Source organism: Rhipicephalus microplus, chromosome X (assembly GCF_043290135.1).
Source record: "Rhipicephalus microplus isolate Deutch F79 chromosome X, USDA_Rmic, whole genome shotgun sequence".
NCBI lineage: Eukaryota > Metazoa > Arthropoda > Arachnida > Ixodida > Ixodidae > Rhipicephalus > Rhipicephalus microplus.
This window is the reverse complement of record NC_134710.1, coordinates 304,436,228-304,580,406: the sequence shown is the minus strand read 5'-3', so window position 1 is coordinate 304,580,406 and position 144,179 is coordinate 304,436,228. Positions and strand designations below refer to the sequence as shown.

Below are 144,179 nucleotides of genomic sequence, written 5' to 3'. Positions count from 1 at the left end.
CGAAATTTGTGCTTTTTTTCTTGTAATGTTTAGCAGCTTGAGAGGTCCCAACATATACCTATTGTGTAGTAAGTATTCACTACTCAGATATTCACACAAAGCGCAGCATTGTAATAGAAAAAATGCAAACACATTTTGGCTAAGTACTTGGAGGCGTGGTAGATGAAGAAAGTGCCTAACAGCGCAAACGACGAGATGGGATAAAAAAGACAAGAACAGAGTGCTAAACTAACACCCAAAGTTTATTTCAAACCAACTACAGTATATCGGCGCATAACTACGCAACATAAGCAGAATTGCACATACATGCGCCATACAGTGTAGCTTTGTTGTCAACATTCAGTCATATCAGTGGGCCCCATATTACTAACTTGACAGCCGTGAAAAAAATTGAGGGCACGCTAACACAGGACGCACCAAGTTGTTGAATGTGGAAGGCTTCACTAATCTCATGCTTGCGCCGATTTTTATATTGCCCCATGATCAAACACTTGTCACGAATCGGCTGACCACAAGACTTATTACAATGGTTCGCCCGCCAAGTGGCTGGGAAGGGAGCCTTTTAGAGAGTTAGAGTGCTCCCTCAACCGATCATTCATAAATTGCCCTGTTTGGCGAATGTAACCGAGCCCACAAGTAAATAATATCTTGTAAAGAATAAAACACATCCAACATGGCACATAGCGTGTTTTTTAGTGCTGCTTCTTTCTTAGCTCCTTCAACGTTGACCCTGCGACATAGCCCAGCGAGCTTGTCGCGTGCGCACAACACAGCTCTTACACCTATTTTGCCAGCGACCTTCTCTAGCCTATGGGGAACTTCGTGTACGTAGGGAATAACAGCCTTGCCAGAATTAGGCTTGTTGAGTTTGCTGTTGCTTTGTCTCTTATCAGGCACTCTTAGTGACGTTAGGAGAATCTCGGCAATGGAAGTTAGCAGGAGATTAGGAAAACCTTCTTGTTAAAGGCGGTAACTTGGAGCAAAAAACGGCATTCTATCTGGTGGTGACAAGAGCGAGTTAGAGCTGCCTTTAGGCAGGAAAAAGCGATGCCTCATTTGACTAGCTTCGAACGGGCGGAGAAAAAAGAAGGCTTTTCCTTGAGCGTGGTTTGTACCGCCAATATACATGGTCAACCAAATAAAGCATTTGCAAGTCTAGACATTGTAGCTTGTCAAATATAAACAATGACATTGATTACAGTTGCTTCATTTCACGCTGAAAAACGTCAAATATCTCACCGGTGCAGGAGTGTGCATTGGCTCATGTTTAGCTCCGTTTTTAGTCACCTTTTAGTTGCAGAGTATAAAAGAAGTCTCATGGCTAACCTTGATCAGACGAGTACAGTTAAAGTATTCAGCGTCTCTCATAATCATATGGTCGTTTCGGGACGTTGATTGATATGTGGTGTTTAACGTCCCAAAACCACGTTATGATTATGAGAGACGCCGTTTCGGGACGTTAAACCCCACGTATCAAAGTATTCCGCTACGTTGACGACTTTTTAGTGATTTATCGCATAGATCAATTTGACCCTCAGCGAACAATCGATGAGATATTTAACGTTCTTCGACGTGAAATGAAGCCACTAGAATGAACATTAAAATTGTCCTCAGAATTAACTGGAGTTTAATTCTGAAAACAAGTTACAATGTCTAGACTTTCGAAATGCTTTTTTTGTTTTTTTTTGTTCACCATGTATATTGGCAGTGGTGTAACTAAATCTACCTTTATACATAAATTGAACGCAAATAAACATCACAGATGTACAATCTACTATGTGAAACTAGTGTAAAGCATCGAGCAAGCCCCAATCTGAAAGGATAAACAGCCCTTATAAAACCACGCTCAAGGAAGAGCCTTCTTTTTTGTCCGCCCATTCTAAGCTAGTCAAGTGAAGCATCGCTTTTTCCTCCCTAAAGGCGGCTCTAACTCGCTCTTGTCACCACCAGATAGAAAGCAGTTTTTTGCTCCAAGTTCACCGCCTTCAACAAACAGGTTTTCCTAAACCCCTTTCATTGCCGAGACTCTCCTAACGTCACTAAGAGTGCCTGATAAGAGAGAAAGCAACAGCTAACTCGACCAGCCTCATTCTAGCAAGGCTGTTGTACCGTACGTACACGAAGTTTACCATAGGCTAAAAAAGGTCACTGGCAAAATATGTGTAAGAGCTGTGTTCTGTGTACGCGACAAGCTCGCTGGTCTATGTCGCAGGGTCAACAGCGAAGGACCTAAGAAAGAAGCATGCACTGAAAAACACACTATGTGCCATGTTGGATGTGTTTTATTCTTTACAAGATATTATTTACTTGTCGGCTCGGTTACGTTGGCCAAACAGGGCAATTCATGAATGATCGGTTGAGGGAGCACGCTAACTCTCTAAAAGGCTTCCTTCCCAGCCACTTGGCGGACCATTGTAATCTTGTGGTCAGCCAATTGGTGACAAGTGTTTGATCATGGGGCGATATAAAAATCGGCGCGAGCATGAGATTAGTGAAGCCTTCCACATTCAACAACTTGGTGCTTCCTGTGTTAGCGTGCCCTTAATTTTTTTTTTCATGGCTGTGAAGTTAGTTATCTGGGGTCCACTGATATGACTGGTTCTTGATAAGGTCTGTGCATGTCTGTGCAATTCTTATGTTGCGTGGTTATGCGCAGATTCTGTTTCCTAACTGCATGTCTGTGCAATTCTTATGTTGCGTGGCTGTGTGCAGATTCTGTTTCCTATATATTGCAGTTGCTTTGAATCCAACTTTGGTTGTTAGTTGAGCGCTCTGTTCTCATCTCTTCTATCCCCTCTTGTCGTTTGCACTGTTAAGCACTTTCTTCGTCCACCATGCAGCACCAACCAGCCCAATCAAGCACTTTATTTGTCTTGAAGGCGTATGTGCCAGTGAAATTGCACTAATAATGCTGTGCTTCAAACACTTTAGACAAGAACCTTAACTTAACATGTAGACAAAACTTGGTATAGAAACAAGGAGCAGTACTTTTGAAATAACTTCCCATAAACCACACTGAAACGACATTCCGGTAAGTTGAGAAGGCAACTACATGACCAAAAATTTTTTTCTCTCAGAAATATTTTACCATTTCACTGCTTCCAACGCAGTAAATCAGCACAATATTTTTTATACATTTAAGATTGTCGCTAAAATAGCTGGAATGTTTGGCGTGGAATGACCCGTTAGTGAATCAACATTTTAAGTTAGAGACATCTAGGCGGTCTCCACCTTCTCATACAATTCTGTTAACATTATGCATTTGCACACAGTTTTCTACACGCACTGCTTTGATAATATGGCAAACTGATACTCATATTGAAAAAAAAGGTACATAGGTCACATAGCTTGAGATGAAGCCTTTCTCATCAGAGGAATGTTCCTAAAATGTACAAGATATTCGGTGCACCCTATGAGTAGCGTCCACCATTGATGCTACACTTTGAGTGAGGTCGTGAGCCCGGAACAGCTGCTTTTAGGTTCTGATGAAGAGTTCACTGCATCGTCAGCACCCAGTCCACCGTAGAAGACGTAGTGTGCGTTCCTTTCAACATTCTGAACGTAAGAGAAGCACAACATTCAACTGAGCATTTAAAAAATACTGGGAACTATCAGAACCTCATTATGACGTATCATATAACAAACAGCTCCAGCTTCTCCACTTCAGCTTTACCACTATTCACTTTTACGTTTACAAGCATCTGTGCATATTCGTGTACGAATGCAAGTGCCATGTTTGAGTCTACACCATCGTGGTGGTGAAAACGTGCTTCTCTCTTGAATCATGCACCTACAAAGAAGTTTGAAATATACTGGGATGCTCAAATTCGAGCGTTTATACCAAGTTTTCTTGCTTAGCTAGAATACCCTAGCCAATAGGCCACTAAATGGGTGATACAAAAAATTATATAAACCCATTCAGACAGAAAAGTAGCAATATTTATCATTTACTTTGAAGGATCCTTTTGTAGACATTTACACATCACAGATGTACAATCCACTGTGTGAAACTAGTGTAAAGCATCGAGCAAGCCCCACTCTGAAAGGATCAACAGCACTTATAAAATGACAACTGCTGCTGGAAACACAGCACTGTGTATTTGTGGAAGCTCACCTCTAAATTTCTTTTCCAGTTAAATAAATTTGGTATACTGGATAATTTTATAATATGTTTTTCACAGGTTGCTTACTCGTCAACAAAATGATTACTTTAGGCCTCGAGTAAAACTGACTACTCTCAAAAATCAATAAGACATGCTAATCTTATTCTTCGAGTGCATGCATAAGCAGCTTATTTGCAGTTGAATTTTTTTAATTCATAAAACATCAATGCAACAGATAATGTATTACAAGTAAGTTAAATAGATGCTCGATAAGCTCTGACCTGCTGGACTATAAATATGTATAGTTTTTTTTAAATGCATGACTTATAGCAGAAGTAGCTAACAGGAATATATGCATAGAGGGCTTATTAGTTGGATCTGTGTGTTTACATTCGTAAGGATGAAACCTGCACGGACAAAACTCATGAAACAGACAAGAGCTGTTAGGTCTGCCTGCTTTCATTTACAGCCACTTGTGTCACCATCCTCATTTTGTTTTCCGCGAGCGTGTTCTTTAGTGGCTAACTATGCCTGCACCATTATCATCTGTGCTGTATCAGTGTAACTGAAAGTTTTGTGTGGGTGTGTGTTGGTACACTTTTTCTAAGCTTTCATATGTAACGACAGCGCCAAAACCCAACACCAAAATATATAGAAATATTCTATTCTACAATATTCTACGTGCCGCACTACAACGGTGCGAAAATGCAAAAAGATGTGTGCAATTGAGTATGGCTGTCCAAGCGCTTATTAAAACAGACCAATATTTCTATATGCTGATTATCTACGATGTACTAGCATAAATATAAACAAACTTAACAAGGCATAAAAAAGCGTAAATCGCTCACCAAACAAGATATCTATAAATTCTTTGGTTAGTTGCACGATTTTTAACAAAACGCACGACACGCCGCTGCAAAGCGCATGCATCAAAGGGGTACTGATACAAAATTTAAGTATTTTTGAATTGTTGTTTTAAATAGCGTATTCACTCGCATTATAAACGCACCTCTATCGTGAGTCATTGAAATCTGGATTTTTTTTTCCTCTCGCGTAATGAACGCGCCCCGTTTGTCCACTGCAGTCCTGCTAACTGACAACTGGCGCATTCTTTACTGGTGATCTGTTTGGTTTTGCTATTATTATTATGCCATTTCTTTCGCCCACATCGGCTCGCTCACCCCCCCCCCCCCTTTTTTTTTTCTCACCCGCTGCCGCATGCCGTAAGGTCTTTCTGCGGCGGCAAGGTTCCTTTTGGCATTTCAAAAATCTGTTGCCAGACTTTGGGGTGGTTGTTGCCAGACTGTCGCTAAATTTGGCGGTAAAGATTTTTCCTGTAGTTGTGGCTTTTTTGTAAGAGCTTGGTGCTATCCGCGGTGCATTTCATGGCTGAAAAGTTTTCTTCTGTAGTTGTGGCTTCTCCGTAAGAGTTTGGTGCTATCCACGGTGCATTTCGTGGCTGAAAATTTTTCTTCTGCAGTTGTGGCTTCTCCGTAGGAGTTTGGTGCTATCCGCGGTGCCATTCTTGGTTGAAAATTTTTTTCTTGTAAATGTGGCTTCTCCGTAAGAGTTTGGTGATATCCGCGGTGCATTTCGCGAATGCATGAGCGACGCTGGCCGTTTTTATTAACGGAATGAACCGAGCCTAGAAGTCGAGCGTGGTGCTGCCGTGCAATTAAGAGGCCGTTTTAATTCCGTTTTAATTAACGGAATGAACCGCGCATTACAGAATTCGTTTTATTAACGAAATGAACCGAGCCTAGCAGAAGTCGAGCGTGGGGCTGCCGTGCAATTAGGAGGCCAATTTAATTAACGGGATAAACCGCGCCTAGCAGAAGTCGAGCGCGGCGCTGCTGTACAATTAGGAGGACGTTTTAATTCTGTTTTAATTAATGGAATGAACCGCGCATTACAGATTTCGTTTTATTTACGGAACTAACCGCGCCTAGCAGAAGTCGAGCGCGGCGCTGCTGCGCAATTAAGAGGCCATGTTAATTAACGGGATGAACCGCCCATTACAGAAGTCGAGGCGCGTTCTCTTGCTGTGTAAATAAAATGAATTCCGTAAATAAAACGAATTCTGTAATGCGCGGTTCATTCCGTTAATTAAAACGGCCTCTTAATCCTCACACTAAAATACTTCAGTGTGAGGAAATATGTGGACCCCCATTGTAAAAAAACTGGCCCCGTATCTGCATGTTTCTGCAAATGTCGCCGAAAGACGATATAGTCTTGCATGTGGAGACAGTGAACAGGACATTTATTTGGCTTTCACAAATTCTGTGCAGTTGAAGAATAAATGAAACATGGGCATATTATACAGTAAATAGGATGGCCATATACATTTCAGTATAAGATACAGAATGAGTGTAATAACTGCATTTGTATATGATTGCCTCCGTGTTTTGATTGATACTCCTGTGTTGTAGCTGGTTATAGCATATGGTTATAGCAATGGTGTGGAGTTGCGCAAGCGATGTTACCTGCGGATGAAATTTTCGAGTAACATAGTGAGCTTAGTAAGGAAAGAAAAATTAACCTGACGACACCAGTGGGTTTGATGGTAATATAAGATACGCAGGTATAAAATAACGTGGTAATGGATGGTAGCGCAAACTGAGGACACAGACAAAAGAAGGCACATATATGAAGACACCAGAGCGCTAACTTACAAGAACAGTTTATTACTCGCTGTTCCCGCTTGTACATGTATACACTCGCAACGTCATGCGTCACATGTGAATAGCTCTCACAACCATAAACCACAGGGGCAAGTGCACACCTAGATTTAAAGAAATAGCCATCACGAGTAGAAGTAGGTGCGAGTTGACGCGGTTGGTAATGAAGGCTAGCGGATTTCCAGCGTTTGGTGACGTTTGCGTGAGCAGTCCATCAGTGTTGTTGACAAATAAAGAGCTAGATTACATGTATTCACAATAGACGATTTATTTTTTGGTTGAGTGCTATGGCAAAAGAAGGAAAAAAATACGTATTATGCAGTGTTGTCATGTATTTATGTGTGTGCGTAGGTTAAATTTATAGTTGTGAGAGCTATGCACTCATGATATATGACGTTGTCAGACTACACATACTAGTGGGATCAATGAGTAATAAACTGTGGTTGAAAGGTAGTGCTGCGGTGTCTTGAATGTGCCTTCTTTTTTCCATGTTCCTAGTCTTCACTTGCATCAATTTTGCGTGCCACCATACCAACAAGCACAAGTAACCACCCTAATTTGTAGAGGATAAAGTTGGCTGTATATGGGGGGTTCGGTATCGTTGAAAAGGCTTCGGAGCAGGTAGAAGAATAAAGATGAGAGGAAGCTTATGGAGACGCAAATGAGCTGAGACCGGTGACTGCGCATGACAATCCGCGTCACGAAGTGATGTGCAGTTTTCTGTCTTGGGAAACGATATGCGACGACAGCAATAAGAGAAATAGTTTGTTATTTTATATAATCATGCAACTCGGGAAGGCAAAAGCTTAAATTTTAACGATCACTAACAACGACGTTTTGTATTGTTGCAAGACTGTGGTAAAGCAACAGTTTGATTCTCTGCGTTGAACCCAACAAACGTTTTGGGAAGCCACCCTTAGAGGCTGAGAAACAGATAAACAATTATTGAAAAAAACCTTGTAATTGAAGGTGGCAGCATCCCTTATTCCATGAAAAGGTTATTTATTTCTGCTTAATTTATGAGCAAATTAGAAATGATCAATAATCAAATTTTGGTTATATGTTTCCTATTCCCAACAAGAACACCATGAAGTCATGGCGAAGTCCCGAGCAAGTGATTTGCAGCAGGTTATGTTTTCTTTTATTTCTTTTGCATTTCTTAATTCATCTTTAATAAACGGCACCCCTGAGTCTGTCAGGCCCCATGCTTCAGCGAGAGGATTAACACTGGAAAAATTATTTCCACCCTACTTAATTCAAATGACAGAAAAAGTAAAGCTAAGCAAACTGTGTAAAATATAATCTCATTACTGCTTTGAATGACGTCCCTTAAGTTTACATTGAGTGCGAAATTGCAGGTAAGGTATTTATTCGAAGTTTCTGATTAGTTGATTATTTACTGGAAATTAAATTTTTAGTCATAAAACATACTTGTGGTGGACTCCGAAGGCCGAGATCGGCAACATGCAAGGTGTCGACACTTTATTTAATGCGCATACGGAGCTCAGCTTTTTTTAAATGTCGACTAGTGACAATCCCTAATACCTTTAGCTTTATTCTAAAATTTTCTATAGCAATAGCGGTTGGCAGCACGCTTACAAAGCTTTGGCAAGTATGTACTCATCATTACAATAAGTGCAGCAGGAGTGAATTTCACCAATTTGAACTTTTTTTCAAAGAGAGAAAAAAAAACGTGGTACAGAAGGCTATTCGGACGCTGAGAGTTGTCGACAAATAATACCCCTCTGTTATAAGTCCGGGCAACTAAGAGATTAACAAATAGTAATAAGCATTTTTCTTTCTATAGCTTTAGAACAACATACAGTGTTTCATTTTCTGCACATCTCTGCTAGAAGAAAGCAAGTTACTCGACTCTTCTCCACATGAAAGAAACCATTTGAATGGAACAATTTTGTAGAATCGGGGCTACGCCAGACGTGGTGTGCTTCTAGCAAAAGTAATTATGCCACTAGCATCTTTGGACAGACGCTCCCAACGGTGAGCTGAAACTTTCAGAACTTTCGAGCCTGATGGCAACCAGGTGATCGAGAGCGCTGGAGATGTAAAGCGGATTGGCATGGCAGCTCGCGCTGGAGCATTGATGAATGCAAAAATAGCTATGGCTTTGTGGAGGGATACGACCATTACATCTTAGGAAACATTTCGTGGAAGAAGCAATTTTTTGTGTTCGCATCATAAGATAGTGGTCCACGAAGGAATCACGTTTCAATAATCACTTAATGATTGTAATTGTAGCTGCAGCCGGGTACAAGAAAATCGAAAGAATGCTGACGGAGTCGTGATATGTGTCTGCTTTTGTTGTCGAAATTGATAATCTGTAGCCACAATCAACACTACTTAATAGCTTTATGCGCAACAATCGTTATTCGGTATTATATCTTTATAGCAAAAGTCGCTTTATGCAGATTTGATCGAGACTGTAATCGAGGCTACACGATGTGCATAGTGGAAACTGCGGCTGAATCTGTTAAGCGCTCAGTAACAAATACAAACTCGGGAAGTTGCATTTGCACCTTTCGCAAGTTAAAGGGGTACTGACACAAAATTTCGGGGCCGAGATAGCCTGCGGGGTCGATTCTCGTGAACATTCGTATATCATCTGCAATATATCAACACCGAATATAGCTTGCAAGGTATTTTAAATTAATTTTGAAGTTTGCGTTAGCGACCGACGCCATTGCGCTACAGACAGCCTTGGAGGTGACCCCGAGGTGGCCCTGTCGGCGAGCTTCATGTCCAGAAAGGGCTATTATGACCTGAACGTCATGATCGTAAGTACCGTATCTTTGTTACTCGCCCATCGGAGCGATTGCTCAGTTGTGACGCCAAAGCTGGAAATAGTAATAATGCAACGAATAAAAAAGAACCTGCAGGGAACTGGGCGCGAGCTAGTTGGTGGCCCGCAAGGCCTCGGTAATAATAAGTGGCAAGCGTTTTGTGCGTAAGTTAGTTGCAGTTTTTGTACCGGCGTGCATGCGCAATTGAGTTGTGCATTTTGTAGATATAATCGGTAATATGGGCAGCAGACGTAGCAGAAATATATACACGACAGGGAAGTATTTCCAACACGAAAGTGCTTACAATCACAATTGCATGAGCTGGCTTTAGCGTTTACGAGTGTTCTTTCCCGAGAGCAACGCGTAAGTTTTCACTTATTGATCATTCAGTGGAAGTCGTAGCCATGTGTACAGCAGAGGAGGAGTCATTGCCCCCCTCCTCCTCCTCCGCATGCTTCACCCTGTGTTTCCTCCTAAGTGAAGCTTCTTGTACCAATGACTGTACTAGTAGCATTGTTTCCGGCGTATGTGTAGAAAAAAGGGGATTTATTTAAAGTATAAATGCAGTAGTATTTTATATCGCTCCTCATCGCAGGTGTGCAACGCATGGCTGCGCATTGTTGTCATGGACTCATGATTCCCAGGTTCGTGCCACGACTCCTGGGTGCGGGAACACAACCCACTGCGTGCACGCCTAGCTGCACATCTGCAGCCTGGCGAATATCTGCTTGGTGAGTATTAATGTGTACTAACTGAGCAGAGCACTCAGCTTTTATGTTTCTATTGCAAGAGACGCAGGGTATCCCCTCGAGCCATGGCTCCTAATTCCAGTCCTTGGCAGTCAATCGTGCAACACTTCCGAAGGCCGATATAACAAGGAGCTCGAATCCATGCGCAGTGTTGTGGAAAGATGTATCAGAGTGTTGAAGAGCAAGTTCCGCTGCTTGCAGCACTTTCGAACGATGCTATACAGCCCCGATCGGGCAGCGCAAATCATATTTGCTTGCATTGCTCTCCACAACATTGCGTTGCATGCGGGTGACTGCACCTTAGATGAGTATGTTGTGGACATGCCACCAGCTGAGGATAAGGAGCCACAGGAGAAACATATGCTCACACCGCGCAACGTGCTGCTCAGAGGACAGCAGCAGCGCAGGGCTGTCTTGGGTCTTTTTTGAAGTACACAGGAACGGTGAGTTTTCATGTTTTCATATTACACACATAATTTATTTATACTGATTCTAGTGCATCTAGACACGACAGTGATGTGTTTGCCACATTTTAACACACAGAGTACTGACTCGTGCTTCAATATGAAGCAAGGTGGCAATGTGAAAAATGCTGCATTTCCTTTAAATGGCACATTAAATATGCAACAGAAACACCCTTTTCCCTATCATTAATCACAGTCACAAAAGACTGGATTGGAGCAAGCATATACGAGCGGCACTATGTGCTGAATGTTGCCATCGAAAAATTGTGCGAAAAATGCAGCATCGTCACACAATTTCTTTCACCCGAACGCATAAAAATTGCGGTTCCATTAGTAACATGTTGCATGAACACATGATACATAAGTCCGTCTCTTCTCATAGTGACTGACTACAAATTCAATTGTGCACGCCAGGCTTGACGAGCACTTGTGCTTGTCAAGTTGTGCTGGTTTTTCGTTCATTGTTCTAAACATTGTATGAAAGTTGAAATAACATTTGATTCGAATTCTCGATGGCAGTCATGCTGCAATGCTAAAAAATGCGTAAATAAAGACAGAAAATTACAGGCGAGTTGTTTTGATGACATACAGCATGAATAATCAGCTCAGCAATCTCGCGGCTCCCAAACCATACCACATTCAAAATTTATTGCCGCAACGAGTCATTTACAATGAAAACTTGATGAAATCAACTGCTTGCATGTTGCTGTGATGATGACCATTTTCATTTGTGAAACTGTGCGACATGACCACTTGCTAGCTTAGTGCTCTCAAAAAAGACTCAGAATCTAGTTGTTGTACCTTAGCCTCATTGTGCTGATATTAAAATATCACAGTAAGTTGCAAAACAGTGTGATGCAAAAAGATATCACATTACTAGACTATGCGGTAATGCTGCATAAAAAGCACAGTGAGCTAGAAAACATAGTGGGGCAATACAAATATCACAGAAACATTCACAGAAAATGTCAATTATACACTCGTGGTCCCCGTGTGAATGACTAGACACCTTTGAAATGTGGGGAAAAACACTGCCACTGGAGCAGCTCGAACATACATTGAGAAACGCATATATCGAACATAAAAAATGATGTACTCCTTGTACAAAGTAAATGCTAACCTAAATCTAGTAATATGTACTGAATGCAAACAAAAAACGCATAAAATAGAACATGAACAGCAACACGTAAGCATATCAAAAACACTAAACGAATAATGAATGATAACACGTAGAAAACATGACGAAAAACAAACTAAACTATGTATATGTCTTTCAAAGCGTATAAAATTGAACTTGAACAGCAACACCTAAACACATCGAAACCGAAAAATCATTAATGAATGATGACAAGAAAAAAACATTGAACACATAAAAAATTAAACTAAACTACGTATCCCTTTCTCGCAGAAAGCCCTCAGCCATGGCCCTTGCCAAGGAATGGACTGCCTGCAGGATGCCCTCCTGCGCCGCTGCCGCCTTCTCCTGTGCTGCTGCCACACGCCGTGCTGCAGAAGCGATGCGGGTGGTTGATGTTTTCATCCCCCACAGCACCTGCGATGAATCATCGTGGTGGAAATGTTTAAGTGAGCTGCCGGTAAACCCTTAACCATCTCTTGGCTGGAAGCTGCTGCTGCCAGAATTGCAACGGGCACAACAATTTCCCCTCAGTTGAAGATCCACTGGCCTGATGGCATCCTTTGAAAGTGTGAAGCGTCGTGTAGAAGCTATGCCCTACTCATGCGGACCAACAAACATTTGCTGGAAGTACTCTTTATTCATCTCGTCAAATGCATCTCTCGCCATCAAACAGCCCTTTTGAGGGCTAACCAACCTTTTTCCCGGCCGTTTATCAGTGCAGATATCCAATACCGTGCCCTCAATACAATGCATGGTTCTTATTTACAGCCCAAGTTGGTTTCAGTCATCATACTAGAGCATGGAGAATATAACTTCTATCGCAATAAAATCATGACGCGCAGTTGCCTAGGAACCGCTCGCCTCGCACTGCTGGTGTCACATCATGATGTCAAGCCGGGTGTGCGCCAGGGTAGCATGTGTGTGCGCCCAAGCAAGAAAGAGAGAGAGAAAAAAACATATATTCAATGAAGCTTGTGAATGATGGTGGGAGGGGCCCTTAGTCCAGGAACCCTCTGGCTTCGACAACCCGCCGGGCTCGAGCGACGAGTTGACGCTGCTCCACCAGGTCCAGCTGGAAGATCGTAGCCTCCCACGCTTCACTGAGGAGGTCTTGGTCCGCATCTGGTGCCGCTGCTTGTAGTTTTGGGACGCTTACTTTGCACTGCAGTAGGAGGTGTCTGCCACATTGCAGTGAGGACAGATGTAGCTATGCAACGTTGGCCTCATATGGTGCAGTAATACGCCATATGTGATCATGTTGCTTTGGAGACGCCTGTAGTCAGTGCCTTCGTCTCTTGTGACTTTTGGATGGGGCGGAAGGTATGACCTGCGTTCGAGCCGATAATGTTGCAGCAATGCATGATACGTCAGTGGTACGGGTTCTCTTGCCTCTGATTTTGATGTTGAGTGAGAGGTGCCTCGGATCTCGTACGGGAATGCCCGGTTGACGCATTCGCGGGCTGTGGTGTGTGCCGTTTCATGCACACACAGTGGGAATGTCCCTTGAAGTTTGTCGCAGAATGACCGCCAGTTCTGGCTCGCAAGGTTTTCGGCGTACTCCTGTGCCTGCGTGGTGAGTACGGCAATGCGGCGCTTCAGCTTGCGGTTGAGCTTTTGCCGTTGCCATCGCTTAATAAGCGATCTTCGAGCTTTCCATAGGTGAAGGAGATGATTATCGACTGCGAGATTGTTCTCGTTCAAGTGTATCGTTTTGGTATGTCCGTCAGCAACACTTACAATACTGTTTAACGAGGCTTCAATGTCTTCGATAGTCGATTCATCATCAAGGTCATTCCTGTAGGCAGTCCAGTCCGTGAGCCGAGCTTTTCCTGTCTTGAGCGAGTGGTGAGCCTGTTCAACCTCTATTTGAATGATGTGATGGTCGCTCCCTAGAGTGTCCGGTAGCCTTGTCCACGTTGCGTTGTGCACGTCTCTAGTGAACGTGAGATCAGGATTAGCATCCCTCGACACGCTGTTGCCCACTCGGGTTGGATGGAGCAAGTCATTCCACAGCGTCAGACCGTGTTGCTGTGCAGCGTCGTGAACACGCGCCCCCTTCTTGGTGGTGCTGTGATAGCCCCAGGCCGCGTGTGGAGCACTGAAGTCCCCAACTAAGACGAGTCGGTTGCCGTTAACCATTTGACGGAGCTCCTGCACGAAGTGGCCGTATTAGTGTAACTGCTCCCACGGGGGGCTGTAAAGGTTGGCCAGGTATAAGCTCTGTTGAGTCTTCCGAGAGGGGGTTATCTCCACGATGGCGTGTTCGATGCCAATGTCTTCAATTTCATGAGCCTGTGTGGTTCGAGTCTTCTTGACTATAATTGCGGTGAAGGGTGAGCATGTGAGTGTGCTATAGCCAGGGAGCTTGATTTTTTTCTGTGTGGCTTTCCTGCAACGCGATCATATCTGGTTTATTTGTTTTAACATATTCTTGCAAGTTTGCAGAACGAGGTCTGTAGGATCTGCAATTCCAGTGCCAAATTCGAAGAGTGGGGAATGGCTGAGACTGTCTACGCGTAGGAGCTGCCATTCTGGCAGTTTATTTCCACCTGGTGCCGGTCGTCTGGTGCTGTCGATCGAATTTCCGCTGCAGTTTCATCCTCTAAAGTCTTTCGCTCTTTCCGCTTGGTTCCCGACTGCTCCACCAGCTTCTCATGGGTAATGAAATTTTTGTATGCATAACTTATGAAGTTATGCTGCTGGGCCATGAAGCCATCAAGCTTGGCGTCGAGCGTGCTTACAGTACAGGTCATTGGGTCTACCTTTTCCATAATTTTAGTAACCACTTTCTCTATGGTTATGTCTATGGATGCGAGAAGTTTCGCAGTGAGGGCTTCCTCGAAGTTTTGAAGGCGTCGTTCGACGAGGTCGAGCATCTTTGCTTCATGTGCTTGCAGCGTTTCTTCTACCCGCTTTATTATTCTGGCTTCCGTCTGTTTTAGTATGCTGTGAAGTTCTAGCGTGCTACACTCGGCTGGTGGGCGTTGTTGTATCCTTCATTTTAGATGTGGGGCTTTATTTTCTAGGACCTGGATGGTCGCTGTCTGAGCAGGCGAGATGGTCGAGGCACTTAAGATATTTAGAGAACTGGGCCCGTCACTACCGGTCACCGCCACGGCGTAACTGATTTCCCTAACGGAGCGAGACCGTGATGGCATGCGGGATCCAGAGCGACCTTTTTTCTTGGAGCGAGAGTGACTTTGGTCAGATTTTTGGTGAAAAGAGGGGGCCCGTGAAACTTCTAGTGTGATAACCGACCCGGGTAAATAATCGGTGTGAGCACTCCAGCCATTTTCATGGGCGCGGGCGTTATCGAGCTGCTGGCGTTTTACTTGATAAAGAGCGGGGTGCTGCGGAGTTTATTCTTGCATTCCTTTCCAGCAGTCTCATGGTCTTCTCCGCAGATCTTGCACATCGGTTGGCAGTCGTGTGGTTCTGTGTCCTTGTCGTGGCCGCATTTGTAGCAGAAGTTCGCTTTCGGCTGAGGGAAGATGTCTTGTCGGTGACCTATGGTGCCACAGGTTCGGCAATATTGGATGCACTTCCGGTATGGCTTGCATCGGTAGTCGCCACTGAGATACGCTACGTAAAAAGTAACGCGCTGCCCTTCGAAAATGATAACTGCTGCAGTGGAAGATCCCAACATGCGCACGCCAAGGACGTGGTATCTTAAGTCTACGCGAAGCCCTGCAACAATCTCCGTGGGGCTTGTTCCTGGTTCGAGGCAGTAGATCACCCCGCGGCACACATCATCGGGGTGTCAAATGTGCGAATTTACTTGATATATTACTCCACCGAGCTGTATAGCAGTTATACTTTGCAGTTTGGAAGCTCGTTCAGTACTTGCTGTGCTTGCGATGATCACATTCTCTACTTTCTGCACCTGCACTCGCTTATGGTCATAAAAGTCCTGCTGGGCCAAGCCACTGGATCTTACGTTGGCATGTGTAACCTCGATGAGTGTTCGCTTTGAAAGATCTAGTCTTGGTTTCGGGCGGAATAAAATTTTGCAGTCATCAGTAGGGAATGGCTGCATCCTAGTGCTGCGTTGACGCTGCGGTTGAGATTCGGCGTCTGACTTCACAGACTTTGCAGCTCCTTCTTCGGCTGACTTGTCTTCTTTAGCTGACCTGCCTTTACGGCCAGCTTGTAGCAACTCAATGTGGGCTTTTCCTGTCGTTTTGCAACTATTTTCATCAAACATTTAGTGTGATGCCGTTCCTGAGTTACCCTCTACGTTGTACACTTACATCGTCCTCGGGCCCTCTTGACGTGGGTTAGACATCTGCTTTTCTGTGAGAGCGTTAGCTCTTAACCTCAGACACTGTGCCTGTCGCCCAAGCAAACTAAAAAAATGGCAGCATATCCACGAAGTGAACGATGACGAGTGGGCGAAGCTCCGAGGGAGCATTAACCCCCGTATAATGCCCACTTGATCATGCAAAGACGTTACAACATGAGTGTACAGTATATACAAAGTTGTTTATTAATCACAATGCGCATATATCGTTGAGATGTCCATAAGTATCGTCATATTGTTATCTATATGGATACATGAATACCCATACATGTGAATATCCATATAGTCATAAGCGTCATATGGTTATTCATACGAATATCCATATGGGAATGGACAACCATAGCCCGTCACGCCGTCGGACAGGGTACTATTGACCGGAGACATAGCTCGACCCTAAGGAGCTTCGCCCCAGTTGCTGCCATAAGGGCTGTTCCACGCACTTCCCACGCAGCCGGAACGCACGTGCCGAGACCCCTACCGCACTCAAGCAAAGGACAAATAAGCCAATTGGTGACGCTCTTTCACCCTCCTCAGCGTCGCCGATTGGCTTATTTGTCCCCCGCCTGCGTGTGGCAGGGGTCTCGGCACGTGCGTTGCGGCTGTGCGGGTGGCGCCTGTAAAGGCCCGAAATCGCCGCAAGAAAGTGTATGTACTACCAAAGAGGAGGCCGCGTTTCGCGAAGCAAGAATCGTTGCTATGTGGAGAAACTACGGCCATGACATGCTGATCTGAATACACAATCAGAACTATCAAGAACAAAAGGCGTCGATGACGTGATGTTCTCGAATGTGCCAGCTGTGTACGAGAGTGGGACACTGTGTATAAACGCATGCGGCGCCTAGTCCATAACCATGTCGTCATAACCTTGAAGGGACACTGAAGACGTTTTCAATTCGCGAATTTATTGTGAATTAGGTGTCCGCGACTTCTTACATCATGTCTACAGAGGATTTTTTCTCAAGGTTTTGTTAAACAGAGCAAATTTTGACCGAAAAGCGCCCCCCCCCCCCCCCGCACGCGCGCGCGGAGGGGCGGAGCATGGGAGAGACAGACATGCGGGGAGGTGACGTCAACGTCAGGGTCAAGCCGCCGCCTGGTGGGTACCTTTGCGCCGGGCCGCCTGCGCCGCTCAGTCAGCTCAGCTTGTTTATTTCGCGGTTGTGCTTTGTTTCTGCTGCGAACTGCTGCCTGACAAGGCATCAGTCTTGCCAGTTAGCAGGAGGTTGTTGCCATTGCACAGTTCTCGTCTTCTGATTAGAGATTTTCGCCCTCCGACATTCACTAGTTATGTTTGTGCAAGGTTTAAGTGGACTCGCGATGCCAAGTTACTGCGTGACATATGGCTGCCGCAGCGCTTATGGTAGCGATAACGTCGTTTTCAACATAATTTCTCTCGATCAGAAGATGGCTGGAAAATGAGCCGCTGCAGTTATTAGAAAATACTTCATACCTACGAGGTGAAGAGTGCTGTGGTGGTCGCGAATCTGCCTTATGTAATGGAAGCAGCCCTTTCATAGGTGCTCATGCACGTATTGCGTGCATGAGCATCTATGGCGAAAACGAGTGTACAAAGATATCAGTACGCATAATCGAAATCAGCTATTATACCCAACAGTCGCATGCTTCTAGCGCAGCTAATTATACCGTTTGCATTTTTATGATGATATGCGGAGTTTAACGTCCCAAAACCACCATATGATTATGAGAGACGCTGTATAGTGGAGGGCTCCGGAAATTTCAACCACCTGGGGTTCTTTAACGTGCACCCAAATCTAAGCACACAAGCCTACAACATTTCCGCCTCTATCGGAAATGCAGCCGGCGCAGCCGGGATTTGATCATGCGACCTGCGGGTCAGCAGCCGAGTACCTTAGCCACTAGACCACCGTGGTGGGGCCGTTTACATTTTAGCAGCTCACCACTGTAGTACTGAGCAGAATATAGAAAACGTTACAGTATTACAAAAATCAGAACAGCAATATATGAGCCAAACTATTCTTGCGCGAATTTCAGTGCAACTTGGAGCACATACTGCCACTGTGGCAAGAGCGGCACTAGTCTTTTTTTTCGTCCTCACTGTTGCATACTAACTCATTGCGTGCGCCTTGCCCGCTGTGAAGTAGGATACTGACTGCCTTAACAACGCTCCACTCTGAGCAGTGAAATCCCCGAACTGCTATTGCTCCTGCCCGCGCGCAGCGTGGACCATGCCAATACGTGACTAAAGGCGAGTGCTGATGTTGTTCAAATTTGATATCCGCTGATAAGCGTATCATTTGTAACGGTTTGGTTGATTTATATGGGGGGTTTATCGTCCCAAAACCCCCATATGAATATGAGAGACGCCGCAGTGGAGGACTCCGGAAATTTCGACCACCTGAAGTTCTTTAACGTGCACCCAAATCTGAGCACACAGGCCTACATTTCCGCTTTCATCGGAAATGTAGCCGGCGCAGCCGCGACTCGATCCCGCGACCTGCGGGTCAGCAGCCGAGAACCTTAGCCACTAGACCCACGCGGCGGGTCATTCTTTCAACAGTTTACTACAGTGAAATTAAGGACTGTTATGCATCTCATACGTAGCAGCCTATGTTTCCGACACGCGTGAAGGTGGCTGGTTGGGACTCGCTTTTCTGTGCCGCTTCAGTCATCACCTTTAAATAAAAATATTACGGCATATTCACGGGGTGAATGATGATGAATGGGCGAAGCTCCGGAGGGATTCATCGGTAAACTGTGAATCTTCCGGGTAATTCGCCCAGTCGATCATCATGTAAAGACGTGAGAAACGCTGTGTGTGTATATACACAAATCAACTTTTATTTGTTCTTAGACGATGGATGGCTTGCGATGTCCCTTGCCTCGCGCGCTCGCACGTCGGGATTCTGTCTGCGAGCGCGCGCTGCTGCCGCCTTGCGCTCTCTCCGCTGTGCAGCCTTATCCATCCGGCGACTCCGAGCGCGCGCCAACAGCGAACGGATTTTATTACAACGCTCCCCCTAGCGTACGTCGCCGCACTAAATCGAACGATTGCCTTCAACCAATAACACGCGCCATATGTGACATCATTCCTATTTTATAAGATCTCGCGTCTTTCATCAACTACAAGTACCGCTTTCTAGTTTATAACATCTTGCATCTTTTCATCATCAGCTACAAGTACCACCATCTAGTAAACACTACAAGAACTAAACGAGAGGTGGCTACATACAGGAGACGGTACCGCCATCTAGTGAACACTGCAAGAACTAAACTAGAGGTGGCTACATACAGGGGACGGTACCGCCATCTAGTGAACACTGCAAGAACTAAACTAGAGGTGGCTACATACAGGCTACAGCGGACGCACAGCCCACGCCCTAAAGAGCTTCGCCCCTAAAATGGTGACCGGCTCGAACGTGTATGAATGTACGCTGTCGTCTTTTATGAAATTAAACACGTGAACGCGTGGCCTGCGCTCTGCAGTGGCTGCCTACATCACCATCAACCGACAAGTGAAGAAAGCACACTCGATTTTGACGTCATCTATTGCCAAGCAAGATAACGAGTCACGTTTGCGATATCGGGCGATTATTGCAACTTGCGCCGTGGTCGACACAATGTTTGATATGTTGGCAGGGGACTATACGCACTGCAGGCGTGAGCAGAGAGGGAGTGCAATCTAGCAGCGCTTTTCTACCAGCCATGACTCGATATTATTATTTTTTTGGCTACAGATGACGCTGAAAGCGTATCTGTAGCCAAAAAAACAACACGCGAACGCGCAGGCCACGCGCTCGCATGTTCCCTTTCATAATTGATGACAGTGTACAGCGAACTCGGTCCGACTTTCACAGTTCGCCATACTTAGAGCAACTACCCGATTTCAACAGTTAAACACGGCATTGACTGCCGGTGAGTGCAGTCAGCTGTCTTCACCTTCCTGACAGTGACGTCATGAAGCTTTGACCAATCGCAGCGTCGGCAAGACTCGCGACGGCATCTGCGGCACCTGTTTCTGGCTTTCGGCAAAATAAAGTTATTTGTATGGGTTTACGCAAACTTTCGACTTGCTTTTCGAGTTCTCCACATGAAATTAGGTATCATGACACCGTAATCTCGTTTTTTTAAGTGTTTCAGTGTCCCTCTAAAGCAGCCAAGTTCAACCACGATACATTGTAAGAAATCATAAGATCGACCAGCTTTCGGCCTTGCGTGACCTCGTGGGAACTGCGTACTTCCTTGTTAGGAGAAAGCTGACAAACCACCATCTCCAAGCAGTCAATAACATGTAACACCACCTGCGCCTCAGCAATTTATGATAGCTATATTGTTCATGCTTTTGGTTATAGTGTAGTAAGGTACGGCAGTAAATAGTGTAAAAATAATAATAGTAATAATATATGGTCATTGTGTGGCGCGCTGTCAAATGAGGCTAAGCTGTATTCTTCGTCTTATGTTAAAAAAACACCAGTTTTCACCTTAACCTCAATGCCAAAATTCATGTTTTAAAACCTTATGTATACAGGAGTTTACTGACTAATGGAAAGAGTATGTGAGATTAGGCACTTTTGGAATGATAGTTTCAAAACTAAGTATTTCCTTGGATAGAATACCTATCCTCCTATCTTCCTATCCTCGTATTCCTTGGATAGAATACGAGGCCGCTACGTTCCTATTACCTGCGTCCAAGTATACTGCGCACCCGAACTAAACATAAATCAAAAAAGGTTCTCAGGTGAATGTTTTGTTTATCGTCTTACGTAAAGTTGTTCTCTTTCTCGTGCCGCTTTTATTTTACTTTATTTTGTTATATAAGCAAATGTCTAAGTTCAAAGACTGCTGTTTTCCGCTTGTGCCAGGCACTGCCGCTCAAGCCCTATATATGTGGCTTTTGCAAGCCTGATATGCGCACTACTTTGCTGTGAAATCAGCAATAAAGATTATAATATTGTGTGGACTATATGTAATTAACGATGTGTTCACTCTTATGCCTCCAGCATGTACGCGCACGTGCCGGACCAAGGGGACGTGGACTACGTGTACAACTTCCTGCGGCTCTCGCGGGTAACGGCCCAGTACATGGTGCGTCTCCTGCTCAACTCGTCGGCGAACGTCACTGAACCGTTCGTGCCTCCGTTCGAGGCGGGGGTGCCGTACATGGCCAGCGTCTACAACATGGTGCACTTAAGTCCGGCAACCATGCTGCCGCCGTCATTCACCTCGGGCCAGTCACTCTCGCTCAACTACGCCGGCCTCGGATACAACGTTGCCGAACAGGCGAGTCGAAGGGCAAATGCCGCAGCCCGGCGTATTGTGCACATAAAGCATGCAGCGTGATGTACGGCGCACGTCGCTTTGCAAAGCCTACTTCTGTACGTGTCACAGCTTACGAATTTCGCATATACGACTCGAGCTTGAATCGCCGCGGTGTCTGACGGTGTAACAATGACGTTTCGATTCTCTAACCACTTAGTCGATTTTTGTTCTTTGTGTCAATAAGGAAGGAAGATAAACAAGATGTGGATGCTGCATGTGCTGCATGTTCACCCAACTCAATGCTGGACCACTGACCTCTATTAAAAAGGCTGTACGACGCATCCCTGCTCTCTGACGTGGTCACTTGTAAAGCCACCAGAAAATTCCTTCACTGTCCCGGAAGTTGGCGTCTTCTGAGCCTTTTAGGCGTGTAATTGATATATGATCTGGTGGCAGTTGTGATCGTAATTTTTGTGTTTTCTTTTTGCAATGGAACATTCTCGTGGTCATCCAACGCTGCATGAAAAATGACAGACGCCGTCACAACGCCGTCCGAAACGGCGGGGTGCCGTCATGTACAATCAGTCAATGCAACAAACCCTACGATTAGGCATCACTTGGAACGCCGACTAACGCTACACAAAAAATGACAGACGCCGTAGCGACGCCACTCGAATTTGGCGCAGTGCTGTTACGTACAACGTCACAATTACTCATTAGTCAGCTGACAGAAAATGAAATTGTCCCGGCATTTTTTTTTTACAGAAAAGGATTAAAAAGTGCAATAGTAGCCAGGAGCACAAAGGTTTATTTTTTGTGTGTGATCCAGGAAAGAAAACAACGTTGGGAGAACATTGTTTCGAAGATGAGTTTTATGAAACCGAGGGGTCAGAACACCACTCTGCAAAATGATCACTGCAAAGTCTGATTCGTGAATACGGCGTCCAGTTGTTCCTATTTGTTACTGACCCACTTTTTGTATATTGAGGCCTCGAGCGCGGGAAACTGCATATCGATAAACCAAACAATTTCGACGCGCCTCCATAAAAGTAGGCGGTCAAATACCATAATCTTCTCGCAGAATGCGTAAAAAGAAAAATAACTTTGGAGTATTTATACGCAAAATGTCTTCGCAACAGCATTTCCGGTCGATTCGTAAAGTTCACAGCTCTCTACAGGCCAGAATTTCATTAAAAAGAAGAGCAAAGCCCTCGCGCTCGTAGCAGACGATGGTTCATGGCGGTGGCTTCCGGGGCACCAACGGCGTCTTCCGGTGGCTTCAACCGTGCGCGCTCAATGCGCCATCCAGCTCCCCCTAGTAGAGATCAGTGTGTGGGAGACCGTCGTGCAGTTTATCGATGCTGGGTCGGAGACTTTCAAAGGGATGCCAACGAAACACCCGGAAGCGAGCACCACCCGTCCATTTTAAAGATGTATATTGTGTAAATAGCGTTCACAATTCGTGATCATCGTTTTTAAAGTGCCTTGCCGCTCTCTGTGATTCAGTATACCACGTACATGTCATATGACTTCAAGGATAGGTTCAAACTAAAGTCTGTCCAATTTACGAACACTCACTTCTGCAACAAGACTGTGAACAATCAGGCATTAAATAGACCAGTGAGGATTGACAACGCGCCGTCTTAAGCGCTTTCCTTCATTTGGTAATAGTATTCGTTGACACCCAGAAGCTTTATCCATCTTTAATAAAAAGTGCAAAGACAAAGCGGAAAAGGGTATTGTCATAATGGTTTTGGGATCTCTAGTTATTTATTTGACCCAAGCATTCAACACAAGGCGCATTGCTGAAAATGAACAGCCTTGTCCATATGCCTCATCGAATGTGTATATGCTATGGGGGGCATGAGTGTATTAGCGATATATTTGAGTTTCATTTTAATAGTGGGTCAGAACGTTTTGATCTGTTGCTAAATGTTAGTGCCGTAGTCACTGCACACATTATATTATTAATATTGTGTGAGTGTTTGTGTGTGTGTGTGTTTCCTGGTAAAAAAATCACTTATTTTTGGCACATACCCTGTGTACTGTTTTCCATTTTCTTGAGCTCTCTGTCTTATTACTGAGTGCTAAAAATGTTGCAAGTCAAAGCATTGCAGCCATATTTGCGTTTGCAATTGCGCACAAAGTTACACCCGCCAACACTGGCTGTTACCCGATCCACAGATCTGTGAAAGGAATCTTATGAAGGTTTAATCAGTTACTGCCTTGATGTTAGAGACTATGAGCAAATCGTATATAGAGCCTTATTTGATACCAGGTTGGCCAGCTGTTCTTGCGCAGTCCCAGCATCCTGAACGAGACTGGCCTCTACGCGCGAGTTTTTTCGCAGCGCTTTTTCAACTCACTTCGAAGAAAATACCAGTGCCTGCGGAACGTGTTCCTGGAGGGGGACTGGAACACCAGCGAAATACCCAGAGCCGCCCTGCGTGCGTTCATCACAGCCGAAATTGTCTTCAAAGCTTTCATGGCGAGTACCTGTTGTTTGTTTACCGCACACATAAAAAGGAGGGAAACATTAACTTGAATCGGCTTCGAAATCGTATTAGAACACATGGTGTGACATGATGCAGTGTTGTTAAGTGCGCGCAGGTGAAATAGGCGCTTACAGAGTAGTTGACGTCACGCTTTTTCTTGTGTCGAGAATTCGTCACTCCCCCTCGTAATGAACTAACGAGTAATTATTAAACGATACATCTGAAAAACGAGAAAATTCCGTTGCTACAAATCATGCGTTGACAACCAGAAGTTAACAATTCCTATTCTTTGATTCTATTGTTTTCTTATTGATTGATATGTGGGGTTTAACGTCCCAAAACCACTATATGATAATGAGAGACGCCAAAGTGGAGGGCTCCGGAAATTAAGACCCCCTGGGGTTCTTTAACGTGCACGCACACAAATCTGAGCACACGGGCCTACAAAATTTCCGCCTCCATCGAAAATGCAGGCGCCGCAGACAGGATTCGATCCCGCGACCTGCGGGTCAGCAGCCGAGTACCTTAGCCACTAGACCACCGCGGCGGGGCGCTTATCGTTCATGGCTTGACAATCCCAGCAATGACAACTCGTGTGCAGTGACTGTAGGGCTTCGGAATATATGCAAAAACAAGAAAAAATGTGAAACGAGGATTGAAATAGTAGAGATGGGACATTCGTGCGTTTACGCAGGAGGTGCGGCACTCACCTGTGCACGCGTCTCGCTTCAAGCGGGAAAAGGACAATTTCGGCCTGCCGCCCGAGCAGCTCTTCTTTGTGGGCCTCTGCATCAATTGGCGCCAACGGAGACACGAGCCACGCGGCCTGGCCGAACTCGTGTGTCGCTTCTCAATGCGCTCCCTGTGCAGCTTCAACGAAGTCTTCAGCTGCCCCAGGACGTCGCTGATCACCGTGCTCAATCTTTGCCCCATCTGAGCTTATCCCTCTGGTTTTGTCTGACAGGGAAAGAAAAATAACAGAACATCAAACGGGGAAATTCTTAGGAAACGCGCAAGGCCTTAACACCAACGAAGCGGGCCGTTGTTGCGGCCGTTGCGGGTTGTTATTACGGTCTGCGCTTTCTTGTATCACCGTGAGGGCGCTCGGTGTTGCCTTTAGCGATGATGAAGGAATATGATCAAATTTATATCAGGGGCCAATGAACGGACCGCATGTCATAAGTCATAATGTGATTGATACCAAATGATAATGCGATCGGTGGACAAAAACGGTGTGATTGCACATCACACCGAAGCAGACGGCGTCAGATCAGAGGATCGACGAACCCCTCGTATGAGGTGATCGAGACGAGCGCCACTGCTGGATGATTGAAACAATCAAACCACAATTCTGCAGCAATTTAGGCTGGTATCAATGCTCAGCAGCATTTAGACGGAGGCAATGAAAGACGTTGATTTAGGTTTTTTTTTTTTGGTTCTAGCAATAGTCTTCATTTAGGCAAGAGAGAGCTGTATTGTAATGGAATGACTGCACCGACGTAAATACCACTCAGACTACAGTGCAACTACTTTAACCATTTGTAAACAGTTGGTAACAGGGCTATACAATTTCGCATTGGCGTAAAATGTCCAAGAGTCACCGAACGGTGCCTACTTGTTATCGTTGCGTACGTAGTTCAGTCTCCAGAGATCAAAATATCCTTAGCGATATCATATGTCATGGGCGAATGAGGCGATGCAATTTCTGTCCCCCAAAAGGGAAGCATTCTCACTCTGTAGAGGGAAGAACGCGTACAATAGTGCTTACTAAGATTGTAATTTTGTAGTCATCTCTCTCTATCCCTTCACAATTACAAACTAATCGCTGCAATGTTTCATCTGTTTTACAATATAGTTTTTGTAATAGAAACTATAACGTTTTGACAAGTTCAATTTAAGCCCTTCTAATGCTTTCATAGCAGTCGATGTCACTTGTCATATCGAGCTCTGAATATTTTACGTTTTTTTTTTGAAATTTGACAACAGGAAGAAATGAAAGGGAAGCCATGACCGTCCGAACAAAACTATCGAGAAATCTGGTCTCTGCTCTGAATTCATTTCGAGTATTAGTACTTCTGTTCACTGCCATAAAAATATTCCTAAAGTGGAAAGCATTGAGCAGGCTATTCTGTATACTGTAATACCGTATACTGTTCGGCAATGGTACCCACAAAACTACATTCTAACAGTTAGCGTCAAACGCGTGAAACTCGTGCTCTATACAAGCATAATCTGAACTCTGCGGCTCTTTCGTCATCCTTTCGCATTTATTATAAAAAAACCGCTTCTCGGTGTACATCAAGCCGAGTGAAGTATATGAAAACTTCATGCCTTCCCTACCGCACAGGTTTCGGTTAAACGGTGGTCCTTCTTGGACACTCCGTTGTAGAAGTCGAACTAAGGGTGGTGAACTATGTTTCAACGCATGACATTGAATAAGATTTCCACAACCCATGTCATCGTCTAATAAAGAAGTTCTGAAACTTACGTCTTCCTGTTATTATGACAAACTAATATTTATATCGTCTAATAAAACATTTCTAAAGCTTCCGTCTTCCTGTTCTTATGACAAACTAAAATATACAACTGCATGCTGTCGGCGTTAAAGACCACCACAGTCCCTTGTAACTCCCCCGGTCGAGATTTCTAAGTACCACATAGGCCCTACAGAGCCACAAGTAACTTATGACCTTCGTTTTCTAATCGGGCCACATGAAATCACTTGTAACCAATAGTCTGCTGGCGTTTAAAAAACAGTAAAGACCTCTGTTTTTTGGTTTAGGTCCCAACACAATCTTCAATATCTCGAATCGTCTAACTCAACGTACGTCTCTCGTAACCCACGGTAAACACTTCTAGCTCTTTCTGAAAGGACCCTATAAGTGTCTACATTATGTAAAGAATAATCTCTCGGTGTTTAAGACTACGAAAGTCGCTAGTAACGCATGGTCAAGACTTCTTACACGCGGGTAAAATTTCCTAACAACCTGTGCCGTCATAAACGGGCCCTTGAACCTATATCATGGGTGATTATCAAACGCGTAAGTACAAGCCTTGCATTGAACTATCTCCAATGGTCTCTCACCGTCTAAGGCATCGCAAGTCGCTTGTAACCTATTGCCTTGTAACCAACGGTCTCTCAGCGGTCAAGACCGCGAAAATCGTTTACAGCCCATGGCAAAGTAATGAAACACACAAGGGCAAGCCAAAACTTTAATGAAAAAAAGTCACAAAAATGGTGGAAACCGGCTACAGTGACAAAAGTGTCCAAGATTTTTTAACAACTGCCATTGAGGAGACGAAAGTTCATTCGCCTGACCGTTGGGGCTCCAAGCTAGGCCTTCTCATAGCTGGATTCGGGCAGTAGAGTTAGCAGAATGGACTACTCTAATCTCTGCAAGCCGAAAAAAAAATGGCAAAAAAAAGCTCAGACCAAAGTCCTCGCGTCCTTCGGTGGTTGCACGAAGCCGCCTCCGCCCCGGCGTCAGGCCTCGCTCTCGGCTTCTTCTTCTTCCTTCCCGTCGAGCTTGTACTCCTTCAGCAGTTGATCGAACTTGGCTCGCTGCTTTGCCCGGGCCGATTCGAAGGCCTGCACGTACTTGATCTTGGAAAGATTCAGCATGCTCTGGAGATCGTCGTGACTGAGGGCCTTCTCGATCTTCTTATGCAGGAGCTCCAAAAGGCGCGCCACCTGCGTCTTCCGCATCTGGTTGTAGTCCAGGTCTGCCAGCATGAGTTTGTAGCTGCACTTGTCCAGGATTTGAATGATACGGCGGGTGTTCTTGATCTCGTGACATACAACGCGGTACTCTTCCGGTACGACCCTCATGGAGCGGCAGCGCCTCAGGAACGCCAACTTCGTGGTGTAAGTGGAGTAGTCGAAAACCGCTCGGAAGTAGCGGCTCACGAGCTCCATTGGGCGGCGGCCGTAGGTCTTGCGCAGGTGACGCTTCAGGTGAGAAAGCGCCAAAACCTGACGAAAATCGATCGGGCTCTCGCTCCCGTCCATCTTGATGTCATAGAGCTGGGCCACGACATCTCCGCCACCACCCTTGATCAGATCGGCCATGGTGATGCAGCAAGGTCTGTCCGTTACGAGGAATCAGGGCGATCTGAACGAGGCCAAGGTACGCGCCCCTCGAGCTTAGTGCTCGTGGTGCTTCATCGATGCTGATGCTGCTGCTCTCCTTGATTGTGAAGACATCGAAGAGATTTGTCACGCAACGCCCGGCATCTAACAATATACTTTTTTATCTTTTTCGTACAGTTTGACCAACCAACACGCTAGGCCCCTAAGTTTGATGTCAGTTGGCCAGCGTGTGCTTGAATGAGATGTGCGAAAATGTCGCTCTAATAAGAAACTAGATAAAGTTACAACTGCACGTGCTGTTACAAGTTCAAAAATTCTATATTTTCTTTAGTGGGTTAATAAGTTTTTCATTTTACCTAATAACGTAAAACGGCTGCTTGCCGTAACAGAGGAAGTCGAAAAAAGAAATGTAGACCCGAAGCGATATCGAAACCTGGCGAAAAGCGTTTCTTTTTTTAATTTAGCACGCCAGCTGCCGTATTACATGGCAGGTGCATGTTCTTAGCGGTTCCAGCTGACAGCTCCGCACCACGATAGTTATGTGCGATATTTGTGAAAAGAAGGATGCTGATAACTAGCTAGCTAGTGTATGCACATGTATAGGTACGACGAGTTTCAAAGTGTAATAAAGGTTTCTGTAGTACTTCGTTGAATAGTGGCGCATACCCGGTCTGGGCATGGGTTAGGTCACTACTACCTATATATGGGCACGTACTCATAAGCCCAGAGTTAAGGTAGGACAAACACGAGAAATACAACAAAATAAAGCAGCCGTTTAATATTGCGCAATATTTTAATAAATATATGTGCAATACACCTGAGTCGTAATCACATGTTCAAGCCTTTTATGGTCTTACATTATCCAATTTTCCCTAACAGAATTTTCCCTGCTCGCTGGCACTAAACCTTTGGCAGTGCGCGCGCTTTCAATAATGTAGTGTAAAAGACAAGGAACGGACTGGTTACGGTAAACTAATTCTTTAATTTTATAGGCTGCCGGGCTCGTGGCCTAGTTGCGCGTGTCTGCGGGAGCTCGGGCGGGGCGCGCGGCTTGGTGCTCGACCGTACCTGCACGACCTCGTGCAACGTGCACCGAGAACGGGGAAGAAGAATTGTGGCCTTCTTCACTCGAACAATGATTCAACTTTCAGGAGAATTTCATATAACGATTACACCTCAGATATTTAGCAAATTCCATTAATTCTCTCCCCCCCTTTTTTTCCTTTTTTTACATTGCGCCAAAATAATTTCACAGTCAAAACACAGTAATCATATTCCCCTAGTCTAGAAAACCTAAAGGTATTGACTTGCATTAACCACCGGCTTTTTGGCAAATCCCCCTTAGTGGGTGAAAGCCACAAAAGAATGGAACAAGCAAGCAAGCAAACGGTGCTGCCTTCGGTGCTTCCTCCGGTGCTTCCTGAGGCCTGAGCGTCCGGTTTCAATTCGGGATCTACCCCCGCTGCTACTTCAAGGGCACCTTCGTGTTTCCTCCTGTGGGGGAGCGGCCGGATCAGGCGGTGCTGTTAAGCCTATTAACCTGATGTCTCTTTCCTCTCCCGGCCAGGTATATTCTGCCTGGTCGGCTTCCCTTCCTAACAGTGATTTGCCAATCGATCTATTTTTGCGCAGTGGTCTGAAGAGCGTTCCTGTGGCCCTGGTTCCAACCAACGGCGAGTCGATTCGCATAAAAAATCCGAACCTAATTCAGGAAGAACTCCGGAAGATTTCCGATTATTACTAAATGATTACTTAGGTGCGTCAATATGGGCGTGGAGGCATCCTGTGCCGCTCGCCGGACCAGGCCTGCATCGCAGATCTTCTAAAATGCACAACGTTTGCCTCAAATCCGGTGAGCTGTTTCGTACCTGTCCATTTGGCCTGTGTGAAGGGATTGGTTCGAGGGGTGGACTTGAGCCTTACACCACCCGAAATACTTGAAGTGTTTGCGGCCGCAGGAGCAGTCTCTGTATTTCGATGCTCGCGAAACGTTGAGAACGAAAAGGTCTTCACAGAATCAGTGATTGTGACTTTTGCCGGCACGGCTTGACCGACCGAAATTAAGGCATGGCCACTAATTTATTGTGTAGATGCACTATTCCCTCGTCCACTGTAGTGCAAAAAATGCTGGAGGTATAGGCATACCATCAAGGGATGTAGATCGGATGTGAGGTGTCGCACATGTACTGACCAACATAAACCCGACAAATGTTCAACCCAAGAGGTGAGATGCTGTCTATGCAAAGGAAATCACGCGGCTGACGATGAAAGTTGCCCCATGAGTACATGTGAGTTGCAACTTCTAGAGATCATCGAACAACAACGATGCTCCCGGCGTGAGGCCCGATCTATTCTTTCTGAGTGCTCACGTGGCTATGCCTCCGTTGCCAACCGGGCAAACCGGATGCTTGAGTCGTCGTTGCCTGATTTATTAACATCAACGGTGGAAAAGGCCATGATGAAACTTATGGAATCTCTATTCATGGGCCTAACGGAGTCAGTGGCACGGATAGTGAGCACTCAGTTGAATCAAATATTGCAGGGAGGTAACCAACCTACCGTGCCCCCTTCTCTACCTTCACCAGTTAAGATTACTGATATTCCATCGGAACCAGGCCCTTCGAAGTCAAAGCCAGACACGCCGAACACTGGCCATAGAATAATTATGCCTCTTGTACAGGACCTAGATTGGAGCTCGGACTCCGATTCTCATGTCTCATAACCAGAACAAATGGACTCATACTCAAGAAATGTGAAACGACGTGCTTCTTCTGGGGCACAACGGTCCTCAATCAGTCCTAAATCAAGAAATAAGAGATATCAGAAGGAAAACCCATCAAAAAAGGATTTTTTAAAGGACAGAATCTTAGAAAAAGAAGTGAGTGCTGCTGGTATCTCTTCAAAATAGGGAATATAAAAGTACTACAGTGGATTTGCCGCTCCATTTTTTCAGCAGCTACAGACTTACTTCGACTTTTCGATAATTATACCCCTGATATTGGTGCTTTACAAGAAACTTGGCTTGCAGAAAATAAGTATTTTGGGATTAAAAATTACCGCACATTTCGTCTAGACCGCCCAACTCGGGGTGGAGGTTTGGCAATATTTATCTCATCTAAAATCGCCCATAGAGCTAAAATTATATATCAGTCAATGGCTTCAGAAAGCGATATTTTAGCATTAAGCATTACTATTCCTGGGTCCCTCCCATTCTCATTTATTAATGCTTATTTTCCTGCGGATGTTCTAAATTCTTCCGTCCTAGATACTGCAGTTCACTATTGCCAAAAAGATATTGTGTTAGTAGGTGACTTCAATTCTCATCATATTTCTTGGGGTTTTAAAACTGATGTGAACGGCAAAAGTTTATGGGATTGGGTGAACAATAATAACTTTATATGCGTAAACACAAAAACTCCTACTTTTATGTGTAATCAGTTCTCCTCGGTACTCGATCTAACTTTTTCTAACGCTAACCTCTCCATCTTATCATGGTCTGCGATTAACTCGGGAACAAGTAAAGACCATATGCCAATATTGTTCGAGGTGGTATGTCCAATAACCTCCAAGAATAGATCGTCTGTAACACATGTAAACTTTAATACTTTCAAGAAATCGTTACGAGGCGCTTTATCTAAGCAAACGAATGATGCAGAACTAGACGCCATCAGAATTAGCGACATTTTAAAAAAGTCGTTAAATAAATCAAAATTCACCATTGAAAGCTCTAAACCGTCTACAAACCCTTGGTGGAATGCGAACTGTTCGCGACTTATAGACTAAAAAAGGCTGCATGGAAAAAAATAATCTTCAACCAGTGTCCCAGGAATTGGAGTGATTATAAGTATGCGGCCGCTATTTTTAAGAGAACCATCGCTAATGCGAAGGACAAATTTAACAACGACCGATGTGAGTTCCTGTCAAAGCCGGTCAATAGAAAAGCACTTTTTCGCTTTCTGATAACTAAGAAAGTTCTTCCTGTACAAACAAATATAGAATCTGTAGTATCATCACCAGTTGAATTGAAGGCCCTTCTAGAAGATATAGCTCAGGGCCTAGAAAGTCGTTTTACGACACTTCTCTCATACCAAGCCCAGTCCCCCCAAAGGTCTGAGAATTTTGAAGAGATTACGCCTGCAGAATTAGTAAACGTAGTCAGAACACTACCCCATTCGGCTCCTGGTCCTGATGGCATGGCGACGTCAGTGATAAAATCAGTACATAAAATATACCCACTTGGCCCACTCAAAATTATTAATCACTCACTTAGAAGCTCTTGGATGCCACCTGATTGGAGAATGACAAAAGTGATTCCAGTATTAAAAAAGCAAGGCGCTGGGTTTACCTTAAATAATATCAGGCCCATTTCACTTACATCGAACCTAGTAAAACTCGTTGAAAAAATTTTATATAGACGTATAGATCGATGGATGTCAGAAAAACTGACACTGAGCCCATGTCAGATTGGATTCAGGCGTGGTTGCTCCATTTGGTGTGCGCACGTGGATCTCGAAAACAGAATTCAACTTGCTCGATATCAGAAACAATACTCCGCTTTGGTAATCTTAGATATCACAAAAGCCTATGATAGCGTGGGGCATGTTAAACTGCTAGATTCACTTCAGAATTTAGGACTGCCTCAATACTTTGTGGCCTGGATCCATGCTTTTTTAGGTGATAGAGAATTTTACTGCTCGCAATCTGGTGTCAACTCTTCAATATACAGGCAAACGAGAGGTATACCGCAAGGGTCAGTACTATCGCCCTTATTATTTAATGCACTACTATGTACCATTCCCATACAGCAAGATGTACAGGTCTATGTGTATGCCGATGATATTGAATTTTTTTCTGCGTCGACGGACATTCACACTCTGTACCTGATTCTGTAGACATACATGAATAGTCTGGAAACGTGGCTGGAGGATATCAGCCTATGCCTCAATACAAACAAAAGTACAATCATAGTTTTCGCACAAAATGCCCCAGTGCGAATTTCACTAATGTACCGACAGGACGCCATACCTCAGGTCGAGTCAGTTAGGTACTTGGGGGTAACCTACACCGAAACAATTAACTGGAGTCCCCACATAGAAAACATGGCTGCTAAAGGAGCACGTGCCTAAAGGAATGCTGCGCAGGCTCAGTAATTATCGTGCCGGTTTGCGTAGAGACGTGCTCGTTATGATATATTGCATGTACATTCGACCGATATTAGAATGCGGCTGTGCTTTGTTTTCTGGCGCTCCGGCCTACAAAGTTCGACCACTGATTCTGCTAGAACGCGAATCTTTACGCTTATGCCTAGGGCTACCCAAATATGTTGCCAACAATATCCTATACGAAGAATCCAGCCTACCTTCTCTTATCAAAAGATTTCATATTCTAACAGTACGTACATTCCTTAAAATTTATGCATCACCTCAGCGGAGGTCACAGTATGTGTTCATTAACCAGCAGACCTCATTCTTCAACCACTAATGGCCTAAATTAAGGTGTCCTCAAGTAATATTTACTCAGAAACTTTTGGAGCCCTTAAGAGTTAACCTTTGGAAAACACTTGTGCTCAACACTGTAGATGCAATTAGGATAGAATTTGACGGTATATATCCCAAGAATGCAAAACATTTACCATATCAGTATATAAATGGCATTTTGGAAGATCATTTGGCCAATCTAGAAACACCCATTGTGATAGCGACTGACGCTTCTGTATATGAAGAGAAGGCTGGCGTAGGAATCGTATCATCCTCTCTAGATTGGGCTTTCTCAATTCGGTCACCCGACTTTACACCTATTTACCAAGCTGAACTACTGGCAATAGTCCTTGCATTGCGTAAAGTGCCGCAAGATCTATCAGCGGTGATTGTTCTAACAGACTGTCTCTCGGTGTGTACTGCCTTAAGCTCACCAACTTTTTCGCGAACCTTAGAAACTTTCTACTTGCTCATTCGTACACATGTGCGACTCGTCCGACTAGTTTGGGTACCAGGCCATAGAGGTTTAGCTCCGAACGAACATGTAGATTCACTAGCTGTATCTTCCCTTGATTGTCCTGTTTTACCTATTTTGCCTACTTCGGAATATATCACAGCAGCACGCTTGGAAAGACGCACAACGGCCAATAACTTTGAAAAATCCCATTTGTTTGTATCGGACTTCCCACAGCTTAAGTTCTCTTGGAAGAACAAGTGGTGTTCATCAAGAAAGGAAGAAATAGTGATTACCAGGCTGCATTGTCGTGTCCCCTTATTGAACTTTTACCTTCACAGGTCGGGTCTGGCACAGTCGCCAATGTGCCTTTGTTGTAATGAGAGGGAATCTTTGGAGCACTTCTTTTTGTCATGCCGAAAATTCAAAACTCAAAGGAAAAATCTACTAAAAGAACCCCTACGAAAGTTGGGCTTAAACTCGACACTTCCGGTGATTCTTTCATTTAGCGCAGTCGCATTTGGATTCAGCCACAGGAGCGTTTTTACCGCCGTTACAAATTTCTCACAAGAATCTAAAAGAATGGAATGCTAAAATTCAGTAACTTCAGTTGTTTTATGTATAACTTTTTCTTTTTTGTATATTTATGTTTACTTTTCAACGTTTTCTAGAAATTGAACGCCTTTTTATCATCACCTATATTACCTAATTATTCCAACCCTCTCTTTCAAGAAGTGAATTTAAAAAGCAAGGCACCGTCCCATTCATGGCCTATCCCCCTAGGTGGGTTGCGCCAAGGTGTTGAGGAACCAACCGACCAACCAACCAACCTGCAGTAGCTGGTCACTTCGGAATCTTTCGGATGGTGGTTTGGCTGAGCCTTGGGTTAATTTGACCTGTTAAAACTAGCTGACGTTGCATATTACTCGTTTAAGCAATCGAATTTTTGCTAATGTCTGATTTGTCTCCGGGCCAAGGGCATAGCCATTGGTCAGCCTGCTTGCCTAATGATGACTTGCTATTGGAATATTTTCTCCGCAGTGGTGTTGGAAGCATTCCTGCTGTGCTGGTGCCCTCGAGTGGTGGATTTATTAGGCTCAACAACCCAAAGGCGATCTAGGCGGAGTTGCAGGCCATGACGCCGCACTTCCAGCTGATAAGTGATGTTCATCAGTTCGGAAGAGGTGGTTTCGTATGCTGATCGTCAGATCCTTCATGCGTTTCTGACATCCTAAAGTGCAAGACATTTGCTTCGGTCCCGGTGAGTGCGTTTATCCCACCTCATTTAGCGTGCACTAAGGAAATTGTACGTGGAGTCACTCTAGATTAACGCCCGATGAAACTCTGGAAAAGCTGTCTGATGCTGGGGTCATAGCTGTGTGCCGGTGCCACCGATTAGTTAACGGTGAGAAAGTCCCCACTGAGTCGGTTATTGCTGCCTTTGCTAGCACTTCCTGTACATCCGAGTTGAAAATATGACCACTCATTTTCAGAGTCGAACGTCTCACTTCTCGTACTCTCCAATGTCAAAACTGTTGGCGTTTTGGTCACAGTGTAGGGGGCTGCAAATCAAATTCACGTAGCCGCATCTGTGGCGCTGCCCATCCATCGAAGGAGTGCAATGCCGAAACTGAAAAGTACTGCCTTTGTGCAGGAAATCATGCGGCCGATTAGCTGAACTGCACCGCAAGGTCTAATGAAACGCAACTGCTAGAAATCATGGACAGACATCGTTGCTCGCGGCGAGAAGCAATAACAGTTGTGAAGGATAGGGCCTTTGGATATGACGTAGTCACTTCGAGGCACGAAACTCTAAGTGAGACGAAGATTCTGAATCCTATTGAAGCTGCAGTAGAAAAGGCGATGTCGAAAGCGCTGGAGCACATAGCTACGAGCGTAAGTCAGTGCATCTCTCAAGTGTTTTGCCCACAGATGACACAGCCGGTTTCTGCAGTAGCAGTACCGATAGCCAAGTCGGCTCCTTGTGCAGTGGAAGAGATTCCGAATTTAGCCCCACAGCGGCAATTCCGAGAGGAGAAAACCCCAATTTTGTCTGTACCTTCTAAGTCGACCCACGCGGAGGATCAGAATGAAATGGACGTATGCCAAGATTTCTGGCGTCAGAAGCGCACTGGATATCCTGTAAAATCTCCTTGCCCAAACTAAAAACCTAAAAAGGGCAACAAAAATGCCAGTGCTCTTATTAAAGAGAATATTTTAGAAGCTGCCGTTGCTGAAGTGTTTCGCTCGTCAACATTGATACCGTGAAAGTAGTACAGTGGAATTGTAGGTCTTTGATTACTGCTTCTACTGACTTACTTTGCTTAATTAATCATTTATATCTGGATATAATCTTATTACAAGAAACCTAGCTTAACCCCAATAAGAATTATCATGTAAAGAATTCTAGAGCATTTAGGCTAGACCGTACATCACTAAGAGGAGGTCTAATAGTCTCGAATAAACTTTGCCGCACAGCGAGCATAGCTTTTAGGCTTATGTCCTCAGACTGTGAAATTTTGGCAATAGACCTCAGTCTACCAGGGCACCACCCTTTTTAACGTATGAACGCATATTTTCCTACGGATTTTCATAATACTTAATAATTAGATACTGCCTTGGCTAATTGCAAGAATGATTTCCTTCTGACTTGTGATTTCAACCCACATCATGTTTCATGGGGATTTCAAACCGACCCTTCCGGTACTCTTCTGTGGGATTGGATGATTAATAAATACCTACCTGCCTAAATAAAAAACAGTCTACATTTATTCGCAGACGGACACGATTGGTGTTAGATCTTATGTTTTGCAGCTCGAGTGTTTCAATAAAGTCTTGGAAAAACAATTGATTTCTCTTCAAACAGTGAGCATCTTCCTGTATACATTGAAATCTCATGTGCTGTGAAATCTATTGAAAGGACGGAGAAAACAGTGATCAATTACAAAAAAATTAAAGACTGCTTGCGTTACATATTAGGGCAGTGTCCAGTGGTCAAAATGAAGATCTCGGCAGAAATGTCTGTCCCACTTTAAAAATTTCCAAGAACACTAGAGAATTTGTAATTGCTTGGTCGTCAACCACTAGTGCCCAACCTAGTAGATGATGGAATAATAAGTGCACACGAGACTATAGAAAAAGAAAAGCTGCATGGAAAAGACTTATATGTATTGAGAAACCGAAAAATTTGGAAGGATTATCAGTTCATTGCAGCAACATTTAAACGCACTGTATCGCGAGCAAAAGAGCAAAATGACCAAGAACATTTCGAGTACCTGTCTAAATGGAATAACAAACGTGCTTTATTCAATTTCCTTCGTGGTAGGAAAAAGACCCCTATACCAGGAAACGTTGACTCAGTAGTTCACACGTCACAATAACTACAAGAATAATTAAATAAATTGGCTGAACAATTAGAAAACATGTTCTCAACGCGTCTTCCTAATTTGGCTTACACAACAGCCATCTATTACTACACAGAAATATCGACTTCCGAATTGAATCAGGCTATGGAAAGATTGCCAAATGCAGCACCAGGCCCTGATGGAATAACAAATACAATGCTAAAAATACTACACAGGGAATATCCGAATGATCTTTTAGGTCTCGTCAATTATTCCCTTAGAAGACCATGGATCCCTTGTGAGTGGAAGATTGCGAAAATTATACAATTGCTTCAGAAACGGGGCAGACTATAATTTAGACAACGTACGACCAATTGCCTTAACGTCTAATGTAGTAAAGCTTATTGAAAAGGTACTTCATGGTCGTATAATTAGGTTTAATAATGAGAAACAACTGTTGAGTTCTTCCCAAATTGACTTTGCATCTGGATATTCTATGTGGCATGCACATGTAGATCTGGAAAGCCGTATTCATATTGCCCGTCACAAAAAGCAGTTTGAGGTTTTAGTAACGTTAAATATATGTAAAGCATACGATACTGTAGAGTATTCTATCTTGATTAATCAGTTATGGAGTCATGGACTTCCACCTTATATGGTAGCATGGGTGATGGAATTTTTAAGTAGAAGAGAATTCTATTGTTATCAAGGCTGTTTCTCTTGCCGTAAGCAGAAGCAAACCCGAGGTGTACCTCAGGGGTCAGTACTTTGCCCCGTATTATTCAACATATTGCTTAGTACCATCCCCGTTCAGCCAGATGTGAAAACCTATGTTTATGCCGATGACATTGCTTTCTTTGTTATGGCACATGACTTCCACCGTCTTCACACTATCTTGCAAGTATATCTAAATGAAATAGAACATTGGCTGGATGGATTGATGTTGAACATGAATACCAGTAAATGTGCTATTCTGGTTTTTCCTGTGCAAGATCCTGTGCACATATCTACTAATTACAAGCTTCAAGATATCCCACAAGTACAATCATTGAAATATCTTGGAGTCACGTATAATGAACATCTCTATTGGCGCCCTCACATTGAATACATCGCGACAAAAGCAGTACGCGCGATGGGCGTATTGCGGAGGTTGAGCAATTGTAGATCAGGTCTGAGAAGGAAGGCACTTTTGATTATATATAAAATGTATGTCCGACCTGTGTTAGAGTTTGGCTGCGTTCTTTTTTCTGGTGCGCCAGCCTACAAACTTCAGCCGCTCGTTCTATTGGAAAGATAGGCTTTACGGCTCTGCTTAGGACTTCCAAAGTATACTGCAAATGCAGTGTTATACCTTGAAGCACGAATACCAACCTTATTATGTCACTTTAATATTATTACTGTGCAGACGTTTTTACGACTATATGAAGCACCGTTTAACCCTGAACAAATTATTTTTATTTCCAATCCTGCCATGTTCTACGTGCATTGGCCCAGATTTCACAAACCACAAATAGTATTTGTTCAATCGTTACTTGAGCCTCTAAATGTACAAGTTCATGATCTGATTCCTTTAACTGAGCTATTACCTACAGGCGTTTTAAATGGTTTACTGCAGGACCATTTAATTAATCTGTCAACAAATGTCATTATTGCAACGCACGTATCCCAATCAGATGAAAAATCAGGCGTTGGAATATATTGCCCCGTTCTTGATTGGTCACTTTCACTTCACTTACCAGATTTTCTTTCTGACTTTCTGGCTGATTTATGGCAATAATGTTAGCTTTGCGAAAGGTAAATACTTCTATTCAAGTCGTAGCAGTCATAACTGATTCATTATCAGTGTGCTCTTCTGTGTCCGCATGCGGTCGCTCACCCATACTGAAACTTTTAAAATCATTGGCTCCCTGTCATCTCCGAAGTATTCATTTATTCTGCGCAACAGGGCACAAAGGTTTGTTGTTAAACAAAATAGTTGATTCTCTTGCGAAGGCAACGCTTTCGACACCCATCATTCCTATTTTCCCTCATACAGTACACATTATGGTGGCGCGATTTCGCACACTTTAAATCAGGCTAAATTTATCAGACCCTGCACTGGCGGCTTCTCCGCAGTACAAACACTTATTATTTTCCTGGCGCAGTGAACTGTCTAATTCAAATATGATGGAAGTTGTCATCACAAAAGTTCGTTGCCGCGTTACCTCCCTCAATTTTTACTTGCATAGATCAGGTATATTGAATTCTCCTTCGTGTATTTACTGTAATCAAAAGGAAACGATCAGTCATTTTTTCATAACATTGTCACCGTTTCGATTTATTCAGGCAAAGCATACTAGCACTACCTGTTCAAAAACTGGGCTTGCAATTATCACAACCTGATCTTCTTTCATTTGGAGCCTCTACACTGGGTTTCAGCCACACGGATGTTTTATTCGCCGTTAAGACATACATCACTGCAACTAAACAATTTTCTTGCTAAATTACGGTCTCACTTATTGCAATTGACATTTTAATCAGAATTAAATAACAAAAGTTTTTTTAGGAATGACGCAATGCTGAAAGTATTGGGCAAATTAACCTTATAATCGGCCAATCCCCTCCTTTGGGTACGAGCCATTTGCACAGGAAAACAATAACAACAATAACTACCCAATTCTCGGTCTAGTTTGAGGCAGTTTGCTATCTCATCTCATCGATCAGCATCCATACAGATTCATTCGCTTCAAGAATAAAGGCCATGTTTTGAATCCGCAATCACAAGCTAAATTTAAAAGTTCATGCTGCTCTAATGCCTCCACCTCTGATGCCTCCTTTTAACGGCAGTAATGATGGAATGGTGACACGATTATCAGGAATGTTTCCCCCGCAACGCTAAAGAGCACTCAAACACATGACGTATATTTGCAAGGTCAGCAGGAGTGAGTGTTGAGTTGAATAAACTTTATTTCCCCAATGGTTGTTCATGCGCCTAGGGCTGGGATGCCAGAAATCCGTCGTTCGAGGAACACCTTCTGAGGTTCTTGTAGATGGCCCTGGCCCACTAGACGACCCACACCTGGTCTTCGGGGCCTCGCTGAGGAGGGTGGCTTGCCAACGCTCAGCAAGGCGTCCGCTTCATGGGGTCCTTCAGTTGGCGTCGTCCTTTTTCGTGGCCTACCTTTGTTTCTTGTGATTCACCCTAGTACATGCGCCATATCGGCCCATTCGTGCTCGCAACATGGGCAGCCAGGCGACGGGTGCAGCGAGGGCCTTAGGAGAGCAGATGGTAAAGATTGGTGAAAGTGCCTGCCTGCAGCCACCTCAGGTCCACCACCTGCGACTTGTCCAGGTGACCGGGATGTTCCGGATATTTCCGCTCGTCTCTCCTATAGTGATTTCCTATAGTAATCCCAAGCAGCTCTTGGTACGTGGCAAGGGAAACTATTCGGGATAGCAGTCGGTGCACCTCTGTTGCCTTGCTTTTTCTGCACCAATATTGGTACAATAGAGAATCATATCAACTTTGTTCACAAAAAGTATAATTTGAGTCATTTTTGTGTTAGTGAAGAAAATTTCTTTTGAAGTTTAGTGTCAACATTGTATTACTTTATTTATTTATATACTTATTTATTTATTTATTTATTTATTTATTATACTTGTTTTTTCTTTCCTTTATTTATTCTACTTTAATCCATGTTTTCCCAATGTGCTCTTTTTCAATACAACCATAAAGTATTTGGCTGGTAAAATAATTTTCGCTCTATAATAAGATACCCTCCATTGTGTAGTGTACAAAACAAAGTACTAACACGAAAAAGCTAAAATAACCTGCTGCAAAAAGAACTATGTGCCACACTTTTCTAAGCAGCAAAGGCTGTTGGTTTGTACTGCCCCCATAGCAAACTAATGCAATGTTGGCAGTAAACTTTAAAAAAAAACGTTTCTCCTCTAAAACAAAAATTACTCCGAATATACTTATTGTGACCAAAGTTGATATGATCGTCAACTGTGTGCGCTCTTCAGCTGATTTTTTCTTGTACTGCCTTAGCTTCCACAGACGTCTCAACATAGGCCGAAGTGGCATTTTTGCCAAATTCGGGATTTTATTCTAAAGCATATGCGCCGCACACAGCAAAAACAAATATATTACAAAATAGTAAATTTTAAGGACTTGCTAAAGATAATGCATTTTCTCCATGATCGTCTTTTGTAGAAAAAATATCAAAAATGCCACAATTTTCTCAATTTTGCATACGCTCTAAGGAGTGAAAAACAGAAAGCTACTCCGAATAACTGTGTTATAAATAAAAAATGCTAGAAAAACAGTGTTGAAATAATCCGCGAATTTATCAATTTATAAGAATTGATTTTTGTACCTGGTTTTTTATCGTTTCGTGAATTTATAATGGTGGTTACGTGCGCAGAAAAGTTTCCCGCTCAAAATATTTTGAGAAAATACAACTGATGCCTCTACATGTATAACTTTGTCAGGTCTTTTTAAAGAAACTCATTTTTGGCGAGCGCCCCGATTGGGACAATTGGCGTGGAATGACCCATATATAGTTTGCTAAGGTCGCAGCATGCCAGTCAAACGACCCTGTGATTGCCGCAAATTGTGCATTCAACTGATTCAGAGCTTGTTGCTCGGCTCACAGCTCTGCATCACTGAAAAGCTTAGCCGGAGGCGGCTGTGATAGCCCGGCGCTATTGTTAAGTTATTAAACACTGAACATGCATTATATGCAGCTAGGACTTCACAACGAATTGTCAGCTGCACTATAATATTCTCACAAATCAGCGTTTTGAGAACCATCCCAGCACGAAGGTAATGCGACGAAGTGAAGATATATATATATATATATATATATATATATATATATATATATATATATATATATATATATATATATATATATATATATATATATATATATATATATATATATATACTGCCACTCTCTCATTGAAATTCACATATATACCCAATAAACTAACTGGGAAGATAACCGCCGTGGTAGCTCAGTGGTAGAGCATCGAACGCTTTATTCGAAGGTCGCAGGTTCGGTTCCTGCCCACGGCAAGTTATCTTTTCATCCACTTTTCTTTCTTCACACTTACATTACAATTTGGTTTAATAACTCCCCCTATACTTTCCTTGGCTATATTGTCTGTTAGATCTCATTGATAATGTGTCAAAACACTGAAAAACAGGTCCTTGAGTATACCCTTGTTTCCCTTATATATATATATATATATATATATATATATATATATATATATATATATATATATATATATATATATATATATATATATATATATATATATATATATATATATATATATATAGAGAGAGAGAGAGAGAGAGAGAGAGAGAGAGAGAGAGAGAGGACATGCTTTGGGGCTGAACGCTCGTGTGTTGCTTCCGTAAAACAGCGTGTGCGCACACATCTCCGGGCGTTTGGTGCTGCCCTCACTTCCTTTCTCCTCTCCCCGCTACGCAGATTCCACCGGCGAGGCGCTTTCCGGAGAATTGCATGCGCGTTGCTTTTCGCCCGAGAGACCGGCTGGGGAAGTACAGAGGCTGTTTGTCATTCAAGGCAACGTACGTTTCGCTCCTCCCTCACACGTTTCCTTGTTTTTGATTGGAACCCTTTCTCTCAGGCTTGGTGGCGGTGGCTGAGGGCCAGATCGTTTCAGTCACCCGCCGGCAAACGCGCCGGTAGTGTGGCGGGATCAAGGCGAAGCGATCACGGACCAAGGCGGTCGAGTTGACCAATGTCGAAGTTCCGGCAATGGACACACGGTCTTACGCGGAATACCGTCGGACACCCCGCTTGGAAAGGAGACTGAGCGGTGCACTGGTCACTGCCGTCCACATCTTGCTCGGAGGGCGCTTGAAGATGGATGCATAAGTTTACGGGCACGACTACAGCCGTCATAACGTACACCACCACGAGCAATAGAGGTGAGCAATGTAATGACCAGCTCACTCAGGAGTGTAATTGATATGTACGCTGATTGCGAGTATGCGTGGCAAGTGAGAGGTACTGCTCCTTGATTGTTCAGTCATTAATGACGTTATTGACTTCAACGAGCACTATAGCTCTCACATGTGCCCGAGCTGATGCATCCGTGTCGGCTATGGATTAGGCATTACAGCTCAGGCGGGTCGGAATTCTGTTTTGATTAGAAATATACCAGTGTGACAGTGGTGTCGAACTTAAAAGAGAAGCAATTTTCAACTAGTTTTGTGTACTTATGCCAGTGAACTGCGTTACAATGAATGTTTGCATTAGATTGTTCGAGAAAAGTAGGTGCTTGTATCTTTCACGAATGAACTTAAAGGTCAAGAAAATTATTACACGGGTGAAGGAGCGAGGCCTTGAGGCATGCAGCCAGCATCGGATGTGCTAATGTGGCCACGTGCTACCTTGTCGGTGAAGGTTGTAGTGCTGGACTCAGTCGGAGTATAGTTATCTGTGTTCTTTGTACATAAGTGGCAAGGCTTGTCAGGACCTTTATTTAAACCTCCAAAAGGCTATATACTTCATTCACTCCGTTGCTTCATACGCAATTGTAACACACTATTTGACACGATGTGAATTAGTATGCAAGCGATCAAGCTGCATGAAGTAGACTTGCTGCTGCTCTTTACCGTTTCCGAATCAAACAGCCATTTTATCATTGTTCCTGCGTACGTATAATAGCCTTGTTTGAATACTGCAACCTCGGCGCCTTCGCTAGGTTGAGCATTTTTAGTTCACGACTCCTTTATCTAGCCAATCCCTGAAAGGTCGACTAGCGCCTTCTTACTTTTTTTGTGTTCTGCAGACACTTCATAGCGAAAGCATACCTCCTCGTTTTTAAATGTTTTTTTTTTCATCAGGAAAATAAACTTCTACCACATAGTCTTGCACGTGATCTACAGACAGCCCCCCCCCCCCCCCCCTTTAAGTTGAGCTGAGCTGAGTTGAGCTGTTAGCGTATTCCACGGGTGTCGAAGTGAACTTCACAAATATAAACATTCGACAAACAATAATTTCGTGGTGCTTTTATTACGAATTTAAGTCGTTTTACTTATTGTAATTCAACGTTGGAGCCAGTACGCCCATTTGTATATTTCCAGTCGCAGTAAGCCACTTTGTGTGAGCTAATATTGATGCGTCGTTCATCAGTAGGGAGCACAAGGTTCCAACGGAAGACAGTTGCATAAGAACGTCAATATTTGTAACATCTGGAGTTTTACGTCCGAAAACCACGATATGATTGGTAGAAATGCTGTAGTGGAGGCATCCAAAATTTTGACCATCTGATGTTTCTTAACGTGCATCGGCATCGCACAGTACTCGGGCATCAACTATTTCGCCTCCATCGAAATACGACTGCCGCGGCCAGGATCCAACCCGTGATTTTCGGGCTACGACCAAACCCACGACCTCCTTTGTACGTGGAACATAACCCCAACTGACGCGATCAGTATATAACTCGATAATAAGATCTGTATACTGCAAGTGATTACTGTTGGACAATTCACTCCTGAAATTGAAGCCTCCATACTGCCTAAAAAGCGATAATACATTGGCCACAGCGTTTGCGAAGTTCAGGCTTCCATCCTTCGTAAAAATATTTTTTTAAAAATCGTCCACATACCTCGTCATTTACAAGCATTTTTCGTATAGGTAGGTGATAATGCGGAACTTGGTCAATTGGTGAAAGAAACCATCACACAACACTGGCGTGACACAATGTCCAATGCATATCCCTGCTTTCTGCAGGAAAAGCCACTGGTCAAATGTAATAAAAGTGCAATTACACAATGCACATGACCTCATTTTCATGAATCTACCAGGCCGATAGCACATCAAGAGCCTATGCTAATAATGAGTTGTAGCTGAAGAACAACTTGTTTATAATAGGTGCTTACTGACTAACCTATCAAGATTGTTCATCCCGATTGGGATTACAGATTCCGAAGAGGTTAATATATGGGGTGTCTCCGCAGGATATTTTTCTGGGAGCTAAGTAAACTGAAGAATTCGGTGGAGTGGAGGAGGGGGGCTCGTTTTCTGGGTTTCAGGTGAACACGTGAGTGGTACGCACCGGTTCGCGCCCCCAAAGGTTGGCGTCTGACACTACACACATTTCCGACACGCCCCTCATTTCGTTTTCCTGTGTTTTATTGAACAGGATGTATGCATTTCATTGTAGCACAGAGGCGAACGACTCGTAACGCACAGACGTGAGTACCGGCGCTGTCAACATGCTCCGGATGACTCTTGTGTGCACTCAGGATTCAGCTGTCTCTTTCTGTCGTTTTTTTTTATGCCAGGAACATCTTTCATGTTGGTTACTGTGAGAAATGTACAAGTCACTGTAATGTCACCATGAGGCGTAACCTAACTATCTGCGAGAAGGGCTGCGTAACTCCAAGTAGACTGCTAGTAAATTAAACTAAAGTTTCAATGTTAACTGTCATTTAACTCAATGGTAGTTGAAAGTGTTCGCGTAGCAGAGGTAACTGATAGAACGATCATGCAGCCGTTCGTGGGAACGCTTCGGCATAACTTCGGAACACAAATTCTGCACCAGCTCTTCGGCGATTGTACGAATTACAATTTAAATACACCTAGAGGCTTCATTCATTACAACTTCTATGCGCAAATATTTCATTGTTCGGCTCGTGCACATTTACAATGTGAACCCTTCATCCGTGAAGAATTTTATTTGCGAATCCTCCGCTCGAAGCGAAGCAGCTCATACATTTACACTCCTCTGAATTTCACGCTCTAACGGACGAGGGATAAACGAAGGAAAGCATGTTTAAGTGCGGCGTGTTTTGATGCTGACTGTGGCCAAGGCCAGCAGAAATTAAAGGACGTGGGGTAGGTAGAGCACATATAACTCGCGGGATATGGTACTGAATTATGTGAAACGCAGCCTGCGTGACAATTTTACTGCGGTACGCAAGTGAGGATAGTTCGATGTAGTTTTTTCGCTGTCGTAAGGGTTGTTGTGCGGTTACATTTGTCAGTAATAATTCTGTCGGTGTTACTCTGAGCCATTTCAACCTACGTTCACGAGTCAGCTGGTGAATGGATCCCATAAGTAGACCACATATTGAAGTTTACTTAACCAATAATGCGGCTGGCATTGTTAGCAATGTTTATGATGCAAAATGTCTCCTTAAGATGAGCTGTATAATGTGAGCGCCAAAAGAGAGGTAAGAGAAAACCTATTGTATACTATAGAGTCGTGTTATTGAGAGCTCAATTAGGAAAAGCAGTGACAGAGCAAGTTAGGCGGCGTGCTTTGCACCTTATTTTTTACATTTTGCTTTATGAGCTGCGTGTTTCATCAATTGCTCTTCTTTTCTTCATCAATTATATTCAGCATCTAGATCGCTTTGGAAGGAGGTGGCGTCGTTGTCAATTTCACGAAATATGATACAATCGTCGGCATAAAGGTGACTATTAGAAGAAACGCAATTCGGGAAGTCGTTAATGTATGTCAAGTGAAGTTAAAAACCTAGAACAGGCCCCCACACTCTAAGAAGTAAAAGAGAAAAAGCAGCATCAAGGTTGCCCCTTTAGAGGAGCAACTAAGTTTGCACACCCATTGCAACATCTTGGGAGTAACCGCGAAAGAGTAACCATGCTCTCGCGGTTACTCCGCAAAGGAGCAACAGTTAGCAGAAGAAAAATTTGGTTTTGGTTGGCTGGACCCGTTTTTTAAGTGAGTGCTGGCATTTGATTACATGTAAAATCTATGTGCAGCCATCACCTTCAGAAATAAATTTCGGGAAATTCGTGGCAAACACGCGGGATTCGAAATCACGACCACTCAGTCAGCATGCGCGTACACTAACCCCTACACCACACCACGCTGCCGTCTCTTCGTAGGCACCGATGGGTCGTTTGCACACGGCGCGATTATTCCTGCAACTATTTCAAAAAAAGGTCGCTTTACTCCACAAGGAGGAAAGTGTCCCTCCTAGTCGTGCCGTGTGCAATCTTTTACGTGCATTCCATCTTTAGGAGGAGCAAAGAGCCCTTTTCTGGGGTAAATGCGCAGTTCCTCCACAAAACTTTTTACTGCTAACGTTTACTACTTTTAATACTAACTTTTACTATTAAACTTTTTACTACTAAGAAATAAATACCACGCTGGAATACACACCTCTGCAGAAGTGTGCACTCCAGCGTGGACGAGTTCACTAGAGGATTTCAATGCGTTGCAGCGGTGAACTGAATACTATTATAGAGAAACAATTCCAGGTGCCTGAAACACCTCTAGAAGAACGAAGAAGTGAGGGAAAAGAGCTCATAATGATGTACCAACTAGTCCAGCAACAAGTACTACTAAGAATTTAATACTGTTAGTAAAGAAGTACTCAAACTAAGAAAGGAGATGGCCATGTAACACTTAATTTGTTTAGCTTTAAAAGCAGTAGTTAGTGGCACAATAAATGAAATTTATTTGGCAAGCAAGAAATATGCTGTGAATCATCGAAGAAAGGTCTAAAGGTTTGTGAATGTTGTGAGGGAAAAAATGTCTGAGTTCTAGAAAAAAATAATGGAGCCAAGTAACATAGGTAACTGACATAGTAGTCTGCGTTCAGAGGTTTTACAGGGGATGCAAGTGGGCTAGATTGATGGTAATGAACAGGTAAACGCTCGATACCAGACTTGTGGAGAGGAACCACCTTTCCGATCTTCCCCTGTCATATAATCTTATTTCTAGAGCGGCTGCTGAAAATTTTAGCAGCGAACCTGTTTAAGTTGCCCAAAATTTGTACGGCCTATACGGGTATATGCCATGTGACCTACGCTAGAACTATCACCACCATAAACACGTATGTGCAACATGAATCGGCTAAATGCCACTACTCATCATTGGTTGACCTAAATTCACGAATGAAGTCATCACCATCAAGCGGGCGCATGCCACTACGCGATATATCAAAAAACTATCATCGCCATATAGGGGTGTACGCCACGGATTTATCCCATTACTCACTCACTGATCTGTTGATAATTAAGAAGGCAACAGCCCAACAAATGGCTGCGAATCTACAGTGGTGAATCGAAAAACGCGAGTACGTGCAACAATATAATACTGTAGGGAACGGCAAACGCAACAGCGGCTGCGAGACGACTCTAAAGCAATGAAAGTCCTACGACCGCGAAAACGTGCCCGTCGATCTATGCGAGGTGAAAATGCTAAGTTTCAGCGTGAGGTTCAGGAGTTTGGACATCCGTGTCGTGTCTTTGACTGTCTGTGGCTTAACTTGAAGCTCTCTGCGCTGGGAACCAACGTAAACACAACCTGCATGATATAGAAACAACCTGAAAGCAACCATATTAGTCTTCATAATAGTCCATTTTCGTTGTTTCAGGCCTTGCGCTACCTAGTGCAAGCCTCGCCTGATTTATTTTTTTCGGGTCACTTGGTATGAGTCCAAAGAAACAATTAAAAACACCTCACATTAATTACGAAAGCACCCGGGCTAGCGCCTATGTTCAGTTGGTTGCAATCACGGTTGCAATATCGGCCTTTAATGACGCAAATGCAGTACGCTGACGTTTCAAAAGCATCTTTCAAAGAAGGCGCACGTTCTGCTCGTTCAGCTATCAACACACACACAAACGTTCTCGAGCGCGGGAGCCTCGTGCCTACGTAGCACGCAATGCATGCCCCCATACTTAGGCAACACCGCACAATGAATGCAATGCTGCAAATACGTTCTCTACAAGAATATCCGTCTCTTGTACCCGGTAAATACCGAGGAAAATGTTCTAACCTTTAAGAAATTGCCGCGAAACCTTTCAATAAGGAGCACATGGCTTAGCTTTTTTGTATATATAAGCTGAAGCTCAATTAGCGTTTCAATTCATGCCTTTGTACGGCGTTTCACTTATCTTGCATGTTGGCACGGTAACATGCGTCTGATCTCCTTCTGCAGTATGGATTTATCCACTTAATATTTTCTTTGCTGTTCCGTCCATTCAGCGTCAATTTTTTCTTGCCCATGGTGGTATATCTGCATAGGTCGGCAAAACTTTTGGAGCTCACTCAAACACATTCATGAGATATCTCGGGCTTCTTGAACCTGTCAAACTCTCCTGAACCGGACTCATTCGGACTCACACTCGAAAATTTTCCTCAGTTGGGCTAAAACTCACCACTTGGACTCAAACTCACCAAAAGATTATTTACCGGGACTCACTCAGGCTCACGGCTCAATCTAATAATTTTCCTCGGTCGGGCTCAAACTCACCACTTGGACTCAAACTCACCAAAACACTACTTACCGGGACTCACTCAGACTCATGGCTCAATCTGAGTTTTAGTGAGTCCAAATCAGTCTGTCAACAAAAGAGTCTGTTAGAATAGAATTAGCTTTTTATACCATAGTGTTAACGCTATTTAAAACCAATATCTGACATAATCGGTGCCCTGCTTGGCACCTTTATATAGAGTACATTCTAATACGAGTTGCGAGTACTCGTAAATCAGTCAGATCATTTTCTTGAAAGAGGTGACAGCATAAGAAAGACTTATCAATAACTTTCCTGGAAGAGTTGGCGGGAGATCAAGCCACCCCCTTTTCAATGCGAATGCAATTCTATGTCGGGCTATGTCATGCGTAAGTCAGCATGCGTCCACCACCCTCTACCATGACAACAGCTGTGGGCGCGCGCGTCCCTAGCAACCGGAGCCTCCAGCATGTCACGCTTCGGCGTCGGCAGCTGTCAAGAACACCTGTGGGCGCGCGCGCTTATAGTCGCCCCTAGCAACCGGAGCCTCCGCCTCCTTGACTTGAACTGACTTGAACGTGACTTGCCACCGCCTCAATGCAGTGCGTTTGAAACGCGTGTGCAGAGTTTTGCCTGCCGGCGTTTGTGTAGCGTTCCTGTTGATAAGATGCTGACATTGTGGCCGTCAGGTACAGTGACAGGTGCAGTTCTTTGCCGCTCCTTCTCTCACCGGTCACTCCCTCTCCTCCCTGCGCCCCACTCCACCGTCTGGTGAAGTGAAGCGCGCGCCGCGCTCTCGAACGTTCACTTGCTGCTGGGCACCTCTCAAGGCGCCCAGCCATCAATGTTTAAATAAATATTTCACACGTTTCTAAAATTCACACGTTTCTCAAAGTGCGAAACTCGTCCTGGTCATTTATATCCAGTGCCAAAAAACTTTTCTCTCTATTTATGAGCGTCTGTAGTATGGCACCTAGTGAGGTAAAAGTCGTCAAACAACAATTTCTTCAAAAAACGTTTTGGAATGCACTCAATAATGCACTCAATGCACTCAATGGCATTTCTGGCAACGTATTGAAGTGATATAAATAAAAATTATTACTTACTTATGCATATAAATTCTTCGAGAGCTTTTCCCATAAGCAATACTGAATGATGTTGCCAAGTTTAGGTTTTTTTTTTTCGGGAACGTGGCAAATACTAAGGACACAAATAAAACATGTACTGGCCACCAGTTTAGTATGCTACAAATTAAAAAATCTACGCACTGAAGTTTAGCAGATAGTCTGCAAAAACTTTGAATTTCACTTTTTTGAGAAAAGCTCTGTATTCAGCATCAAAAAACTTACCTTGGTGGTCCGACAAAAAGTACGCACAACATTTCTTTTTAAAGCTCTCTGTACTAGCTAAATATAGGTGAAGTTACTAAAGAGTATTATGTTTATTCTTGAGAAGTTTTTTTTTTTTTGAAATTGCACATCTCCGCCAGCTTTACGCCTAATTAACACAAGCAGCATGAAGCACTCGAAAGGGCAATTTTCCGGAGAGTTACACAAACCTGAGGTAGAGACAGCAAGCTTGATGTGGAGCAATTGCAATTGGAATGAGGCTATCATCTGCATTCGATTGCCAACAGAGGTGCGCAGCAATGAATGTGGCCAGAGTGTGGAGACCAGTAGCCTAGCAATATATATATATATATATATATATATATATATATATATATATATATATATATATATATATATATATATTTGGGGGTGGTGGGTGAGGGGAAAGCAACTTCGGTCATACTTTATGTACATTCGTGGGTGTCTGTGTGCATGTAGATAAACACATGCACAACTAAGAAAATCACAGCATACCCACGAAGTGAATGATGATGTGTAGGGCGAAGCTTCAGAGGGTTTTATCGGTAAACCATGAATCCGTTTCTGTCGCTCGCACTAGCGCCTTCTGCTGAGTCATTCATAAACTAGGCGGTCACAAACCAGTCACAGTTGAAGGACACACCCATGGCTTTAAGACAAAAAAACACCTGGACTGCGCTGGGGGGGGGGGGGGGAGTTAAGCAGTTGCTCTTACCTTCCTGGATAAGCCACTGGTGATGACTCCCAGATGAGCTATCAAGCCATTAAGAAAATACAGTACACAATAATCCTTTATGCACAACACAAACGAGACTATCAGTTTAGCTACCAGTTTTTAATTTAAGGTTTTTTTTTCACTTCTGTATTGATATGACAGGCTTTGGGACTCGGGAAGCAGGGTGCTCTTCTGAAATCTGGAAAAATAAGACACGTTTGTTTTACGATAGAATTTATCAGTGTACTGCATCAATCCTACTAGCATGCTACAAAGCGTGTGTACTGCATATGGCTAAATATTTTTATTAAGCATATAAAACACACCTACTGCATATGCAGAACTCCCCAGGAAAGAAGGATTTCTGACTTTATGTCTCTAAAGCTGCATAACTCACCTGGAAGCCACAACACTGATTCCAGTCCTTGTAGCACACCTCTGTTGGCAATAGAATGCAGATGATAACCCATTTCGAATTTCAATTGCTCTGTAGAGAGCCCCAAATTGGCTCTCTGTGTTCCAGGTCAGTGGGATTCTGCTGAATATAGCCCTTGCAAGTGTGTCATTTCACTTGAGTTACATAGGCGAAAGGCTGGCGCAGACACATCATTTAAAAAAATGTTTTTCAAATATAAACATAATACCCTCTAGTAACTTCACCTATAAATAGATACATTGAGCTTTACTTAACAAGGCAAGTTTTTGATGCTGAATAGAGAGCTTTTCCCAAACAAACTGATACTCACAATTTTTTTTCAGACGATCTGCTGAAAAAAATTCAGTGCCTAAATTATTTTTAATTTGTACCATGTTGACAGGCCAACAGAACATATTTTGTTTGTGTTCTTCGAACTTACCATGTTCGTGGAAAATATCCCAAATTCGGCAAATTTAGTCAATATTGCTCGTGAGAAAATTCCTCTAAAAATCGATATACATAAGTAACTCGATATGTTAAAGTTAGATCATTTCATTACCTAGCCAGAAATGCCTTTTATCGTGTGCATTACAAAGACGGCTTTTGAAAAAAATTGTTCTTTGATGCCCTTTACCTCACTTGGCGCTAAACTACAGACTCTCATAAATGGGGAGGAATACTTTTGGCAATGAAAATAAATGGCTAGGACGAGTTTCGTACTTCGAGAAACGTGTGGAAGTTTCATCAGCCATATTCGTGATGGTCGGAAAAACGCTAGATGATTTGGCATGGAATGACTCATTAGAGATAAGATCAACAGATATACAGGGTGTTTTAAGAAATTTGTTAAATATTTTTTAATTAGAGAAAAGAGGTATTTGCATGCTACATGCGCGGTTGCCTTCCTGTGACAGAAGACATTTTGCGATAGGCACATCCATTATTTGTGGCAGTAATTATAGAAATTAACGCATATAAATATTTAATTTGTGGTAATGGCCAGTCAGGCTGAAGGGGCAAATCGAACCCTTTCCTACAAATAGTCCATAGCTAGTTTAAAATTTGGGAAAAGCAGCCACTGGTAATCACCGCAGAGCGATGCATTCTGCTCAATTTAGCTGGAGAAACCTAAACCGAAACACCAAACAGTGCATCTACCATTCACTTCAACAATGCCCTCAATGACACTATTTCTCTTTTATTGGGGAAGAAGAATAAGCGAGCATCGATAAGCGGGCATGAAGCAAAGTGTGTAAATTATATGATAATGACAATAGAAACAGTGTCGCCATTGAGGGCGTTGTCGAAATGAATGATAGATGTGCTGTCTGCTGCATTTGCTTTCATTTCCCCAGCTAAATTAGCCAGATTGCATCACTCCAAGGTGATTACCAGTGGCTACTTTTTCAACATTTCAAAGCTGCTATGGACTTTTCGTAGGAAGGACTTGCATTCGCCCATTTGACATGACCAGGCACTACCAATGGTAAAAAAGGTAATTGTCTTCACTGCTATAATTAGTGCCATAATTATGTTTGTATGCATATGAAGATTCCTTCTGTCACAGGAAAAGCGACACCGCAACTATCACGCAAGTACCCCTTTTTCTTATTTTTAAAGGAGCACTGATATCAAATTTACTAATGCCAAGATTTTTGCGTCAGCGGGTAGCTATAAACCCTGTAGCAGCATTTCGCGACCTAAAAGGCTACTGAGGGATGGATAACTATCATTTTCATTGATTTATATCACTGGTACTTAGCACTATTGAAAACGGTCGGAAATCCCGCCATTTTCAGCGCTGGGAGCACCAGCAGCGGCGTTACCTCGTGGTCACTTCCAGATAACGCAACAGCTGACCACTTCTCCACAGAAAAGAGTGACGTCAGGCTCAGCTGCTCCACAAACATTTCATCTGCTATGCGGACACATTCAGTGATGCCTTGGCACCTGCATTGCTGTTGTCGCCGTAGGAAATGTCGACTCGCGTTGAACACGACAGTCTGGAGCTTGGAATCCCCGCGATTTGCGACGTCGCAAGTCATTTTTGCTTCGTTTGACCTTTTGCAGAACTGTGATTCCGAAATGCACGCTGTTCCAAGCAGCACTGCTGTCACAAAACTAGCGCTCAAAAAGGGCGCCCCGCCAAATTCTCGCGATAACAAGCGGGAGAGACGGCGCGAAGTCAACGGAAAAAAAAGAAAAAGAAAACAAGCATCCAAAGACTCTTCGGGCATGCGTCCCTCCCCTCTCGGAAGCGTGGGTTCGCCTACGAACCTCCTCGCATCGGCGCCCGAGCAAGCCCTCGAATGCTCTAGATGGAAAGGGGCGAGGAGATGCCACGTTGCGTCATCCGTCGCGGACGGCCCTCGTACCGTCTCGCCCTCTCCCCAGCCTTCGCTGTGTATCCCGCCGACTAAATGATGAGAACTTTCTGGAATCTCGCGCGGAAAGTATTTAACCGAGCAGCCGAGATGAGAGAGCAGGAGAAGACGGAAGTTAGCGCCAGAGCGCGTAGGTTATTCCGCCGTATAGTCGGTGAAGGTTTTGTCCGTAGGGACAAAGCAGGAGAAGAATAGGATTTCCACCTGAGTGGTGAAGGCTCGAGCTACAGGCAAGAGCGTGTGTCTACCGCTATCGAGCGAAGACGCGTGGCAACAGCTGCGTGTGTGAGGCCGACGTGTTTCCGGCGAAGAAGTTTGAAGCTTGGAGAGTGGCCAATTGAAGACTCGAGGTTTCCTGGAAGAGAAACTTTGGCGCAGTGGAACGCGAGGTTTCCTGGAAGAGAAACTTCGGGGGCAGCGGGACGACAACAATGCTGGACTTTGAGTGAGGGATTCTCGGAAGAGTATCATTCAGACTTTTGTTTCAAGAACTTTGGACTGAATAAGTTTTCTAACTCTTTAGTCTTTAAGTGTCTTGGTTGTTCAATGCATGCGACTGCATTGTAGTGCGTATTGTTGTCTGTGTCCGTTGTTTCGAGTGTGGCTGATTGTACTGTGTAGTACGTTGTTTGCTTGGTGACATATTGTACTCAACTATTGTGGAGTGTGCATACTTGTGTATCGTTTTTATCTGCCATAATTGAGAATATAATTTTGTTTTGTTTATCAACTCTCGGCTCTGACTTGTTCTTTGGGCCACAGCCAGCGTCCCCTGGCGCGCCAAAAAGGACCACTTCTAAATTGTCCACGCTTTCGTGGTGCGGTTCGGGGGGCCCATACTTCAGCCCTTGGACTTAGCCCGGCGATCGCCTCCCGAATTAACGGGACCTGTTACAACTGCAGAGGTGCCCAAGGATGCACTCTTCAGCCATGTTCACTGGTGTGTCTCAGCTAGCTATATTGGTGTGTTTTGGCGTGCAAAGCATTCAGGTATACGCAGAGGGGTCGATACAATATAGCTATCGCGAATGAGCATCATCGGAATAATAGAATACGTTTCCTGCTTTACAAGTTCTATTTTGCGCCTCCAGATGGTCCCACCTATCCAGCTTTTTGTGGTTAAGACAGTATTACCACTTTTAAGTGGGAGCAAAGTCTGCAGATTAACTAAAATTCAAAGATACCTGCGTGTTACTTATTGGCAATAATATCTGGCTATACGCTGTTCCACATTTGATAGCTCGTGGTCGGGTTTAAGTAACTTATGGCCTTCGTTTTCTAATTGGGCCCCATAAAATCACTTGTAACCAATAGTCTGCTGGCGTTTAAGAAATTGTGAAGACCTCCGTTTTTTGGTTTAAGTCCCAAAACAATTTTCAATATCTCGAATCGTCTGACTCAACGTACGTCTCTTGTAGCCCACAGTAAACACTTCCAGCTCTTTCTGAAAGGACCCTATAGGTGTCTATGTAAAGAAAGATCTCTCGGCGTTTAAGACTACGAAAGTCGCTAGTAACGCATGGTCAAGACTTCTTACACGCGGGTAAAATTTCCTAACAACCTGTGCCGTCATAAACGGGCCCTTGAACCAATATCATGGGTGATTATCAAACGCGTAAGTACAAGCCTTGCAATGAACTATCTCCAATGGTCTCTCACCGTCTAAGGCATCGCAAGTCTAAGGCATCGCAACCTATTGCCTTGTAACCAACGGTCTCTCAGCGGTCAAGACCGCGAAAGTCGTTTACAGCCCATGCAAAGTAATGAAACACACAAGGGCAAGCCAAAACTTTAATGAAAAAAAGAAGTCACAAAAAATGGTGGAAACCGGCTACAGTGACAAAAGTGTCCAAGATTTTTTAACAACTGCCATTGAGGAGACGAAAGGTCATTCGCCTGACCGTTGGGGCTCCAAGCTAGGCCTTCTCATAGCTGGATTCGGGCAGTAGGGTTAGCGGAATGGACAACTCTAATCTCTGCAAGCCGAAAAAAATGGCAAAAAAAAGCTCAGACCAAAGTCCTCGCGTTCTTCGGTGGTTGCACGAAGCCGCCTCCGCCCCGGCGTCAGGCCTCGCTCTCGGCTTCTTCTTCTTCCTTCCCGTCGAGCTTGTACTCCTTGAGCAGTTCATCGAACTTGGCTCGTTGCTTCGCCCGGGCCGATTCGAAGGCCTGCACGTACTCGATCTTGGAAAGATTCAACACGCTCTGGAGATCGTCGTGACTGAGGGCCTTCTCGATCTTCTTATGCAGGAGCTCCAAAAGGCGCGACACCTGCGTCTTCCGCATCTGGTTGTAGTCCAGGTCTGCCAGCATGAGTTTGTAGCTGCACTTGTCCAGGATTTGAATGATACGGCGGGTGTTCTTGATCTCGTGACATACAACGCGGTACTCTTCCGGTACGACCCTCATGGAGCGGCAGCGCCTCAGGAACGCCAACTTCGTGGTGTAAGTGGCGTAGTCGAAAATGGCTTGAAAGTAGCAGCTCACGAGCTCCATTGGGCGGCGGCCGTAGGCCTTGCGCAGGTGACGCTTCAGGTGAGAAAGCGCCAAAGCCTCACGAAAATCGATCGGGCTCTCGCTCCCGTCCGTCTTGGTGTCATCGAGCTGGCCCACGACATCTCCGCCACCACCCTTGATCAGATCAGCCATGGTGATGCAGCAAGGTCTGTCCACTACGAGGAATCAGGGCGATCTGAACGAGGCCAAGGCACGCGCCCCTCGAGCTTAGTGCTCGTGGTGCTTCATCGATGCTGATGCTGCTGCTCTCCGTGATTGTGAAGACATCGATGAGATTTGTCACGCGATGCCCGGCATCTAACAACATACTCTTTATCTTTATCGTACAGTTTGACCAACCAACACGCTAGGCCCCTAAGTTTGATGTCAGTTGGCCAGCGTGCGCTTGAATGAGATATGCGAAAATGTCGCCCTAATAAGAAACAAGATAAAGTTACAACTGCACGTGCTGTTATTAGTTCAAAAATTCTATATTTTCTTTAGTGGGTTAGTAAGTTTTTCATTTTACCTAATAACGTAAAACGGCTGCTTGCCGTAACAGAGGAAGTCGAAAAAATAAATGTAGACCCTAAGCGATATCGAAACCTGGTGAAAAGCATTTCTTTTTTTAATTTTGCACGCCAGCTGCCGTATTACATGACAGGTGCATGTTCTTAGCGATTCCAGCTGACAGCTCCGCACCACGATAGTTATGTGCGATATTTGTGAAAAGAAGGATGCTGATAACTAGCTAGCTAGTGTATGCACATGTATAGGTACGACGAGTTTCAAAATGTAATAAAGGTTTCTGTAGTACTTCGTTGAATAGTGGCGCATACCCGGTCTGGGCATGGGTTAGGTCACTACTACCTATATATGGGCACGTACTCATAAGCCCAGAGTTAAGGTAGGACAAACACGAGAAATACAACAAAATAAAGCAGCCGTTTAATATTGCGCAATATTTTAATAAATATATGTGCAATACACCTGAGTCGTAATCACATGTTAGAGCCTTTTATGGTCTTACATTATCCAATTTTCCCTAAAAGAATTTTGCCTGCTCGCTGGCACTAAACCTTTGGCAGTGCGCGCGCTTTCAATAATGTAGTGTAAAAGACAAGGAACGGACTGGTTACGGTAAGCTAATTCTTTAATTTTATAGGCTGCCGGGCTCATGGCCTAGCTGCGCTTGTCTGCGGGAGCTCGGGCGGGGCGCGCGGCTTGGTGCTCGACCGTTGCGCCAAGATGTTGAGGAACCAACCAACCAACCCACCTGCAGTAGCTGGTCACTTCGGGCTCTTTCGGATGGTGGTTTGGCAGAGCCTTGGGTGAATTTGACCTGTTAAAACTAGCTGACGTTGCATACTACTTGTTTACGCAATCGAATTAGTTCTAATGTCTCATTTGCCTTCTGGCCAAGAACACAGCCATTGGTCAGCCTCCTTGCCTAATGATGACTTGCTATTGAAATATTTTTTTTCCGCAGTGGTGTTGGCAGCGTCCCTGCTGCGCTGGTGCCCTCGAGTGGTGGATTTATTAGGCTCAACAACCCAAAGGCAATCTAGGCGGAGTTGCAGGCCATGACGCCACACTTCCAGCTGATAAGTGATGTTCGTCAGTTCGGAAGAGGTGGTTTGGTATGCTGATCGTCAGATCCTTCACGCGTTTCTGACATCCTAAAGTGCAAGACATTTGCTTCGGTCCCAGTGAGTGCGTTTATCCCACCTCAATTAGCGTGCGCTAAGGAAATTGTACGAGGAGTCGACTCTAGATTAACGCCCGATGAGACTCTGGAAAAGCTGCCTGATGCTGGGGTCATAGCTGTGCACCGGTGCAAGCGATTAGTTAACGGTGAGAAAGTCCCCACTGAGTCAGTTATTGCTACTTTTGCCGGCACTTCCTGTCCATCCGAGTTGAAAATATGGCCACTCATTTTCAGAGTCGAACGTCTCGCTTCTCGTCCTCTCCAATGTCAAAACTGTTGGCGTTTTAGTCACAGTGTAGGGGGCTGCAAATTAAATTCACGTAGCCGCATCTGTGGCGATGCCCATCCATCAAAGCAGTGCAACGCCGAAACATAAAAGTGCTGTCTCTGTGCAGGAAATCATGCGGCCGTTTACCTGAACTGCACCGCAAGGTCTAATGAAACGCAACTGCTAGAAATCATGGACAGACGTCGTTGCTCGTGGCGAGAAGCAATAACAGTTGTGAAGGATAGGGCCTTTGGATATGCCGTAGTCACTTTGAGGCACGAACAACTAAATGAGACGAAGATTCTGAATCTTATTGAAGCTGCAGTAGAAAAGGCGATGTCGAAAGCACTGGAACACATAGTTACGAGCGTATGTGAGTGCATCTCTCAAGTGTTTTGCTCACAGATGACACAGCCGGTTTCTGCAGTAGCAGTACCGATAGCCAAGTCGGCACCTTGTGCAGCGGAAGAGATGCCGAATTTAGCCCCACAGCGGCAATTCCGAGAGGAGAAAACCCCAATTTTGTCTGTACCTTCTATGTGGACCCACGCGGAGGATCAGAATGAAATGGGCGTATGCCAAAATTTCAGGCGTCAGAAGCGCACTGGATATCCTGTAAAATCTCCTTGCCCAAACTAAAAATCTAAAAAGGGCAACGAAAATTCCAGTGCTCTTAATAAAGAGAGCATTTTAGAAGCTGCCGTTGCTGAAGTGTTTCGCTCGTCAACATTGATACCGTGAAAGTAGTACAGTGGAATTGTAGGTCTTTGATTTCTGCTTCTACTGACTTACTTATCCTAATTAATCAATTATATCCAGATATAATCTTATTGCAAGAAACCTGGATTAACCCTGATAAGAATTTTAATGTAAACAATTTTAGAGCATTTCGGCTAGACCGTCTATCACTAAGAGGTGATCTAATTATACTGGTCTCGAATAAACTTTGCCGCACAGCGAGCATAGCTTTTAAGCTTATGTCCTCAGACTGTGAAATTTTGGCAATAGACCTCAGTCTACCAAGGCACCACCCTTTTTAACTTATAAACGCATATTTTTCTACGGATTTTCATAATACTTAACATTTAGATACTGCCTTGACTAATTGCAAGAATGATTTCCGTGTGACTGGTGATTTCAACCCACATCATGTTTCATGGGGATTTCAAACCGAACCTTCCGGTACTCTTCTGTGGGATTGGATGATTAATAAATACCTACCTGCCTAAATGAAAAAAAGCCTACATTTATTCGCGGACGGACACGATTGATGTTAGATCTTTTGTTTTGCAGCTCGAGTGTTTCAATAAAGTCTTGGAAAAACAATTGATTTTTCTTCAAACAGTGAGCATCTTCTTGTATACATTGAAATCTCCTGTGCTGTGAGATCTATTGAAAGGACGGAGAAAACAGTGATCAATTACAAAAAAATTAAAGACTGCTTGCGTTACATATTAGGGCAGTGTCCAGTGGTCAAAATGAAGATCTCGGCAGTAATGTCTGTCCCGCTTTAAAAATTTCCAAGAACACTAAAGAATTTGTAATTGCTTCGTCGTCAACCAAAAGTGCCCAACCTAGTAGATGATGGAATAATAAGTGCACACGAGACTATAGAAAAAGAAAAGCTGCATGGAAAAGACTTATATGTAATCAGAGTCCAAAAAATTTGGAAGGATTATCAGTTCATTGCAGCAACATTTAAACGCACCGTATCGCGAGCGAAAGAGCAAAATGACCAAGAACATTTCGAGTACCTGTCTAAATCGAATAACAAACGTGCTTTATTCAATTTCCTTCGTGGTAGGAAAAAGACCCCTATACCAGGAAACGTTGACTCAGTAGTTCGCACCTCACAAGAACTACAAGAATAATTAAATAAATTTGTTGAACAATTAGAAAACATGTTCTCAACGCGTCTTCCTAATTTGGCTTACACAACAGCCATCTATTACTACACAGAAATATCGACTTCCGCATTAAATCAAGCTATGGAAAGATTGCCAAATGCAGCACCAGGCCCCGATGGAATAACAACTACAATGCTAAAAATACTACACAGGGAATATCCGAATGCTCTTTTAGGTCTCGTCAATTATTCCCTTAGAAGACCATGGATCTCTTGTGAGTGGAAGATTGCGAAAATTATACCATTGCTCCAGAAACAGGGAGCAGACTATAGTTTAGACAACGTACGACCGATTACCTTAACGTCTAATGTAGTACTTAAAAGGTACTTCATGGTCGTATAATTAGGTTTAATAATGAGAAACAACTGTTCAGTTCTTCCCAAATTGGCTTTGCATCTGGATATTCTATATGTCATGCACATTAATTCTGGAAAATCGTATTCATATTGCCCGTCACAAAAAGCAGTTTGCGGCTTTCGTAACGCTAGACATATGTAAAGCATACGATAGTGTAGAGCATTCTATCTCGATTAATCAGCTATGCAGTCATGGACTTCCACCTGATATGGTAGCATGGGTGATGAAATTTTTAAGTAGAAGAGAATTCTATTGTTATCAAGGCGGTTTCTATTCCCGTTAGCAGAAGCAAACGCGAGGTGTACCTCAGGGGTCAGTACTTTGCCCCGTATTATTCAACATATTGCTTAGTTTCATCCCCGTTCAGCCAGATGTGAAAACCTATGTTTATGCCGATGACATTGCTTTCTTTGTTATGGCACATGACTTCCACCGTCTTCACACTATCTTTCAAGCGTATCTATATGAAATAGAACATTGGCTGGATGGATTGATGTTGAACCTGAATACCAGTAAGTGTGCTATTCTCGTTTTTCCTGTCCAAGATCCTGTTCACATATCTACTAATTACAAGCTTCAAGATATTCCACAAGTACAATCATTGAAATATCTTGGAGTCACGTATAATGAACATCTCAATTGGCGCCCTCACATTGAATACATCGCGAGAAAAACAGTACGCGCGATGGGCGTATGGCGGAGGTTGATCAATTGTAGATCAGGTATGAGAAGGAAGGCACTTTTGATTATATATAAAATGAATGTCCAACCTGTGTTAGAGTTTGGCTGCGTTCTTTTTTCTGCTCCATCAGCCTACAAACTTCGGCCACTCGTTGTATTGGCCGCTCGCATACGTGTACCCCACTCGTATACTTGTATATGTATACGTATACTTATAGAAGTTAAGTGTACTTGCACCCCGTTCTACCGGTTTTCTTTGTCGTTAGTAAGCTGTACGGGACGTTGCTGTTTCTGGCATTCTCAGACCCCATAGGCAGTGTCATGCATTTCGGACGGCCGCGTATGAACAGATCGTGTCTCCTCCGCTGACAAATATAGTCCCATGTGTTTGAAGGAAGTCTCAAATTTTATCGAATGGCTTTTGTACTGTTCCTTTGTTCTCATTTCTTAGCGTGCGGTATCTACGGTCCATAGAGGTGCGTCATCTGCATTTCTGGTGATGTCATTTTTTTGTATAATCTGCCTATTCTTGAGCGTATGTGATGTCTTCGTTGTTCTAAAATATTTGATGTATTTTCAATCCTTCCTGCACTGTAAACCAAACATGTTTGCTGCGTTATTGCGGAAAAACGCTGTACCATAGGCTGCATCATTTTTGTTACTATTTGCACAGTCCCACTCCCAATCGACTTGTTAGCAGTGTTCCAGTAAGGAAGGTGCGAATTGGGCTACCGTTTTACACAGTGCTCAGAGTAACGTGCTTCTTGTCAAAAAAAAAAAATAAACTAGCACCAAACGATGCATCATTCAAACGAGAAACCGCTTCAGCCATTCCTATAGCTGGATATCACGAAGTTGATTTATAGTAGGTGTAACACTGCACAAAATATTTTCCCTTGAATATGTAAAAATGCGTAGGTAACATGCTGTCAACCACTTCCATAAAAAAAATAAAATACCGAACATAACGTAGATCACACAAACTCTACAGCCCGTTCAACTCTCACGGAGAGCGTGGTAATAAAGAAATAAAATAATGGCGGCTAAAGAACGACAGCTGCTCCGTAGGGCCATTTCTCACACAATATTCATAATACTTTTGCTACATGTCGCAAATAACAAACGTGTTTTCTTTAGATTCAACTTGAGGCATACGTAATAAGCAGATTTATCTTCTGCAAGTACAAGGTGATTTAAAATTTTCCAGGCCACTATTCAAATTATTCCTGTGGCAGTGTCACCTGGAAACTTTTGACTGCGTCTGCACATGTTAAAAATTTGCAAAGCGAACTTAAATGTTTTAAAACCAACAAGAACAATTTTTCTCCTCACTGAAAGAGAAATTTGTTTTCCCATCATAAAACAAAATACAGCACAGACAATCAATAAATTGTGTAAATGAAAATTGTCATAAATTGATTTTATTTCGGCAATTTTGTATCTGGGATTTATAATACAACGAAGGAATACCATAAATTCCAGATACCCATAGCACCTCTGCTGTTTTCCCATTGTAACACTATTCTGCAGACTTCTTTTCTGAGAAAGAGGAAAAACGTTTTGTAAGCACTACCAAAACAGGTGACTAGAAAGCAAAAAACATTGCGAGCACTATTCATTAATTTATTTATTTCAAGACTCCTAACAGGTCTTGTTAGAGGCACTAAGTTGCAGCACAAAAATAAGTGATTGCGCATAATAAATATTATTACAAATCATACAGATTGAAAAGGCTGAAAGCACACACAACTTCATAAACACACCAAAACATTGGCTACCGATATTAGTAAAGGAAAAAAAAAGGAGTAATTCAACGTATTACACAATACAACGATTAGGGCCATGCCATGCAAAATCACCCAGCATTTTTTCGACCATCGCAGATATGGTAAAAAAAATTCACATGTTTCTCAAAGTGCGAAACTCGTCCTGGTAATTTATTTCTAGTGCCAAAAATTTTCTCCCTATTTATGAGAGTCTTTAATATGGCACCAAGTGAGGTAAAAGTCGTCAAACAACAATTTCTTCAAAACTCGTTTTAGAATGCACTCAATAAATGGCATTTATGGCACGTATTGAAGTGATCTAATTAAAAATAATGACTTACTTATGGATATAAATTCCTCGACAGCTTTTCCCATGAGCATTACTGAATAATGTTGCTAAGTTTAGGATTTTTTTCCGGGAACATGGCAAATTTTAAGGACACAAATAAAACATGTCCTGGCGACCAGTTTGATATGCTACAAATTGAAAAAAATCTACGCACTGAAGTTTAGCAGATAGCCTGCAAAATTTTTGAATTTCACTTTTTTTAGAAAAGCTCTGTATTCAGCATCAAAAAACTTACCTTGGTGGTCCGACAACAAGTACGCACAACATTTCATTTTAAAGCTCTCTGTACTAGCTAAATATAGGTGAAGTTACTAAAGAGTATTATGTTTTAACCTTAAGAAATATTTTTTTTGAAATTGCATATCTCCGCCAGCTTTCCGCCTAATTAACTCAAGCAGCATGAAGTACTCGAAAGGGCAATTTTCAGCAGAATTACACAAACCTGAGGTACAGACAGCAAGCTTGATGTGGAGCAATATTCATTGGAATGAGGCTATCATCTGCATTCGATTGCCAACAGAGGTGCGCTGCAATGAATGTGGCCAGAGTGTGGAGACCAGTAGCGTGGCAATATATATATATATATATATATATATATATATATATATATATATATATATATATATATATATATATATATATATATATATAATGCGTGGGGGTGGTCTGTGAGGGGAAAGCGACTTCGGTCATACTTTATGTACAGTCTTGGGTGTTTGTGTGCATGTAGATATACACATGCACAACTAAGAAAATCACAGCATACCCACGAAGTGAATGATGATGTGTAGGGCGAAGCTTCAGAGGGTTTTATCGGTAAACCATGAATCCGTTTTTGTCGCTCGCACTAGCGCCTTCTGCTGAGTCATTCATAAACTAGGCGGTCACAAACCAGTCACAGTTGAAGGACACACCCATGGCTTTAAGACAAAAAAACACCTGGACTGCGCTGGGGGGGGGGGGGAGTTAAGCAGTTGCTCTTACCTTCCTGGATAAGCCACTGGTGATGACTCCCAGATGAGCTATCAAGCCATTAAGAAAATACAGTACACAATAATCCTTTATGCACAACACAAACGAGACTATCAGTTTAGCTACCAGTTCTTAATTTAAGGTTTTTTTTCCACTTCTGTATTGATATGACAGGCTTTGGGACTCGGGAAGCAGGGTGCTCTTCTGAAATCTGGAAAAATAAGACACGTTTGTTTTACGATAGAATTTATCAGTGTACTGCATCAATCCTACTAGCATGCTACAAAGCGTGTGTACTGCATATGGCTAAATATTTTTATTAAGCATATAAAACACACCTACTGCATATGCAGAACTCCCCAGGAAAGTAGGATTTCTGACTTTATGTCTCTAAAGCTGCATAACTCACCTGGAAGCCACAACACTGATTCCAGTCCTTGTAGCACACCTCTGTTGGCAATAGAATGCAGATGATAACCCATTTCGAATTTCAATTGCTCTGTAGAGAGCCCCAAATTGGCTCTCTATGTTCCAGGTCAGTGGGATTCTGCTGAATATAGCCCTTGCAAGTGTGTCATTTCACTTGAGTTACATAGGCGAAAGGCTGGCGCAGACACATCATTTAAGAAAATGTTTTTCAAATTTAAAAAATAATGCGCTCTAGTACTCTTCCCCTATCAATAGCTTTTACATTGATCTTTACTTAACAAGGCAAGTTTTTGATGCTGAATAGAGAGTTTTTCCCAAACAAAGTGACATTCACAATTTTTTTCAGACTATCTACTATAACACCAGTGCTTAAATTATTTTTAATTTGTACCATGTTGACAGGCCACCAGCACATATTTTATTTGTGTCCTTCAAACTTACCATGTTTGTGGAAAAAATCCCAAGTTTGGCAAATTTAGTCAATATTGCTCATGAGAAAATCCCTCTAAAAGTGGATATACATAAGTAACTCAATATATAAAAGTTAGATCATTTGATTACCTAGCCAGAAATGTCTTTTATCGTGTGCATTCCAAAAAGGCTTTTGAAAAAAAATTGTTCTTTGATGCATTTTACCTCACTTGGCGCCAAACTACAGACTCTCATAAATAGGAGGAAAATTTTTGGCTATGAAAATAAATGGCTAGGACGAGTTTCGTACTTCAAGAAACATGTGGAAGTTTTATCAGCCATATTCGTGATGGTCGAAAAAACGCTAGAGTATTAGGAATGTAATGACTCATTAGAGATAAGATCAACAGATATACAGGGTGTTTTAAGAAATGTGTCAACATTTTTTTTTACTTAGAAAAAAGAGGAGTTTGCATGCTACATGCGGTGTTGCCTTCCTGTGGCAGAAGACATCTTCAGATAGGCACACCCATTAATTAGGGCAGTAAATATAGAAATTAACACAAATAAATATTTAATTTGTGGTAATGGCCAGTCAGGCTGAATGGGCAAATCGAACCCTTTCCTACAAATAGTCCATAGCTAGTTTAAAATTTGGGAAAAGCAGCCACTGGTAATCACCGCAGAGCGATGCATTCTGCTCAATTTAGCTGGAGAAACCTAAACCGACACACCAAACAGGGCATCTACCATTCACTTCGGCAATGCTCTCCATTGCGACACTGGTTCTCTTGTATTGGGGAGAAGAATAAGCGAACATCGATAAGCGGGCACGAAGCGAAGTGTGTAAATTGACAGTTGATAATGACGAGAGAAACAGTGTCGTCTTTGAGGGCGTTGTCGAAATGAATGGTAGATGTGCTGTTGCTGCATCTGTTTTCATTTCCCCAGCTAAATGAGACAGATTGCATCGCTCCAAGGTGATTACCAGTGGCTGCTTTTCCAAAATATCAAAGTGGCTACAGACTTTTCGTAGGAAGGACTTGAATTCACCCATTTGATTCGACCAGCTACTAGCAGTGGTAAAAATTTTAGTTGTCTTAACTGCTATAATTACTGCCATAATTAATGTTTGTAGGCATCTGAATATTCCTTCTGTCACAGGAAAAGCAACACCGCAACTAGCATGCAAGTACCTCTTCTCTCTAATTTTTAAATGAACACTGATATCAAATTTGCTCATGCCAAGATATTTGCGTCAGCGAGTAGCTATAGACCCCGTAGGAGTGTTTCGCGACCTAAAATGCAACTGAGGCATGATTAACTATCACTTTTATTGATTTATATCACTGGTACCTAGCACTATTGAAAACGCCCAGCAATCCCGCCATATTTAGCGCTGGGAACACCAGCAGTGGCGTTACCTCGCGGTCACCTCCAGATCACGCCACAGCTGACCAGTTTTCCACGGAAAAGAGTGACGTCAGGCTCAGCTGCTCCGCAAACATTTCGTCTGCTAGGCGGACACATTCAGTGATGCCTTGTCACCTTCATTGCTGTCGTCGCCGTACAAAGTGTCGACTCGGGTTCAATACTATAGCCTGGAACTTGGAATCCACGCGATTCACGACGTCGCGAATCATTTTTGCTTCGTTCGACCTTTTGCAAAACAGTGATTTCGAAATGGACGCCGTTTCAAGCAGCACTGCAGAGGTGCCCGAGGATGCACTCTTCAGCCATGTTCACTCGTGTGTCTCAGTTAACTATATTGGTGTGTTTTGGTGTGTAAAGAATTCAGGTATACGCAGAGGGGTCAATGCAATATAGCTAACGCGAATGAGCATCAGCGAAAAATAGAATACGTTTCCTGCTTGCCACGTTCTTTTTTGCGCCTCCAGATGGCCCCACCTATTCAGCTTCTCGTGGTTAACACGGTATTACCACTTTTACGTAGCTGCAAAGTCAACAGATGAACTAAAATTCAACGACACCTGCATGTTACTTATTAGCAATGATACCTGACTATACGCTGTTCCACTTTTGATAGCTCGTGGTCGTGTTGATGTGTAACACATACGTGATATAAAACACACCTTCATAGCACTTTTTTTGTGCTTTGAACTAGACGACTGCAACTCACCTGCAACTAACGATTCCCCGACATTCTGACCAACAAGCACGCGTTTAATGATGCTCTTTTCTTTCGCCGTTCTTCTGTGGTGGTTCTTATGTTGATAATTTCACGAAATCATTCAAACTGGTGCGACGAAGATAAGACGCGAGGAGGGAGTGCATTTCTGCGCTTCAGCGCCAGTTGGCGCTACGATAAAAACACTCGGATCGTACTCCTCATCGTTACTAGGGCATCGTCACTCAGGATGGTATTTGTGGAATGTATCACACCGAACACGTAGCACTAGTGTCGATGTCACAGAGCAGTCCATTTTTCGTTTTTTCTTAGTTTTTCTACACTGTTTGTCATAGAATTAAAATAACTTACACGACGGATGCCGTTCAAATTTGGCCAAGAAGGCTTATGCATAGCAAGCGGTCGAATGATGAGCACATCTAGATCTTGAAAGTTGATGTCAGTGCTTCTTTAAAGGATGTTGGACACATTTCTGGAACCACCCTGTATTTCGTACACATGCAGACAATGCGAGATAAAAACGAAGTGTATGAGAAACGAGCAAGGAGAAATAACGAACTCATAAAGAGACAACCCCATAGCCAGGAATTTTTTTCGGGGACTTTCTTCATTACTCATGCTCAGTAGGACAACCCACAACATGCGAATTCCGGGGGGGGGGGGGGGGACAAACCCCTGAGGCACCGCTCAAGCTACAGGCCTCCACTAAGCACACTTTCTTGGAATACACCAAACGTCACATAAGCAGAAGAAAAGTTGTCATTTTACACAGATGTAATTGGTGTTCTTCCCAAAAGAAAGTCTTCAATCCAAGTGTGCACATCAAGAGGATTGTGTTGCGGTATTGGTAAAATATGTTGTGAGAAACCCTATCAAGAGCTTTTGAAAAATATGGAACCAATGCGCGAGCCTGAGGGCCGATGTCAAGTAACAAATGTATACAGTCAAAAAGGCCAGCAAGTCCAGTGTCACATGAGAAACCTTACGAAAGCTGCTCTGATAATTGAAAATTACGTTACGAGCTTCCAGCTAGAGGCTTTGCCTTGCAACAGGAAAGCTGCTACTTATCACAGATTAAACTTCGTAATTATTATACATGTTGGCATTAAGGGGTCTGATCTTACTAGTTGAAAAGTAGCCTAAACATGCACTCTCAAAGTAGAAGGTATGGTTGCTGACTTTTTATACAAGCTCCACCAATCATCCCATTGAAGTAATGCAAAATTACGAACGAAAATTTGGATGCCCTAGCCGTCGTTGTTTCGACTTTTCGTGCTCTAGCTGGCTATCTTGGTATGCTGTGAAACACAGCAACAAGATGAGTGATGTTTACAATACTCTTGCTAGGTTGCCAGCACTAAATGTTTGCACTCACATTGGCTCAAGGTTACCAGTGTCAAATTTAACACAAAAATTACAACTGCGGGTCTCGAAGGTCACATTTCGAAGGCTATGTTTTGAATGTGCGATGTCGAAAGCAAATTTCAAACTGGATAACGACAACAAACTCAACATCATATACATGTCACAGGTTTGCTTCACGCTCACTGACGTGAAAGAACACTAACATTGAGTATGAAATCTTGACTAGTACTATAGCCTCATGCAACGAAGATATGGGTGTGCTTATGAGGTGCTTGATCACCTGTCACTGTTCCATGCTAGCTGGACTGAGAACACTAAACCTTCCAGAATTGGCAGTGGGGGATGCAGTGAAAAAGACGGCACTTGGATACCTTGCTGGCGATGAGGTGACACAAATTCCTGCAACATCACGACACCCTGATGCTTATGGCATAAACAGTCATAGTGGCACTGGCATGAGAGGTGACAGCGGGCCCAAGAACAATAGAAGCAGCACCTGGAAGAGAATAAATAGTGAATGTGACATTGTAACTGCTGTGTTATGGCCTCATCAAATACTGTGACATGCTTGCCCAACATGATGTCAAACCTTTTTCATCAGTAGCGTGTGTGCATACCTGCACACTACTGCCTGTCGAATGTGGGTACTCCCTGTCGAATGTGGGTAACATGGAATTGCCTGCCTATGTTAACTCAGAAATAGCAAAAATTCACTTTGGAAATCTCTGAGCAAGCATTAAGGAGAAAGTACAACAGACCATCTGTTGCTAATAGTAGCAGCTTCACAACGAGTGAAAAATTTCAATGGAAAAATACAGTAAATATCGTGTTGTGGCTCTAGTTGAACTTTGGAAATCCAGGTGGTGTACATAGATAGCCACACTAGTGGTTGTAAATGTTCCAGAAAAGACTAATCAGGCTTCGTATAGGAGCAATGTCGAGTGTTTGCAATGTTGGCTATCCTCGTTTAAAACAATGTGATAAACAATAAATATGTACTTATATATGACTCGATAAGCTTCAATGAAGCGCTGTTTTACCTGGCAGAAATTATAATATGCACATCATCACACGGTGGCATGCACCTGATTTTGATAAACCTGAAGTCTGTGCTCTTAAAAGCACAGATGTGAGTGCAGGCATGATATTGCACTATCAGCTACTCCATAGGAATTAGTGTGATCGACATGCCTGGGAAGCCCTTGATATGCTGACAGCCACTAAGATTACACGACTATATTGATCAACTTAGTAACAATTGACTGAAAGAGTAAAAAAATGCAGCCAAGACAGCTTGCCATTGACTCTTTCACATGAAATCGATTTCCACAAATCCCGAGATTCACTGTACTGTATTTGGATTTAGTCCATGAGAATGTATAAGAACCACACCTTTTAAAGTTATTTTCGTGCCTTCTGCTGCATTGCAAATAATCTATATCCCAAGTATAAGACCAGCAGAATTTAATAAAAACTGGATGTTTAGAATAAGTGTGTTAAATCAAATATATGCAAGAAAATATGAAAGTAAGCATACATGGGCTCCAAAAACATCTCGACACTAATTAACCTGAGCTAATCACTTGCCCTGTAATATTTGAGTTGTCTCTGAAAAGAATAAGAGCTTTTCAATTTATTATACAAACGTTGGCCCTATTGCAACCTATCATGTAAACCTTTTTGCATTTAAAAGCTAGTAGTGACCAGAGCACATAGACTTGAGAGTGTGCAAAAAAGGCAGCCCTTTTGCGAATGTAAAAGCTTCTACTGAAATGAGTTGTGACATTTGTTCCCAATTTTAAAAAAATAATTGATTCTATTTTATTCACAATATCAAGGTATCAACTTGGTTTTCAAGTGAAAAAATGAATTGATTCTATTTCATTACCAACTTTAAGTATCAAGTCTGTCCCTTTTAAGGTGGAAGTGACATCAAAGATAGTAAGTAGCTTTCACCCTGCAAACTTCAAACTGAACTGAAGAAAAGAACACAACTTCTTAATGAAGCTTCACCTTAAAAAAATCAACAACCGTCATGATGAGTGCCCCACTATGGTTTAAGTGTTTTTTCGCTTTTCTAATCTTCGACAAGCAGTTTTTAACTGCTGATAACAGCAGCCATATAATCTGCAAATGCTTTAATAAATGTCAGTAGCTAGCAGTGTCTTCGTATTCCTTTTTTTTCATCCGTGCATCTAAACTTTGCTGTAACTACATGACATGCACTGTCACTTCAATACAGCTGTATTGGTTCATGATTAAACATACCCCTTTTTTATTTCAATTGATCATTTTTCTAATTGTGGTCTTCTTGCCACTTTCAAACCATATTGTACAGGTGTCGCTTACCAGTGCTGCATAAGCACACTATTCGCACTATCAGAAGATAGCTGCATATGGTGAAATGCACCCTAGTATGGTTTGGATCTCTCGTTTACTTATGCAGGCTAATACTAGATAGTAAACTATTAAAGTAAGCATGGACGACACTAATATGTTGTCTAAATGTTCCTTATGCCTGTGCAGCTAGTACTCACCACTAGGTCGCATTGCTTCAAGGTATAAACACGGGCAAGCACACAGTCCTGCAACCACATCAAAAACGTTTTTGTCTCCTAAAATAAACTTTATTTGACAGTAACCAATGAAGGGTACTACTAAATGTGATATTTACCATATTTTTTACTAGGACCACCTCATCGCAAAATTTACAACCAAAGATTTAAAAAACAATATCTTTGCAACTTTTTCACCAGCTGTAAATATGATTTCGCACTGTACACATAAATAATTATTTTGCCTACAGAAAAAAATTCTGATAATCAGCTAATCCGAACTATCATATTTGACTAAATGTTATCTCTCCATGAAAAAAAATCCCCAATATGGACCATATTTTCACACAGAAAGTTCTACACAGAAAATTTGTTCCTAACCGGATTGGGGATTAACACAAGTTGAAAAAAAATTCCTGTGGTTTCACGTCCCAAAACCACGACATTATTATGAAGGACGCCGTAGTGGAGGCCTGCGGAAATTTGCACTTTTAGGTTATCTTTATCGTGCACTGACATTGCACAATACATGGGCCTTTAACATATTCCCTCCATAAAAACACGACTATATGCGACAGCCGGCATCGAACGCGCGGTCAGCAGCTGACCACCATAGCCACAATACCACCACGGCAAAAGAAGCACAGATTTTTTTATTATTTTTTAACGCGTTTGACGAGTAGTGGTTTCCAGCTTTCTGGAAGAATTCTTATGCCACTTTACATTTCCTGAGTTACAGTTCTCTCTGGCTGTCAGCACCTCGGTTACTGTACCTCGTTGCTACTTGCCTTCAGCTACCTTTTATTAGACAACGCGGATGAGATGAACTTCAGCCCGACGGGGAGAACACGCATGTAGGCTGCAACGCGCCAAGATTTCACGCTAGATATCGCCTCGTCTTTCGGCGCAGCGGCGTACCGGCTGCGTAAACAGAACGCCGCCAGCGTAACGGGAGGCGCACTCATTAAACGGCTGCAGTGTGGCGTTGACAAGCCCGAACACTGTTGGCATAGAGTAATGCAACTGCTGTGGACAACTAATCAGAGCGCAATGAAAATGTTACGCTCGAAATGCAAACATGACCAACACAATCAATTGGCGATTTCCGTAAATGCTGTATTCTCTGCTCTCAGTACGTACTCTGTCTCAGAAAAAGCATGCATGATACAAGCCGTGCGAAACCGACATCGACATAGAAGCACTGCGTTTATAGCCTCGACTTTCTCTCGAAGCGGCCTAATCTGAGATACTGCGTAGGTACTACACGACACAGATCATTAGTGGCACGAGTTGTAACCCAAATGGCGAATAAATGTGAAGTTAGGCACTCACCTCCAAGATACAGTCTGGATTAAAAAAAAAAGCAGCGTCAGCCGGGTCCTGTTCCTTGTGTGCGTCCTAGCCGTTGAAGAGGGTAGTCGGGTTAGTGACTAGAGTAGTGACTGCCTTCCTGGCGATGGCAATGCGCCCGCCGTGATCGAATGGTTTCTTTTTCCGCGATGTCCGCCTAAACCACCGTTTGGGAACAAATACAGCTTCGTAGAACAAAAGCGGGGCAGAACACGTCGTTGCGATGGATGCTGTGATGGTATGCGACGGCCATATTAGTATAAATGTCTTGATGTCATCGGCATTGCAAATGATTACTTTTGCCTAATTTTTTTTAATGGAGGAGACACTTGTTTTTTGCACTATTCAGCGAAACACCATTGGTGAACGTGTGCGGTATCCATGATATTCGAGAAGTGGTAAAGTCTGTGATTCTTAAACGTATGCTGTATCCTTGATGTTCGAGAAGGGGTGGAGTGTGTTTATTTCCTGGACTCTATGTCTGCTTTTCTGTCCATAAATACGCGCTTTTTTTTTTTTTTGCAGTGTAAGCTCATCTTTATGGTTTAACTGCGCTGGAATTAGAGACAACAAAACGCGTGTTGTCGTTTTTTTTTTTTTTGTTGGGTCGTTCGTGTTTTTGGCTCAGGTGAATGTTTTTAATGTGTCGTGTATAACTGCTGGGAAAGAAACCGTGTGGGAACAAATTTTGGAGGTCGTGTCCTGCCTGTCAGCAATGAACGCTCATCATACGAGACCTAGACTACAAAAAGGGCCCTATATAAGACCAGATAGCGCGTTGTTTCCTTTTCTTTTATCAAGTTCTTCATCCCTCACACCAGATATCCACTTCTTGCGATAATGGTGACACAATGGTGTAGGAGACAGAAAAAAATTATAAGAAAGAGGGGGAAATGCATTAGTTCTACTATTTCATTTGAAACGTGACATATTTATCTTCGCACATCGGTCTCGGGTCATGATGGTGGTCCCTTACGCTTTGTTTTACGCCTTCTTTTCTGAGAGCTGTTGTATAAAGTAGACACGCCATTCTCGGTGACCTATCGAGCCCTTACAAGGAAACATCAAAAACAGTTCTTGCATTCTGTTTCAGCTCCTACTTTCTCTGCGTCACGTTCATTCTCCTCCATCCTTGGCTATTCCCTAATGGCGTGAACTTTTCCCCCAGATAAAAGGGTCTGACTGGCCTTTTCGAATTTCCACGAATTGACCAGAAAATGCCAGTTTGACCCTCTCATCGAAAAGGGTTTATTTTTATGTTTTCGTGAGCTGACGTCAGCGTTGTTCGTGGTCAAATGTATGCAAGCTATCACAATTTATTTGCATACGCACAATGTTACCTCATGATTTGGGTAGCTTGTTGTGTTTTACTCAGTTTTACCAAAAATTTTAGTGAAGTTACTGAATAGAAAAAGAAAAGATTTACTTGGAGGTAAGAGCAGAAAAAGTTTATTTCCCTCGAATTATTACGTCTTGGTAAGAGCGTTTGCACTACCGTGAGTACATTTCAAAGAATAATGAATATATTATGGCGATAAACACCTTTTACTTAAAGAGGAGGCCGAACTGAAGTGGCCATAATATTGATTCAGACAGAGTTTTTATGTGCTAGCTTCACATTCGCCTTCTCCATCATTGTCTTTGCGAGTTCGCTGCTATATTGGTTATGAAATCTCTCTCGCATGCTAATCGACCAGCCCCAGCATTATTAAATAACGCAAAAAAGGCCCTGTGTACTGCGTAGCGGATCACCCTAACCTAACGCGGCGCTCCTCAATGAACAAATCAGACATTGCACTCGCAACGGGTGCAGCTCTGTTCTTCTTGGCCCACTCGACACTTTGTGAATTTTCGGGTGTAATGTGTTTAAAGACAGTACCTGCAATGGCTTACTTGCAAATGTTTCAGCGACGTAAAATGTCGCTGCCCGCGAGTGTTCTGAAGTCAGACTTGCAATCACTTCTCCTAAGTGCAAGCAACATAGTGACATCATGATCTGCTAACAGCGAGAGAATGAGGAAACTGTATTGAGGGGGGATCGATTGACAACACGCTGGGCAGCCTGACAGACACTATTAACATAGTAGGCGCTCATTGAATGACCGGCGACACTGGAGGAGCTGTGCCCCCTTTTTATATCCAACATTAGAACTCAATACCAAAGCATGCTCTAGAAAGCGAAATCTTGTAACCTTATTGAGCACCAGCACTGAAAATGAGATATCTCTCAGTGCCGCTTATGTGTTTTTTTATTTTTTGACAGCAAACATAAAGGAAAAGATTATCTGGAGTTTATCTGAAGAAACACTTTCACTTCTTTGCACTATTTCTTAGGCCTATTTTAGCCCAACATTTGCATCACCTAAAACCATCCTCAACCGGACGTTTAGTCAACACAGGAATTGAGAAATAGTCGTTACTTACGCGGCAAACGGCTACACCAACACTACTAGCGAATCAAAACAGCACTTATTTGACGCAGGCATAACGTTGTGCTCGTCGAAGGGGTTAGGTGTTATGAGGTTTTCAAGTAGACGCAAACGAGTGGAGCCGAATAAATAATAAATTAGGCTGCCTAAATCGATTTCCGTGTAAAGGCTGTCTGAAACGAGAAAATTTCATAAAGTGGCTGGAGTTGCATAAGCCGGAGCTGTCTGGCCCCGCATGTGTTTGGTGACCTGCAAGATGATTGTTTGACGACATACAGTTTATACATGAGTGGGCCTCTCTCCTTCGAGACTCCTACAAGGCATGTTATTTCTAATATTCTCAGCTCTGTTTACATCGTTTACTCTGCTTTGTTTTGAGAGAAGGCACACAGTGTGTCAGGCAGGAAATCGCAACACCTGAAAAAGAGAGTAAGGTGTCCACCTGGCAGGAATGTCTTTTTTTAATTTTTATTTTTATTTTTGAGTACGCTGTCAGAAATCAGCCTGAAGATGAAAAGTGGGAAATAGAATCACAAGAACGGCAAGCAGCCCGAACAGGTCGACACGCCTAGAATTGGCCCCTATCACCAGCATATTAGCTGCAGACTTAATGAAGTGCGTCAGCAATGCCTGAGTTGCCCATGTAAGCCTATATGCATGGTCCAAGTACTTTTGCCTGTGAGAATAATTCCTAGTTTGTTCAATACAACATATCAAAAAATCTCATTCGATGTCAAAATTAATCCTAAAGACATCTGTTCAATACAACATATAAAAAAAATCTCATTCGATGTCAAAATTAATCCCAAAGACATCCTCAGTGGTATAACCCCAGGTGTCACAGAATGGCGTATCTCACACTCTGTCTAGGAATGAGGAGCCATTTGCGTGGCCTCCTTGTATAATAGACAGCAAAGCCATGTTTTCACGGTGGTGGTTGAAGTCTTACCATGTTTTCAAAGCCTCCCTAGGTGATATAACGGCCCATTCACGTGTGAATAAACAAAATGGCAGATGTGCGCGAAAAAAACCCATTATCATTCAGTTATTGCAACTTATTTAACATAACGTAAGACCAGGTGATTACCAAGAAAGTCATCAAGTTCGAGCAGCGGCAGAGCTAAGTTTGTCACGCCGTGCAAATTTTAACAGCGTATAATTTCTTAGTTAATGGTACGACCCGCTGCACGAGGTCACGGGTTTGATATCGGTCATAGTGATTGCGTCACCATGAAAGGCAAACACGCTTGCGTAGCATGGTTTTGGTCAACGTTAAGAAATATTTTTATGTAGGGTTTTACGTTCCTAAAGCACGATATGAATATGAGAGGCACTGCAGAGGGGAGCTACAGCAATTTCGACCACCTGGTGTGCTGACCTCGCACAGTACACAAGACTCTACCATTTCGCCTTCACCGAAATGTAACCTCTGCTGCCGGGATCGAACCATGGCGGCGGCACGTTCAGGTGTTCAGGTGTTTAGGTGTTTTTATTTTTGGGCATAACACATACAGGGTTTGCCCGCGAGGTAAGGCAAAAGGAGGACTTAAACCCCCTGACTAGGCCCCCTGACGTCAAAGAAGAATCCTACGTGGTCGAAATGAACGCGGAGTTCCCCAACACGGCTCGCCTAATAGTCGTACCGCAGTAATGCCACGTATAACCAATGGTGTTGCCGAGCCGGATCTGGGTGGGTAATAGTGCAAAAGCTTGACCCCCCCCCCCTCCCATCCCTCATCAGAAAAATTTCTGGATATGCCCCCACATAAAACCAGAAAACTTTATTTAGGCAAGGGTTCGCTTGGACTTTTTTTTTGCCATTGCTTGATGTGTTGATTGTTTTTCGTATACACAGAGTGACGGTTGTCCTGAAGTGCCCCTGTGATCTTGTTCATCTAGTGGGAGGTATCTCTGCGCTGTTGCAGGCAACGTCATGTTTCTAGGCCAATTACGTGCCCCAGGGATTGTTCCAGCCTCTATATCGTCCTAATTGTCATTTTTATCACTGTATAATACCATCAACTTCCGATTTCAAAAAATAGACTTCAAAGACCTCTACCTGCTTCTTAGCTCTACACTTGTCACGATCGACACAATGCTGCAGCAGTATAGCTGTGAGGTGATCAATTAATCTTCATGTATATTCATACTTGTGTTTTTACGTGTTCATACTGTATACACTCGCAAAATTGACAACCTTTGGCTCAAAGTGGGCGGGGGGGGGGGGGGGGGGTTAACTACGCCCCTTGGCCACGCCAAAGTCATGCACTTTTGCGAAATGGGTTAGTGTAGTGGTAGAATATTTTTCTTGATGTATGTGCATTCTCAGACAAAAACGCTCTATCTTGTAAACATGGCCCCAGCTCTTTCGATGAGCGAGGTGATTGTGGTCCCGTGCTGCGTTCTGATTTTTGTACAGCTGAACGCTGCGTCCTAATCACACAAATGAAATTTTTCTGCGTATTGAAAAATATAGGTGCAACGCTATAGCGTTCAGGTACATCATTAGTGGTTCGGATGGTTTAACGTATGCGTGCCACCTACAGACTGACCAGTTCTTAATAAGCGCTTCAGTATTGCAATCTATGAGTACGTCTGACAAGTGAGCTGTTGCTCCAATATTTCCACGTGGTTCTACCATGATTTCCCTAATTTTCGAAAGCATTTTAGCATATCAAGTCGCATATGCCGTACACAACCACCTAATTAGTCCCGTTTACCAATAATTTGTTTGACACTGTAACCTCAGAAGTCGCAAATTTAAGCAGGAATTTCACAGGCCTTGTGTCACTAGACAGTTGGAGCTGTACATCATTGATGTATGGATCATATACGGATCCTCTCGGGCTAATAGTATTGCTATTTCTGCGCCTACAAGTGCCGTCACGCAGCATCAACTTCAACTTCGCTGGTGCCCAGAGCTTCTGAAAGTGTGTTTGGCAACTCCATTTGCATTGCGCGCTTAAAGAGTAGTGCGTAATTCTACTTTGAGAGCCAAAAATCAACCACACCCTGCAATAGATTACCTACAATATAGCCTCCTCGGAAATATCAATCGGAGGCACGTAGTTACTTTTGAGTAGTAGTGGGTAATCATATCCGAAGGCGTTCCTGTGTATTTGTAAATTACTTTGCTCCGCTTTTGTCAGAGCGCCCAATCTGTACACGTGACTGGCATCACGCATGCAGTTTCTCGTTATTTTGGAGGCCAGGGAAACATATATCGTTTTTAAAGGCGCCTCACGCAACCTTTTCTGTTGTGCTTACTAGGACTAAAAAAGCGGCGAACAGTGGTTTCCATCTTAGTGTTTTTGAGATGCATCTTTCGCACACACTCAAACACTGTTTCCTGCTTGATGAAAAAGAAAGAGAACAAAAACTTCAGAAGTCCTCGCCCTATCGCGAAAATGAAGTCAAGCGAATACTGGCATCTGCGTGACTAATGTACCGCTTTTCTTTCTTCCTTTCTTTTCCTATTTATTATTGATTTATTTATTTATTATTGCGCAATGTTCCAACTTAGCTGTTTTCTTCCTCCATGCCGCGCATCGCATTTTCATAAGCCCGTGCATGCTTATAAACGCAACACTTCAACTGCTACAGGCAATAACGGCGTTCATGCGTTCATATCCAGGCAAGTGACATTAATGCAAGATCAGACTGCTATATCAGAAACAGCCCATCGGCAACAAGACTACGATCGAGAAACCACCAGTTGGCGGAAAACGGCCCATACGCATGCGACCTGCGCTGCACCCTCAAGAGCCGCTTTTGTGTTCAGTCGCCGGCGCCAGGTAAACGGGCTTTTCGAATACGATGCAACCACTGAAACGCCTTGAGTTATAAAAAACTTTGCTCAAAAGAGAGAAATCCACGCATATCCACGAAGTCTATGCTGATGACGGAGTGAAGCTATAGCTATAGGTCCGAAGATCCATAATGTCTATGTTGAAGTTGCCGACTAGTAGAAACAACGGGGGACTGGTGGAGGACGGACGCATAGACGGACGCGCAGATGCACGAACGGACAGACGCCGGCAAGCTGCGGGACCAAATCCCGGCTGCAGCGGCTGCATTTTCGATGGAGGCGAAAACGCTGCAGGCCCGTGGGCTCAGATTTGGGTGCACGTAAAAAGCCCCAGGCGGTCAAAATTTCCGGAGCCCTGTGCTACGGCGTCTATCATAATCGTAAGGGGGTTTAGGGACGGTAAACCCTTGATATTATTATTATTATTATTATTATTATTATTATTATTATTATTATTATTATTATTATTATTATTATTATTATTATTATTATTATTATTATTATTATTATTATTCCGTTGGTTGAAAATATTTCCAGACTACAACAAAGAATTTTGGCAGAGGGGTCGGTACCGGCAACGAAACTCGAATTGGCGGAGTCCCAGGTCACGTACCGAAAAAAAATAAAGATGCGCCAAGGCCAAATAAGGAAAGAGAAGAAAACGCGTAAGAGCAAAGCAAAAGCGTGACGTATTGATCGTGGTCTCTTTGAGATAACCTGCCTGCTGGTTCGATTCAGCCCACCGCATTTCTTTTTATAAAGACTGGTGCTCCACGGATGAATTTCGGGGATGTGAGGACGGTTCAATGGGCAGTGACGTTGATGGCGAACGCTTAGCAGAAGAGAATGTTCCAATGGCACTATTGGAAATGGAAGCATAGGCGTAATCAGAGTACTGTGTCTAGTGGAGCCTGAGTATTTTGAACACATTCATGTACGGCAAGACCTTTCAGGATATACTTTGTATGTGCAGTACTCACGGATTGAAACAGAAGCATTTAGGGCTTAGTGACTTTCATTTACCCCATCACCATGGTGTTGTTCTCACAAGCTATTGCACATACCAGTCGTTAACATAAAAAAAATATCATGTGACGTTTGAATCCGTGAGCACTGTACTTTCCATAAGCATCATACGTACATGCAACGTCCATCGAACTTGGCGGTGACAGTTTGAAGATCCTCTCAAAACCACGATATCATTATGAGAGATGCTACAGTGAAGAACTCTAGAAATTTTGACCACGTGGTGTTCTTTCACGTGCTCCGACATGGCACTTACACGAGCCTCTACAGTTTTCCCTCCGTAGAAATGCGACCTCGACGGCCGGGCTCGAATCCGTGAGCTTCGGTTCAGCAGCCGAGCACCATAACGACCGTTCAACCGCGGCGGACAATTAACGGAGGAGACGTTGTGCACAGACTTGCAGGTATCTTTGCCTTGTTTTGTGTCACTCAAACTTCAGGTAATTTTCTCTCGGTGCGAGTACGAAGTTCTAAAAATACTCAGTCACACCCACGTCTGCGACGCGCGCAAAGCACGCTCTTCCGTCTCGGTAAACATTCTGTGGGTTGGAGGACCACCTGTAGTTCAAGCCGATGTCTAAAGGCTTTCGGCGCTTTCCATGGCCACCGGTTAAGCGTACTATGCGCTCATGGGGTTTCTCATAATGTTTGCATATTTTGTGTACTGTTCTCTTGAAAGTAACCACATATTTTCATTTCTGATACACCAGCCGGGGTGTAATGTTTTTGTTTTTGTCTAATAATAACGCGATTTGTGTCGAAAATTTAATTACAAAAAGCATTTGCTTCAAAGTGCAAGTTCGCAAACATATTTGGTTTTTAAAGAAGCGCCTTGTTTAAATTGCAGAATTTCAATCTCTAACTACCAAAGTTCCATTTGTTTAGCATAAAACTTGAGCGTATAGCGTGAAAAATACGTTGAAATTTATAATACACTATACTGATTCCGGGCTGCTTGAATAAGCTGCTTTTAAAACCCTTAACCAAAATGTGAATATGTATCGTGCTACAACTTCAGTGCGTATTGGTGCGGCACATATTAAAAAATAACGACGACATGCGCTAAGAGACAAGTCTATACGTGCTAACGGGTCAACTCGCTTAAACAGCAGTTTTTTTTTTTTAAGTTTGCAACAGTTTTTAAAAGTTGAAACGTGACGAGAGGTTATGTTAGTAAAAAGTCTTGCGCTTTATTTTTATTGTTTAGGTATGGCGTGTTACCCAATGCTGGTGACAATGTGAAAGGCTCTTAGTGGAAAGTCAGGCATTTATTGAAAACGGCCATCGTGTGTGTCGAACACTCCGCCGTGGAACTCGAAGGCACAAGATGCGTTTAGTGAGAAGCCCACGCGTCGATTCCTGGTTTAGCAGTACCACAAGTGTTTTGTTTGGCGACGCATGCATCGGAAACAAAAACTAAAGCTTTCTTCTTCTAAGAGATAGTCGAATGTGAACGATCAGTCGCATTCTTCAGCAAGAGGCTGAGCCAGTCACAACAGGAGGCGTCCACAGTTGAATGGGAGGCGAATGCGACAAACACATTGTTCGTATTAAAGGCGTGCTGGGCAAGGCTGCTGATGCTCTTTCGCGTCTCGGATGATCATGGGATTCAGTGATCGTAACTTCTTAGTGGCAATAGGATGTTTTGTCTGTTTCGTATGGTTCAGTTTTTTTGTTGTTGTAGTTATGTAGCCACTGAAGTAGTTTCTGTGAATTGAATGACTGTGCATCGCACGTTTAAGTGCTATGCGTGATGTTAAGTGGGTCGAAGAGAATAATAATTTTGGCATGATGTGAAAAATGCCTTGTTTGTGGTACTAGGCATTTTTTGTTGTTGTTTAAATACGAGCTTGCCCCTAAGTGATGAAGCTGTTTATAGGCGTATTTTATGTGTGTGTAGGAATAGTTTTGTAGATTTGTCTGTAGGAATAGTTTTGCAGATGAAAGAAGGCCGCGTTTGTGAAATGAATTTATTATTTGTTTCCTTTGAGCTTGGTACAATTCGCTGAGACTAAGATATACCTATAGCGCTGGCTCCATCGCTTCCCTTTGAGTGTGTCATGCGGGGCCTGGAGGGCGCATGGAGCGGGTCTCACGTGTTGGGACAATGACCGTATGGTGTGGTGAAATTAAAAGACTATGCCGCAGGACTATGCACGGTACGTGTGCCCTGTTTCAAGCTAATGCGAACTGACTGGCGCTGTGGATTTTATTCTGAATGCGTCTTAATTGTTGTGCATTGCGAGATTGCTTTTTTTTTCAGAGGATTATTTGAGCAATATATATATATGTATATATATATATATATATATATATATATATATATATATATATATATATATATATATATATATATATATATATGTCACTGTATCTATTTTGCAGTCGGACGCGAACGTTCTCCTGTGGAGATTAAAGTGAAAATTGATTCAGCCATGTGCGCGCACCAAGAGTGAGTTTATTTTTTAGCGATTTTTTTGTTTTTTCTTATCGTGTTACTATACATCGTGTATCCAGTAACACTCTTGAGGGGGGAGGAGTTAGTATGAGGCAACTATTAGCGGCGTGTTGTGGGTAGCGCAGCTACTGCGGAGCGCGGAGTTCTCGACCCGTCAACTAAAGACGCCGATTGGTTCCGCGAAGGCGAACAGGAAGACCCGCGCACGGGAAAGAAAGGAGACTCCTTCGTTCACACGGTTTACGATCGGAGCCATCAAGGTCGCCCCCGTTTGGGACTAGAAGGGGAAAACGTACTCGGAAGCGCGTCTTGGAATAATCACGTCAAGTAAGTGATTCATAAAAGAGGAAAGAAGATAAAAGTGAGTCCCATGACTGTCTGCATCATAGTGCGACACCTCAACAGTGGCGCACGAGGGAAGGAGGTAAGGAGGGATTAAAAGGAATAGGGAGGATTAAAAGAGATAGGGATAGAAATAGTGTAAGGGACAGAGAGACCCACACACAGAAATATGGAGAAGATAGGAAAGGTGGACACGGTCGCAAGAGTCCGAGGACGGGGCACCACTAAGCGAGAGCTTCACGGCGTCAGGAGATGGCGGTGGGCGAGCCGGTCGGCCAGAGCTGCGCTGTCGTCGGAGATCGCGGTGGCACGAAATCCGCAGGGCGATCGTCTGAGCTTAAGTCATTGTTGGCGTGCACATGTGCAGTGAGAATGCCGCAGGAACGCGACCACTGGGCTGACCATGGTTGCGGTACGGAGACGAGCTTGTCCTACCCCGCTATACGTCATTACCCGCCTCGCTGTCGCATGCACACCTGGTCAGCACACAGGGACTGACGGTGTACTCATCGCTCTTAAGGGGGCTTCTACGAAGCAACGTTTAATGAGAGAGCTGACGGAGCTCGAGCGTGAGAACGGCTACCGACGGAGGTCAGCCGGCGAAGGCCAGCACGGCCTGACATGGAAGAGATTATGACACGCTGAGAACCTATCCCCTCTCGTGTTATATTTCATAACATCGTTTTTACCAATGCAGTGCCTGTTATAAAAGTGTTTTTGCTGTTGGTTGTGGTGACGTCAGCCCACACGTGTAATTGACTTGTGTGTAGACCCTTTGTTCAACCGAGGGTTGAAAAGAGGGTGTCGGAATGTGGAATGAAGAGGAGGTTCGGGCTTGGACCTGAAAAGACGCCAGAGGCTGCAATAAAGCGTCTATTCACCGGACTACGGCTCTTCCTTCGCGCTGCCACCGAGCACTCGAGTCATCGAGGGGCACCCATTCTGAACCTCAAACACCTTCCCTCCTTAGCTAATGTAGAAGCTAACCGAGGCTGGGGAAATCAACTCCCTCCTTTAGTTATACAGAGTTTGCCTGTACAAGTCCCGGTTACACTTCCGGGGCAACTATATACGTTTTCAATCATTTATATTCCTTTCATATCAACGATTATTCACGACAGGCCTATACGCATTGATGTAGAAGTGCGGCTGAGTCCACTGGCGAAGCGCCAAGACTAATAGCGTAGGAATGGAATCGTTACATATTATCCCTGCCCAGCGGCCGTAATTTTATCGCAGCGTAATTTGTTTCCTTGTTTAGCCTAGTGCCAGTGTGCGTATAACGAAAGCGACAGTTTTATTTGATTCACTAGAGAGCCTTCGCAAATCAGCCTTCCACGATGGTCGTGGCAGGTCCCTTGGGTATTTCATCGACTGTGCTTATTCACTGTCATTATTATTTTTTTTCACAAATATGAGACGTGCATGAAACGGTGTTGGAAGTTAAGTTTATTACTGCCGGTTATTTTTCCCTATATCTCAGTCTTTTTGCATTAACACTCATTTCTCCTGGAAAACATAATTCAATGTGACATGTCATGCCAGTAAGCTTTATTATATGTATTCAGCATTCTACACAAGTGCTATAAATATCTTTCCGAGATCAGTAAAATCGAACAAAATCGATGTGTTCGATAGTAAACATCAAGCAAAAGTTGATACTTGCGCCTGTCTTTTTGTGGTTCTCATCTCACCTATCCAGTGCTAAAGATCAAAGTGTGAAGTATTGAGTAATCACAGCATCGAGTAATCAAACCATATGCAGTGTTAAGCAACAAAATGTTGCCTAACGTTGTCATTAGAACGAACGTGTTTCCTTTATCTCATATATAAAAAATTGATTAGCGAATTTGGCATCACGATTTGACAGCTACATTGATACCGATCTTCAGAATCACCCAGATATGAAGGACTATTATGAAAGATAGATATTTTGTTCTGCAGTTATATGTTTCAACACATGCTAATCGATGGGGGGGGGGGGGGGGGGCTCACGCAAAAAAAAAGCTAAAGACCAGTCCCTCTGGTGCAGCTTACTCGAACAAGGCGTAGTTAATGGCAACAAACGAGTAAATCGTGCGAATATTGTCTAGCTTTGTCAGCAACGTTTTATTATTTCTGAAGCTGCGGGCCACTATAGCTAAACGCATGCGTTCCGCATAAAGCCTCTCATGGCGCGTTTTTTGCGACTCCTGCGTTGTCAGATACCGTCAGGAATGTCATAATACCACGTGAGTTTTGTTTTACTGCATCTTTGTATGGATGGATAGATAAATGAATCGAAAACTTCTATTGAGGTCCATTAGGTCGCATTAGTTAGCAAGCCCGATGCGGGCCGCTTTCACGTTGGGACCTACGGGCATTTCGAAATACTCACAGAAAATAGCAAAAACGCCCTAGTCTGTAGAGCACCTTAGCAAAGGGCACCGAGAACTTTGATGAAAAAGTGTGCACTGATACCGTACGAAACGCCGAGGACCACGCCGTTTTCAAAAACTGCATCTGGTGTTTTCCCCACTGCCCTATAGTCTGAAGCGCGCTGATATGTAATTTGTTTACGAGTGTGGCAGATTGCACGAGTCGGTACAACATATAGTCTTGTCTTGTTTCAGCCCAACATAGACCTTGCGTTAAAGTGGGGAGCAAAAGAAAATTATGTACGCGAAGAGACAGGATACAAACGGGGAAACTGTAGGAAGTGTTGTGTGCCTCTGGCAACGTGCCTTCTCTTAAAAAATGCAGACTTATAACCCTTGATGAATGTGAATAGCCCTTTCATACAGTCTTATAATTACACAATTTCCTAATAGTATATCATCGAGTGTTGTTTAAAGGTCGCGGTGATTCTTACATCTTTAGCATTGTGCACATCCATTTTTTCCATTTGTTCAGAATACCGGACTGGAGTCTATGAGCAGAAATATATATTTCGGCAAACAGGAACTGCCAATTCAAATTAAACACTGAGAAAATCAAAATAAAGACTAGACCAAAGGATGAACTAATTCCTTGAAAAAGCATAACAAGGCATGGTGGCCTCTGCTAAGAGGATAGCTGTGTTTCAGAAGAATAGCTGTATTTCAGAAGAAAAAAAAACAGCAGCTGCTTAACTTTGGTCGTTGTTGTAAGAAGACATTTTTTGCAAGCATATATTTGGTCGAAGCTTGCCGCTTTTGCTATCTGCCTAACGACTGAAAGAGGCTTGCGAAAGTAAACATGGTTTGAATAAGTTCAAGAAGCCTTCCAGGGGTTACTTCAGCAAAAGTATGGTTGACAGTTCCTTTGTGATGTCAGACGAGAGTAAACATGACCTATGGTCAATTTGTTATGATAGCAGAAACCTATCGATTGTTGAGTATAGCACAAATGAAAAGATGGGTTTGTTTATTTGTATAAATAATCCAGCTCAAAAAACATCAGAAGGACCCCTTGTGGTTGTTTTTTTTATAAATACAATCACAATCTCTTTTTTTTTTTTGTTATACAGCAAAGACAAAATATGGGATATTAGGAGCAGTTTTTTGTTAGGAATTCTTCGCCATTTCTCTCGCGCTTACTATTCGCTTGTGTGTTTGTCACTATAGGACAGTAACAGTGCAATGACAGCCAGCGCTGTGATGCAGAAGTTCACTGTTGAGCACTGAAAAAGAGCACACATATACTTTTGGCGCGAAAAAGTGTAGGATTTCCGGGTAAGCTGTCGTTTAATAGACCCGCCGTGGTGGTCTAGGGTGCTCGACTGCGGACCAGCAGGTCGTGGGACCGAATACCAGCTGCAGCAGCCGCATCGTTGATAGAGGTAAAAATGTTTGGAGTCCGTTTACATAGACTTAGGTGCACGTTAAAGAACCCCAAGTGGTCGAACTTTTCGGAGCCCTCTACAACGATGTGTTTCATGATCATGTGGTGTTTATGGGAAATTAAACTCCGACTTTATGCTCTTAAGAGATGTTCATAATGCGAGGGAACTTTGCGAGTACTGTATTCATGGAATGAAACGTAATATTGTCTTTTTTTACACCGACTGCCATGAGCAATTACTCGTAGTAAGTATGAGTATATGTTGACTCTTATGTAAGCGTTAGAATAAAAATTACGCCGATATGACACGACCACAAAAAAAAGCGACAGTTGGAACGAGACGCGAGCATGCGCAATCGGGGTGTAGAAGACACCGCCTAGCCGGATTTGCGAGTAGGTGCGCCTATAAAATGCTCCACATTAAAAAAAGAAAAAGCAAGAGTTGAAAATTTCAGATGTCCGAGTGTGTGTCTTCATGATGACTGGGGGAGGATTCCGCCAGGCACTACTCCAGAATCGCAGGTTTTAGTTTTGTATGGTATGTGAAGCTCTCGCCCATGGCTACATGGCCACCCACACGATCCCACAGAATGTGAGCTTTACCGCGTAGTCACCGCAGGCCACGTATAGGCAGGAGACCCGTCCTGGCCTTGTATGTAGCGCTGAATGCGGGGAGTCACTAAGAAGTTAGTTCGGGCACGCCACACCAGGGCTGCCTCGAGTCTCGTTATATAGTGAGGTGAATATACAGATAAGACAGTTTAGAGGTCATAATCACAGAGAAGGTGGAAAGGCAAAAAACTTACTATAGGCCTACAAGTGAACAGATGCTGAGAGGCACATGAAAATATCGTAAAAAGCAAACTTTGCATCCATCTTTCATTTAGTTCCCTTATAGTTACTCGCTACGGTAATAGATATAACATGGCACAATATTTGAATAGTCCAATGTTTGAATATATTTGAATAGTGCAAGGGACGGTTACTGTAAAAAATAATCATAATTTAGCAAAGCGCTTTATTTTCCCAGTCGTAAAATATAAACATAACACAATACGTGAGCAGGACAAATAATTGAGTTGATGAGTGGGCTGCAGTCATGGCTGCATGCAAAAGCAAAAATCACGAAGAGGATTAAGATGGTGACGATACAGAAATGGTGTTGACTACAAATCAAGTTTTATTGCAAGAACGCGCGTGCTTTGTGTGCGATGCATCGAGAGAGATGACCTTACTCTTATTCTTTACAGGCATTTCATTTTCGTCACAACAAATGTCACTGTATAGCCAGTGTGCTCATTATTGTTTTTTAGGAACAATAATGCGTCAAGAAATTGCGCTGGTGTAAGGCGAATGCAATGCACAAAGTAAGGCACAAGACTGCTTCTCTTTCAAAAAGCTTTTTGACTTAGAGCAAAGAAGGGCCTGTGGACAACGATAGCGATAAATAAGATGGTGGTTTCTTGCGCCATCAGCCGATGCCTTATTACGAAAGTCGAAGAAGAAGTATTTGCTCAAAGTTCCTAATGGGTGGCCTTAAAATGCGACAGGAATTAAATGTGTGGTGTGAAGGTTGCAATAATCTACTGCAGAAAATCGAGTATGATGTAGAATCAAATTGATTACCTCATTACTCCCCTGAATTCAGGCCGTCAAGTGATTTGCGACAACCTGAAACGCTTCCGAGGCCTAAATCGAAGAATTTTGTGGGAAAATGTCTACTTATCAAAAACTTAAGAGTTAATTTAGCTTTTCTTTCATCAAGTATGCTAAAGCCTCAGAGCATCAAGTGTGATGCCAATCTTTTCATATGGCTGAGAACGCTTCTTGCTTCGCGCACATGAAAAGCGCCCACTGTGTTACATTTCAGAAGCAGCATCCCAATGTCCCAAAGATAAGAACTTCACTAAACAGTTTATATATATATATATATATATATATATATATATATATATATATATATATATATATATTTATATATATATATATATATATATATATATATATATATATATATACATTATCACCAGATATGCTATCGAAAGACTGCCATTGATAAGCACTGCATGTTTGAGAATGCCTTGTTCCACCTTTCATGTATCTTTATAATCGATTATGCCCGATGGCGGCCGGAAGAATCTGTGGACAAGGAAATGGGATGCGGAGGAACGGAGAATCTTGTTCCGCTTTTCAGAAGCCCGGACACGTTGCGTGTTCAGTGATGATGACTTATCTCTTTCCATGTCACGTGCTCCATTCACTTTTCATTTCTCTATAATTCGGCAAAGACGGTCACTTCGATTGTTAATTCCGGCTGCGGCGGCTGCATTTCCGATGGAGGCGGAAATGTTGTAGGCCCGTGTGCTCAGATTTGGGCGCACGTTAAAGAACCCCAGGTGGTCGAAATTTCTGGAGCCCTCCACTACGGCGTCTCTCATAATCATATGGTGATTTTGGGACGTTAAACCCCACAAATCAATCAATCAATCATCACTTCGATTGTTCTTTTTTTTTCGTTTACTCTGAGCACACAAGCGAGCCGAGACTGTATAATAGAGTCGCGTCTCAGAAGACGGCTGAAACGTTGAATCTGGCGCGAAGGTCGCGGGGCCTCTAGCAAGAAACTTCACGGGAACAAAGGGCCGATTTCGAAACTGTAGTCCTGTCTTCCACGTTCGAGGCGACGTTCCTCCCGCAGTGCGTGGGTGGCCGGAGTCAGCGCGGGCATGAAACGGGGGCGAATTAGAAGCAGAGAAACAAACCCGTCCCGCTTTCCTTCTCTTTGCGGGGAAGAAAATCGTGCGCTTGACGGCGAAACGAGAGAAGAGCCGGCCAGGACCCTCCCGTAAAATGCGTTTCTTTTCCCGCCAAGAAGCTCGGTACAAAGAAAAGCCATTCGGAGTGCAACGACGTCAGCAGTGACGTCCGGCGGCCGCCATTGGCCCCGAGCCCGCGCTCGTCGTTGCGATCGATGCGTCTGGGCCAATGGCGGCGGCTGGCCGTATGGATCGAATCCCGGCGCCCGCGAAAGGAGGCCGCGGGGACAGGGGCGCACGACGACGGCACCGTGCCACCGCGAGCTGCTGTCTAGGGAAGCCAGCGACCCGAGGGGAGCCCGCCATCCTACAATACCTAAGACGTCTCGGAACCACTCCGCTGGGTGTGTTAGATGATTGCGCCACGTTTCAGGCTGCGAAACTTCCCATCGAAACGTACTAGCCTGCGCTGGGGAGACAGCTGCCGGCGCCATTCCCACCCGACCGCCGGTCCCTGGTAGCCGAGACAGTCACGCCGCCGTGTCCGAGGACGACGACGCTGGTGGAGCCCCGCCGCTAGCGGACAGACACCGCTCACCAAGCTCCCCTCGGGGGCGCGCCTCGCCGCCTGACGCCGAGTAAGAAACCCCTTTGAACCATGCCACGACGGCCCCGAGACCCGCACCTATACTGGCGGCTCTCGGTGCGGTCGGTGCCTGCCAGCGCTGCATGAACTCGACCTCCGCCGGTAGCCCCGTGGCGCACGTCACATCAGATAGCACGGCACCTATGCCCTACTTATCTCTCGTCGGTCAGGTCAAGGCTGGCTGTAGGGTAATGAGAGCTCTTTCGCTGACCAAATCAATGTAAAACTGTGCCATTCGAGCAGGTTTCTTGGTGGGCGACATGTATAATTGACATTTACATTATAGTGAAACTGAAGCGCGCATGCTGTTTGTAGAATATGTACTGTAGACTCTTCACATAAGCCAGCTATATAGCTAAATCTTGATCATTCGTATAGCTGACGTCTGTTAGCTTTTGGTTCTCTACTTTTTCCAACATTCGAAGACCACTTAAGAACGAACTTCGATAGCGCGCTTATTTTCGACTCTACGAAGGACTTAAGCATCGAAGGTCCATGTAACGTAGTGTTACCGTCGAGATACACTTATAAAATGAAATTTTGTGCTTGACATGACGAAAGATTTTACATAAGAACGTTTAACTAACCAACACCCATAAAACGAGAAAATAAGGAACAAACGTCGCTATAGCAAAAGCGAACATTTCGTCGGTCACTGTAGGATCTAAGAGAGCCTCACGCAGTGTACAGACAGGGTTTCAATGAATCGCCTTCCGGAGCACGCTTCAGTGATTTTTCGCAGCTCCAATCGACAGACACTCGAACGAGCGCTGTCGCAGAAGAGGCGGGGAGGCGTTCTCTCCGACAAGCCTCTTCACCTTCCATCCTCCCTTCTTTCTGCACCATGCATGACCTTTCTTTTAATGGCGAGCCTTCGCAACTCATCAGTTTTCTACACTCTTCTTTGTATCCGCTCTCTCTTTCTGTTTCTTGCACATTCTTGCCAACCAGCAGGACGGATGGTGTAGCGACTCATTTTCTAAGATACAAAATTTCTAAAACACCTACAAGCATGGTGGCACGTATTTGAAAAAGTGGAAAAACACTTATTATACGGCCTTTTAGACCGTTACTATTAAAAGCCCCTACGAAACGCGAAATGACCTCGTGGCGTTACGATACCATGAGAAACCGTTGATGCTGGCTATGGCCATGTATGTGGTTGGACATTGTGGTGTTGATAATGGAGAAATTGATTATATGCATGTGTTAATGACATGAACGAGAGAAATTAATGATATGCACGTGTCTTCGTCGTTACGCTCGTGTGTAGTGGCTGCTGGGAATACGGGAAACAAGCGAACCTCTGTAATGCGATGGTCGCGGTACATACCTACACTCTATCCGCATCGAAGCGAGTAATAGGACCAAGAGTAAATTGCATAAAGAGCATGCCAACATATCTTCATATGTCTGAAAGATTCAAGTAGACCTTTCATCATGCCGAAAAGAAAGCAAATTAGCAGGTCGAAAATGTTATCAATATCTGTCATACAGCTAAGAATATCGGCCGCCCCGCCGCGGTTGTCTAGTGGCTAAGGTACTCGGCTGCTGACCCGCAGGTCGCGGGATCGAATCTCGGCTGCGGCGGCTGCATTTTCGATGGAGGCGAAATTGCTGTAGGCTCGTGTGCTCAGATCTGGGTGCACGCTAAAGAACCCCAGGTTGTTGAAAGTTCCGGAGCCCTCCCCTATACGGCGTCTCTCATACTGATATGGTGGTTTTGGGATGTTTAACCCCACATATGAATCAATCAATCGCTAAAAATATCGGTAAATTTTTCTTAAGAAGCCCCAGCTATGAATTTTAGAACAGAATGAAGTACGTTGACGTCAAGGGAGTGCTCCATATGTCCTCTCATCTAACAGCGCCAGCCATCTGGGGCGTTTTTGTTATACACGTGTACAGCAACGCTCGTGGGATGACTTTATCTGCCACACTCACCTCATGGCTACGAGTGGCGCTTACACTAATACTCCCAGGTTTCATGCACTCAAACAGACGATAATGTGGACGAGGGGATGACCGCCTCCGTAGCTCAATTGGTCAGATAGTTGGGTGTGTAACCTGGAGATTGTAGGTGCAGCTTCTGCTTGCAACAAGTTGTCTTTGCGCCCACTTTACTCTCTTAATACTCATATTCCAGCCAATACAGTTCAAAGAGTACAAATAACATTCCCTGTAGTGTCCTTGGCTGTATTATCTGCGAGTTTTTGTTAAAGTTTCATGTGGAGCTTTGTAATAAAATTTGTTGAATGCGTATAGCACCACTTCCAAAAGTTTCGAATTCATGCGGCGAGTAACGGGACCGATTGAGTTGATGTGCTTCTTTCTAAGCACGTCCTGTTCTCGGAAGCTCGGGAGAGTCCGAGGCGAAGTTAGTTTTCAATACCTCGAGTATTATTGATATATGGGGTTTCACGCACCGAAACCACGATATGGGGGACGCCGCAGTGAAAGGCGCTAGATATTTTGACAAACAGCTGTTTTTTGACGGGTACTGACATCGTACAGTATACCGGGCCCCTGGTATTTTGCCTCCATCGAAATACGATCGCCGCGACCGGGATCGAATCCACGCACGCGTACTTAGCGGGGCACTGATTGATATTAAGTTCAGAGCACGTATACTATCCCTGCCCATTCAGTGTCGTGATTAAAAGAAATGCAGCTGTCGGTGACTTGAAGCTAAACATTTCGGGAGGACTGCCTGTCTGGTTGAGTTAATGTATTGGGACTTCCGAATGTCTTTATATCAAGAATGCATATAAGAACTAAAATACATCGAGAACAAGGAAAGTGTAGAGGATGTAATTAGAAGTAATTGTGATGTAAATGTCAAGAAAGAAAAGCGGTCGTAAAGATAACTTGCCGTTGGCAGGAACCAAACCTGCCACCGGGGAGATGACCGCCATTGTATAGCGGTTGGTAGAGCATCGGACGCGTTATCCTAAGGTTGCAGGTTCGGATCCCGCCGGCGGCTAGTTATTGTTTCGTCCACTTTTCTTTCTGCACATATTCATTACGATTGCTTCTAATGACATTCCCTGTACTTCCCTTGACAATATCGGATGTTCGCATTAATATTGTGCCTAACAAAGAAAAAAGCGAGTGCTTAAATTGACTCTTTCTTTCCTTCATCCATAGCGAGCGTCTCGTTCTGGCATACTTGATGCCTTCGGGTAGTACGCGAGAGATTATTGGCCAGTTGCCATCTCGTTACAATGTCACGTGCTGCGTGATGCCAACAGGCAGAAGAAGAGTGCTTCCCACTCGCCGTCATAGCTACTAGCAGCTCCCACTTTTAAATGCATATATAAACTAAAAAAAATGATTATTCGAAGGTCGCAGATTCGGTCCTGCCAGTGACAAGCTATCTTTTCGTCCACTTTTATTTCTTCAAAGTAACATTACAATTAATGCTAATAGCATCCCCTATACTAGTGGTCTTAACCTCGTCGCACGTGGCCCACATGTGACTATATTCTTCCCATAGTGTTTTTTTTTTATTTTCATAATAAGTGCGTTCGGGAGCTACACAGGCATGACTGTTCTAAAACACTGCATTCGTGAGGTATACGCCCCATGTGATCAACATGTGTTCAAGTGTAACAATGAAACAAAACATATTTCAGAATAGGCGTCCAGATTTAACTCATTTTAGAAATCTGTATTAAGATATTGTGGGATAAAATCCTGGCCCCAAATCTCCTTCAGAAATTACCGGTATATTAGATATGAAAAAAAGTCAGCCTTCAAGTGGAGATACTTAATGACAATGTGTGTCAACTAGCCCCCCCTCCCCCCCCCCGCATGATCTCCTTCCTCTCCTCCCTCCCCCCCCCCTCCAGCTCTTACACCCTTCCCTGACCCATCCCGTGCGGGGCTAAACTCCGCGACGGTGGCCTGCTGCCAGAAATGAGTTTGAGACTCCTGCCCTGATACGTTGAGATGAGACGACACTCTGTATTTATGAAGTCTATGGTCCAACAAAATCTTCTCTGGTCGGGAAGAAATAGCGGTGAAAACATGGAAGGACGCCTGCGTACCGAGGTGAAAAATGTTTGCTGACGTTTTGGCTCAACACACAGAGCTTTGATCAAAATCTTGTCAAAAAAGCTTCTATAAGAAAGCCGAAGCGTCGTAAAAAATTTGTTTTTTTTTATTTCAGTACATCGGCGTTCTTCCATGTTTTCACCGCCGCATATTTATTTTGCTCGTAAACAAGCTGTCCTCCGACTGATTGCCTTTCAAGTTTGTTCTCTTGTTTTCGCATACCGTACATTTCTTTCAATTCGTTACTGTCGTAATTAGATAAAACAAAAATTGAGTTGCTTAATTCTAGAGTAGTGCAAATAGCAGATCAGAGTGCAATTCGTTTTTTCTCTTTACTGAAATGTGTTTGTATGTGAATGTTTTAACTAAATGCGATAATAATTTCATGAATTTTAATGCTTCTTTTCATGTTTACTCACTCTGGTGAATGGCTTCCTATAATAAAAGTGTCCAAGGATAACGCATAACACCAACGTGAAAAAAGCTTCTCGGTACAGCCCAGAGAACTTTAGTTGTGTGCTGTGACGGTATTACGTATAGAACTAGTGCTGTTTCTGATTCTCGCAGGATTAATAATCATAAACCAAAGCAAAAAAAAAACGAAATGTCAGTATCCGTACAAAAATCCGCAGTAATCTAACACAATGGTTGTTTTGGTTCAATCTTGCCATACGTTTCTCGTGTCTCCCAATTCTAAATGCTGTGCGTTTTCACACGACATCCAGGAGAATTGTGAACACAGACAGAACAATAAATGAAAAGAAAGCACATCAAGGCTTCAGAGAATGAAGCCGAGAAGGGTAAGGGAAGTCGACTGCTGGTGGCAATCAACACGTGTATATGAGCATCTAAATGCTAATTGAGATCTACATTTCACACAAATTTAAAAAAGCTATCTACTAACAAATCTCAATCATTGGACAGCTCATTTTTTTTCTTGGCTTCCACTTTTACTATAGCAATAATTCACGCGTCATTGAACCGGCAACGCACAGGACAGGTACAATGCAACAAAGCTTAGTTTTACAACTTTTCCTTCGAAGGAACATTCGGAACTCCTCTTTCTTCCGAAGAAAAAACTTGTTCCTTTGGCCATCCGTTGGATTCGGTTGCTTGATTCAAATGTGTAATTACCAGTGGAAAGGGAAGTGAAGTTAAGAAGGAGCACTTGCCGCCGGCACGAGAAAGACTTGCAAGCACCACGAGACACGTCCCCCCTGCCAATAAGTTTCCGTTGAAAATGTTCGATGTCCCCCAGCTCACTCCATAAATCCGCATGAAGTTCTTACACTATACGTGAAGGAAGGTGAAAATTTAAGGGCTCCTTTCCTTTGTTAGGCGCAATATTAATGACAACTAACAGATTATAATTACAAGGAAAGTATATATAGGGGACGTTATCTGAAGTAATTGTAATGTAAACGTGAAGAAAGAAAAGTGGACGCATAAATAACTTGCCCCTGGCAGGAAGGGAACCTTCGACATGCCCGATACTCTACCAATTAGGTACTGGCGTGGTCATCCACCTGTTCACGGCGGATGACCGCTACCGTTGCTCAGTGGCGGAGCATCGGACGCGTTATGCGAAGTTCACAGGTTAACTCCCTGCCGGCCGCAAGTAATCTTTTCGACCACTTTTATTTCTTCGCGTTTGCATTACAATTACTGTTAATAACGACCGCATATTTCCTTGGAATTATTGTCTGTCGGTTTTAAATACTGTTACTGATCGTAAGAGAATATGAACACTGCTCACAACAGAGGCCTAGTCACGGCCTTTGGGGGATACAACCAGCGCCCCCTCCGCTTCAGAATCTTCTCGGTTTTGCATGCATATATATGAGCACACAGATACAAGAGCACGACCATACGTAAGAAATGTCTGCCCCCCCCCCCCCCTCACTGTAAACAACTTCTGGCATGCTACTGACACACGAGTGAAAATTTCCCTAAGTTCGGCTTCTCGTTGAAATGACGGACCTTTATTGTTTGATGGCAGCCACGCTCATCGTTATTCGTCACCAATTTTAGTTTCACCTAAAGCAGCAAAAAGAAAAACGTAGCTTTATATATAGCTGTCAGTGCCAAGTTATGAGGCACACCACATGCAATACTTGGAACTAATTTTCACTTCATCAGCTATTTGTAGGCTCGCCCACATTAAAGTGCGCGAATTTTCTCGCATTTTATACCCAATTAAATGTCACTTTCTTGCCTTGTAATCGAGCGTAGCAACTCTGAGCGAGAAAGTCGGTAAGTCTCCGTGGCGGTAAGCAGTCGAAAACTGGTAAACATTTTAGAGGGTAGTGAAAGCCTTGAAGATAAATTGAAGTATGCGATTCACCACTCTAGTGACTTCACACAGTTTCCTGCATCGAAATCATCACGACGCAACGCCTCGCGCAAATTAGCCTACGTACCTCTATTCTCTTTCATTATCTTATTTATCTGCATCCATGGCTGGACCCCAACGTTCATTTCAAGCGGTATGGTGGTGATACCAATACGATGAAGGACTCCGCGACCCAGAACATCGCATGTCACTTCGTCCACGGTAGCCGAATTCATGGCTCTACTAAGGAGCATAGTACTCATTTATATTCATAGCATTCGTTGATAGTCTTCATTGATTCGGAGAAAGCGAACAAATGAGATGTTTTCATACACAAGACCAGCCTAACAATGTATGTAGTCCGTTGTCCGATGCAGATGTCACAAACAGCAGTGACGTACAAAATTGCGAACCTTGTCAAACACTTGTCAAAAAAAATTACCAAGAGGTTGGCTTTCAGTGCTCCGGTCAATGCGGTATTAGTAGCGATAGTTACGCCTATCACAGTGCTTCAATACCGCTCTCAAGGAAAGACGCCGCAGCGCAGCTTCGGCACCTGGCACGCAGCGGCTAGGTGAATGGATTGGAACGCAGCAGACATAAGGCGCACCAGGCGTGACACACCAGACTGCACCAACCCGTCACTGCCACTATGATAACCATTCGGACTTCACTGACGCAAAGGTTCGCTTCTGGAGGTTTTTCTCAATTTGGCTCGGAAAGACAAACACTTTCTAACGCGCTGCGACGATCGGACAATCGCCTACTTTCCATTTCAGTGCTTCTATAGAACACCGTCTCCATCACTGATCAGCCCACTCTTGAAGGCACTCTTCTCAAGTATGATGAGTTTATGTGAACCCCCATAGAATATAGTGGCGCAGTCGCGTGCGCGTCAGCAAACTCGTCACTCACTTCTTTCTTTTTTTCTCTCCTCCTCTCTCACTATATAGCTCGCTTATTCTCCTTTTGTAGTTCCCCAGGCAGGGTAGCTAACCAGGAGCTCATTTGATTCCATTGGCTGGCTGCCACCTTCCCGTTTCCTTCCCTCCTTCATATGTCCCATGTCAAGCTGCGTGAGGTGTAATGTTGAGATGATATCAGCCGCCGTTTTCAAAAAGCATAGCCCCGAGAGGTGCCGCTGCTTCATCTACAGTACCTGGGCCGAACTTGCGAAGCAGTTACCGCTCCACGTCCAAGGACGTCGTATTTTAATATATATTTTGAGACATCACTTCTGGGTAGAAACGTTGTTTTACACGAAGAGAGCTACGTATAGCGAGGATTGAATGATCTTTTTTTTTTCCTTGTTTAATTCTTTCGAAACCGGGAATACCAATGTGCGCTGATGGGTCTCTTAGTCATTGAGTAGGCTACGTCATATTACTTTCATCTCAATTTTGCTGCACAGAACGCAGTGTAATCAAAGCACATCATGCTGGTCATACTGGCATTCGGCACTTCAGACGAGGCCCTATAGAATACCACTTGATCGGTGCAAAAATCTGGCAACTTTCTGAGCTTCCTGAACGAAAGCATACGTTCGTATATGTATGGGCTCTCGGTCGAGCTGATGCAGGTTTTATTTTCAGCTATACCAACGCAAAAGACGAAATGACTGCGCCGGGAGCTCTTTCGAACAATTGAAAATATGCCGAATTGTATTGTCCTCTAAGTGGTGTGTGTGGGTGTGTGCGTGTGTGTGTGTGTGTGTGTGTGTGTGTGTGTGTGTGTGTGTGTGTGTGTGTGTGTGTGTGTGTGTGTGTGTGTGTGTGTGTGTGTGTGTGTGTGTGTGTGTGTGTGTGTGTGTGTGTGTGTGTGTGTGTGTGTGTGTGTGTGTGTGTGTGTGTGTTGATTTGATTGATTTGATATGTGAGGTTTAACGCCCCAAAGCCACTATATGATTAGGAGAGACGCCATAGTGGAGGGCTCCAGAAATTTCGACCACCTGGGGTTCTTTAACGTGCACCCAAATCTGAGCACACGGGCCTACAACATTTCCCCCTCCATCGGAAATGCAGCCGCCGCAGCCGGGATTCGATCCCGTGACCTGCGGGTCAGCAGCCGGGTATACTTAGCCACTAGACCACCGTGGCAGGGCGCGCGCGCGGTGTGTGTGTGTGGGGGGGGGGGGGGAGCACTTACGGTGTGCGCAAATTGTAAATGAAATCCTATGGATCAGTTTCTATGACTTGCGCGGATGTCATCTGTGAAGGCGACGCGGTGTTTCTGGACACTTGACGCTCGTGGTTTGAACATCTGCGTGCCAATTACGACCTCTCATCACTTCGATTGAAGTATTGCTTGCGTGCTTGTCTGTCTTGGTGTTACGGAGTCTCATCGACCTCTCCGCATGCGATGTGGCGTGATGGGTAGCGGAAGGAAATGACTGTCCCGCTGAAACTGTTCAATCCACCGGGGTCAGCGTCCGTGTCTTCCCTTGCGCCAAGGCTTAGGCGCGCACTTGGGCTGTTCCAATTGAGCATCATCTGAAGATATCATTATCGTAGTCTGTTTAAAGTTCATGATAGCTCTTTTTTATTGTGGTATAATCTTACCATTAAGACGTAATATTTTGTGTGTATATGTGTATGAAATGTGTGCCATTAGGCCGGTTCTGCATATGAAGTATTGTGTCTGGTGTAATGTGTCGTCAATAATGTATCCAGCCGTCATAACTGGTTGTGTCACTGTAGCGAGGGCCCGCTTGCAGGAGATGATGGGAGCGTTCTGACTGTAACCCTTGGCACGTCCATGTAAGATGGTACGCATCTGCTTCCATCCCTAGAATGTAACAGTCCTGACGCGTATCACCAACTGGTAAATGCGACCAGTTCCACGTTAATATAAAAGCTGGTGTAAGGGCCGCCTCTGCCCGAAGCCTTCTAAGCACGATTTCCACCGCCCTAGTAAGATGAAGGGGGAGAGAGCAGGCACAGAGTGAGATAAGAGAGAGTGTGCCTTGCCGCAGAACATATTCACGGCATGAAGTGAGTTAAGGGGTTGATATTGAAGGAGAATCGATGGAAGGTCTGTATTAGGAGGGCAGTTTGCCTGCGGGTAAGCAGCAATATGGTGAATGCATGCATTATAGCCTTGAGTGCAGTCTATATACCGTGACTCAGGTAAAACTAATTAGGTTGATCTTCTGTATCGCCTCGCAGATTTTACTCGCCTTATGAACTTTCTTGAGCCCCCGGATAGCTCCTAAAGAACTGGTGAATACGTCCAGTTGCTTAATTGTTGGTAGCTTAAAGGTCGTATTCCGCGCTGCATCATGGGTGACTTGATGTTTTTTAACAGGACTGGTTTCTGTATAGATACATATCGCTGATGACCACTGATTGAATTATGCGTAGGACTCAAGAATCATGTCTTCCCGCCGTTTTCTAAGATAACATCTGTCGACTTTGCGGGTATTAGCGCACGGTGCCTCGACGATAGAACATTCCTCAATAATACCTTATGTATCGCAACGCCGTAACATTGTTGTCTCGGTCCGCCGCGTGGTCTAGTGGCTAAGATACTCGGCTGCTGACCCGCAGGTCGCGGGATCAAATCCTGACTGCGGCGGCTGCATTTCTGATGGAGGCAGAAATGTTGTAGGCCCGTGTGCTCAGATTTGGGTGCACGTTAAGGAACCCCAAGTGGTCGAAATTTTCGGAGCCCTCCACTACGGCGTCTCTCATTATCATATGGTGGTTTTGGGACGTTAAACCCCACGTATCAATCAACATTGTTGTCTCGTTAGATGTTATGGTTATGAATTCCCAGATAGGCACTGAATTTGGCTGGTTATGAATGTGAGATCCAGTTTGAGAGTAAGCATGCAATGCTGCAACAGCCGGAAAAAGTTGCTTTTTTATTACACAGGCTTTTTTCTCGGTGCGAAATTAGCTCTGCAATCGTTTTGAGCAGGGCGCGCACTCCTGTAAAAATGGTACTGGAGTAATGCGTGGTAACTCGGTTATTGTGCGCATTGCAACATGGTTAGTAGTCTACAACTGTGCCAGCTGTGCCAAAGTTAATCGATGAAATTGATTGTAGTATAATATTATTGGCTGCAGAACGGTGCGTACGAGCCCCCGAATTACATGAGTACGAGCTCCACCTGTTTTTGATGCAATGCAGTCAATCAGATGAAGCATTTCAGTAAAACTCTGACTTTGAGGAGCCAGTGCTTACCACTGCCACACCATATAATGTCAACACCTAATATGCTGACCTCCAAAGCATAAAAAAATGTGACTGTACCATTTGCAAGTGCAAAAGGACGATGCGTCACCTTTCTGTGTCCTGCCTTGTTAGCCACCAGAACATCGCTTGATTTTTGGGCGGACATGTGTAACCCTGCGTTCCGAGTGTAGTTCTGCAGTACATAAAGGGCTTCCTGGAGATGCTGGTTTTGTCTTGAGACGTCTTTATGCACACGTGTTTTCTACAAGAAAAAACTAAACTAAGGGGAACTTAAGATTTTCACTCCAGTGGTTTTAAACTTGCACGTAATATTTATTTACGTTGTGAATTAGATAAAAAATGTATATTTCGCAAGAATGAACGGTTATTGGGTGCTGTTGCAAACTTCCACTTTGGTTTGCCAATATGGAGGACTTGAGTACACGTAGTGGTCATCTGAACGTGAAGCAAAGACCTCAAAATAAACGCTCAAGGATTTTTACCACTCTTTGAGTTGCTTATGAATCATATCATGCAATGAGTTTGGAGCATTCCTCGCAAGCATAAGTTGGCGGAAAAACAGAATGACTTCGTTCAGCGCTGCCACTTGCTACCCTCTCGAATACGGCTTAAAGGTTACGCTCCTTACACTGTATATACCTTCATTCCTTCGTTTTTCGCTTTCGCAGTTTTCAGGAGTGCATCTTTCATTCCGCTGTGTCAGTGGGTCAAGACCAGTCGTAACCGCAATGTTAGTTATGCGCTATGGGTGTTTATAAGGGAAGCTGCATGTTGGCACGGGCATGCAGGGTCAAGGATAGCTAGGAAAGAAATGAGAGACACTGAGAGGAAGGACGCAACTGACGAGGCTTCATATCTTCGGTGACCTTCATCTACTATGTTTTACGCCCTCTAAAACCACGAAAGTACCGGCACGTGTTTGTGGCGTACGGGTGGATATTTCCAGATGCCACACGCCAGCGTTCGCCGCGTGCCTGCAGAGTCTGCTCTTCTCAGTTGTATATGCATTAATATATTTCGATACCGCACGCCAACTCCGCCACGCAACCACTGGTGGACATTCAATCACCACGCCCTTCCGTGTTTGCCCAACTTTTCTATGGCGACATAGGCTTTTTTAAAACACGAAAGTACGTACGTTGTACGCTATACAAGCTTAGGTCGCTTAAACTGTTGCATATGCTGTTCGGTTGCTGCGCCATAGTAAGTGTGCAAGGGCAATTGATTGATTGATATGGGGGGTTTAACGTCCCAAAACCACTATATGATTATGACAGACGCCGTAGTGGAGGGCTGCGGAAATTTACACCACCTGGGGTTCTTTAACGTGCACCCAAATCTGAGCACACGGGCCTACATTTCCGCCTTCATCGGAAATGCAGCCGCCGCAGCCGGGATTCGAACCCGCGCCCTGCGGGTCAGCAGCCGAGTACCTTAGCCACTAGACCACCGTGGCGGGGTAAGGGCAATCGACTGTAGCTATTATTATTATTATTATTATTATTATTATTATTATTATTATTATTATTATTATTATTATTATTATTATTATTATTATTATTATTATTAAATTGCTATTATTATCGATTTATTCTTCAATAGACCTGTTCAGATTAATACTTCATCAGACGACGAAGGCACGCGGAACTAATACAGTAATACGTTCAAAGGTGGCTCCTACTCAGTACTGTCTTGGTGAGTGAATTTGGTCGTTTTTGTATTTTTTTCTGTTTGGAGATCTTGTTTTACGGCAGTAGTGTCGCTCAGATTGTTAATCTGTAAGGACTCCATTTTTCCATCAATTACGTTGATTTCGTCATCATCCGTCGTGTCGACTGGCTGATCTGGATGTTTCTTGGTCCTTCGTGACGTTTGTTTCGTGCTGAAAAAAAAACACCAGACTTCAAGACCGTGAACCTCGTATTTTTATTGATACTCATTTGAGTGAGCATGAATTGAGTTACGTGGTGTGATGAAGTCGAGGAGATCGCAGGAATCAAGTGGAGTCAGCTCATGCAAGGCATTGGGAATCGCGCAAGATCATTTGGAGAGCCCTTCTTTCGGCAGGGAACAGAATATAGGCTGATGATGCAACGGCTAGTTATGCTGTAGGTGGGGGTAGCGTTGATGATGACGGGAATGATGATTATGATTATTATGAGAAATTTTGGGGTGTTTTAGTTGCTCGTTACTCGGCTTCCTGCTACGCCTGCATTTACGTTGTCATAATTAAACTCGTTGGACGTCTTCCTATAGTTGTTTCCAGGTCGATTTTTAATACTTAATGTTTTATCTACAGTATATCTAGAGCCCCGTGTTATCGGATTAATGAGAAAAAATTCGATAAACACTGTCTGGTAAAAGTTCTGTCATTTTTGAATTTATCCAATAAACTGCAATTTTCAGAGAGCATTCTCACCGTTCAAAGGGCATTTTCAAAGCTTATAATCATCATTATAAAGGAGGGTACCTCAATCAGTGGCAGCAACATCGTTAAGTATGCTTGCCTCTATCAAACAAGCTTTAAGGTTGAAACACAGACAATCGTAGGTGTTTTGTATTGAAGTACTTATGCTGGTTAATATACATGTTTGTGTGGTCAAACCTTCTAGTCGTATAAAATACACTTACTGAGTTCACATAATATTGTGGTAAAATATCATTTCATCTAATATTTTGGAGTATAAAGAATAATAGTAAATATTACGTATTGCGTTTTATCAAGACAATGGCTGGCAGAAAAAGCCGAGGAGTAGCTCAACTAGCTTCGGGTCCACAAAAGGACACTTTGGCAATTATGGAGAGGTGCACAAGATCAGCCTTATTAACAAAGTTATTGAACAGCACGCCGGGAAAATATGCCCCGCCACGGTTGTCTAGTGGCCAAGGTTCTCGGCTGCTGACCAGTAGGCCGCGGGATCAAATCGTGGCTGCGGCGGTTGCATTTTGGATGGAGGCGGAAATGCTGTAGGCCCATGTGCTCAGATTCGAGCGCACGATAAAGAGCCCCAGGTGGTCGAAATTTCCGGAACCCTTCATACGGCGTCTCTCATAATCATGTGATGGTTTTGAGTCGTTAAACCCCACATATCAATCAATATCAATCACGTCAGAAAAATATAAAAAAATGGAAAAGCAGGATCGTGAGCAACAACTGAAAGCCATTTCACTAGAAAATTAATAAAAGCACTTTTCAACAACTTATAATGCAAAATTAAATGCCGGATTCGATCCCGTGACCTTCGGGTCAATAGTTGAGTATCGTAACCACTAGAAAACCACGGTGGGTTTAAACGCCAAATTTTGCAGAATTGAGGATTCACCCAAAATAAACTCCAATAGATGCCGAATGTTTTTTTCCGAAAAATAAATGTCGAAAACTACCCCCAAAATTTCAAAAAAAATGATAATAATAAACTCCTAAAACAAGGAGCCTTATATATGTCTGTATAGTGACCTCTCAGCTATTAGAAAATAATGTTTCTATCAAAAACGTTGAAATCAGTGCCTCATGATAGCTCCTTGATATTATTCGGGCAATCTTGGTTTCTTCCAACCCTCGTTGAAATAGTTAACTAGTTAAATAGTTAAGTAATGTAACATAGCGCCTAAAATTCATTTTAGGTTAATTTCTTGTTGCCGTAATGTATATATTTTTGTCTTGAATGCGTATTCACAAATTTGGCACATGTTGATTGCGAAAACCAGAGCCGGTCAGATGTACTCTCGCAGGAGATTTCAGCGTTAGTTCAATGGCACCTGAGAATGTTAAAGATTGTTTTCTGTTTTTAATGGCTAAATGAAGCTGTTATAAAATGCATCGTGCCTTAGAATTTCTATTGCTTGTCAGAGACGGGTGATATATACTTGTACAGCCTACGTTCCCGACTTTCATTTATAAAGGGTCGTTGGGACCAGCTGACACAAGTAATTCTCGAGGCTATAGGCGGCAGGTAACGTGTGTCAGCAGGTGCAAGCTATTCCGACGTATTCTGTAATAAGCAGCGTACCATACGTACGTGATGTCGCATTAGAGAACTACATCATGCATCTTTTTTTTATTCAACAGCTGGTTTAGCATACTCCTGATAATGTTGCAAGTGTTAAGAATTCTTTGAAATCTAGCCTCAGATAATTCTTCGACTGTTAACTTTTTCGCGGGTGGATACTTTGGGCGCTAAAGTCTAAGGTCGTAGGAAACACCTCATTGTGGCACCGCGGTGAGGTGCTGCGTCTCTTGTCAATGTCTAGACGCTGCGCAGAGTTTCTAACTGTTCCTTTAGGCAGTGGCTTTGTCGCTTATACCGGCAAAGCACAGGGGTAAGAGGACCACCGGCCATAACGCATAGTTCTAGATAAAGCCACAAATAGCCATTTCCCAGAAGTCTAAAGGCAGTGTTTTCTAACTCCAAATATATTTTTTAACTCCCTAAATTATAGTTGATTTTGCTCTGCATCGTCTTTCACAGAGATGATCCTATGTTAACATAATTATGTAAAGGCATTTGATTTTGAAATATCAGCATAATACGTTCATTTTCAATTTATCCCAATTCAATAAATTTCTCATCGACATTATTTTCGCGACATATTTACGCCCCGCCGCGGTGGTCTAGTGGCTAAGGTACTCGGCTGCTGACCCGTAGGTCGCGGGTTCGATTCCCGGCTGCGGCGGCTGCATTTCTGATGGAGGCGGAAATGTTGTAGGCCCGTGTACTCAGATTTGGGTGCACGTTAAAGAACCCCAGGTGGTCCAAATTTCCGGAGCCCTCTATTACGGCGTCTCTCATAATCAAATGGTGGTTTTGGGACGTTAAACCCCACAAATCAATCAATCGCGACATATTTACGAGCTATTGAAAGACCCTTACGGGTCATAGTCTTAAAAAGTCACAGATTTATCACAAATACGAAGCAATGAACGTGATAGCAACGAATTGGAAAGTCACGCAAAGAATGACAAGCAAATCGAAACGTGTCCCGCGCTTCTCACGCACAAATAGCGCACGAAACATAATCACAGGTACAAATGAACGCGAATAAGCGTCTCAGTTGTTACTTCGCTGTGTATAAAAAGCGCACCCTTTTCGCAAACGGAGACTGTACAACAATTGCAGTGACCATTTTGCGCTCGGTAGCTACAAAAGAATCGTTCCGGTGAAATCCCAAGGCGTACGATTGTCCCCACCGTGAGATAAGCGAGTGCACGCGTGAGTGTCCCCTCTCCGCGGGGCAAAGTACTCGTTGGAGACGAGAGCACGCGCCACCGCGTCGTGATGATCTGCTGGCGACGCTCATTGCGCCATCTCGCTGGTAATGCTTAAACCACGATAGTAGTTTCCCCGAGATGCCCATCGCCAACGGTAAGTGGTAGATATAAATGACTTGCCGTTTGAACATTCAAGGATGTGCTCGGCTCAGCAACTAACGCCTCGCACTCGCAATTGAGAGGTCGGATGTTCGGTTCCGCGCTGGAGCCTTTTTTCTGGATTATTTTTTGTCTTTCTTGTGTTTTAATATATATAGATACTTATACATATACGGTGTATGACGGTTACGTCAGCGGCATTAACCAGCCGAGTGTGTCCATATAATTGCTATCGCAATAAAACAATAATTTATTATTGTAATAACGATGACCACAATAATTATCCCCCTCCGCGGGTATGAAACAAACACACGAAAAATCACCGCTGCTATGTTCTTTATTGCTGTTTGAAATTTACTGCCCCTTGGCTTCACGTAGATTTGCATCGCCGTTTGCAACTTCGTGAATGCATTGAATAACGTTATATCGCTATATAATTTTTTCTCGGAAGAGTACAGAGTAGAGTTTCGTACACAGTACAACCACCTCCACTGTGGTCTAGGGGTTATATTGCTCGACTGCTGAGGCGAAGCCCGTAATATCGAATGTCGGCGGCGGTGGTCGCATTTCAATAGAGGCAAAATGATTTAGGTGCCTAGATTTATGGACACTTTATAACACCAGTTGGTCAAAATTTTCGGATTTCTCCGCAAGCATGTCCTTAGTAATCATATCATGGGTTTGCGATGTAAAACCCCAACAATTATTGTATATATTCTCTTAGTGCAATACCGCCTAACCATAAAGTCATGAACATCAGAACTGGTGCGAAATAACAGTGCTGTGGTCTTTTCCTTTCACCAGGCCCTGTTCTGCTCTGTGCGCTATTTTCTTTGCGTAATATGTTGTCTAGTTCCCTTAAGTGTTTGCCATTTCTGGCTAATATTTTATTTATTGGCTTCCGGCCAATCCCTTTGGTAGGAATGCACCACACCTAAGTGAATAAACGTGGGAAAGAAAAAAAACTAAAATGCATTGACTGAGTATTTCACTTGATATTCATAACACTCTCAAATATATTTTATCATCTCAATAGTATTTAACTGAAAACCGTCGTCAAATTTTGATTAGAATAACCCAGCCATTTTCTGTCGAATCCCTTGTAGTGGGTATGACTCAGATGTCCAATGTGCAACTACAGCACAAACAACGTGGCGGCGATATGTTGGCTCTTGGAAGAAACAAGAAACTCATTCGCGGAACATCGTCGATGATGGTATGTTAACCCTGAACATCTTTTCAACGTCAAAAGCGGAGGCCGCTGGAACACTTTGGGCGAATCTCGATTCGATAAGTTTGAATTTAAAATGCAGCACAAGCTCTTCAACCGGTGAATTTCGGATGCGTAGATGATGTGAAAAATGGAGCCACGTGCCCATAACTTTGGAGATTATTCTTACACACTTGAACATTTGCACTTATTTTAACCATGCAGTCTGCACTACTATTGGTTGGGTTCCTTTCTTCATCTGCATTCATAGGATACTCCATGATTTCACGTTTTTGGTCTGTCCTTTATACGATAATTCCATACAGCAATATGTAATGACCGGATTTCGCTATAGTTAGTGAAGTGAAGGAACACTATAATGAAAAACGTGCACGCCCCTGGAAGGGCAGTGTTGAAAAGTAATGGCAGAATGGGATGTCATGTCTTGTGAAGGGGAAAAACTTTTGCAACGAGGTGGAAGTTTTGATAGCGAACAGGCCAAATGATGATGCAATGAGAGTAATATCTATGTCGGCAACGAACCGGCTGATGCGAGTCGAGACGAGTACAGCGTCGTCACATAGCGTCCTTATTAAGAGCACTGCGTTTCGGAAAGAGACTTCTCATCTTTCACACGGCTTACTATAAAAAGTATCCCCAAGCATTTCCAGATGTCACTGATGACTGGCGTTGCAGTGGGTTGGTCAATAAATAGACGTTTTATGTGCACCCTGGGATGGCATGCAGCTACTACACTTCAGTAAACCTTTAGTGCACGAAGATTATTGATGGCGAGCATTTTCTCCACGAGAGAAAAAAAAAGGAAAGATGATAGCTACGATATTGCATACATTGGGATGAAGGGGAAAAAGAACACGACGTGTGAAAGAGTTCCACGTGGTTCATTACTAACAAGCGTTTCAGTTATAAAACTATCCATAATTTTTTTTAAAGATTGTTTAGATACTGACATTGGGATTTCATTTATGCGCAAAATAGTTACATATATTTGCGCACAGATGGATATTCTGTGTGGTGGCCATGCGAAATGTATTATTTGCTTTGTAAGAAATGGTGACTAGGCAAAGTTAAGCACTTCACGTTCTTCCGTACCTGCTCTTAAAAAAGGGAGGGGCTGAATATCATTCTCAGACACTTTTTCCCCAGCTTGTTCTGAGTGACATCAAGCAGTAGCGTGAATTATTGTGCTCTTGGAGTGAACCATGCTCGAACTGTGCTCTTTCATAATTATAAGCAGTTCTTATTGTCAAGAGGTGGAACGGTGCTTAATGGAGGACAAAGTCTTTTTTTATAGTCAATGTCCCCGAGAAACGTCAATCATTCGAATTTCAATTTTTCACTTTCCGTCTTCACGTTCGAAAACAAAAAAAAAGTGCTAGGATATTATTGTTGGAGCAGCAACTTCCGAGATGAGTCTAAGTACTAAATCTTGTCTAAGTACTAAGTCTTGTCTAAGTACAAAGTCTAAATACTAAGTCGTGTCCCTATAGCTTTCATACAAGCGAGTATAGTTTTCGTTGGAAATGATAAAAATGTACCGGAGATGCAGCACGCCTCTGAAACTTATTACGCCTGTCTGTCACATACTATTGCACAGGGCTTGCTTTCTATTATTTTGTTGCATTTATTTTTATACAACTTCTGCCTCATAATTTCCGCCTAAGGGAGGGTAAAAAAAGATAACCACCCGTTTTTTGCACGAAGCCACAAGGAAATTCATATGGATTTCAGAAAGAACAGCATCTTAGTTGCCGAAAAACTAAGAGGGAACTAGGAGGATTTTTCTCTGAAAAGTCCATACGAAATTCCTTGTGGCTTCATGCAAAAAACGAGCGGTTGCCTTCTTTCCCTCTTTTAACCCTCCCGCCACCTTGCTGGTTTCCGCATAGCTGATTAGCAATGATTTCCGCTTCCTTAGTAACGTTTAGCCAATCTTAGAGGCCACTTAGCTGCCTTGCTGTACAATTATAAATGCACAACGGCGTTCTATAAATGAAAATAAACCATCGTGTACGGGAATGCAAGTTTCCTCATTCGTTTTTCTTCAAGCTGGGAACTTTGCTTAAGCGAACTGTATGGTGTATGTACACACAAAAGCAGATCAGTTAGCTTAAGGCTGGTGTCGAACCTTTCACAAGTGATGAAATTATTGAAACATTGTAAAAATAACTGTGAATAATCAAGCAGGTAGAAGTGAAGGTGGCTGATGCAACTAAACTTCTTTTGCCGTCCTCAGTTAAAATAAGTAGAGGTGTGCAAATATTCAAAGAAATCGAATAACTAATCGAATGGTGTTGTATTCGATTCTGTACTTGAATTAAATAGTAAATATTCAAAAATATTCGAAATACCGAATAGCTTTGGAATAATCAGCACCAACGAGAGAGCCCAAAAGTAAAGAAAATCTTAAAACAGCTAAAGATTATTTTTCTTCTTTTTATTCCTAAAGTGACCTTGATGCGGCCCAAGCTTCTACGAGACTACCGACGCTATATTAATTGCCGGATAAGCATTTTTTTTCTGGAAACTCCCGTCATACTCTCTTTTTACTGGGCTGAAGCTGTATCACATAAATCGGCTCCTGTATTCATCTTGTAATAAATGATTGATTGATTTGTGGGGTTTAACGTCCCAAAACCACGATATGATTATGAGAGACGCCGTAGTGGAGGGCTCCGGAAATTTCGACCACCTGGGGTTCTTTAACGTGCACCCAAATCTGAGTACACGGGCCTACAACATTTCCGCCTCCATCGGAAATGCAGCCACCGCAGCCGGGAATTGAACCCGCGACCTGCGGGTCAGCAGCCGAGTACCTTAGCCACTAGACCACCGCGGCGGGGCGTTGTAATAAATGAAGTTGGGTTTACGACTGCATGCAGCTTCATGACTAACAACAAATGTAAGTGTTGCGTTTTCGTAAACTTTTCTTGGAGATGTAGATTTCAACACCGATATTTACATGCTTTCGGTGCACAACCCATTTTGTGAGGACAGGTTTGTGAGTGCTGTATTTGAACCTAGAGTTTAAAAAAATATTACGAAGGCTCTAGTCCCTGTTTTACACGAGGTTACCTTAGTTTTCGTAATTTTGGTATATTGAGTCGATTGAAACTAACCGTAATGTTCTTTGGTGAACGTTTGTGAATCACACGTCAAAAGCGTGAAACTTATGACGCGTACGCATTGTAGCTGTCAAATCAAGATAACACGCCCCTTGCTTACAGTTCGATGGCGAGCGCAACATACGCACGTGGCGCCCTCCTGCAGCGATCGCAGTATATATGCAGCCCACGATGTTCAAATCACCCAATGACTGTGAACTTGGGTATAAGGTATCATTGTTGGAAAGAAGAGGACACGATTTCTAAAGGACTTTGAAAATTATTCGTAAATTCCAGCCCACGTGCTGCGCTATAATATTTGGCTCCCTTGTTCTCACGAGCGTCGACCAGTGATGTGCAACGTTTTCTGACGATGCTACAAGATTGTAGCAGGGCCTCGTTGAAGAAATACGTGAACTATTTTTTGAAGTTATCTAACTCTCGTCAGAGCTTCGTAGGGTTGAAAAGAGACTTAACTTGCCGCTTTGAAGAAAGCACATATGCCTGGCAAGAATAACGCATACTCTTTTTTTTTCGTGGTGTATTTAGTAAATGAAACGCGTATAAAACGCTTTGTAAGTGTCATTAAGATTGTGTACATTACGCTTTTTTTAGGGGGGGGGGGGGGGGCGTGCTTGTACAATGTTTCTCGCGTGTTTTTAATGAAAAATACGGTGTAAGATTGGGCTTGAGTCGTTCAGTATTTTTTATATCTTTTGCAGCACGAGCTCCGCCGACTCCTGAGAAAGCGACGATCGACGTGCGGAGTTCCGCCGACCAAGCGAGGCGCCATGGCCATCAATATTGCGGGCGTGGTGTCCGTGGTGATCTTCTACATCCTCATCTTAGTGGTCGGAATCTGGGCCGGTCGCAAGAGCAAGAAGACCAGCAACGAACCCGGCGATGCTGACGAGGTCATGCTAGCCGGGAGAAACATAGGCGTCTTCGTCGGAATCTTCACCATGACAGGCGAGTGAGCGCACATGTGGGAAACTCCGCCTAGAGTTGAAATGCTCCCGGCAGCTTGCGATCAGAAACAGTGTAGCAAACCTAAGATTACATTATTCGTCTACGATCGGTAGCAATGATGTGTTGCTTGGCCCATAGTTCGTGCTTACACAAAAGCGTATTGTTGAACAACCACATAAAAGTAAAGCAGCTAAACGTCGCGGACTCAAGTTTCGGCATCACGGGCTGCTCTAAGATTGACTGCCAAGGGGAGCACACCGAGACTCTTGTGCAGCCCGCCGCATGCAGGAGCGGTGTGCGAAATTTTCCTTTCTTGTGAAGAGTACTGTGTAATACACATTGAGTGGTAAGTTATATAGTTATTGATCGATTGAATAAGGAAGCGTGCCAATAAATAGAAGAGGGGCATGACTGCGCATTTTTTCGTGCATCATAAATACCGCTCCAGTCAGCCGAGTTTTTATTATGTTAAGACCTTCAGTAAAAACAAAGAAAAGATTAGACTTGTTTTTTTTCCTGAGGTGTTTCACATAAAAAAAAGAAAAAAATGCAAGTGCGCTTCACAAATATGCGGACGAATTCTTCTCGTACGAGCAATTCTAGTGCCAGGAGCTATTGTGAACAGGGGCCGGGTTGTTCTTATAACGAGCAGCACAATTTTGTTTTTTTTTAATGTTTTTCGAATGAAATTGTTAACATTTTTAAACTGCCTTCGTAGTCCATATCATGTTCCTGTAATAAAAGTACATACGGTGTCTTATGACCTACTGAATAATTTTTTTAAACGCGTGTGACCTGTAGATCGCAAAGAAGTCTTCAAGAATTTTTTGTGTGTGTGAAGAAGTAGAAGAAGCAGACCTTTAGGGGCGATTTCTTCATGCTTTAATTCCCCTTGTCGAAAACGTTGTTCTGGCTGAATGCACACTCGCTGGGCTAAAGGCCGAGTGCAACCACCGCCTTAGTTGTTCATGTAGCTCATTAAACACACAGCATTGTTATTTAGCTGCCGCATTTTCGTGCACTTAAGCTCGACGTTCGGTCACCTATACAATGATGGAAAGTAGTTACACAGTACCAGAGCTGATAGTCTCACCTAATATTGCACTGAAACAAGACATGTATTTCCTTTTTATTTTATTTTTGCTTGTTTCTTCTCAGTGCTGCAACAGGTGTATTTCTCTGTACAATTTCTTTATGCGGAAGCTAGAAGCTCTCATTACATCTGACTTTGCCACGCGCCCATGGATACATACCGCACGGATTCTCGCAACAACCTTTTCTGCATGAGCTGGATTGGAGGAAACAGGAAGGCCGTGACAGGGGGGTCGCTGTTTTCGTGCGTCGTCACGCGGACTAGAAACGCGTCTCGTTGCTCGTTCCTCCGAGTAGGAGCTGAAGTCTACATGTCACTACGACATTTAGGAATGCATTCCAGCAAGGTCACCCTGGCCATGTAATTAATCGCATACACATTATGTTCACATCAATTGCAGTTGTGAGCCAGTCGCAATGCGTATACCAAAATCAGCCATATGAAAGAGAAACGTAGCTGATAAGATTATAACGTGCCCTTCTGCTTTATAGGAGCCACAAAATTTCGGTTGATTATTTTTGTTCATGATGACTGCAAATTCGTCACATTCTTTTGCGTTAAAGAAGCACTGACATATGTTTTTTTTTTCTGCTGATAATGGTCTGTGTTAAAATACAATAGTGGGTCTTAAAATGGTAGACGAAAAATGCTGCCCATCCCCAGATAGTAATATCAAATATGTTGTACATATAATTTCTGTAGTATTTGCCGGTCGCGGTATCGAATCTCGGCTACGGTGGCTGCATTTTCAATGTAGGCAAAAATGGTGTAGGCCCACGTGCGAAGATTCGTGCGCACGTTAAAGAACACCACGTGGTAAAAATTTACGGAGCCCTCTACTACATCGTCTCTCATAATCATGTGGCAATTTCAGTACGTTAAACACCACATATCTATATATCAGTAGTATTTGTACTCTATTGGGACGTGTTTATACAGAATTTATTCACATTAGAGGAATGCATTGTGACATTTCGCAGACTTCTTTCATCTTGCTCAACCGTTCAATTCAAACACTGCTATTCGAAATTTTGTGTTTATTGTGATCATGTTTTAGTTGTGAATAAAATGACCGTGAGCAATACAGTAAGTGAATTACGCATGTCATAAAACCAATAATTTAAGTGGTATTACTGTAACATGTTAGTTACGATCCTGTTTTCTTTGCTGGAATACCGTAACGCGATGCTGTTGTGTTTAATTTCCTTCTTTCTTCTTTCTTTCTTTCCTCCTTTCTTTCTTTATTTCTTTCTTTTCCTTTTCTTTTCTAGCAAGCGATTGATCTGAGTCGAAGGTGTCGGCGCAAATCGAGTGCATTGCTCACGACATGGCTTCTCGTTTGGGTAAGCGCGAGCAAGATCGCAGCCGCAGATACTCCGAGCACAAGTTAACGCAGCTAAAAAAAAGGCCAAATATTCAGTTTATTAGCGCAATAAGATGACTCGTAAACCCATTTCCTGTGTACGCTCATTACTAGAAAGATATAATTTCAAATGACGAAAAAATAACCACATATTTAGATTAATACTTGGCTGCATATTACAAATAAGTACAAGTTTCGTTCGCAAAAGCAAGGCGTGCTTGTCGATCCCCTATGTATGAGTTGTGCAAACTCCTTTCTTTTCGAGCCATAGACAATCTTTAGGCTAATGTAAATACAACGCCAATCAAAAACCTAAAATTCATCGTCACTGCTTAGAATATAACATTTGGCTAAGGGGTAATAAGCGAATCTCTGATAACAATAGCCAGGACGTTCAAGCTTGGCTTGATACCACTGATTTGAACATGTGCCTGTATGGGTACAGCAACTATCTAAAACACCTAAAAGTATCTGGCAATGTGACAGGAGCGAATGTGATTGGATAGAACTTTTATGCAAATTCTCTGTGGGTGCGACAATGATAATAGAAGGTAAAAATTGTATATTTATCCTTAGGCTTAAACCAACTATTTATGTACACCTTTTAGAATTCAAAATGGTTAAAATTTTGACGCACTATAGCCGAAAACAAGTTTAAAAAACACGTACAAAACTCTGATGACGACGACGACGACGAGCGCTAAAAAGTCAGCGCTCGTCATCGTCATTTCTGTACCGTTCATTTTTTTGTTTTTGTTTTTGTCTACACTTTTTCAGAATTACTAACAAGCCCAGCTTACCAGTTTAGTGGTTAACATTACTCTGGAGCCTTGTGCTAAAGCTATCTTCATAATCATGCGCTTTCAGCCCGCCGAAAGTCCCATAGTATTCCTTTTTGTTGTTTTTTTCCTCCTAAGTTTCAAAGTCAGCGAGTTGGTTCGTCCAAGATAACGTGCGGTCATGTGCGGTCATTTTTCGTGGAGCTTTGGTTCGCGTATGAAGCTCCTGCAGAACGAAACGCAGTGGCTGATTGCCTGCTGTGCAAGGCACAAGTGATCCTGGTGGCGATACGGAAGCGCCAATACCGCAATTTTTGGAGGCGTCGGTCACGCAGTCTGCGCGGATCATGATAGATCGAAAAATGAAGTCGAACCTTACAAAATACCTTTTATGTTTAGTCAACTGCAAATCATTTTTTCTCAACACGCGCTCAATGTTTAAATGTAAGAAAACAAAGTTGTCTACTTAGGCGACTATTCAGAATGTCATTCAATCTCATAATCTTCTTTTCTTTTTTTGCAGCCACTTGGGTTGGAGGAGGGTACATAAACGGAACCGCCGAAGCTGTCTACAGCAACGGCATCATCTGGTGCCAAGCTCCCGTTGGCTACGCGATGAGTTTAGTCGTGGGTGAGTACGCCGTCAGAGATCTTTCCCAGTACTGAGTATATTGACAGATTTGTACTCGAACCACGAGCATCACACTATAGCAGTGCCGAATCATGCCGCACGAAGACGAGTCACACAGGCAACGCCATCGAAGAGTTACTATACAGCACTGGTAGTTAACAGAGGTAAGCCACCTCACGTGCGACATTTCTGGTCAACAGAACACCAGGACTGCTAAGGAGACGGCTGTGAGTGCAAGTAAACGAACGCATCTTGAAGTAAAGCCCATCGATCAAGAAAAGTATCTGGAAGACAGCGCCAAAGCCACTATACGTCGATAAAACAAATCAAAAGAATACCTACATTTCCACTGTATTGTACCTACTGGCAGGTTTGAACTTATACAAAAAAAATATGGAACCACTTATTAGATGCATGAGAAAGCAGTGACTCCTTTTCTTTTGTGCATCTGGCCTTGTCGTACGAATTGGTCGAACGTCAAGTCGGTCAGATCAGCCGTCATCTCATTTGGATTGTATAAACGCCAAAGTGGTCCCCGGTGCGAACGTATAGCGGTTTAGAAATCAAACCACTCGTTAGCACTAACATCCAAAATCACACTACTTTGTCGAAGACACCAGTTATTCGATTCCCAGCGAGCGGTATACGCTCTCATATCTCGTAGTTCGACCGTCGCTACTCGGTCATTTTGCTCGGCTTCAATGCAGCTTTACGGCTTATCAGCTGTCTTATTTCCAGGCTTCTTTCAGACCAAAACCAGACTCAAGATGGCTGCTGTCCACTTTTTTGTCTATTTATGCGTATGTGTATTTAGTCTAAGCACGAGTAGCATGCGCAGCGTCAAACGGGGAGCGAAAGCGCTTAGGGAACAATGTAATTCTACTCGAGAGACACTGGAAACCAAACTAATAAATATAATTTACCTATCATGTGAATCACTTGTTTGTTTACTATAATGGCTCTCCATCGCCTTTACGGGGACAAATGAACTCGCCCTCAGTCCTCAGTGTAATCCCTTTTTTGTGTGTGCTAGTTCTTTCTATTCTGTTTACTTTTTAATCGTAACAATTTCAATCAGTGATCAGTACTCCATTGAGCCAGCTCTCTTGCATCTCCTCTCTCGCATGCACTCGGCGTTTATAAAGTTACTAATAAATACCAAGTGTTTACCTTACTTAGTTTACACCTCACTCTCGGGATTTCTGCGTACCGACAGGGTACGCGCCTCATGTCACACATATCGCTCTTCAAGCTTAGACGGATCGTGCTAAAACTCGCAAGGATATTTTGTGAAGCACAGAACCATCCGTGCTCGTGAGATCACTGAAATGTATCAGGCTTATACATCGCTTTTCCTACAGCCATAAATCTGCCTTCATCATGCGTGCAATTTGAAAGAGCAGCATGAAAGAGAAAGTGAAAGCAAGAGTAAAAATATAAAAATGAGTTCTAGTGGAGGACACTCGACACAATTGAGAATAATCCTGCGTGATTACGCCGGTTTTTGAGGGGTCTGGCAAAAAAAAAAGAAAAAAAACGGCCTCTGCAGCGTCACTGCAAAACTGTACGTGCGTATGGAATCAATAATAGGAGCCAGCTTCCTATCCCACTGCTTCAAAGCACTACAAAAATGTCTCCGTCACACACCTATCCGCCAGCAAAGATAGCCGCCAAAGTGTTTCCTTCGGCTTAGCAGGAAGGTCTTGGCAGGAAGGCGAGCAGGTCTCAATCTCCACGCGCCTGAAAGAAGCTTATCTCGGTTTAAGAGGGCTTGACGATCACCAATTACTCTTCAGCCCACCCCTTTATTTTTCTTTCTTTTTTAAAGACGATAGTCTTTCTTGGGGACCTTCGACATAAAAGTTTTGGTGTCTGTCATTACAAGGGGAAGTTTATTAACTTCAAACAAGAAAGATACACAAGATACACTCTGTCTGTCTGTACATGTGTCTGTCCGCCTTTAACGATACCCTAAACGGCACCAAACGATACTTTAAACGGCCGACCACATCCGCAGCGCCCATCAATATTACTTCAGATTTATCGTTCATACTTGTGCGATGGTCAAATAAAATAGAATTATTGCGCATATCTGCGACACTATAACAACACGTCAATATTCTGTATGTGAGTCTTTTTACTAGAAAAGGCGTACATAAGTAATTTTAAGGACCGTAGCGCTTATCACGCTGCGCTGGCCATGAAACGCTTGCACGAAAAGGCGAGTGTTTCCAACGCTTTGCCAAGGCGACATGGTGGTGGCACCTACCCGTCGCCTTGCGTTCCGCACCTTATCGCCTCCGAGACGAGCTCGCACGCCGCGCGCTTCGTTTTTCAAGATAACTGCCAGATAGCGCTTATGTCTCACGTGTTATGCGACTTGATGAGCTCGTTCACCTGCACTGCACGCTCGAGGCACTCTAACGCAGTGCGTCCAAAATACCATTCACCGATTTTCTTGCGCAAAACATCAAATAAACGTTTTGTTCACTCTCTCCAGGCGCGAGACTATAGTCTTTCGACGACATTTGCAGTGTAACATGCAGATACGGGGCCAATTTTTTTTTCATGTTCCGCGAGCTTTTTTTTTTTGGAAACGTTTGAGGTAAAAGGGCTATTGGCACATTTTTTATGAAGTATATGTAACCTTATTTTGGACACGTCATTAGCACTGCCGATTCAATGAAGCTCTAATTAAATACCTATCAAAGTGGAAGGGGACCAAACAAAAAAAGGGGGACACACGTGAACAGGACCATTATGTGGCGTCCTTCGGGTCATGGGAGGAAATGTCTAAGTGAGCGCAAAGACGTCGTACGGGATAAATTTAGAAAACGTTCCGACACTCGTAGTGCCAGCGGGACTCGTCAGAGATTGCTTATCACTATTTTTGTTTCCAAAAGCTGCGGTATCTAAAAAAATTTACGCATCGGAATGATTAAAATGAAAAAAAAAAGTCCAGTTCACACGAAGAAGAGCCGGGAATTTAAAAGGTTCATCATCGCTTCGGCTACGCGAAGGCCCCAGAAGGCAAATCATTAATAACGTAGAAATGATTATAGTGCGATTCTCTAGAAAGTGTTGGATAAAAAAATTAACCATTCGAGAAAATAATAAATACGCGTACTTTTTCTACGCACAGCTCCTTTACTGCCAAATGAAATTTTGGGAGGAAAATTAACAAAACGTTTTCCCGAGTTTATTTACGGTAAACTCACTCAAATAAAACGTGATCGTTACGACAAGATCACTCGAAGTGCTTTGCGCAAGGCGTGTCTGTGCTGTATTGGACACAAAAATGCCGCTGAAAAATTATGTGAATTATTGTTAAAAAGCAACTTGCTTAGTGTTTATATATTACCTTGTTTTTTCATGAATGCGTGCCAACAAGATAAGCTTTCTGCTATATTATCTTCGTTTTCCATTGGTCGTTATTACCATTAATGTTCTTATATTGATTGCCTGGTGGTGTTCCCTGCATGCGCGTATACGGAAATAACAAACTGGTCCAATTGCCCGTTCCAGTTGCCATCGTTCCTAATGAGGTTTCCCCACACACTTCCAGCTTCGGCATAGCTCTGATAGATTGCTTGTTAATTAGGAAGAAAAGCAGGGCCATGCAGCGCTCTTATGGCGTCGCTGCGCTATAACTTAATCCCCTCGCTCAATGCACAACCCTTTGTTATCAAGGTCATCCCCCACCCTTTTCTTTACTAAAGTGTTCCCATGAATATAATTATAGCCCCGTACACAGCAGTACCATAGCACCTGCATTCCCAGTACAAATGGCTGTAAAAAAACTCGGCGCCATACAAGCCCGGAATGTGAACTTGTGTAAGAGACATGATTCTCTTCTTTCGGTATATAGCGACCATAGTTGCCTCCGCCTTGCAGTTTCAGCGGTTCATTGTATTTTCATTTAGAGCTATCAAGACAGCAGTGGACCGCCAAATTCGAGAACATGTGTAATGTAAGAATAGTCACTTTCAGCAATCACTGAACCGATTTTATCTAAATCAATTATCATCATCATCAACCTGACTACACCCTCTGCAGGGCACTTTTCCATGATCCGACAATCAACCCGGCTTGTGTTTTTTGCTGCCACGTTATACTCGTGAACGTTTTAATTTCATCGGCCCACCTAACTTTCTGTCTCCCCTTCGTGCGTTTGCCTTCTCTGAGAATCCACTCAGTTATCCTTAATGACCAGCGGTTATCCTGCCTACGTGCTACGTACCCAGCCCATGTTAATTTCTTCTTGATTCCAACTATCATATCCCTATCCCTCGTTTGTTCCCTGACTCATTATGCTCTCTTTTTGTCTCTCAAGGTTATACCCATCATTTTCATTTCCATCGCTCGCTGCGTCGTCCTCAATTCAAGCTGAACCCTCCTTGTAAGCCTCCAGGTTTCTGCTCCGCAGATAAGTACCAGCAAGATTCCCCTGTTAACTTCCTTTTTGAAGTGTAAGTGGCAGAATACTATTAATGATTTGAAAATGTTTGCTGAATGAGATCCACCTCATCTTTATTCTTCTAGTTACTTCGCTCTCATGGTCTGTCTCCACGGTTACTACCTGTCTTAAGTATAGGCATATATATTCATTTGCAACTTCCAGTGTCTCTCTACCTATCTCAAGGCAATGTTTTCTGCCGAGAATGTTGCACATTACTTTAGTTTTGTGCATATTACTTGCAGACCTACTTTTCTGCTTTCCGTGTGCAGTTCAGAAATCATGAGCTGTAATTCATCCCCTGAGTTCCTCATCAAGGCACTGTCATCAGTGAATCGCGAATTACTAAGGTACTCTTCATTAACTTTTATTCCTGACCCTTTTCAATCTGGGGCCCTGAAAACCTCCCGTAAAGACACAGTGAAACTTGGAGATATCGTGTCTCCCTGCCTTTACACCCTTTTTTATTGGGATTCTGTCGCTTTCTTTATGGAGAAATGGTGGCTGTCAATGCGCTGTAGATTTTTTCCAATATGTTTATGTAAGGTTCATCGATGCACTTATTCCCTAGTGCTTGCATTAATGCTGATGTCTCGGCTGAGTCAAACGCCTTCTCGTAATCTATGAAAGCTATGTTTAGGTGTTGATTGTATTCCGCGCATTGCTCTGTTACCTGAATTATAGTATGAATATGGTTGTGAAGTAGCCTGTATGAATCCTTCTTGGGCATTTGGTTGACTTAATTCCAATGTCGCCTAAATTCTATTAGCTATTATTTTTTTAAATAGCTTGTAGAGAACGGACAGTACGCTGATCGGCTTGTAATTTTTCAAGTCCTTCACGTCTTCTTTCTTATGGATTAGGATGATCTTGGTGCTCTTCCAAGATTCTACACTTCCCGTCAGGAGACGCAGCGTATATAAAGTGGTCAGTTTTTTTCTAACACAATTTATCCGCCATCGAAATTCAGCAAGTCTGTTGTCACATTATTCTCACCAGCAGCTTTGCCTCTTTATATTCTTTCCGGGGCTATCCTTACTTCCCCTGTCGTTACTGGTAGGATTTCGAATTCCTCTGGGCTATTATTGCTTCTTACGATATCATACTGGTTGTTTCGGCTTCTGTGCAGCTCTCTGTAGAACTCCTCCGCCGCTCCAACTGTCCTATTTATATTGTTTATGACAATGCCTTCCTTGTCTCTTAATGCATGCATCCAATTTTCGCGTATGCAAAAGTTTTCCTTCGCAGTTTTTTATGCTTCTGTCGCTTTTTACAGCCTGCTGAATGCTTTCCATGTTATACCTTCTGATGTTGGCTACCTTGCGCCTATTGATTAACTTAGAAAGTTTCACTAGCTCTATTGTGTCAGTTGCGCTTGAGGCTTTCATGAGTTCTCTCTTAAAATTTTTCGTCTCCTGAAAAAGTTTGCCAGTGTCCTGTCTAGGGACTGTATGCCTTTTTTGTTATAGCAAAAAAATAAATATCGCGATGACAGCATTTCTATGAACCTAAATTACCATGAAGATAGAAATAAAGTTTCAAAGTTGATGTATGATTTTTTTAGTCGATTCAGAAAGCCCGCTCACAAAATAGTACTATGCATTTATCCAAATTTTAAATAACTTCAGCTACTGCGAGGTTTGGTACCGAGCTAGCGTACCATTCTTTAATGGTTCACTAATCTCTGTTCATTTTGTCTTTGATGTTCCAGGTGGCTACTTCTTCGCCAACAAAATGCGAGCCGAAGGTTACGTGACCATGTTAGACCCGTTTCAAGAGCTCTTCGGTGGCCGAATGGGCGGCTTGCTATTCATCCCAGCGCTGTGCGGAGAAGTGTTCTGGTCCGCAGCGATTCTGGCAGCGCTTGGTGAGCATGCTCTTCTATAGATGCACTTCCCAAACGCAGCATAAGTTGTTCTTTTAAATCTCGAAAGCATACGTAAAGGTTTTTCGATCAGATAAACGGTGCGATCGGGGTTTGAAAATCCTGCTCTTCATTCCTATGCACGTGTAAAGCTCTGCTAACCGAAGTTTTCTTCGATGCTTAAGTAAATATTAAAGAAGCAATGTTTCGTCATCGTCACATGGCGGAAATGTTTGTGCGAAATAACTAACTGGAGCGTTTCTCCAGATTTCGCTGTGATCTCGCAAGTTAAATGTCGAAATTATGAGGAAGCGTAGACGTTCAGGTCAAGTCTTTTTGGAGAATAGAAGATACGTATAAGGTAACAGCACTAGTCCTGTATTTTGTCCCTGCGTTTTGTTTTTGCGCTCTTTTTAATGATCGGTGACTCTACGTAGGTGTTTGTCGCGCGTGTATATCCATTTGATTGTATACGCTGCGGAACCGGTACACTGGTTTTAAAATTATTACACTTCTATTGGGTAACACCATGTAGTTTACGGTATTTATAAGATGACTTGACATTTCTAACGCGTCGGCGTCATAAGCAGTGGCTTGTACATGCAAATATATTGATGTGAAATGGTGTAAAGCCGACACTTTTTCGATGGCTTTGTGCCTATGCGCATTGAGCTGTAAGGCTATGCATGCGATCAGTCAGAAAATCGACCACAATTCTCCGTAATAAAGGCTCATGCCAGGCAATGTATACATCTCACTTTGCTGTTTTAACGCGAAAAAGCTCGTTTCGCAGAAATTCAGGCGTCGGCGTCGTTGGTTGTAAGCGAAAAGTTATCAACTTTTGCGTGACCGAAAAATCGGGAACAATGCAAATAAAATTAATGATTCAAAAATTCTGGGTCAGAATGAAGACCGAACCAGGGTCGTTTGCGTCAGAATAGGGATCGAACCAGAGTCACTAGTGGGACAAGCGGACGTTCTACAACACAGCCAGCGTCTGCTTGTGAATACAGGGAAAAGAACTTCCTCTGCTTGGAAATACAGTGAAAGTAACTTTCATGGTTGTATAAACACATGCGTCCTGTACCCATGCTTTACAATGCAACATGAAATATTTCACAAATAATACGGGGCACAAGCGCCCATTGCCAGCGGGCGTCATAACATCGTGATTTATAATGGATTCATGGTTTAAAGCCGGTAACCTCTGCAAAAGGTACACACGCTATATTTTGCCTATTCCCTTAAGGCCATGTAGTGGGTACATCGCAAGTTCGAAAATATTTCATGCACGAAGTGCTTGAATTACGCCCTAGAAACATGATATGGCTATTGCGTTCAACTACTTAAGGCGAAGCTTTAGCCTCCCCAAACATTTTTGTCTCATTGTCCCATCTTACGTTGTCGAAGGGGTTATACATATGCGGTTTTCAGTCATTCGTACAGGAGATAAGTTCTTGTAAAGCGTCATAAGCCCGACAACCGCGTGAAAGTACAAAGAATATCTATTGGTTACATTTTTGTTTTTTTCTGTGTATGTATTTCACCACGCCTGTCACTCACTCACTCACTCACTCACTCAATCGCTCACTCACTTATTAAATGTCTGGATGTAATCTAGTTAAGGTTTTACTTCTGCAGAACTTTGGCTCACGAATTATTGACAGCACACGTAGTATGTATGACGTGATTACGCGTGAAAGACAGTCATGTGTGAAGAAGTGAACAGTGCCTGAAATTGGATGACCCGAAGCGTGAAAGTAGTAGAGTTTGATTTCACATGATCTCGTCGGAGCTGTGAATTAATCATTAAACCCTTTAATTTAAAAAAAAACAGACAATGTACGTACACAGCTAGGAGTTTTAAGGGGCAATATGTCAAGCGCCATGGCGCACGCTTCGAACACCAGGCAAGTTCCATGGTCGAGTGGCGCTCCCTGCAAGCACTTAGGCGATGTTTTACATCAATAATTGGCTGTTTATCTGCTTTTCACCAGGTGCCACTGTGGGTGTGATCATTGACATCGATACTAACACGTCAATCATTGCATCGGCGTGCATAGCGCTCTTCTACACGTTCTTTGGAGGGCTTTACTCGGTGGCCTATACGGATGTCATCCAGCTATTCTGCATATTCATTGGACTGGTGAGTTGGAACTCTGTTCTTGTTCACGTACATGCATCGTTGATATTCTCGCCTCAGTAGAACTTCTTATTTTCTGGTTTAAGTATAGCTTGCCTCTTTTCGCTGTATCGTTTTATGTTATTTGGTGACGACTATAATATTCGGAATTTACGGAAGATAGAAAAATTCGGTCGTTACTGAGTGTGCGAAATAAAATGTGTCGCATAGGCGCAATGGAAATTGAAGTCTCGCCTGGCGTCATGCCACGTCAGTCAGTGCAGGATTCATTTTTAAGAAGGCTGCCAGAAAAAACTAACCAGTATATCACATGCTGCGAATGCGCCATTGGCCTCACAAAATCGGGGCAAGTTGTCTTTTGTAGCGCGATACCCTAAGGACCGCCGCCTATTACTTGCAATATACGGTGCATCATTCTCGGACAGCGCACAACAGACAGTACAGAAGGTGACATGTACACCGAAAATACGTAAAGTGCATTATCGTGCCCCTTCGCCAATTAGGTGCGTGAAGAAGGCGTGCTGTCTTGCATGCTCTCTCACAACCCCACAGCTTCTATAGACTAATGCACAGTACCGCCCACTGTTAAAGGGAACACTCGAATGCACATCATCAATATTACTGGCCCTTTAACAGCAAGTAGTTATGAAAACAACCTGCATGCACATAAGCAGTGTGTCAAGAGAAGTCAGAACGTTAAACAACCAGTAGTCTTATGCATATTTAAGTTACTATGCTTCCGTAACATAGCGAAATCTAAACATGCTGTGCACTCCAGTGTTTCCTTTGACAGAGGATGCGTCGGTTCATAGACATTGTACGGATCACGACGTTGACGCTGACGGTGTATGTCAGTTTGGAATCTCCCTGTATAATATATCCCAATAAAACCACTTCTAAACTATGAGCTTTGTGAATCAATTCATTCCGAGTTGTGCAACGTAGTGGCTTGCAGTTTACCCTCAAAAACATTTTTTTTTTTCAAGTTCTTCGCTTACCATTGCATAGCACTTTGTTCAAATTGCGCAGCAAGGCTGTGCTTTGAAGGTGTTACTTGCGCTATTTGTTAAGAAAACAAAGCGAGATTGGTTTTCATATTGAAGCACCCTACATGTATTTTTCCAACCGCGGTGATGTTGCAAGCTAACATCCTTTTTTTTTTTTCAGTGGTTGTGCATCCCATTCTGCATGCTCAACGAGTCAGTGGGTACGCTAACGTACCCGACGAATGACTGGGTCGGTTCCTTGCAACCGAAGCACATTGGACAATACATCGACTTTGGATTGCTGCTCATTCTCGGAGGAATCCCATGGCAGGTAAGGTTGTCATTCGTTCTTCCAAATATACCTGTTTTCTGTGTTGGGCAAAACGATCGCATATTTGTCGAATAGTAACAGGACCAAAAAGCGAAAGAAATTGGGCTTATTGTCAAACATAAATCGGTTACAAAAGAGGGAACGGTACCTTAAAAAGCCTGTGAATGCAGCTCATTTTCTCGTAGTTCCGCGAAAGATGATCGTGGACAACGTCTGTCGTACCTTTCCTTGCAGGTCTACTTTCAGCGGGTCCTTTCTTGCAAAACTGCCTTCAAGGCGCAGCTGCTTTCCTATGTAGCTGCTTTCGGGTGTATCATCATGGCTATCCCTGCCATGATTATGGGTGCTGTCGCCAAAGCTACAAGTAAGTAATAACTTGTAAATAGTCACGCCAGGCTCTACATTCCCTAAATTTTAGAACCCCATAAATCCAGCTTCATGACTATGAAGCCTACAATAATAAACATATAATCTATAAAACTAGCTTTCTAAGCGTAGAAAGAGGTAGTTTTGACTGTAAAGCATGACATGGTATGGTATGGTGTATTGCGGTGGTAGTGGTGTTGTGTGCGAGTGTGCGTGTGCGTACATGTGCATGAGTGCGTGCGTGCGTGCGTGAGTTAGTTAGTTAGTTAGTTAGTTAGTTAGTTAGTTAGTTAGTTAGTTAGTTAGTTAGTTAGTTAGTTAGTTAGTTAGTTAGTTAGTTAGTTAGTTAGTTAGTTAGTTAGTTAGTTAGTTAGTGAGTGAGTGAGTGAGTGAGTGAGTGAGTTAATAGTTGGGTGGATGGCTTTACTGCGTGCTACTACACATGAACGGCAGACAGTGCTAGGTGCTGAATAACAAGTCAAGTCAGTTCTGGAAAGTGCCGCTGGGTAAAGCTCAACAATCCATTCACAATCAAGCTCGTAGTTCGGTAGTCAAATACGAATTAACAAACTTGTATTGGATTCAGTGCGAACTTTATAAGCAAAATACACCTGCACGTGCTTGTTTTGCAGCACATGTTATTCTTACCCTACTTATGTTACCCCCTCACACAATGCTCTGATGTAGCTAAGAACCTGTGAGGTGATAGTAAATAAATAAATAAATAAATAAATAAATAAATAAATAAACATGTCGCTGTCGGCACAACGTCACATTACGTGTTGCACTATCACAGGCCAAATGCTATACAGGATTTTCACAATCCGAGTGTTGTCTCACTGCTGCATCTGTTGAAACCTCTGTTTTGTAGCGGTTCCCAGTAGAAATAACATATATACGATGAATAAACTATTGTGACGATGCAAAAGGCATTAGTAGGCGTGTTCAAGAGGAAACTTTCTATTCCGGTGAACTTGTGTCCAGGAAATGATACCAAAAAAAAAACACAATGATAGCGACAAGCACTTTTATTGGTCCTCGGTAATCTAATTAAAGGCCGAACGCGTTTTCTTTTATACAGCAGTCATGGAACATTGAGTCCACCGCGGTGATGTAGAGGTTACGTTCTGGCAGCTTTCTTTACTCTTTAGACAGCGTGGAAGAAAAACATGAAATAATGATGAATTAATTCTTGGCGTTTTACGTCCCCAAACCCTAATACGATTGTCTGGCGCGTCGTAGTGAAGGGCTCCGGAAATTTCTATCACCGGAGAGTCTTTTTAATGGTGTCGCGCAGTAAGCGGGCCCCTAGCATTGCATCTCTAAAGAAATGCGACCACGGCGACCGGGTCGAGCCCGCATCTTTTGGATGAACAACCAAGCACCATAGTCTCTGTGTCACTGCGGCGGCCCGGATAGACGTAGAAGATCGCCTAGAGAATCGATGCTTTTCATTTGATCTCTAGAAAGTACGATCAGGTCAGTGGTTTTCGGAACGTGGGGACATTTTGACAATTGGGTGGGCGTGTGCAGGGTGGAACGAGACGGCATTCACGGGTCCGCTGCCCCTGGACAAGGAGCACACATCGCTGGTGCTGCCCATGGTGCTGCAGTACCTGACTCCCGGCTTCGTCTCGTTCGTGGGGCTGGGTGCCGTGTCGGCTGCGGTGATGTCCTCATCGGACTCATCCATCCTAAGCGCAGCCTCCATGTTTGCCAGAAACGTCTACAAGCTCATCTTCAGGCAAAATGCAAGTCGGCTGACTATTTACTTACAATAATGCGCTGTCCATGCTTCATTTGTGCATACATAAAGAAAGAAAAGAAGCTGAAAATTTTGCGCTTCCGTGGGCAACATTTAGCGACGACAGTGTGCAAGTTAATACAAAATAAACAATGAAATTGGTATTTTGTGGAGCGATGGCGGCTAATCTAATCATCGCGAGTACGGGAGACTGTTGGAAGTGTGAACAGGTGACAGAAGTTCAGTATAGGACAGATGGCTGAGCACTCATAATTGAGCAATGTGTATGGTAGGCATCTCAAGCTCTTAGCTACATTTATATATATATATATATATATATATATATATATATATATATATATATATATATATATATATATATATATATATATATATATATATATATATATATATATATATATATATATATATATATATATATATATATATATATATATATATATATATATATATATATATATATATATATATATATATGAGGTAATCGTAAAGTAAATGCGAAGAAATGACTGCAGATGATGACAAGATAACTTGCCACAGGCAAGGACCCAACCTTCGATTAACGCGTTCGATGCTCTACCAACTGAGCTACCATGGCGCCAATCTCTATTCATGGGGTATATATGCGAATTAAACGTCGGATTGCCAGTCAGCGCCACCAGTAGCCTTGACGGCGAGTGTGGAACACACTCTATTTCTGCCTGTTTTGGCGTCATGTAGCTCGTGATAATATTACAAGCTGGCAGCTGACCAATAATCCCTCCCATACTACTCAAAGGCATCAAGTCTGCCAGGATGAGGACCTCGCTATGAATGAAAGAAAGAAGTGTACACTTGAGGGCTCGTTTTTTTGTTAGACACAATATTAATGAGATCTAATGGAAAATCATGCCAAAGAAAGTGTAGAGGATGTTATATGAGGTAATTGTAATCTAAATGTGAAGAATGAATATTAATATTGTGTCTAACATAAAAAACGATTAACATATGCAGATTATTAGCGTGCTAGTTTGCCTTTCGTCGCTCTCGAAGCATAAGCATATTTATGTTAAACTTCGTTATTGTGAAGCTGGCACTTTCCTCCTCCTGCCAGCCATTTTTCTCACCTTTAGTCTTCTGGTGAGCTTTGTTTATTTTCAAACGAGACTGGTCAATTTACAAAGCGTGCAAATATTAAAGCTGACCTGAGCACAAAGATATATTTGCTCGAATTGGTCTGCAAAACGTTTGGAGCTCACTTGCAATCACTCAAAAAATATACCTCACGCCTTGGACTCACTCAGACTCAAACTCACCGAAATTCTGTAGAGCCGAAATCACTCGGACTCAAACTCACGAACATTTTCTTCAACTAGACTCACTTGGCCTCAAACTCAGGAAAATATTACTCGCTTTTACTCAATCATACTGAGACTCGTGGCTCGATCTGAGTCTGAGTGAGTCGATTCATGAGTGAATTCGCCGACCTAAGCCTGCTTGTGATGTTGGCGTGGGCAGGCGTGGGAAGGTACAAAGTTCCATTCTTTTATTTTCATGTCTCACCGATGACAATTAGCCCATTTTTCATGCAGACCAAATTACTTAGCTGAAATGTGCGCATAGTAAATCCCTGCAGCAACTAACTGAAAACGTATAGCTGTGAACGGCAAAAAAAATAAGAAGAAAAGGTTCGTGCAGCTTGCGTTAAGTCGCGCAAGACTGGCTCACACCAAGGATGGTGGGCACCGAGGTGGTCAAGCCATGGCTTGGCTTGGCTTTTACTCTCTCACTCCTGTTCTTCCCACTAGTTACTATACTTTTCAATACTATACTATACCTTTAGAAGCCGTCCGTTTAGACTTCTCTGATGAGTCATCCATACAAAGTGGTGATTGAGCACATGCCATTTTCTCATGTAACGTTCTATCTACGACCCATGGCCAACCTTGAGCATAAGATCACTGCCGGAAAAAAAAACTATAGCTCGCGTGTGCCACAGGAATCGGGCAAATGCCACTACTTATCACAGTGGTCCACTGAAAGTTTAGAAAACACGCGTGTGACAAACACCGATCAGGGGCCGCTCATTTCAGCTTCTCTTGTTAAAGGATCCCTGCGACACAAATAAAGTGATCCGTTTTAATCGCTTCTTCTGGAACTGTACAATGCACCAATATTATGGCGCAAGTGGCAACGCGACAGCAGTACTGTCATACTTTTATTTCAACGGACATGTCACATGCGTTCCTGACGAGACTGACCCACAACGGCACTTTTTTTGTGTGTGAGCGCAAGTGACGTTTTATCAAGAGAGATTGAGGACATTGGCTGAGCGTTTTAATTGGGTTGACATGAGAAGCTCGCATAGAATATTCATTTAGTTCCAGCTACGCTCCACTATTGCGCTCTAAAGATTATAAACGCACTCTTTACACTTCTGAAATACCAAGGAATTTGTTCTTAAGTCTGAAATCTTGAAGGCGATTTCTAAGCGATGCTCTAGGTGCACAGCACAAGTGTCACCAGGAGGCGAGTCTTTCTCTACGTCTTTGTAAGAAGCGTTCAGTGATTCGAACAGGCCTTTGACGTCAGTGGGAGAGTAAAATGCGAAAGGAAATTTTTTTTTTCATCGTTTGCACAAGTTTCGAAGTTTAAAGACGAAAAACTTTCAATGCCGTGCACCAATTTCGATCATTCTTGTTGCGTTTTTCTCATTATTCAGCAGTACATGCACTCCAGTGGTGTAGAATGCTGACGAGAAAAAAACCCTCTCAGGGTCCCTTTAACCATCGGTACAGAGTGCCTGGGGGGGGGGGGGGGGGTGACTGAGAGCGTTCCGGTTTGCGATGATGGTAATTTTCTATTTGCGACACACAACTAGCCTCGAGCCCCCATGGCAGCTCCGCTGTAAAAGAAATAACAAAACAGTTAACCTGCTGCCGATTTGAGGGTCCAGTGTTACAGTCTCGCAGTACCGTTCATGTTGCAGTAGTGAGCGACTTTTTGGCGACTTACGCTACGTAGCGCCAATTAGATTAAACACGGAGCTGCATGAATAACAATGACAAGCAGGGCATTTTGAAACACGGAGCTGCATGAATAACAATGACAAGCAGGGCATTTTTAAACACGGAGCTGCGAGAATAACAATGACAAGCAGGGCATTTTTAAACACGGAGCTGCATGAATAACAATTACAAGCAGGGCAATGTGCTACGTCCAGTTGTGCGTCCACTAAACGAGCGAAGGTGACTTCATACATGCACATGACACGTGCGTGAGCGCAGCTTCCATAGTGATCTAGACATTAACAGTTTATTATTTATGCCATAATATTTAGCTGGTGGAGAAAGGCAAGATAGCAAAGCGTACATGTTTGAAGTTCCATTTATGGTAAGGCTAATAATAATAATAATAATAATAATAATAATAATAATAATAATAATAATAATAATAATAATAATAATGCTTTGAGCTCTCGGCGAGCTCGAAGCCACACGTGGCCCGACACTTGTATGTGTCAAGTACACCGAATAATTGACTGAGAAATGTCGTTGTTTTCGCGTTTTTTTTTTTCAGGCCTCCGAGCGGGAGGTCATCTGGGTGATGCGAGTCGCCATACTGTTTGTTGGCGCCATGGCCACCGCCATGGCACTGACCGTCAAGTCCATCTACGGTCTCTGGTACCTATCCTCGGACCTCGTCTTCGTCATCCTCTTTCCGCAGCTCGTCTGCGTTGTATACATAAAACACCACTGCAACACTTACGGATCCCTCGGCGCCTACATCATCGGCCTACTCCTCCGCGGATTAGGAGGGGAAGACATCATTGGTCTCCCAGCCGTTATCAGGTATGGGAAAACTGAATAGTGCAAGCACCTGCGGCGTCACAAGCACGGTACGTTGCAACAGCATCGCGAAGTTGGCGTCTGACATTAAATTCTTTAGGCATGCCCCTGTTCTACACTCTACCAATGTTCTCAAAGCTCCCAATGTATGAAAGGAGAACTCAATTGGCAATACTTACAAGATTGACGACGTAATTTAAGATTGAAACTATTTTATTCAATCTATAACAAGAAAACAGGCATTAATCCTTCAGAATTTTAAAGCCAGTGCAATATCATTCTTCTCGTCATGACCACAAATTTAAAGTACGGCCATTCAACCCCAGAACGGATCTGTTTAGGCATTCTTTTTTTTTTCCGCAAGCCATTGTCGAATGGAATATGCTACTAGCTGATTTAGTTGGCCGCAAGACTGCGGATTCATTCTATGAGGCACTGTGCCCCCCTCAATATTGCCTAAGATGGCGCTGCGGGTAATGTTCCAAATAAATAATTTAATAAATAAGAAAAGTTATTTGCCTCTTTTTTGCTAGTCCTGCAGGCTTGCATCGTGTATAACTCTCCTTAAAGACACATGTGAACTCTGTTTTTGGATCGTTGTACTCTCCTTGTAGAGTCGTGGGGCTTAAGAGAGAGTCTACGTGTCTCTTTAATGAGAGTTGTACACAAACCAAGTCAGCACTAGCTGAAAGGCGTAGCACATATATATTCTTTTCCTTAGGGTGTGCTTATATGTTGTATATGCTACAGTGCACTGCGGCACGACAAACCTCTACGGGCGTTTCACTTTATCGGTGTCGTGCAAGCACATGGCGCAGATTATTCGTGGAGAGTTAAAGGATGGCAGGTGACCGACCCAGTAAGGGTTCATATAGTAATACTTAAAAACTCATACCGATAGGCTACGCCCTAGCATTATGTTGTTTCCTAAACAGATTCTGCACAGTCAACACACTCGTCTTTTAATAATGCCGGCAGTGTAGAAAGCTGGTCACATTCGATGATTAATAATGAAATAATTACACATCTTAATAAAATAAAGTTTTTTCATTCCATTCCATTACACATCTTTAATGGTCGCTCGCGGAAACAAATTTGTACCTATGAGATAGGTCGACTGAATATGTGCGTTTGATGAGTAAAATGGCATTGCTTGCACTGTGTTCGCACAATGTTTGCAGTGCTGAGCAACCCCGAAACGAGCAATAGTTTCTCTCCTGTAACAGTGCACAGAGAAAAAAATTCCGGTGCTTCTTGTTCACTAATGCTCTCTGGTATTGATTAACCGCCTTCGCTGACAACGTGTATGTATACAGTCGAGTGTGATATGGAAATGATCGCGTCAGTGTCGACTGGCCTTGCTACCTAGGGACCCAGCGGCATGTTTCGAAGCAGTGAAAATGAAGACTGCTGATTCTTCTCTCCCTCGGCGGCTGTTTAAAGCTACAACAGTGACCCCTACGACAAATTCTGCACCCTTTCTATGTACTTTAAAGTTTCCATTCGTTGCGATCAAGTGTGTTTTTTGTGTGTGTGTGGGGGGGGGGGGGGGGGGCTCTGAGTTCGCGAACGACAACAATATTGCTGGTAATGATGTGGTAAATCTGGAGCTTGGCACTGCGCCGTTTACACATCCTCAGAAGAAAGTGATTCCAAGATGTAACAGCAAACCGAAACTCCTCGAAAGAGCATTCAGGCACTTTGCACTGCTCTTCTTGGTCGACGCTCGCCCGATAACCTTCAAACCGCAATCGACTGTAATATAGGCGTCAAATGAAACACAGTGGCAAGCATTTGCCAAGGTATAGTGCGCGCCGTTCAGTGATCACAAATGACAGGCGCGCGCATCCTGTTCAGCAGCTCTGTGCATATATGCGTGCCTGTCGATGGGGATATGTGTTGGCGCGCACTATACCATTGCGAAGGCTTGCTGCTGTTCGGGTTTCCTTTTATCGCTGATAGCACATAACTTTTATATGTATAGCACAAGATAATACGGCCAGATGAGCTAGATAGATAGATATGTGGGGTTTACCGTCCCAAAACCACCATATGATTATGAGAGACGCCGTAGTGGAGGGCTCCGGAAATTTCGACCACCTGGGGTTCTTTAACGTGCACCCAAATCTGGGTCACATGAGCTAGTACAACTTACTAACCATCAAGTACGCAAGTAATAACTTTCACTTACTCTGACACATTAGATTCTAATGACAACGTTTACTACATCTCATACATATTTACTGTAAAGTGAAACGTTAGCGACACGTAGTAATTTTGACTACGGAGTAGTGAATGGTGCGGTTACAAACTTTTTTCTACTTTTTTTTTATTTTTGAGTGTACATGGTAAATTGAAAAAAAACTCATGAATGCTGTGCGATAAATTCGGCTTGTTTCTATGATTGCTCTTCTCAATGAACATTTGTATTGAATTTCACTAGCCACCTGAGCATATAAGGCGCATCTCCTATGCGTGAGCTAACCTTAATTTCTGACGATGAAAGAAGTGACCCGCGGCGGTCTAGTGGCTAAGGCACTCGGCTGCTGACCCGCAGGTCGCGGGGTCGAATCCTGGCTGCGGCGGCTGCATTTCTGATGGAGGCGGAAATGTTGTAGGCCCGTGTGCTCAGATTTTAGTGCACGTTAAAGAACCCCAGGTGGTCGAAATTTCCGGAGCCCTCCTCTACGGCGTCTCTCATAATCATATCGTGGTTTTGGGACGTTAAACCCCACCAATAAATAAATCAATCAATCAATAAACCTTAATTTCTGCAATGAAATACAGCACCTCTGTACGCGCGTAACACAGTTGCATGACTCCAAATACAGTTAAAAGGTATATACATGCAAGGACGTGTTGCATGAAGCCGGTTGCATTGTTGCCGACTCTTCTCTATACTTCATGCATAAAACGAGAATATTAGCTGTTACAACTGCCTTTCAGCATTTGGCACGTTTCTATTTCATGAAAGCTGAAGCTATGATGGGACTGTGAACTATTTTTCCGCTGATAAATTACTTGAAATGCCATCAACACATACTTTAGTAGAACAATGTATACATTAAATGTGAGGAAGAGAAATTGTGCCTGTTAGTGAAACTGCAACGCTTTCCTGTTTTTAAATACTTAGCATTTCTTAGTGAACTTCGGTGACTTTGAGCGTATCTATCTATCTATCTATCTATCTATCTATCTATCTATCTATCTATCTATCTATCTATCTATCTATCTATCTATCTATCTATCTATCTATCTATCTATCTATCTATCTATCTATCTATCTATCTATCTATCCGCCTACGACTTTTGGCTCTCCTGGCCGTTTCAGCAATAGTATTGATACCACACTTGGTATGGCATAACATGACTTCATGACGAGCATAAGTGACTAGTCATAACATGAAAATTATGATATGTATGTCATGAATGTTATGAATTACATTTCATGGTCTTGCTGCGCTTGTGGTGGTTCGGCTCACATGACATGTTGCAAAAGTGATATTGTATGACATGACTGCATGGCGAACACAAGTGACAGACCCCCACGTGGATATCATGACATGCAAGTCACATAATCATGAGTCAGCACTGCACGCCACGCTCATGGTGCGACCACCGTCATTTCGCTAGCTTCACAATTACCAAATTTCGTTTAGGGCGTGGATGCATGACAAACGTATATGACTGGTGCGAGTAGCGCGCCGTCGCGGTGGCACAGGACCGAATGTTCAACGTGATGGTTTGCCAACACAATAAGCTGTCGTCAATAGTTGCGCTGTAAGCACCACGGAGTTGCTTCTTTAACGAAACACCAGCATTTAATTTCACATCATGTAGCGTTTGTGTCAATGCCATAATCAGACTCTAACAGTGTGCAATTCGCTGCACTCGGATGTTGCAGGTTCCATCAGCGCATTCAAAACAAGAATATCGAAACGAATTAATGCGTACGTAATCCGCAACGTCAAAATTGTTAAAATTCCTCAGAGAACTACGTCGTTCGGACGGCGCCGGTGAAGTGCAAGAAAAGTTAGCGTGAACTGTGGTCGTAACTGCATATTTCATTGCTCTAACCATTTCGCTTGGCTGGTCGAGCTCGAGCGTGTTGGTGGCATGTGGCGCTTTGTAATGTCCACACTGTAATTGGGCTACATGCAATGCACAAGAAAAACTATACATTTATTTTGACTTTGCCGCTGAAGGAAATTATACAATAAACGCAATGGAAGTGGCTTACGAGTGTGAAAAAACATTAACGCAAAATGACGCGTGAAGTGCAACTCGCTGCTCGTGCACTGATCGTTCATCGTCGCTGTCACTCTCAGCACCTTTACAACCATCTATACGTCCAGTGAAAAATCCTGGGCGTCAAAAGGGTTTCTTTGAACATCACAGCTGAAAGTAATCTGAGGAATTCTTTCCGACGAACCATTTCGATAGCACCACCAACGCGTCATTCACCACGCACAACACCAACACAGCGTCACTCAATACGTTTATTTGGGGGGGGGGGGGGGGGGGAGAGAAAGCAATCCGCTTCGATACCAGGCAAAAATGAAATCGCTTGCAGTGTGCTTCCATCTATCAACGAAAATAAAAAAAATCAAGCGGTGCAGCGTAGGCTAAGGTTTGGAAACGCAAATCGCGAACATGCGCTATACTTTCCGCGTGAAATGAATGTTATGGGATTCGTGCACTACAGAAGCACTGACGAATGCTGCACGCACGTAAAACAATGTGAGTTTCAACTGCAAAGGTCACCCGATAACATTTAACAATCCAACGTGGCTGCAGAAAATCTCTCGAAGCTGATATGTGTTATCTGCGGGCTATAATCGAAACCGCGAGTTGCCACGTATTTTCACGAAAACTTCGCGTCTCGCAAGAACGAATCAGATTTGTCGTGTCATGAACGGTCCGGTAGATTCACTGATGCACGAAACATACAAAGTGGTTTGTGTTCGCTTTTCGCTAACGGGTTAACACTGAGGCTAGAACTGCCGAACAAGGGAGCGTTGGGAGCGTCTGCCTACTGATCATCCTCGAGAGTACGCTCCTGGATTCCGCTAGACAGCGCGACAATCTATGAACACTGCCAATAAGGCTGTTGCAAACATGATAATCATGACAAGCGTGTGATGTAAGAACATGACAACATACCACGCTCATAATGCATTCGCGGCGGTTTCGCTAGCTTCACATACACCAAATTTGGTATTACGTGACGTGAATGGACGACGAAGGTAAATGACACGTCCAAGCATGATAATCATGATATGCGTGTCATGTAAAAGACATAGCTACATGCTACGCTCATAGCGCGCTCACGCCGTTTCGCTAGCTCAACATATTTCAAATTCACGATCACGTGACATGAATAGACGACGAATGTATAAGACTGGTGCGAACATGATAATCATTACAAACGTGTGATGTAAACGTGACAGCATAATACGCTCATGATGAGTTCGCGGCCGTTTAGCTAGCTTCGTTTATACCAAACTGTATCACGTGACGTGAATAGACGACGAAGGTAAATGACACGTCCAAACACGATAATTATGATGCGTGTCATGCGAAACACGAGTGCATGCTTCGCTCATAGCACGCTCGCGACCGTTTCGCTAGCTCCACATATATAAAAATTGTTATCACGTGACGTGAATAGACGACGAAGGTAAATTACACGTTCAAACATGATAATCATGACGTGGAAGTCATGTATGACATAATTTATGTCCACCTCGTAACGTTGTGCTGATTTTCACGGGACATATCAACATTCCTAATTTGTGCTTCGCACATCATCGATTCCCATAGGATTTGCCAATTTTTTTTTCTTTTTACGACAAATTTTTGGTAGTTTTGTTAGCACAGGTACCCGTCAAATGAATATCATTTCGTGTCCGTAAGCTTATCGCGCTCATGACTGCAAAATGACGTGACGATCAGCATTATCCTCTAGCCTTAGGGGTGGTGGGATCTTAGATTTACCATTTCTCTCTGATCAGTCGGCAGGCGCTAGTTACATTGACCGTGGTCGACGCATACGTTGTCATTTGCAGCAGAATGACTCGAGTGAAGTAGCAATAAATGCTGACCTGAGTGAGAGCTACTTTCTCTGAGTGAGAGTTTCCGTGCAGCCGAGATAGATGGTCAGTAGCGGAAATCCTGCTGGCGTTAATTAGCACGAGTACTGCTGTTAACGTTGAGCTTAACTGCCAGCACTTCCCAGTAAACAGTTGTAATTTTGTCCGCACCTGGGGGACAAACAATCGAGTATTGAGTTGTAATTGAAAGTCCTGCAAAAGATAGACAACAGTTTTTGAGCAACAAACCAATGCCGTCATCGCCAAGAGATCGCAACTTCGTGCTCACGCACGATCACATGTGCGGGCGGTAGCTGCTACGACAGCATAAACAAACCGCGAGTCTAAAAACAAGCCTAAATATTACAGCCCAGGGGAGAAAATCTATTGTATTCTCAAAGAGTGCCAGCACTTGCTCCCCCTGCTGGAACTGGTCGAAATAGTCTTACGTTTTTTTCAATAGAAAAGAGTGCCGTAAACATATGACAACGACCACTTTCAATAAGTTCACGCCATCGCATATTATCATATTTGACCCCGAATGAATAAAAACATTTCAGGACGTCTCAGACTCATTTCCTACCTATACTGCACCATGAAACGAAATGCAGCGTGCCAGAAAAAAAAAAAGACCGACTGCAACTACAACCGTACGAATACCTCACATAGAAACGCGGAGCTTCGCATGCTCCAGTAGGTTGCTAGACCAGGGACGGAGCCGTCCGCTAGGCAAGGTGGCGGCGCCCACGTTGAAAAGATCAATAGCGAAGATGTACATTTGCTAAAATATCCACGGTTTCTTGGCGTCGTCTGTGTCCAAAAAGTCCAGTATGTAAAAGGTGGCTGGTTTTTTCAGGTTACACAATATGGTGGTAGTCGAGTAAAATAGATATGCTGCAAAGAGGATGGCAACGAAGTGAAGACGCGGACTAACAGACGCATGTGCCAACAGCTGGAGTGTGCGCTCTCTGCGAGGATAAGCGCACCTTGGGGTAACAGAAAACAATTGAATTGAAATATTAAAAAAGTCTAAGGGTCTTCACATTTCTTTCACTAAGAATTGTGATAGGTTAGCAGCTGTCTCTGACTGCCCGATTTATACACTAGTTATGTCAGGTTCAAGCTGAGTGTTTCATCCTTGTGTGAATGGAAGTAGACCGATTCGAAATTTGGTGCGCGACACAAATTGACACAAAACTGCTCGGCGACACAAAACTGGTTTCCTAACTGTTACGCTTAATTACCGTCTTTCGAAATTACCTTATGATGTCTGTGTTTGGTTGTTAAATGATGCAGCTTCACTATAGCAGCATCATTACGTCTGCTACTGCACGCCAAACTGTTAAATTTTTAATGCACTTTTCGAGGAAGTGCGAGCAAGTTTCTTGCTTACTGTGCATACCTGTGAAACGACGTGCCCTTTTTACCTGCCCAGGTACCCATTCTACAACGAGGAGGACGGCCAGCTTTTCCCGTTCCGAACGCTTGCCATGCTGACCAGCCTTGCGAGCATCCTCAGCATCTCGTCGCTAACGCGCTGGCTCTTCGAGAGCGGCAAAGTTCCGGCGCGGTTCGACGTGTTCCACTGCGTCGTCAACATTCCGGAGGACATCATGAAGGTACAGGAGCCCCACGAGGGCGAGATGACGGTGCTCAACGCGGGCGGCCTCGTCAAAAGCTACCAGACCGAGATGAACGGCCGCGTCAACCCGGCGCTAAACCTGCACCCCGAGGAAGACGTCGAGGGGTTCCAGGTCAAGCCATCCGCTGCCATTGGAGGCGACCCGCTGTCTCCGTTTGGCGGCGGGCCGCTCTCTACCACTGTAGCGCAGCCGCCGCCGCCACCGCTGGGCGACAGGGGTGACGCGCTCTCATCTGAAGACACTACCAAGCTCTAGGCTTGGCAGGGGTTCGGACGAGCCCCGGAGTCGCACGGGTCTTATAGTTCGCCCCCGCTTCGGGCGGCTCCCCTGTCGCCCGGCCCTTCTCCTCTGTCCACTGGCGCGCGTGAGCCGGCCCCCCAATCGCCACCCACGTTCCCCGTGTCTCGCCCGTGTTTCTCGTGTGTGTGCGTGCTTGTCCTGTCCGCGCCATTTGGCCGTCTGGCGCATACTGTGGTACGGAGCTGCCCTCAGTCGCTTCTCAGATGGCGCTGGTGTAGCGAACGTGCGAGTAACGTCACATATTGTTGCGCTAGCAGTTCTCTCGCTGGAAATGACGAATTTTAGGGCACTCATTGACAGTGAGAAGATGCGTGGTAAAAAAGTTGTTGCTTAAATAGCAGTTAGTAGGAACGATGGGTAGGAACATTGGATAGGTAACGCAGCCGTGCTCTAGTGCAGGCAGAACTACAGAAAAGACGACTTGGTGTTCATCCGTTAGGTTGCCCTAAATCACCAAGCTGTCCTCTTGAAGTGAGCGTAGTATTCGAAAGGACACAAAACGATGATCAGTCTTGCGCTTCGTCAATGAGCCAAATGAAGTAATTGCAGTATAGGTAGCTCTCTGCTGAGGACGGCAATGCTAAACTACGGTGAGTGTGTATGGTCATTCCAAGCATTTCAATAGAACGGCATGCTTCACGAGTGAACTTTAGTACGACCAACGCTGAGGCATCCTGACAAATCAATCCGTAAGCTAGCGGTATGTTTACAAGTCCGTTAGCAGCAAACGTTAAGCGTTCACCTAATGTTTTTACTAAGTACGTGCCATTATCCAGTGTTGCGAAAGATCATCGTGTAAAAACAGTAATACTATGCCCGTGACCGGGCCATTGCAAGCGTGCTTTCTTTAATCAAACATTCGTCGTGCTCTCGACTTTTCAAAAACACACTTTTATGACTAAAAGCGTTATGATGACGCGAAATTAGCGTATGAGGCAATCTTGCACATAAGGCAAGCCTAATTTTGTGCTTGCTTTTGTGTCCCATTACACACTGTTTTAGTGACCGAGGGCTACAGCCAGCAATTACAAGTGAGAGCGAAACCACTCTCGCTAAGACTTGTAATTGATGAGGTTAGGTGATGTACAGCCTGGAGTCGCTGACTTCAGCCGATAAGGTCTATCGCACCGAATACTTCGTTTCTCGCAGGATTTATTTCCTGTCTTTTGTTAGTTTAATGCCACCTGGTTGGCGCCTGAATGTTATATGCTCTACCATCCACAAAATGTGCTCGCGCCAGAAACGGGAGTCACCAGCCCAATTTACTTCCAGCGCTGAAGTCGGCACGCTTATTTTGGTAGCCGTAATTACTATGTGACATGGTGAAAGGGGCCTATTCGTGTTGAGTGTAAGTACACGTCAAGCTCATTACATACTGTTACTTGGGTAACAAAAACATAGTCGTGCGAGGATAAATGAGCAAATCCTCTGTTTTCATACTTGCGAAATTTTGTAGTATATCACCTTTGGTGTATTTCAGCTGCGCGCTAAAGGCCAAACGAATGTGGCAATGAGAACATTAATTCCGAGTCATGTGGGTAATTACTGCGCTAAGTGGAGTTTTCATTTGCTTCCAATTTGATCGAATCCGACTGCATTAACGGGAAGCTATACTTGATGCTCGATTTTATGCATGCTATAACGCATGGGAAGGGTGAGACGCATTTCAGGTTACAAGTAGAGTTTTCCCCCGTGTCTATTTATTGTTGTCTTCCCTTTACGCTGCTCTCTTCCACTCTGCTCGCATCAATTAGTTATACCAGCTAACCCAACGTAGCCGGACGGTATACTATACCAACTCAGTTGCACGTGCAGCAGCACGGGACACATTGCAGGTTGAGGAGGGCTAAAGGTGGACCCCTTTCTTGTGTTTCATAGCATGCAGCCACTGATGTCTAGCTCGTGTCCACACCTCGGGAGTCCAGGCGCCCATTGTCTGAACCGTGTTGTAATCGCCGATAGGCAAAATTAATGCCGTAGTAGGCAGCGCTATAAAAGCCGGGACATTAACTATGTCGACTGCTACTATGAACGGTGGCCCTTTAGCACTCCCTATGTCTGCAGTAGCTAGATATCGTTATACCACATAACTATTGCCATATGGAAAGATCTTTCTTCCTCTCTTCTTTTCTCCCGTGCAAGCGACGTGCACTACCGGCTCCTGCACACCCGGCGCGCAGCAGAGTGGCTTCTGTTCTGCAGAGTATTGACATCTGCGAGACGCACCGCGAGGTGGCAGCGTCAAAGCAGACATGTTGTGACAATCACGTTATACAGCGCGTCAGCATAGAGGCGTCGGTATTTTTTGGGAACGTTTATCGCGGGGAAGCTATACCCAATACTTGTTGTGGTCGATAACTCAATGTTGTCAGCGCGATGACAATCAAGTTTAAAGTGCACTGTGATCGTGGTACCCTTCTTTGGAGTGATATATAGATATATATATATATATATACATACACATGTTTCCTTTTGTCTTCGTTTGTCTTGTTCGGTGACAATCAATAATCACGGGCGTGGTTTGAGCTACGTCCAAAATGCCTGATGGCACAGGGTCTGGACAATCCTATACTACACAGTAGCAAAGCATTTACGATGAACTGGGAGAACGTGTAGTCGTGAAAAGGCAGCTGCATTTCGGCAGTCGAAAGCTGCACCACCTCCGTCGTACACGGCGAAACCTGGGATGTTACACAACACTCGTGCAGTAGACTAATATGCCCTTTTTGGACCTTACTCTTGAATTTATTCTGCATAGTCAGAAGTAGAAAGCGTCTACGACGCACATCAAATCAAAAGAGCGTATGCGAGCCACCCCATGCAGACGGAGCGCAAACTAAAAACTTTGGTGGCATTTACGCAAATTCCTGCAGTGCACACGCTGTATGCTTACTAATTGCGATCTGTCACGCGTCAGCCTATTAATTGAAATAACGACTGGAAGAAGTAACAGTGGACATCTTGGATACTAATAAATGCTGAATTATGTCGCAAGCGTTGATGTTCACTTTTCAGGTTCTGTCTAGGACAATAGACAACACACGGGAGGTTTCATACCCGCCGGATTTCGACCGCTTGAGTTGAGGTCACGACAAACGCATTTGCCTACTTTGTGATGTTCGAGGATCAAAAGAGTGCCACTCACTACTCGCCGCAAACATTCATGTTTTTTTTTTATTGTTGTGTCGTGACATGACATTTCTGTGAAATTGCCTATTGTTTGCATGCCTGCCCACCCTGTTTAGTTGTGTGGCTTCTTGAACAGTAAATAGGATTATTACAGTCCTTAAATATATTATTTTGCACTTCGCATTCATCTTCGTACGCGAAACCAAAAACGTTGTATTCAGCACACTGCCCTGTAGCGTGCTGTGTTCGGCTGTTTGAATGTGTTAGTTGTACGAGCAAAACAATGTGTTGCAGGTGCTGAGAGTAACTTATATATATGTACATATGTATTATTTACCGTCACTGCTTTTTGAACCTGTTAGAGACTTGATTGCTGAGCAATATTTTCGCATATTCACAGAGCCCTCGTACTTATACACTTTGTTCAAGGATGCACTCGCCTGTAGCGGAATCTTTTCTGGGACTGTGAGAAGGCAAGAATGACGGTCCCCTCGTTGTTTCGAGACAAAACTTATCTAGGCCGTAGCAGCTTAGGCGTTGGTTGATGTTAATGCTTGACGTATCTATAGGCGTTATTATACAATTTTCCTTCATTGGTGTAAGCCGTGCTTGGATTGTATTGTTAATTCGTTGTGTCGCTGTAAGCCGTGTCAGGTGTTACCTGTTGTGAACCAACCTCTTTAGCTGTTGACAATCAAGCCACATCGTGTATTATACCATCGCACCAAAGAAAATCAAGACAACGTGTGCAGCCATGTTTTCAATATTCTTTAAGTGCAATTACGTGTCTCTATACGTAAGGCTGAAAATCAAGTTGAAAGTGGCACGGGATGGTTCGAGGTTATACGCCCGTCTCTTGGTGCGAGTTCTCGCAAACAGTACGAACCACCGTCACTTCGTCTCGGTGCGATGCTTAGCGCCGGTTTCCGGAAGCCTAAACCACCGTTTGTTGCAGTTCAGTATAAAATAAGCGGGAACACCGATCAGTAGAAGGTTGTCTCATCCGGCACGTGCTTTCCCGGGGCGAGAGTAAGTTACCGGGATTTTTTTTTTCGCCATATGTTGCCGAAAACTGTCCAAGAACAATATCTCCTGCAAACGTGAACAGTGCCCTTACAGACGCGTAAATATATTGCTCGATACGTGAAATATAACCTATAGTGTCAGCCTACGGGTAACTCAAGTTCGCCAATGTATTTTGTTGGTGTTACTCTCACTGCTTTTAAAAAAAGACAAAGGAAACATACGTATACGTATAAGTTTATCAGACGCAATTCGAAAGCTACCAGAAAGCCTTTCAATCAGGATATGCGGCGACATTCCTTTTTTTTTTTTGTTCACTTAATAAGGGCAAATGTCATTTGTACATGCTTATATGTTCACGCGTCAACCCCGCACCTTAAAAGCCTACTAATCGATCCGTACAGAAAAGCCACATTCTAGCAGCGTCTCGACGCGATTATGTCAAGGCCTATCACATGCAGCAACAGTGCAGCTGGTTAGAAAGACTTTTTGGAAAGTCAATGCGAGCAGTTACTTGCAGGGAATTTCACTGCTCCGTTGTCCAACGCCTTGGCGTTCACGGGAAAACCCAGCTGTTACAGGGCCAAATCCTTACGATCACAGTTAACGAAACGCCAGTATGAATAATCACACCGATGTACACGG

General features: G+C 43.5%; 3 protein-coding genes and 1 non-coding gene across 7 annotated transcripts; 2 read left to right on the top strand and 2 right to left on the bottom strand.

The window, feature by feature from the left end:
* Positions 1 to 27,245: 27,245 nt before the first annotated feature.
* Positions 27,246 to 28,106, bottom strand: LOC119162122 (uncharacterized). The gene has a single exon (XM_037414596.2). It carries the CDS (start codon positions 28,030 to 28,032, stop codon positions 27,448 to 27,450), a length of 585 nt encoding a protein of 194 aa, XP_037270493.1. The 5' UTR covers positions 28,033 to 28,106; the 3' UTR covers positions 27,246 to 27,447.
* A 14,212-nt stretch (positions 28,107 to 42,318) lies between these two features.
* TRNAK-CUU (transfer RNA lysine (anticodon CUU)) lies at positions 42,319 to 42,390 on the top strand. Its single transcript has one exon. It is a non-coding gene; the product is annotated as a tRNA-Lys (tRNA).
* A 749-nt stretch (positions 42,391 to 43,139) lies between these two features.
* Positions 43,140 to 139,779, top strand: LOC119161351 (high-affinity choline transporter 1). Of its 4 annotated transcripts, XM_075879460.1 has the most exons (11): positions 43,140 to 43,278; positions 58,443 to 58,593; positions 111,497 to 111,743; positions 115,502 to 115,609; positions 121,777 to 121,932; positions 123,927 to 124,075; positions 125,240 to 125,389; positions 125,624 to 125,753; positions 127,289 to 127,506; positions 131,079 to 131,350; positions 138,875 to 139,779. In XM_075879460.1, the coding sequence occupies exons 2-11, from the start codon at positions 58,537 to 58,539 to the stop codon at positions 139,335 to 139,337; spliced, it is 1,950 nt and encodes a 649-aa protein (XP_075735575.1). In that variant the 5' UTR covers positions 43,140 to 43,278; positions 58,443 to 58,536; the 3' UTR covers positions 139,338 to 139,779. The 4 variants fall into 4 exon arrangements, with proteins under 4 accessions (XP_075735575.1, XP_075735577.1, XP_037269684.1 ...); XM_075879462.1 differs by lacking the exon at positions 58,443 to 58,593; XM_037413787.2 differs by lacking the exon at positions 43,140 to 43,278 and having other exon boundaries at positions 58,523 to 58,662.
* LOC119162121 (uncharacterized) lies at positions 56,214 to 57,246 on the bottom strand. Its single transcript, XM_037414595.2, has one exon. It carries the CDS (start codon positions 57,104 to 57,106, stop codon positions 56,522 to 56,524), a length of 585 nt encoding a protein of 194 aa, XP_037270492.2. The 5' UTR covers positions 57,107 to 57,246; the 3' UTR covers positions 56,214 to 56,521.
* Positions 139,780 to 144,179: the final 4,400 nt, after the last annotated feature.

Bases quoted from the DNA above. Each gene is read 5' to 3' on its own strand.
- LOC119161351 (XM_075879460.1), top strand. From the start codon at position 58,537: ATGACGCCACACTTCCAGCTGATAAGTGATGTTCGTCAGTTCGGAAGA. The intron at 125,390-125,623 runs GTAAGGTTGTCA...CTTTCCTTGCAG, and splicing joins TCGGAGGAATCCCATGGCAG to GTCTACTTTCAGCGGGTCCT. The intron at 127,507-131,078 runs GCAAGTCGGCTG...TTTTTTTTTCAG, and splicing joins AGCTCATCTTCAGGCAAAAT to GCCTCCGAGCGGGAGGTCAT.
- LOC119162121 (XM_037414595.2), bottom strand. From the start codon at position 57,106: ATGGCTGATCTGATCAAGGGTGGTGGCGGAGATGTCGTGGGCCAGCTC.
- LOC119162122 (XM_037414596.2), bottom strand. From the start codon at position 28,032: ATGGCCGATCTGATCAAGGGTGGTGGCGGAGATGTCGTGGCCCAGCTC.